The sequence below is a fragment of the Astyanax mexicanus genome, chromosome 24, assembly GCF_023375975.1.
Source record: "Astyanax mexicanus isolate ESR-SI-001 chromosome 24, AstMex3_surface, whole genome shotgun sequence".
Lineage (NCBI taxonomy): Eukaryota > Metazoa > Chordata > Actinopteri > Characiformes > Acestrorhamphidae > Astyanax > Astyanax mexicanus.
Window position 1 is genome coordinate 29,323,865 of NC_064431.1, and position 144,179 is coordinate 29,468,043.

Here is a 144,179-nt window from a genome sequence, read left to right on the forward strand (position 1 = left end):
AAGAACCGGCTGAGAACCAGCAAAGTTCTCCAAAGTTCTGCTCTCTGTGGACTCATGGACTCGTGGCCTGAAAACGAGACATTTATTTTACCACAGCCGAGCTCCAGAAATTCAGAAAGTTCTGTGTTCTGGTCCATCTGTTACAAAGCAGCTCTTTATGGACTTCTGTACAGTCTTCCCACAGATCTGACATCATCATCATCATCATCATCGACATACAGTATATATATATACAGATATATAAATATGCACAAAAAAACACAACATTATTGACATTATTGTTGCACATCTCTGGCAGTTTGCAATATTAATCCTATTTGAATTAATGAGGAAAGTCAGTGCAGTTTTTCACTGTTTTTCACTGTTTTTCACTTTTTTCACGTCCTCATCCTGGACCCGGACAGCTCAACTGTGAGTTGGTTAAAATCTGTATCAGGTCCTTATTTAATTTAATTTAAGATACAGTAGCAGTCAAACCTGTGGACAATCTTTCTTGTTTCCTTTTGTTTCCTGCAGATTTTGCAGTAGGTATAGCAGTTGGTGTGTTGATAGTGGTTGGTGTGGTGCAGTGGATAACACCACCGCCTGCCGATGAGCTATTACAGGGGTTGGACAATGAAACTGAAACACCTGTCATTTTAGTGTATGCGGTTTCATGGCTAAATTGGAGCAGCCCGGTGGCCAATCTTCATTAATTGCACATTATTGCACCAGTAAGAGCAGAGTGTGAAGGTTCAATTAGCAGGGTAAGAGCACAGTTTTACTCAAAATATTACAATGCACACAACATTATGGGTGACATACCAGAGTTCAAAAGAGGACAAATTGTTGGTGCACGTCTTGCTGGAGCATCTGTGACCAAGACAGCAAGTCTTTGTGATGCATCAAGAGCCACGGTATCCAGGGTAATGTCAGCATACCGCAAAGTAGGACCAACCACATCCAACAGGATTAACTGTGGACGCTGTAAGAGGAAGTTGTCTGAAAGGGATGTTCAGGTGCTAACCCGGATTATATCCAAAAAACATAAAACTACGGCTGATCAAATCACGGCAGAATTCAATGTTCACCTCAACTCTCCTGTTTCCACCAGAACTGTCCGTCACCACAATCAATTATTGTGGTCTAAAACCAGGTATTTCAGTTTCAGTGTCCAACCCCTGTATATCACGTAGACATTAGTTCAGATATTAGATCATTGCGCAAGTAGGGGTGGACGATATGGCCCTAAAATAATATCACAATATTTGTCATGGTACTTTCGCTATATTTCACAATAACGATACTCTAAATAAAAATATATTTTTAAGAATACAATACTGCAACTAAATAAAAGTGACATTTTATTATTGCATACCACGATATGATATGGGGCACACTCCTAACTGTAATATTAAAAAAGAATACAAAAGGAATTTGATCAGATTCGTAACAGAAGTCTAATAAGATACTAATAATAATGCACTTCATATATCTTCATATATATATTCAGGATTAAAGTAAAATAAATGATACTGGACAGATATAATGAGAGACCACTTAAAAATGCAGAATTTCTCATTTTACCAATTTAAAAAACTTCTAAAATATAATCAAGAGGAAGATGGATGATCACAAGCCATCAAACCAAACTGAACTGCTTGAATTCTTGCACCAGGAGTGAGTGGCATACAGTTATCCAAAAGCAGTGTGTAAGACTGGTGGAGCAGAGGAGAACAGGACAAAATGCATGGTTAAACTGTGATTAAAAAACAGGGTTATTCCAGCAAATATTTGTTTTTCTGAACTCTTAAAACTATTATTATGAATATGAACTTGTTTTCTTTGCATTATTTGAGGTCTGAAGTCTGTAGTTTATAGAATAAAACAACAATGTTCATTTTACTCAAACATAAACCTATAAAGATCAAAATCAGAGAAACTGATTTAGAAATGTAATGTAAGAAAAGTAATCTCTTATTTTTTTTCCCTATTGTCCACAAGTTTGACTGCTGCTTCTATAGATTACAGGTCATTCTGTAAAACAAGGGGGTCATTAGAGGTCAACACCACACAAGCACAAGCGATTAAAGCCCGGTTGATACCTCAGCTGAGCTTTATCTCTCACATTCGCCACTTTTAAAAAGAATAAAAGCACAAAACGCTTCGCCGCGGTGAAGCTCACGTTAATGCCACAACTCAGCCCAAGCACAACCCCATCAGTGAGGGAACATCTGACCATCTGACCATCTGACCTACTGACTAAACCCACTCACAGAGCACATCTGGAGGCATCTGGTGCTGTGTGGAGCACTGGAGCAGCCGCGTGGTTAGGGATCCACTCATTGCATTGGGAAGCTGGCTTTTCACTGTGTGCATGACTAATGTATTTGTACTGTAATTATTATAAATCTGAAACTGCTACGTTGCTGTTATTACGATTTATTTTCTTTTCACGTTTTTTTTTTTTTTCAGAAAGGAAATCAGAGTTCTTCCATAAATCATTTAAGGGAGTTTTTTTATACTTGTAAACAACGAAAAAACACAGTTTCTTGTCAGTCCTCCTACGAGTACTACAGTATATAAATTTGTTATTTTCCTCGGAAAAAGTCCAAAACTTTCCAGAACCTGAATAAATATGTGTTCCTCCACCTGCAGACAGCAAATCACAGCGAGAGGAAAAAGACTGTACAATTTCTCCGTCTTTAAAAAAAAAAAAAACGTGTCTTCAGAAATCGTTCGTGTTTTATGTTTTTTTTTTCTTTTCTTTTCTTTTCTTTTTTGTTATCAGACTAAAGACTTTAATGCACAGGTGATGTTTATTGTAATGACTCGTGTAAAAATCACTTCCCTCCCCTCTTCCTCCTCTTGTTGATGTTGCCGACTAATAAATTAAAGCTCTATCTTTTATAGAAATCCAACACCTACTTCATTTTTCATCAATGACCCGATTAAACCTGAGCTGCACTTTATACAGAAGCAGTGAATAAAGCATCAGGCCAGACAGCTCAGCCTGGAGCTGTAGAGGTTCCTAATGGTTGGCCATTTCCACCAAAAGACAAAAGCTCACGAGCTACTGAATCATAACTTATAAAAAAGTACTGAATGATTTAGGGTAGTTACTGTATTATTTCAAGATTGTGTAGAAATATTTACATTAATTAATTATTCATGTATAAAAAGCACAGAATTATTTACAGTAGTACTGAATTTTTCACCCTAACTACTGGATTGATTACAGTAGTAACTGATTCATTTATAGAAAGTACCGAATTATGTAGAGTAGTTAGTGATTCATTTATAGAAAGTACTAAATCATTTTCAGTAGTTACTAAATCATTTAAAAAATGTACTGGATCATTTAAACTAATTAATGATTAATTTATAGAAAGTACTAAATATTTTAGATTATTTACTGTTTTTTTTTTTTCAAAAATGTACTAAATTATTTACAGTAGTAATTAATCTTTCCCACTAGCTACTGAATCACTTACAGTAGTTACAGTAATTATTTATAGAAAGTACTGAATTATTTACATTAGGGTCTGATTCATTTATAGAAAGTACTGAATCATTTACAGTAGCTACTGAATCATTTAAAGAATGTACTGAATCATTTATAGTAGTTACTTATTAGTTTATAGAAAATACTGAATCATTTACTGTAGTTACTGAATCATTTATAGAAAGTACTCAATCATTTACAGTAGTTGCTGAATCATTTCAAGAATGTACTGAATCATATACAGTTGTTACTGATTCATTTATAGAATAATTTGAATTATCATTCTACTGCTTCATTTATAGAAAGTACTGAATCATTTACAGTGTGTACTGAATCATTTACAGATTTTTGACAGAAATTATTGACATAAAATTGAATCGTAGATACTGAATGATTTCAAGAATGTTCTGAATCATTTAGGGAGTTATGGATTCATTTATAGATGTTAATGAATTATTTGTAGAATTAACAGAATTATTTACAGTAGTTACTGATTAATTTATACAAAAATACTGAATCATTTACAGTAGTTACTGAATTATTTCAAGAATGTACTGAATTATTTCATTCCAAATAGCTACTGAATAATTTACAGTAGTTACTGAATCATTTCAACAATGTACTGAATAGTTTTTAGTAATTACTTAATCATTTATAGAAAGTCCTGAATAATCTACAGTAGTAGTTTCAGGATCATTTCAACAATGCACTGAATCATTTATAGTAGTTACCGATTCATTTATAAAAAATAAAAAAAAAAACACTGAACAATTTTCAGTAGTACTGAATCTGAATTCAATCTAGCAATTGAATCATTTACTGTAGATACTGATTCATTCATAGAAAGTACTGATTCATTTACAGTATTTACTGAATCATTTACAGTAGCAACTTATTGACAAAAATCCCTAAAATTTCATAGTAGGTGCTGAATGATTTCAATAATATTCTGAATCATTTAGGGTAGTTACTGATTCATTTATAAAAAAAAAAAAAAAAACACTGAACAATTTTCAGTAGTACTGAATCTTTCCACTAGCAATTGAATCATTTACTGTAGGTACTGATTCATTTATAGAAAGTACTGATTCATTTACAGTATTTACTGAATCATTTACAGTAGCAACTTATTGACAGAAATCACATAACATTTCATAGTAGGTGCTGAATGATTTCAAGAACATTCTGAATCCTTTACAGTAGTCACTGATTCATTTATAGAAAGTACTGAATAACTTAAGTAACTGAATAATTTGTAGAATTAACAAAATGATTTACACTTGTTACTGTACTTTTCATTAGTAGAAGGTACTGAATCATTTTTAGTAATTACTGTACTAAAATAGTTACTATGTCCGTTATAGAAAGTACTGAATAATTGATAAGAGTACTGAATCCTTTTCACTAGCCCTGAATCATTTCTAGATGATATGTAATACAATATTCAAAATTAAAACTCACGTCTCACAGAAATACATCTCAGGATCAAAGGGTATAAACTTGTTAATGTCTTTTTGATGCTTTGAGTAGAAGAACAGACTATGAGACAGAAACCAAGTATTCTATTGTTCTATTCTATTGTTTAATGACCTCATCTTTCCTTCTCAAATGCCACATTTCAAAACCCCCTCGTGGCCTCCACAGACAGGCTTCTATTCTCCAGTTATCTGATTGGCTGGTCAGATCTAGAGCTCAGCACTTGTTTATGAGGCACTGTGTTCTCGCAGCTGATGCCACATCAACACCCAGACGGTGCCCAGAGAGCCCCCGTGCCCTCAGAAAGAATGCTGGACTGAATGCCCACTCGGGATGAGACCAGACGAGGGTCTCAGTGTTCCAGACACTTATCTCCCAGAGCCATCGCAGTGCGTGGAGCGCTGATAGGATCTCCTCAGCACGGCGTCATTATCCGTCCAATAAGGAGAAGCCTTCTGTTCCGTTACACAGTCTCTCTATTCACTGCTTTAGTCTAAGAGGAAACTGTGAGCTCGCGAGCTTCTGTTCTGTTGTTGATGTTTTGTTGCTTTTATCAATTCAAGAACATACTGAATTATTCACGGTAGTTACTGAATCATTTCTAGAATGTACTGAATAGTTTTCAATATAGAAAGTACCAAATCATTTATAGAATATACTGAATAGTTTTCAGTACAGAAAGTACTGAATCATTTACATACGTTACTGAATCTTTTTAAGAAAAAACTGAAGTATTCACAGTAGTTATTGAATACTTTATAGAATGTACTGAATAGATTTCAGTATAGAAAGTACTGAACCATTTACAGTAGTTACTGAATCATCTATAGAATGTACTGAATAGTTTTCAGTATAGAGAGCACTGAATCATTTACAGTAGTTACTGAATCATTTCAAGAGTGTAGTGAATTATTCACAATAGTTACTGAATCGTTTATAAAATGTACTGAATAGTTTTCAGTATAGAAAGGACTGAATCATTTACAGTTGTTACTAAATAATTTCAAGAGTGTACTGAATTATTCACAACAGTTGCTGAATAATTTATAGAAAGTACTGAACCATTTACAGAAGGTACTGAATCATTTCAAGAGTGTACTGAATAGTTTTCAGTATAGAAAGCACTGAATCATTTACAGTAGTTAGTGAATCTTTTTAAGAGTGTTATTCACAGTAGTTACTGAATATGTTTTAAAATGAACTGAATTATTCACAATAGTTACTGAATCATCTATAGAAAGTACTGAATAGTTTTCAGTATAGAAAGTACTGGGTCATTAGCAGGAGTTACTGAATCATTTCAAGAATGTGCTGAATTATTTTCAGTATAGAAAGTACTGAATCATGTACAATAGTTACTGAATCTCTTTTAAGAATGTACTGAATTATTCACAGTAGTTACTGAATCATCTATAGAAAGTACTGAATAGTTTTCAGTATGGAAAGTACTGAGTCATTTACAGAAGATACTGGATCATTTCAAGAATGTACTGAATTATTCAATGTACAATAGTTACTAATTCGTTTATAAAAAGTACTGAATATCTTTCAGTAGTAAGTCAATAATTTATAGAATGTACTGAATAAACTACAGTAACCGCTTCTGGAACAATACAACAATGTACCAAATCATTTACAGTAGGTACTAATTCATTTATAAAAATAAAAAAAAACACTAAACAATTTACAGTAGGAGTGAATCTTTGCACTAGCAACTGAATCATTTACAGTAGGTACTGATTCATTTATAGAAAGTAATGATTCATTTACAGTTTTTACTGAATCATTTACACTAACAACATGTTGACAGAAATCATATAACATTTCATAGTAGGTACTGAATGATTCCAAGAATGTTCCCAACACGGCGTCATTAAACATCCAATCAAAGGAAGCCTTCCGTTCCGTTACACAGTCTCTCTATCCACTGCTTCAGTCTCGTTTTTGAGTTTTTGTTCTATTGTTTTTTTGTTGTTTTGTTGCTTGTATTTCTCTGCATTCATTCAGGTGAAACTGCGGCACCAGATAGGCCTACAAAAAACACGGCGTATCAGATCTGATCAGACTGCTGCTACATCCTGTTACTGGTCTATAGCAGGGTTTCAGACTGAAGATCAAACACAGTGACGTAGCAGCGATGGAACCAGAGCTCATTAGGTCACTGAGTCAGAAGAGATCAGACGATAAGCTTCTGTATGGATGGGAGGTTCTGCAGGATGGAGTTGGATCTCTGTGGAAATTAGGTCATAGAGATGCACTCATGACCCACAGCATCTTCTTTGTGCTATCAAAATGGTACTCTACAAGACCTCGGATGCAGCTCTGTGTCAATCCATAAAAAAAAAATGTAATCAGATTAATCACAACAATATTCTGTGATTAACTGCAACTGTGATTAATCACACTTGTTCTTCTTAAGAGGCAAGTGTTTATAGTGGATATTTAAATGTATATAAAAGAATGCCAACAATTTTTGATCGTAGATCCTGTAAAAGCTTTTTTTGGCATGGCAAAAAGTCTATCTATGTATATGTAAAAACAGCTCTGAAAAAAATAAGAGGCCGCTTAAAAGTGATGAGTTTCTTTGATTTTACCAAATTGAAAACCTCTGGAATACAATCAAGAGGAAGATGGATGACCACAAGCCATCAAACCACCAAACTGAACTGCTTGAATTTTTGCATCAGGAGTAAAGCATCATAACGTTATCCAAAAGCAGTGTGTAAGACTGGTGGAGGAGAACATGATGCCAAGATGCATAAAAACTGTGATTAAAAACCAGGGTTATTCCACCAAATATTGATTTCTGAACTCTTAAAACTTTATAGATATATACTTTGTTTTCTTTGCATTATTTGAGGTCTGAAAGCTCTCCATCTTTTCTATTATTTTATCCATTTCTAATTTTCTGCAAATAAATCCTCTAAATGACAATATTTTTATTTGGAATTTGGGAGAAATGTTGTCTGTAGTTTATAGAATAAAACAACAATGCTCATTTTACTCAAACATAAACCTATAAATAGCAAAATAAGAGAAACTGATTCAGAAACTGAAGTGCTCTCTTCATTTTCTCCAGAGCTGTGTGCTGTATACCACTTACTGAGAGAATAGTGAAGTGTAATGAGACACAGCAGCCACTAGAGGCCACACTTCACCAAGCTTTACATTCAGCATCATTTCCCTGCTGAGAGAATTACAATGATTTTTATATAGATTAATTTACTTCTGTTCAGATTTAATAATCTATTTAAACAACAAGTCAGTTAAATGTTATCGATATACCCAGTGTATAATAAATAGTGATACAGTTGTAATACTCCTCATTAAATGTATTATAATTTTACTGCAAGCATATTTAAAATATGGGGTTACATACTATGCATGAAGTAGTATATTTAAATGTTTAAATGTTACTTAAGTATATTTAAAATAGTTCCATTTTAGTACAGTTAAGTACACATTAAAGCACAATTTAAATAAGACTTTTGTACTATTTTTTCATACAGTTAAAGTATAATAAGTACAAAAAAAGTTGTTCAAGTTGTTTTATTTTATCACTCTTTAAATTTACTGATTAATAATAATGTGGCTACAAGAACACTTTAGTGCACTATAGCATAATAATGATTAGAATACTTTAATCTATGTTTTGTAAATTATTTATTGAAATATTGAACATACATCTGAGCACTGAAACACAACAACCAGCAAAATCAGCACACACACAAGTTTAATTTTTTTTTTGTATTGAGATTTTATTCATTATTTATTTGTGTGTTTTTGTTTTGTTTATTACCATCAAACAGATGAAACTCAGAGGAATACAGAGGTTAAAGGTGAGAAAGACCAGAGCTCCATCAGAGCCCACACGTCCACGAACAACCACGGCATCAAATACACCAGAAAGTGCCGGAAGAGAAATCAACAGACGACTAAAACACGGAAAAATGCAAATGTTCTGCCCTAGAAAAAGCATTGCTTTGAGTCGTATTAACACAGTATTTCGTTGCGGTCTAAGTGTACACGTATTCTGTACTCGGTAAAAATCTTCATTATTAATTATATTATTAATATTATTATTATCAGACAAACATACATAGAAATCATTCCATTTATTTGTTTTGTATTAGAACCCTCCTGGTTTTAGCTTTCAAAAATTTTTAAATAAAAATAATAAATAAATACAATATTATTATATTAATGTATTATTTCATTAAAGTCTCATGTGAACAGGTAAAGTACATAAATTCATCAGACAGAAGGGGCCATAGAGTTTGAACAAATAAAAAAATATATATAAGGAACGGTTAATAAAAATATAATTAAAATAACAACAACAACAAAAAAAAATCCAGGTGTTTAGTGAAGTTTCTCCAGCATCAAGGCTGGAGCAGCATTAGCTTTACCCACTAACTGTGCTAAGCACTAGCTCTTCCATCATTCAGAGGTGAGTGTTATCGGCCCGTAACCATGACTAGCACTGCTGGAGCAGCATTAGCATTACCCGCTAACCACACTACGCGCTAACTCTTTGGCCACCATTCAGAGGTGAGAATTATTGACCTGTAGCCTGCTGCTAACCCCGGCTAACACTGCTGGAGAAAAATAAAAATAAAAAATAAATAAATACAATATTATTATATTAATGTATTATTTAATTAAAGTCTCATGTGTTATAGTCAGTTATTAAAGAAATGTACAGAACAGGTAAAGTATATAAATTCATCAGACAGAAGGGGCCATAGAGTTTGAACAAATAAAAAAAAGAAATAAGGAATGATTAATTAAATTAAATTAAAATAAAAAAATAGGATATTATAAAATAAGATGTGCCCTTATTTTGTTGTCTATACTTTTTTTGTTCTAAAATTGTTCCATTTTGAACTGCATTCCACACTCAAAAACTATCCAATCCTGATAATGTATTGTTGTTAGCTGAGTATACTCAACTTTTACACTTTTGTCTATATTTAATTATTAAAGGGGACATATTATACCTTTCCTTCATCTGCTGACTTGCTGCAGACAGTAGAGGTACAGATTCCTCCCTCAGACAAAGTCTACTGGCTAATCTCACCAGAACTCACCAGTTTTATTCTTGCCAGTTTTAGTCTCTTTCAGATTGAGCTGTTTAAGGGCTCTGTCGCTTTTATGCAAATAAGCTGCTGCTGGCCACGCCCATGTTTGCACGCTGAGTGTTTATCACAGGTTAGTGTTAGCTTGTGCTAAACGGCAAAACACAAACAAGCTAGTTCATGTTTAACTGTGATAGAAACACTCATGAGAAAACTTTTTTTTTTATTTGAAAGCACTTCCATCTCCCACATCCTCATATACTGACTTGCTACAGACAGTAGGTACAGATGCCTCCCTCAGATGAGGTCTGCTGGATAATCCTGCTGTGTACTCTCACACATTATTGAGTTTTGCATAATATGTCCCTGTTAATACTCAAAATCTAGTTAGTATCAGTAATTAGTATGCATTACATGGGATGCACCCAAAGTGTAAATGTAGGTGTAGGTGCAAACCTACAGCATTAGCCATAGCATTTAGCCGCCACGTGAAGAAGGAGAATCACACAGATGTTTGAGATTTTAAAGTTAGCATGTTTACAGGCTGAAGACATGATAAACATCTAATCCAACATCGAGATCAATCCAGTATCCATCCAAAATTAGCATTATTAGCACAGACAGGCTGTTTGAACAGAGGATGCCCCACTCAGGGGTGGATAGCATAACAGAACAGCAGAAACAGGCGTCACAGTATCGCAGTAAACTATTGCTCTGGTTTGTGCTGAAAACATCCATCACTCCTCTTACTTTAACTTTATCAGTGTTAATCATCTTATTTAATCACACGAAGGCGCTGGAGCTTCAGTTACCGTATTTTTCGCACTATAAGGTGCACTTAAAATACTTTAATTTTACCAAAAATCATTAGTGTGCCTTTAAATCTGGTGCACCTTGTGTATGAAGTCTACCTGTCAGGTATTGAGGCGCAGTAAAGCCACTCCATGGAGTTTCAGTGAAGTTTCTCCAGCACCAAGGCTGGAGCAGTATTAGCATTAGCCGCTAAATGTGCTATGCACTAGCTCTTTAGCCGTTCAGAGTATTATAAGCTTGTAACCACAGCTAGCACTGCTAGAGCAGCATTAGCATTACCCGCTAAGTGCTAGCTCTTTGGCCATTCAGAGGTAAGTATTATCAGCCTGTTACCATGGCTAGAACTGCTGGAGCAGCATTAGCATTAGCCGCTAACCACGCTAAGTGCTAGATCTTTCGTCGTTCAGGGGTGAGTATTATCAGCCTGTAGCCTCCTGTTAACCCTGGCTAGCACTGCTGGAGCAGCATTAGCATTACCCGCTAACTACACTAAGCGCTAGCTCTTTAGCCATTCAGAAGTGAGTATTATCGGCCTGTAGCCTGCTGCTAACCCTGGCTAGCACTGCTGGAGAAGCATTAGCATTACCCACTGACAGCGCTAAGCTCTAGCTCTTTTGTCATTTGGAGGTGAGTAATATCGGCCTGTAGCCTGCTGCTAACCCTGGCTAGCACTGCTGGAGCAGCATTAGCTTTACCCGCTAACCATGCTAAGCGCTAGCTCTTTGGCCGTTCAGAAGTAAATATTATTGGCATGTTACCATGGCTAGCAATGCTGGAGCAGCATTAGCATTACTGCTAGCAGTGAGGTGCTAAATGCTAATGCTCCAGCCTTAATGCTGGAGAAATTCAGGAATCTAAACATACTGCAAATGAACAGAAGCGCTTTACTCACCCAAATAAACAGTTTTCAAGAGAGAAAAATTTTACAGTTTTGTTTACATAATTAGCTTAGACTGCTAAATTAGAAGGAAAACATGGCGGCACCCCTGTTCCTTACTAGTGTTGAATAATGCTCCTTATGTATGAAAACAGATCAGATTATAGTGCGCCTTATAATGCGAAAAATATGGTAGTGAGTTTTTCAGTGTTATACTTCATGCTAAAATGCATGGAGATGTGTTGGTATATTAAAATGGAAATTTATTAAAATATTAAATGATATAATAATAGATATTAAAAAATGAACATATAATAGTGTACAATGAATAAAGTGAAATATCTAAAAAAAAAAAGGCCCGCATCTTTTATTACATAATTATTTCCTGTGTCACTAATAGTCATGTAACCAATAATAAAAACATGATCATCCATTTTTCCTCTCATATGTTGTATTCATATGTAGACAGATTCTTTTTTTGACACCACGTTAGGTTCAGTAAACCGACATAAACTGTAATGCTGACTTTGAATGCATAGTAGCTAAAGTTGAGCAAAACACAAAAAAACTACTACGTTAAAACTAACAAACAGTTACAGCATATTGTGTTTAGCAGAACAGGGCCTAATGCAACCTAGGCGATAAATAAATGAATAAATAATAAACGAATAAATAAAGAAACAAGAAAAATCAATAAATCATAAATATAAAAGCTGAACCAACTCCACAGTGTGTCGCTTTCACATCTCGACATCTTCAGAACACAAATCTAAATAAAAAACAAACAAAATAAATAAATAAAAAAATCTACCGCGCAGTGTTTTCTTTATACAACAATATGACGATAACATACTCTTAAAAACGTACCTTTTATCTTATTGACGTTTGCCTAGCTACCGTGCAGATCCAAGCAAAGTGTGAAGGCCTGTCTTATTATTTCAACTAGATGCTAATCAGACCTTTTGAGTCTTTAAACCCTTTTCTAAAACCATCACAAGTGAAAATGCAAATAGCAGCCTAGAGAGCTAAAGTGTGTGTAAGTGTAGCACGTGTTCGATTAGTCTGTGTATATGGCTACGTTCACACAGCAGGTAAATGTGGCCCAAATAGGGTCTTTCATTCACTCGGAGCGTTTTCTACTTCGGTTTGGTTTGTTTTCACACAGGCACAAACCTTAACGCACCAAAATGCGCTCCAACAAACAACACGAGCACAATGTATTGTCTGAACACATTTCAAACACATTGTTTTTAATGGGATGCGCAGAACGGATGTTCAAACTGTTGCGATGTGTGATGACATTTTATTTATTTGAGGTGATTCATAATCAATAAGGAGAGCATAGTGGGTTCTTTTATTTTTTATTGTTTTATTTCTCTTGACAAGTAACATTCATGTATATATTTGTAACTAGAATTCGAATTGCGGGCAACCCTTCAGCAAGATATAAGCATACGTAGCACTATTGGTTCAGTCGAGGTGGGGCACGGAGTGACGTGAATTTAAGACCATATAAGGAAATGACCTGAGGGAGAATAGAGAGTATATATAGGCTGAAAAGATAACTGTACAGGGTAGAAAGACTCTTATGAATGCTATGTAGTGCGTTCTCTCTTTTTCTCCAATAAAAATTCTCCACTCACTTTCGATCCAGACTCAGATTTTGTGTTTGTTCTGTCACTAATTTTTTCCACCACAGTTGGTTTTCAGAGTTGCACGGACTTGAGCAGTTAGCGCTGCACATACAGCGTTCAGTGTGTGAACAGTTTAGCATGGAGCAGCAGCAGAGATGCATTAGTTAATAGCTGTAGTAATAATCTGGGTAATAAATCAGATTAAACTGCCCTGAACACCTCCTCTCCCGGGTCTTGATACGGTTGTTTTATTCTGCACCAGAAATGTGATCGCTGATTTCACACCTGCATTTTTGTGTTTGCAGTGTAAACAGAACAAAGTGCATTGAATCTAACATTTTCAATCCTGATTTGCACCACTTTAATATGTGGAACTGAAATCTTATACATATCCAATTTTCACAAATGCGACTGTCTGAATGGCCAGATCAGACTTAATGTTAATAATTTTATTATAATTATAATTTAATAATATAAGAAGGCTTGTTGTGGCTGCAGAATTAAAGAAATAAAAAAACTAAAAACTGTCTCCGAAAAAACCTGACTGTGACCAAATATTGTGATTTTTCTCTCTGTGATAAGCTCAGCTGCAGTGTGAACTCATTAATAGCTCTAGACATTCTGACAAGAATGAAACTAAAACTTATTGTGAAGCGCTGCTCCCTGCTTTGCAAGAGTGTCAATTACACAGTGTGAACTGTTCCGACAGATATCAGATATGGGTCGAGTTAAAAAGATTGTGTGAACAGCCTAAAATAAATATCAGATTTTGGATTTGTTCAAAAAATTAAATTTGGGCCACTTTTACCTGCTGTGTGAACGGAGCCTACGAGTTAGAAATGTCTGGACCAGGAGGGACAAATTCTCCAGATAAGGCCAAAATAGTCGGACATCGTTCTCGACACACGGAGATTGCCAGGAGATTGTAGGTATGAAATAAACAGCAAATCTCAAAAAGCATGCTGTTTTTGGCTACGTCTGTGGAGGTTAGTATTTACAGAAACTTTACAATTCTTAAAGAGCCAAGCCACGCCTCCCTAGGCTAGTCGAGCAAATGTTTAACATGATTTAATGCCACAGATTATGCTAATTTATCATTAATAAGTTAGCCACGTCAGAGTAGAGACATCTGTACCATTAAAATGCTAAACGGTAGAAATGTAAACAGCTTTGTAGGGAGGAATCCAGCAAAATGCCCAGTGCTAAACGCTAACTTGACTTGACTGGACTTAGCATGGACTTAGCATTAGCATCTTTATAAAGTATTTCCTACCCTGCTTTATGTTGTTCGTAGTATTTACATTCCATTTTGGTTGAATGTTGAAGATGAAATTATCTTCATTTTTTTGTCAAGTGCCTGAAATTATGTTTATGTCAGAAAAAAGTATTTTAAATTTTTAAGGAATAGCACTTTTTTTTTTTAACATCTTAAATTAAATTAAATTAAATTAAATTTTGGAAAAAATGATTGATAAAACACTATATGTCAGGTTTCACACACTTTTAGCATCAATTAGCTTCATTGTAGAGTCAAAAAGAAAGAAAACAAATAGCGCAGTGTGGCTAACTGTACTCCGCACAAGCTAATCAAGCTAATCTCTGTATTTTTCTTAACAACTGACCAAAGAAAAAAAAACTTTTTTATGAGTTACATTTCCTTTTGTGTTTTTGCAGTTCAATTCAATCCAATGAAAAATTACCACACAGGTTAGCTCAGAATGCTAATCAATACGTGTTAGCTTAGTATGGCTAGTTAGCGTAGCGCACACACAGGCTGTTAAAGAGTATCAGAATTCCCAGGGAAAGTGATTTAGGCTAACTTAATTTGCAGATACTGTAGCTCAGGAAAGGACAGTGGCGAGGCTCTGTGTTTGACCAGCGCTGGCGATGCTAATGTTAGCATGAGAGCGAAGCAGGTTCAGGGTGACCATGCTAGCAGCTAATTTACAAAGCTGAAGGTTTAAATGCGAGGGAGGAAGGGGAAGTGGGGCGACCGATTAAGGAACTTTAACCATTCTGTTGGTCTCCGGTATGTGTGGCTAATGGTGGGTTAGCGGGAGCCTCACCGTTGCACCGTGATTGAGAATTAGCATCGCCTTGTTCAGCGGCTAAACCAGGCTGAGCCGGTTCAGCTGGTGGATGCGCTGAAGCTCCGGCTGCTGCTGCTTGGGTTTCTGCGCTAGCGGCCTCCAGGCCAGCAGGGGATGCTGTAGCGACAGGGGTGTTATCTGGTGCTGTAGCATTAGCAGGAGTTGTGGAGGCCTCAGATGGAGCCTGAGGGTTCTCCTGGGCTCCGCCTGCAGGGTTTGGGGCTCCTGCACTGGCTACAGCTGCTGAGTCGGTGTTCTGGTGCTCTGGAGCTCTCAGCCTCTTCATGATGGTCGTGACCCTCACGGCTTTCTAAAGATCAGAAAAGATCAAAAGCCATAAAACCAAGCTGAACTGCTTGAATTTGTGCACCAGGATTGCAGGCAAAAAGTTATCCAAAAGCAGTGTGTAAGACTGGTGGAGGAGAACATGATGCCAAGATGCATGAAAAAAACTGTGATTAAAAAACAGGGTTTTCCCACCAAATATTGATTTCTGAACTCTTAAAACTTTATGAAAATGAACTTGTTTTCTTTGCATTATTTGAGGTCTGAAAGCTCTGCATTTTTTTTTTTTTTGTTATTTCAGCCATTTCTCATTTTATTTTTATTTGGAATTTGGGAGAAATGTTGTCTGTAGTTTATAGAATAAAACAACAATGTTCATTTTACTCAAACATAAACCTATAAAAGCTAAATCAGAGAAACTGATTCAGAAACTGAATCTCTTATTTTTTTCAAGAGCTTTATCTATGCTGATGGGCATGGGGGTCTCGAAATGAGGTGTGCTCAGGTAAATTTCTGGCGTGTTGCTATCTTGGCAGTGACTCCCACCAGTGCACAAAACAAATTTTACGTCAACCAAAACAGAATACTAAAGAAAATATCATTGATGTTACCGTAAATGACCTGCTCACTCACCTTTACAGTGTTATGCCCTTAAAATAGCAATCCACCAAACTCAATGCGCACCTGACTCTTAAAGCAAAAGACAACTGACAAGCTGATTGGCTTATTGAACGTTACACCCAAAACGCAACTATGCTTAATTAAGAGAATTAGTACATGCCTTTCGCTTGTTTTGAGCCGTGCGCAAGCTGTACTTTTCCTGGCATTACGACAGCAAAGACACCCAAGACACCCAAGACACCTCTGTTAAATCGATTAATTGGAATAAAGTTTGCCTCGGCTACGTTTCAATGCTTCACATTGAACATAAATGGGACACTTTTTGGTATTTTGACATGAAAGAGTGTCAGCTCCACCACTGGACATCACTGGTTTGGCCAAAGATGGTTTATTAACTCTTGTGTGGTGTTCGGGTCTGTGAGACACGTTTTCATTTTTCATCAACTGATACTAAAAAAATATTTTTTCTAACTCAAACTCATTGGCATTGGCTCATTTTTTTGTGAAAAACATATATCAAAACACATTTTCGATAAACACACACTGTACACCCCCCCCCCACACACACACACACACATTTATATTACATACAGTATGTTTGGCCAAGGGCTAATAAACATTGCTTCATTTGTAAATTTGAAACTAAACAAATTTTCTACTCATATCTTGAGTTAAATTCATTTTCTTTTACATTTTATTAAAAAAACTAATAAAAAAAGAGTAGCACTTTTTAAAAGAAATGTAACATAAGAAAGGTAAAGGGCAAATATTAACCATGTAAGCTGTTTATATTGCTTGCAATTTAGGTGAAGCAAGCATGTGTAAAGCATTTTAATGTAAAATTGCTTAATTTTGCTTAATTAAATACAAGTAACAAAGTAAACGAGTAACAAAAATATGAACACCACACAAGGGTTAATCAAACAACAGTACTAAAAAACAATCTGCTATATAAATAATGTCCCTGCTGTAATCTTTTTCCCTCCAAAAGGAAAGGAACGTATTCCTCGAGCGTCCGCCCCAGACGCTGAATTAATAAACTCCGAACATGCAGTGATAAAAGCAGAGGACAAACCAAGCTGCCGTGTGACGCATAAAGAAAGTCATTTGGAATATAATTATTACCTTCCACTTTGCTTTAGCGAAGTTCTTCTCTATCTGCGCACACACGTTCTCCTTGATGTTCTTATCCGAGGCGGCGTTCCCAGATATCCTGCCGAGAAAAAAGGAAAAAAACTTCAGATAAGGCCCACAAAACTTTAAAGCATATTACTGACCTGCAGAGAAAAACACACACCTCAGCAGAACAGACTGAAGAAAAAAAAAACAAAACGAATAAAACGTCACTACCATTCATGGTTGATGGCCTCCTGCGCCGTGAGCCGCTGATCCTGGTCCACTTCCATCAGACGCGATACTAAAGTTTTGGCTGTGAAACAAAATAAAAGAAACAGAAAGAGAACAAACATTTTACAGGCCGTTAAACATCAGCTACGTCTGAAAACCTGGCTGTTATCCAGTATGAATCTGCAGTGTGTTGTGTGGGTGCAGTTTTCACAGCCTGATGGCAGAAATCATAAAGGTAAGCCAGTATGAATCTGCAGTGTGTGCAGGTTTTACTGTTTCGTATTTATTACAAAGGAACATTTTAATCCAGTATGAATCTGTAGAGTGTGTATGGATGTATTTCTCACAGCCTGATGGCAGTCCTAGTCAAGGTAAACCAGTATGAATCTGCAGGACGTTAACATTTTAAATTGTGACAGCTATAACTGCGGAGTGAATTAAATCCAGTATGAATCTTTAATGTGAGTGAGTGTGTAGTTTTTATAGCCTGATTGTAGTAATCATGAAGGTAATCCAGTATGAATCTGCAGATTGCATAGCTTTTACATTCTGACAGTAATAACTATGCAAAGAGATTTTAATCCAGTATGAATTTTCATTGTTTTACATTGAGAGGACTGAAAGCAATCAGAGTAAGTGTATTCATGCTCTAAGGAATCTGATTATTGAGCTAAAATACAGCTCTCGTTATCAGATTCCTAAATCAGAATGCTGTTTACATGAGCACATTAATATTCAGATAACTGCAGAAATGTGATTATGATTGGCTGATTGAGTGTGTGTATTTAAATGTGCATGGAATTAGACTGATATTAGATTCTGAATTAATGGGCCCATCCTAAACTAGTTATACCAAATAAATTAAACTTATTTTATTTTATTTTTTACAACAAAAAAAACACCACTAAAGACACCAAAATACAAATCAAATCATCCTTTTTAAGACGTTTTTGGAGAATGTGTTTTCTGCAGCGGTGGTACCTGAGTCTGAGATTTCGTCCCAGTACGGAGAATCAAACTCATAGTCTCCTGCCAGAATCTTGCGGAACAGGTTCTTGTCGTGATTTTCATAATCATCATCATCAGCTTCATCATAGAACGGTGGATTCCCAGAAAGACTGTGTGCAAAAAACAGAAATGCTTTTTACTTCCAATAAAATTCATTTTCTTGTTTATTATCTACAGATGCATCTCAGAAAATGATATATAAAAAGATCATAAGCATTTCAGACCACTTAAAAATGAAGAATTTCTTTGATTTTACCAAATTGAAAACCTCTGGAATATAATCAAGAGGAAGATGGATGATCACATGCTTACATTTTTTTGCACCAGGAGTAAAGCAGCATAAAGTTATCCAAAAGCAGTGTGTAAGACTGGTGGAGGAGAACATGATGCCAAGATGCATGAAATGAAAACTGTGATTAAAAACCAGGGTTATTCCACCAAATATTGATTTCTGAACTCTTAAAACTTTATGAATATGAACTTGTTTTCTTTGCATTATTTGAGGTCTGAAAGCTCTGCATCTTTTTTTTGTTATTTCAGGCATTTCTCATTTTCTGCAAATAAATGCTCTAAATGAAAATATTTATATTTGGAATTTGGGAGAAATGTTGTCTGTAGTTTATAGAATAAAACAACAATGTTCATTTTACTCAAACTTATACCTATAAATAGCAAAATCAGAGAAACAGAGACAGAGATTCAGCTGTACATTTATATTTGTTTCCAACAAAACTCTTAGTCCAAAAATCAATAAATAATAATCTGCTGCATAGATTACTGTAGAAATTATACACTTACAGTATGTACATGATCACTCCCAGTGCCCAACAGTCCACAGGCCGACCATACCTCTGCCTGCCAACAACTTCTGGAGCTAAAAAAGACAAAAAAAAGAGGCTTAATGTGATTTTTTTTAAGTTCTGTTTCTCTAGAACACTATCTATATTCCACTCACACACAAAGAAAGTTAGCCAGTCTGATTTTGCTTCATCACTTTCATTCTAACACTTAAATGATCGAATCTGAAGAACTATTTCCATACATTTCTGTCTAGTTTTAAACTGACATTAAATTATCTTACCCAGGTACTCTGGAGTTCCACAGGGCTCCTTAATGAGGCCATTCTCAAGCTTGGCCAGGTGGAAATCACTGATGACGATTTTGGAGTGCTTCAGGCGGTTATAATACACCAGATTTTCCAGCTGAAATGAAAGAAATGCAACACAGAGAGCACAATGCATGCTCAATAGAATCATGGAATGTGCTTAGAAAATCATTAGTTTTATTTTATTTTTTCCTACTTCGTAAATGAATACTGAAGTCATCCAGACTATGAAGAAACATAGACCACAATGTTTCTCGATAGTCTGGTAGTATATCATATAGTAATAATCATGTAGTAACTTAAAAGTGTGAAACAAACCAATAAAAATACACTGGTGTTATTTTGCAGTTTCTGAGGCTGGTAACTCTGATGAACTTATTACATTACATTACATTACATTACATTTGGCAGACGCTTTTGTCCGAAGCGACTTACAATAGTCAAGTACAATGTAAAATAAGTTTAAAGGAAAAACATCTTTGGATAGGGATAAAAGGAGGTCAAAGGGGAATAGTAGGATAGAGGAGTGAAGGAGGGGAAGAAGGAAATGAGGTTAGAAGTAGTTAGTGTGTTAGAGGTGTTAGGAGAGTAAGTGCTCTTTGAAGAGCTCTGTCTTCAGGAGTTTATTATTAAAGACAGTGAGAGATTCTCCTGATCTGGTAGTGGAAGGTTAGTTAGTTAGAGGTGTTAGGAGAGTAAGTGCTCTTTGAAGAGCTCTGTCTTCAGGAGTTTATTAAAGATAGCGAGAGATTCTCCTGATCTGGTAGTGGAAGGTAGTTTGTTCCACCATTGGGGAACTCTGTATGAGAACAGTCTGGATTGCTTTGTGTGAGTGTTTGGCAAAGCGAGGCGACGTTCACTGGAGGAGCGCAGCGGCCGGGAGGTAGCGTAAGCCTTCAGGAGCGAGTGCAGGTAGGAAGGAGCCTGTTCTGTCATCACCTTGTAGGCGGTTGTAAGAGCTGTACAACAGAGGAAACTCTTGCTCTTTCTTTTCTGGGGCGGCCCTGATGAGTGCCAGTTTCTTCATAACGTTTTGGATGGTCTTTGCAGTACTTGCAGTACTTCATGATGTACTTCACTCGGAATGAAGTACATTCTTCATTCCGAGAGCCATCAGACTCTTTAACTCCTCCCATCGGGGACGGGATGCTGCTGCTGACTGAGCTTAACCCAGTCACACCACATGGACATTATTATTCAACCACTTAATTATTTACACTAACACTTCCCTAACCTCACTTACATTCAAGTACACTTTCCTCATGATTGGGTATTCACATATTCACAATCTCTTTTTAGAACTATATTTGTTACAGATGCTTATATTTATATTATATTTCTACCTCACATCAGCCACTTTCGTAATCGATGTCATTGCACACCGCACTTTACTCTGTTAATTATTTAATTATTCAATGACCATTAGCAACATCTACTGCACTGCTCCGTTTACAGATAGATCCTTACCTTGTATAGTTAGGTTTTTATAGCCTTATATATATTTTCTATTCTTCTGTGTTTTGATTTGTCTGAGTATGTTTCTTATTGTGTTGTGTTGTTGCTGCTGGATGCCTACATTTCTAAATGCCTAAATCTACTTTTAAAGCTCTTTCAAAGACCTTAATTTCTTAAAGTCTTAAAGTTCTGTTGCTCTCAAACACATTAAGAGGCAGGTTATTTAAGTTATTAACTCTTGACGAGTTCAGCACAGAGTTCAGCACGGCCAAATGATCCCACAGTATTTTTCTTGTTAAAAGTAATGATTTTATAGTTCAATGTGTAGTTTCAATGTTTTATGTACGAATTCACCATAACAAACATAAAAAGGACCGCAAGTAGTTTGTTTCAGTAGTTATCTAGCTAGCTAACTTTCCTGTTCCAAATTAAATGGTGTAACAGATGGTAAGGGCTGCAGCATTTAAGGCGTCAAATCAACCAACGCTAATTTCAGCTCCCTATCACAGAGGAATTAAGGAATGGACAATAATAATTAATTTCTGCAGCATCTCCCCCTTTTCTGAAAACATACAATAAAATACGCCCCAAAGTTAACTAGTTAACCAGCAGCAGCAGTAGTAGCAGTATTAGCTAGGTTACTTTAGCGCTCCTGATGATGTATCAGGGAATGAAGTGTCACATACCTTCAGGTTACGGTGGACGATGTTGAGGGAGTGCAGATAGGCCACTGCCTCCATCACCTGCCGAATCACGTTGCTGGTGTCCTTCTCCGAGTAGTAGCCCTGGTCCAGAATCCAGTCAAACACCTCTCTGCCTGTAGCACTGGGAATAAATCAGATTACACAAATATCAGGGCCCTATTCTATTGGCAATGTTTCTCTACATGAACTAGAAAAGCTACATTCCCAAAACTAAAAATGTTAAAAATTGACACTAGTGATGTTGCTGCGACATTACCATAACATTTCAAATTGTTAACATAAAAGTGTTTTATGAACATCCAGAAAATTTGATAGGTTGAATGTTTTAAAGAATGTTAAGTATAAGTTTATTTAATGTTAATAGTTCTGAAAATTGTTGGCTTGGGTTTCCTTCACTCAGATTTGACAGTTTTTGTCTCAATTTTGATGTAAACAATCGCTATACAGCTCTGGACAAAAAAAAAAAAGAGACCACTTAAAAATAATGAGTTTCTTTGATTTTACTCAATTGAAAATCTCTGGAATATCAAACTAAGCTGAACTGCTTGAATGTTTGCACCAGGAGTGATGGCATTAAGTTATCCAAAAGCAGTGTGTAAGACTGGTGGAGGAGAACATGATGCCAAGATGCATGACAAATGTGATTAAAAACCAGGGTTATTCCACTAAATATTGATTACTGAACTCTTAAAGCTTTATGAATATGAACTTGTTTTGAGGTCTGAAAGCTCTGCATCTTTTTTTTGTGTTATTTCAGCCATTTCTCATTTTCTGCAAATAGATGCTCTAAATGACAATATTTTTATGTGGAATTTGAGAAAAATGTTGTCTGTTGTAGTTGTAGTTTATAGAATAAAACAACAATGTTATTTTTTCTCAAACATAAACCTATAAATAGCAAAATCAGAGAAACTGATTCAGAAACTGAAGTGGTCTCTTAATTTTTTTTTCAGAGCTGTATATCACCTTTTATATAGTATAGCAAAATATTATAATACACTGTATTGAATCATATAGAATACTTCTGTGTCGTGATTCGTATCATGTTGTTGTGCTAAGTTCTATCCAGTACGCAGCTCTACAGTATAGTAGTGAAAGGTGAAGATGATAAGGTGTGTTAGAAATACGGCAGCACTACATTAGCACTCCTGTCTAAAATTCTAAAAAGTCTAAATTATGCAAACATAACTGCTGGAAAAGCACCTTCAAAGCCTGTGTTTGATCACTGACGTATAACGTTCAGCAGATACCGAGACGGAGAGAGAAAGAGAGAAAGAGAGAAAACAACATTAAAGGAATTGGGAGGCAGGAGAATAACGAATGCTAATCTGAAGCCGAACAGACAGAAGCGGCGGAGCGAGAGACGAGTCGTATTGAGAGAGGAATTCGGGTTGGATGTCTCTATCTGCCCTCGGGATACATCTGCTCGAATCCCAGAGGAGAGAAGAGAGAAGAGCAGTACAGCGCTGTGTCCTGCGGTCAGGCGGCGTGACTTACAGCTCCAGGAAGAGGAAGTACTCTTTTCTGGTCTCGTAGACGTCCACCAGCTGCAGGATGTTGGGGTGCTTCACCCTGGAAACACAGAGAATAGAACATGAAGCAGAAAAAAAGCAAAAGTTGACTGAAAGCAAAGTTCTCTGGACTTGCAAGCCAGAGTTCAGGGCTGCTGGTTGGCCTTTACTCTTTCTACACATACCCATTTCTTCAGCATCCAGTGCTGGACTACTGTGAACGAAGACTCTCTATCTAAAGAGATATCCAGTGTTGGGCAAGTTACTTTGAAAAAGTAATTAGTTATAGGTAAAAAAGTAACTGAGTTATTAACTGAGTTACTCCGCTATAAAAGTAACTAGTTACCAGTAAAAGTAACTATTGCGTTACTTTTGTGTTACTCGCCCCCGTAACCCCCCACCTTCTCAGAGCGCGTTTCATAAGCCAGATGAATAGAGTGCACGACAGCAAAGACAGGTACCTGCATAGAGGTTTGTCCATGACAATTGTTTCGTTCAGGGACATAATGTGAACTCGACGTGCACATTTTTTAACGTGTAGTAACGGGGTGTCAGAAATGGTAATGGCATTATAGTTACAGTCAGAGTAATTAGTTAAATTACTCTTTACTGAAAAAAGTTAGTAATGCTGTTTATTTCAACGCCGTTATTCCCATCACTGGTGATATATAGTCTTACACTAGGCTTACTGTATTTTATACTATAAGGTGCGCAGGATTATAAGGTGTATTTTAAGAGACACTTCTAATTCAGTAGGTCTTGCTGCTGGGTAAAGCTAAGCTAAGTAAACAAAACTGTAATACAAAAGACTTCCTTTTAAAGTCAAACGAGCGCTGCACTGCAAAAAAAGTAATTGGCAAAAACTAGAAAAAAGACGCATAAACTGAGACGTAAATGCTTAAATTAAGCAAATCAATCTGCCAATGGGGTGAGCATTTTTTATTTTGTGGTTTTTATTAAAAATAAGTAAAAATTCATACACTTACACAATGCTTAGTAAGGCAACAATTCTTATCAGAGAAAAAAAAGATTTATTGCCTTGAAATTAGATGATTTCACTTGCTTAGATTTAGTTTTTTGCATTGTGGATGTTAATTTACACAGATTTCTCTCCTGAAAACTGTTTATTTGGCTGAGTAAAGTGCTTCCGTTTATTTACAGCAAGCTTAGATTCTCGATTTTCTCCAGCACTAAGGCTGGAGCATTAGCTTTAGCATCTAACCGCTACTGAGTGCTCCAGTAAGCCAGGGCGATATTAGCTAGCAGTCCGGTACACGTAGTTTGTTTTAACATGGTAATGCAATACATATATACTCCCCTCTGAATGATGAAAGAGCTAGCGCGGTTAGCAGGTAATGATAATGCTGCTCCAGCAGTGATATCCATGGTTAGCAGCAGACTACAGGCATGGCTGCAGCATGGCCAAGATATGATTGGGTGGCTGATACCTATCTAGCTCTTGATTGATAATTCAGTGGTGCTAATGTTATGGCTGATAGGCAAAGCAGGTTGAGTTTCGAGCTTGACGCTGTAGAAGCTGACATAATTATTGAATCTGAATTTTGTAAAATTTTATGAAATCTTCTGAACTTTTTAATAAACTTAAAATATCTTCATGAATTTACATTTTACAAGATTTTTTTATGTTTCAGATTCAGAATTGTAGACGTAAAAAATGAATCCTTAATTTTCAGATTTAAAAAAGTCTAATAATAATTTATTTAAGTCGTAGTAGATAGAAGTTCAGAACATAAAAAGCTGAAAATGTATGAATAACCATGAAATATAAATATAAAAATATAAATATAAATACAAAAATAAATATAAATTTAATTCAAACTAAAAAAAGTAAATTTAATGCAAATATGCAAAATTCTAATTCAAATACTTCTAAGCTCTTCTAAGCTCCTCATAAAATCGTGATGATTTTTTTGCTAAAGCCTGATAATTAAAGTAACCAGTCATTAAAAGTCTTAAAGCAGGCTGTGAGCATAATAGCTGCTTAATGCTAAATCAACCTTTTACTTAAATTAACAATAAAAAAAAGTCTGTCTTATGTGTAATTACGCTTTTTCGAAGGTATGCATAATATAATTACTACGCAGCATAATATAATGTAAGAACTGCTGCAGATATGCACACTGTCACAAAGAAACACTGGCCAGGTGGCACAGGAACAGAATCAGCTGAAAAATTCACTTAAATAAAAAAGGCCTGCATTATCAAGAGAGTGTCCTGTAGAGTCGTACAGCTAAAGGCCAATTATTTAGCTTGTACTATAATATAATTCTACAGAGGATTAACCTTTAAAAACTGCAGGCATGGCCATTAATAATGAACACACTGTATTCTCATTTCATATAAAGCATTTCTGACTCATAGTTCATTAAAAACAGAGCAGAGGAATGGGATGGAAAGTGCAGATTTTAAATATTGTGTTTTAAAGTTCACGTTTTCTCTGCTCAACTTTATAAATTTAAATTTATTTTGTTAATATACATAATTTCCTGCAGTTCAGGCCTACGACACTTTCTAAATCAAGTAAATCAAGTGGTTTTCTCCTATCCAAACTATGTAGAAAGCATATGGATGTCAGGAATGACCCAAGCAGGGTGACGAGGAAAGCAGACACAAGTGCAGGTAAGGACTAAATAAATAATAATTTAATAAATAAATAACAAATAAACAAAGAAACAAGGAACAAGTAACACTAAACAAAGAAACACAAATAACCAATAACCAAAACAAACGAGCGATAATAATAAACAAACCAAACAGGGCAGGGAAATATAAACAAGGGAATAAACTAATAAACACAAAGCAGGGGTATATACAAGGAACTAGGGAACACGGAAATAAACAAGAAACTAGAAACATTAAACAAGAGATAAACAAAGGACAAGGGCTAAAGCTAAGAAAACGAGGGCTAGGCTAGAAAACACGAGAACGACAAAACAACAGAGGAAGGTGCAAAGACCGACCGAGGACAAGTGGCACAGGGGATCTATTTAACAAACAGGAAACACACTAGAATTGGACACACCTGGGGAAGGGGCGGAGCTACAAATGAGAAACAGGTGATGGAAAACTACTGACAGGAGACACAGAGGGGCACAGGTCACGTGGGGAAGACACACAGAGACATGAGACAGGGCTAAGACATGACAATGGAATTATTTATTCCTTTTAAAGTAGCACCTCTTGCTTATATAGAGATAGTTTTGCACACCTTGGCTGGATTTTCTCAGTCAGCTTTATGTAGTGATGTCAAACTCGAAACGCAGAATCAAACTGAATCCATTCATTTGAATCACGGTGCTCCGAAACACTGTTTCGAAGTCCGTATCAAAAGGGGAAAGCCACGTGACTGTTCCGAAAACATGTTTCGCTACGTCACGCAGTTACGATACGTTTCTAATCTTTTCACGCATTTTAGTCCGCGCTTAAGTTCAAGCAGCTGGTCTGAGATCAGAATGTTTGGTTTCATATCTGCCCAGAGGAGAAGACCCTATGGTTCACTGGCTCAGACACTCTGCCGTCTTTCCTCATTTGTTTCAATTAACGAAAACAATTCCAGCAACCTCAATGCCCTGTGAGACAGTTTTCTCCAAAGCTGGAAAAATTCTGAGCAAGAGAAGAAACGTCCTAATCCAAGCACTGTGGAACAGATCATGTTTCTTAATAAAAACAACTGATTACTTGTAATGTTTAATAAATAAAGTATTACACAAGCATTTCCCTACCTTGCAATGTAAAATGAATAATGTCAGATATATCAATGCACTGACTAACGGTGTATCACAATGAAAGATACATGTTAATGACATTATTAAAACAACCCTGTTCTCTGCAAAATTATATGTTTTCATGACTGAAATTTATATAGGGACACAATATGCTATGGGGGAATATTTCATGTCATTTTCCATTAAAAAAACACATTACTTCTGTTTCTGTTAAGAAAAAGTGGTGGATTCAGGCCCTGGTTGCCCACTAGATGTCACTGTGGCGTGTGATGATTCGAACCATAGACTGTGTATAGCTGGACAGAGCATCGTCTCTCAAAAGTGAAGCCACCACAGGTCGGGCGCCCCCTGCTGTTCGGCTGCAGAAAGCTGTGTAACTCCACCCATCCCCATAGGTTTCAATGGCAAAACAGAACAACTTTCAATCACGTTTTTTTCTAATATACTGTAATTTTACCTCCTTTATTTAAATGCAACAGCTAGTGTAACCTCTGCTTATATTGTCAGTTTTTATATCCCCACAGAATTCGTTTTTTAAAACTTTATTCAGCTCTATTCAAAAAAGGTGTGGTTATTGTAAAAGGGCTGGTTATGGGCGGGACCAATAACAGACCGCCAGCTCCGGTCTGCTCCGCTCTGCAGTCTTTCTCCCTCCTCTGGGCTCTACTGCACAGACTCGGGTTTCAGGATCGCCAACATGGCTGAAGATTTTGGCTTCATTTTCATTGAATGAATGGGAACGGAGACACGACGTCCATCTTTTTTTACAGTCTCTGATTCGAACATCTCACAAGATCGAATCATTTTCAGAATCAATTGGCTCATTTGATTCAATCTCCCAAAAGCCCCACTTTTGCCATCACTAGCTTTATGAAGTAGAGTCACCTGGAATTCAGGCTTTCAGTTAACAGCTGTGCTGAACTTGTCAAGAATTAATTACTGTTCCTAAGAAGTTGAGAGGTGTGGAACAAACTTTTTTTCTCTTAATTGGCAATCTTCCCAAAACAAAATGGCTGCCAGCACCTCTTCCTGTCACTTATTTTTTTTTCACAATAAAAGTCTTTAGGTAAAAAAAAAAAAACAGTAAGCAAAGCAAAATTGATAAGCAGAATAATATACACTTAGTGTTACCTATGAACCATTATGAAATCACTGGTCTAGAATGTGGCAGTGTCACAAGGTCAGTCAATCCAAACTATTTCAAAAAAACTTTAAAAGTATCCTCAGAGCAAGAGTTCCCTCTGTTATACAGGATAAGTTCATCAGCATCAGAGTTACCAGCCTCAGAAACCGCTTAAGTTAACAGATTCCCAGATAAGATAATCTACCTAAATGCTTCACACACTTACGTGTTCCTTCATAGTCTGGATCACTTACATAATAAAATGTTTAATGAGAAGGTGTGTCCAAACGTTAGAGTATAATAAAGTTATCAGTAATTTATTCGGTTTGATGACTGGTTGAAGTAGGTACCCTGTGTGAAGAGCCTGAGGTAGTGTCTGCTGCCTGAGGGGTTTACGATGCTGCTGCGCGAGAAAATAAGCCGATTTCGTGCGTTAGGACTGTGACTGGTGCTGATCTGAAAAAGCTCTGTCCTAACATGACTGAATTCAACTCTAAAGCTAATTCTGATGCAGGACTGAATGAGGTGTGTGAGCCCAGCTAGTCTCTGGCACTGAATTATGGTTAGTCCTTGTCCAAAATAAGCAAATTTGGGCAAATGTGATGCGATAAAATGCCACGAAATGTCTAATGTCTAAATCTGTGGTTTTTAAACCTGCCACTATAAGTTGCACTATCAATGAACGTATATTTTCTGGTCTATTTAATAGATTCCCAAGTTTCTCCAGCACTAAAGCTGGAGCAGGTAATGCTAATGCTGCTCCAGCAGTGCTAGCCCGGGTTAAGAGCTGGCTACAGGCTGATAATACACATATCTGAACAGGGAAATGCTAATACTAATGCTACTCCAGCCCCGGTGCTGTAGGACTAAACAGAAACTGAAACTCCTGTATAACGTTGTACTTGTACGTTGTACACTTTAAGTGTCTTTACTGCTCTGTAATACCTGGCTGGTAAAATTCATACATAAGGCGCACAGGATTATACGGTGCACTGACAATTTTTATTTTTTTCCATTGCCAAGATAGCAATACACCAGAAATGTACCTTAACATTATCTTTCAGTTTCTTCCAAGACCCAGAAATGTACATGGTTTTACAGATGGTGGCGCAACTGTCTAACTGCCAGCTTTTCAGGAGACTCATAAAAAATCATATGTTAAAATCACATCAGAAAGGGCGCAGAGTGGTCCAGCAGGCTAAGTTGCTGCCACTATGATTTGGAGATCACTTGTTCGAATCCCGGTCATGCAGCTTGCCATCTGCTGCCAGGGCCCTGAGAGAGCCCAGTTGGCCTTGCTCTCTCTGGGTGGGTACAGTAGATGGAGCTCTTTTCCCCTCATCACTTCTAGGGTGATGTTGATCAGCACAAGGCTGCGTCTGTGAGTTGATGTATCAGAACCGAGTCGCTGCGCTTTCCTCCGAGCGTTAGCGCTGTGATGCTACTCGGCAATGCTGCACCAGCTGCAGTTTAAAAAGAGTCGGAGTCTGACTTCACAGGTGTTGGAGGAGGCGTGTGCTAATCTTCACCTTTCTTGTGTAGAGGCATCACTAGTGATAAAAGTCCTTCCCCCTCCTGATTGGGGGAGAACTAACCTACATGTGGGTTATAATAAACAGTATAAAAATGTGAGGGGAGGATATTTAATACAATATTTAATCAATTTCATCTGCAGCTTATTTATGAATGTTTTAAGACTTGAATCATAGTTAGAGTTCTAAGAGTAATGAGTACTTTTTGACTAGAGTTAGTTGAGTTAACTGAAAAAACACTAAGTAATCAGTTACTGCATTACGTTAAGTTGACCTGACTCTATGTTTTCTACAGTAAAGTTTTGGATTCCATCCCACTTTCTAGGAATCTCAGCCACCAAGGAATAATTATTAATATCAGCAGAATAAGGGTTTAGAGTGATTCTACAAAAGACTGGATACACAGAAAAGCTCACAGTGCGTTAGAAAGCGAGTGAACAGTGATGAATCTGGGGCTGTCAGATTGCAGTACAATGAGTTTATTGCACTTCATCCCAGAAGTGAGTTTAGCACTTCTGCTCTTTTCTTTCCTCCGCTCTCTCACCACCCGGCCTATTCAAACCGCTGCCTCGGCGAGACAGCGAGCCGCGAGAGCGGCGACAGTCTGAGGAAATGTCGTTTGCAGGGTTTTTTTTGTCTCTCTTAATGGATGGAGCCGCCCCCAAAAACAAAGCAAACCTTAGAAATACAAACTGCTGCAGCTGCTACTGGATCCTAAAAATACACTAAAACTCACATCTTCAGAATGAAAATCTCGTTTTTTGCCGCCTTCCGCACTTTCCTCCCGTCCTTCTTCAGGAACTTCTTGCAGGTGTACATTTTCGACGTGGTCTTGTCCTTGGCCCGGAAGATCTCGCAGAACTCCTCCCTTTGAGATACAAAAAAATAAATAAATATAAATATTTCAGAATAGATGAAAGATAAAAGACAGGAATTAGTATTAAAATCTTATCTTATCTTATCTTATCTATGAGAAAAGCTGTGGAATGGTCAGTTTTATAATTACAGATTGTAACTGTAGTGCACTATAAGACCATGTGGCTTAAGCTTTTATCCTTAATGGCATTTTTCCCCCTACATTAATTTTTACTTTTTTACTTTAAGTAGTTTTGAAACCAGTACTTTTGCACTTTTACATAAAGAGTAAAAAGCTTGAGTTGATATTTCAGATCACCACAGAAAATGAATATACTTAATACACTGGGAAAGATATACTGTGTGGTACACAATACTTTAGTGAATATTTTTTTAATATTTGATATGTCTAAAGCATCTGAATGTATAGCATATATAGCTCTGGAATAAATGGAATAAAAGAGAGCACTTCAGTTTCTGAATCAGTTTCTCTGATTTTGCTATTTATAGGTATGTGTTTGAGTAAAATGAACATTGTTGTTTTATTCTATAAACTACTGACAACATTTCTCCCAAATTCCAAATATATAAATATAAATAAAAATGTTGTCATTTAGAGCATTTATTTGCAGAAAATGAGAAATGGCTGAAATAACAAAAGAGAAGCAGAGCTTTCAGACCTCAAATGCAAAGAAAACCAGTTCATATTCATAAAGTTCTAAGAGTTCAGAAATCAATATTTGGTGGAGTAACCCTGGTTTTTAATCACAGTTTTTTGGCATGCATCTTGGCATCATGTTCTCCTCCACCAGTCTTACACACTGCTTTTGGGTCACTTTATGCTAATCGCTCCTGGTGCAAAAATTCAAGCAGTTCAGTTTGGTTTGATGGCTTGTGATCATCCATCTTCCTCTTGATTATATTCCAGAGTTTTTCAATTTGGTAAAATCAAAGAAACTCATCATTTTTAAGAGTGTTTTAGAGAATTTTTTATATGTTGTGTGTAAAAGTCTAGTCACTGTTTAAAATAACAAATTGTGTTTGTAGTGGAGACCACTGTGAATGTATTGTTGTTGGCTCTGGTAGCGAGGTACACCGTGTTCAGTCTGGTGTGTCGGCCAGAACACCACTAAAGCCAGAGTTTGATCAAGAGTTTTATTGCAGGTAAGGACATAGGCGTAGTTACAGGCTGTGGTCTAGGAGACACAAACAGATAAATCTGTAAATAACAATACAGGTACTAATGAACTAAATGAGATAAAGAAACTACCTCAAAAATTCTAAAAGGTGTATCTTAGGCCTATCTAGGGCACCACAGTTCTCTGATAGTACTTAGGCGCCATCTAGTGGTCATTCTCAGTAACTGACGCCGGAGTAGCTGTTGCTAGTTTCACTCAAGCCACACATTCAATGAAACAAAGTAAAAATAATAACACAGCAAAGAGGTATCAAATAAATGTCTTCAAACTATTATAATACAAAGAACTAACAAAGCTATTCACCAAATACAGCTGTGTAGATGTGAAACTAAACATGCATTTAGCCAATACAAGTCTGCTTACTTATACAAACTAAAACATTACCAATCACACATACTACTGAAATAAATGGTCTTGACTTACAATTTCTCAATAACGCACAGCAGCTGAACAGAGTTGAACAGTCAGAGCAAACTAAGGTAGCTGGCCATGAGGCAGCAAAATCTACACTGTTTCCTACAGGAAATGACATCAGAGAACAACATGTGACTAGCTTCAGCCAATGGCATTAGGTTTCCACAGATTAAACAGAACAAATAATATATTAATAAATTATTAAACTCTACAGTCAGTTCTGGGCCTTTTGAACAGCCGCCCCCAAATGTATAGAATACATTTGTTCTCAACAAAGGCTCCATCAATTACTGATTGACTGCAGATCCAGGACGGCTTTCTTCCTCTGAAGAGGGGAGGGCTGGCAGAAACACAAGTCTGGCAACAGGTCGGGTGTATGTTTTACCCTTAACCTGTACATCTGCAACCCGAATGTGACCATCAGCACTGGGGTGGACTTTGACAACTCGTCCAATTGGCCAGAGGGCTCTAGGCAACTGGGGATCTACCATCATCACTACTGAACCTCCAGGGAGATTCGCTGACCCGGAGTGCCACTTTTGGCGGGACTGCAGGCTTGGTAGGTACAGACGAATAAAGCTGGACCAAAAGTGGTCTGCCAGTACCTGTGAGTGCCGCCACCGACGACGGCTTAGGAGCTCATCCTTTGGATATACTATCTGTGGAAGGGAGCCGTCCAGCCGCCCCATCAACAGGTAATTTGGTGTCACTGGGTCAAGGTCACTGGCATCTGAAGAGACGTAGCCCAGGGGTTTAGAATTGAGGATTCCCTCAACCTCAAGGAGCACAGTACGAAGGACTTCTTCAGTGACTGGTTGTGCACCCACGGTGGTGTAAAGTGCAGTCTTCACCGAACGGATCTCTCTCTCCCATACACCTCCGAAGTGAGGTGCTGCTGGAGGATTGAAGCAGAAATGGATCTTCTGTTTGGCTAGAAGCTGTTGTAAGTGTGGGGACAATGCTGAAAAGGCCTCTTGAAGTTCCCTTTCCCCTCCTCTGAAGTTTGTCCCCTGATCTGAAAACAGCTCGGCAGGTGTACCCCTTCGGGCTATAAACCTCCGGAGAGCCATCAAGAATGAATCCGTATCAATCGAGGTAAGAACATCTAAGTGCACAGCACGGGTGGTAAGGCACTTGAATATTATACCCCATCTCTTTTCATTTCGGCGTCCTACCTTGACCCCAAAGGGTCCAAAACAGTCCATCCCCGTAGAATGAAATGCGGGTTTGAACAGTTGAAGGCGGGCTACCGGTAGGTCAGCCATCTTTGGTACAGTGGGTCTTCCTTTCCATCTGTGACAGTCAGGGCAAGTTCTTTGGAAACGGCGGACTGCCTCACGTCCTCTCAAAATCCAATATGTGCGTCGAATCTCTGCAAACACCCTTTCTGGACCTGGGTGTTTCAGGCGACTATCAAAATCTTGGATCAGGAGCCTGGTTACTGGGTGTGCAGGATCTAAGACTATAGGGTGCAAGGTACAAAGATTGAGGTTACCTGCCCTGCGAAGTCTGCCTCCCACACGAATTAGTTCCCCAGCATGGTCAAGCTCTGGAGACAAACCTAGAAGTCGACTGCTTTTGAGGACAGGTTTCCCAGCCTTTAGGAGACGTAAATCCTCAGAGAAACTGTCAGACTGAGCCATTCTGAAGATCAGCTTCTCTGCGTTGCAGTAGTCTTCAGCAGTTGGAATGCGTTTGTCATCTGTTGACACGGATAGCTTCTGGACCGTGCTTTCGAGGAGCTCCTTCCAGGTGTTGCACTCATTTGGATTTATCTCAGGGTAATTCGTCATAGCAGAAATGACACCGCAGACAACAGACTTGCGGAGTTCAGAGGAATCATCAACTGGATTGATGGTTGGGTTCCCTGGCCATTCGTTGGGGGGCAACAACAGAAAGGGGGGCCCTTGACTCCACCTGTTGGGTTTCTCGAGTGCTTGCAAGGTCTTACCCCGGGTGATATCGTCGGCTGGGTTTCGGGCAGAATCAACGTACCGCCAGATATGATGCTCAGTTAGATCCTGAATTTCTGCCACCCTGGTCCCAACGAAGACCTTAAAGTGACAAGATTCCGACTTCAGCCATGTTAACACTGTTGTGGAGTCTGTCCACAAGACTGTGTTATCTATCCTCAATGTAAGCTCATTGTGCAGGAGCTGAGAAAGTTGAGCACCAACAAGTGCTGCACAGAGCTCTAACCTGGGCACTGAATGGAGGCGTTTAGGAGCAACCCTGGAACGAGCCATCAGAAACGAGAGCTGGACTGTCCCTGGACTCTGACCATCTGAGGTTCGAAGGTAAGCAACTGAGCCGTATGCTTGCTCAGATGCATCGCAGAATATGTGCATCTCTCTGCGGACTTCAGACATGTCTGTCTCTTTGGGTAAGTACGATCTGGGGAGTCTGATCTGGGGTAGAATCTGGAGCTCATCCGTCCAGTCGTTCCACTTCTGCAAGAGGTCTGGAGGTAGCAATGGGTCATCCCAACCTCTATGTTTGTCCCACAGTGATCTGACTAATACCTTGGCTCTGGTGGTGAAGGGCGAAATGAACCCCAAGGGATCATACTGGCTTGCCAACACCCTGTAGATATTTCGCATTGTTGGAACATCATAATCTATTGGTCGATACTTGTAACTCAAAGTGTCGCTTGTGAAGTGCCAGCTAAGTCCCAGTGTTGACTCTGGAGCATCCGTCTTCTCATGCGCAAGCCAAAGCTCCACACTGTCCGATCTTGCCTCCTTTGGTAAGTGGCTGATGACACTTGGTTCATTGCTGGCCCACTGGCGCAGTTCGAATCCTGCGGACCTCAAGAGAGATGTTAGTTTGTCAACCACATTTCTGGCCTCGGCTACAGTGGGTAGGCTCTCAAGACAGTTGTCGACATAAAAACATTTCTCAACTGCCAATCTCACTTCGTCTCCTGGCTGGCTGCTCTCTGTGATGTGGCGTTGCAAAGCAAAGGTAGCACAGCATGGGCTACAGCTTGTGCCAAAGGGAAGCACCTGCCATTCATAAACTGCTACTGGTTCCTCTCGGCTCACGTCTCTCCATATGAAGCGCAACAAGGAGCGGTCCTCTGGGAGGAGACGGACCTGGTGAAACATTCCTTTGATGTCACCTGAAATGGCTACAGCATGTTCACGGAACCTCAAGAGGACTCCTAGCAGTGGGGCACCTAAGGTTGGACCAGGGAGCAGGTACTCATTTAAGTTCTGTCCTCTGTACTGGTAGGAGCAATTGAACACCAGCCTGTTCTTGCCATTGTGGCTCACCATATGGTGAGGAACAAACCAGGTCTCTTCTTCCCTTCCTAGCATCTGAGGACTTAGTTTGACCACTGACCCAGCTTGAATCAACTTCTCCATCTCGACTTTATAGGCCTTAGCTTGATCTGGATCCCTGGAGAGTCTTCTTTCTACACTTCGTAAGTTGGACATGACTGCTTCCTTTGAGGCCTTTAAGTGGGGCATATCCTTCCGACGAAGAAGTGGAGTGGCATAACGAAGAATGCCGTTCACTTCCACACGTGTGGTCTTGGCCTCAAGCAGAGAAATAGCCTCCTGATCCTGTCTCGAGCGAGTTACCAATTTCTCATTTCTGAAAGGGACAGTATCCACTTGCCATAATCTTTCAACATGTTTCATCAGCTCACTCACTTGGGGGGATACTGATGATAGAAGGCACTGCTGAGGACGGGCTGACTGATTCACTGTCCATGCTGGACCCTGCAGAGTCCATCCCAGGCGAGTACGAATGGCAGCAGGGCCTCCTAGAGGACCCAAACGGACCGGCTCAATGGGTGTGATAAGGGAGGGGTGGTCACTCCCGATGAGCAAAAGGGGATGTATCCTCTTGAAAGAAGGTATGGGGAGACCAACCAAATGGCTATACTTCCTCTTAAGTAGATTCATGGGGTAGGTGTGGTCTGCTAGGTCAATGCGAGTTGCTGTGAAAGCTCTGGAAATCGGATGTTTGATCTTTGGAGATGCAGGGGAGGAGACAGAGAAGGAGACCGAAAACCCATGGAGATTTTGCACATCTTGTCTGATGGTACGTAAAGGTAGCTCCTCCGGTGTGCCTTTTAGACCTAGTTTCTGAGCCGCAGAAGGTAATAACATTGTTCTCTCAGACCCATCATCCAAAACTGCGAAGGTGTCAATGATCTTATCACCATGATGGAGAAGAACACGCACAACCTTCAACAAGACTCGCTGTCCTTCAGTGGGTCTATCTAAGTAGAGCACCTCAGTAGCTGGGCTCGCAGCACATCTCTCTTTATTTGTGGACTTTGCCGAGCCTTCAGTGTATCGGTCATTTACCTCATGTAGAATCTGCAGATGCCTCCTATTGCATAGACTACAGGGTTTCTTGAGATTACACTGTGCTGCATGGTGGGATCGGGCACATCGCCAACATCTCTTGTTGGCCTTTATCCAATTTGTCACTTGCTCTGTGGTGAGCTTGGAGATAGCAGTACACTGACTAAGATAGTGCTCTGAATTGTCACAGAATGGGCAGTAAGGTTGGCTCTTGCCCTTTCTTAAGATAGCCCTTTGAACCTCCTCTACTGAGGTTCCATCCTTGGATCCATGCAAAACAGCAACAGATCGCTTCCATGGGCGTGTCTCGACCTTGGGTCCCAGTTTCTCCCTTCCCATCCTCGTAGGTAGTTGACCATCAAAATCCTGACACCAGGCCTCATGCCTTAGCCAGTCAGCCAGGTCCTTCAGAGTGTAACTGGTCCCAGCTTGAGGAAACATGTAGCGACGGAAGTCTGCTCTCTGCTCCGGTGGTAGCTTGCTCAGTAGGCGGGCAACATGTGAACCACACCGTAACTCCACTTGTCCCTCAGAGCCAAGGGTGCTAAGCAAGCCTACAAGTGACTGGATCTGAAGTGCAAACCTCTCAAATGCAGCAGTGTCACCACGTCTTACATCTGGAGACTCCATCACAGTGGCAATTCGCTTCAGGGCTAATTGATGTGGCTGGCCAAACTTGTCATTCAAAGCTGCTAATGTATCTGAATAGGGTCTTGGAGAGTGCAGATAGGCATCAGCAACCAATCTTGCCTCTTCTAACCTCAAGTGATCCACTAGGACCTGATACTTGAATAATTCTGTTGCCTCAACTGGTAGAAGGTTCTCTAATGCGATTTTTAGACGAGCGAACTCGCTTGGGTCTCTATGAACAAAGCTAGGGATGGTTGGTCGAGGCCCTCTATAAGTCGTCTCATTCGCAATGTTACTAGTGAGGAACTGTGCTGAATAAGGTGAAGCAGCTGATAGAGGTTGTGAGACAGCTGGTGGATGTTCAGACCGGAACTGCCTGGTGGGTGGCACCCAATGCTGTGAGTAAGGATTTGAGACCCTGTCAGGTATCCGTGCAGGAGTGGATTGTGCTGCAATGCCGTGGTGCTTCCGGAGTGGTAACACATCATGCTTTGATGTTAGGGTGGGTCGCTTTATAGCTGACTCAGGCTGCCTAGTGGCTTGGGTCTTCTCCTTGAGAATTTGAAGTTCACTCATCATCGTGTCAAGGCGTTCCAAGAGTGGTTGATTACTTGTTAGCTCATCTTCAGTATAGTCTGGCCAGGGGGGTGGTGCAGGCCAATCCTCCTCCTCACTGTCTTGTTCAGGAATGGGCTCTTTCATTGCCTGAGCTGTATCTTGACCTTGGTCTCTCTGTACATTAGGTGCAGCATTCACTGATTGCTTCATCTGTGTTAGAATAGACCTCAGCTCAGCCAAGTCTGAGGACATACACTGTTGTGTCTTTCGAAGAAGACAACGCTCATACCTTATCTCCTCTAATTCTTCTCTGAGATCGCTGGATGAGTGTCTGGACAAAGGGGGTCTTTCATAAGGGCTGGAATGGTATTGCTCTGGATCAGATGGGTAAGTAAAATGATTCTCTGAATCATGATACATCTTTCCGGCTGAGGAGCTATGCTCAACATCATGGAATGAGACCTCCTCTTGAATGTGCAGTTGAGGTGCGGGTCCATGATGTGAGGTCATGGGAGTCATTCTTCTAACCTCCTCCGGGTGAGTGGTACACCCAACTTCATGTCCCTGCCTCTGATGATGGGAACCAGGAAACTGTACATCATAATCTTCATAGCGTGCAGGGGGGTGAATATGGCGCCTAGGACGGGCGCCCTGCACATCATACTCTTGAGCAGTATCCATGTTTGGACTAAACACAGGGCCATCCGGCTCGAAGGACCCTCAATGTAGTGGAGACCACTGTGAATGTATTGTTGTTGGCTCTGGTAGCGAGGTACACCGTGTTCAGTCTGGTGTGTCGGCCAGAACACCACTAAAGCCAGAGTTTGATCAAGAGTTTTATTGCAGGTAAGGACATAGGCGTAGTTACAGGCTGTGGTCTAGGAGACACAAACAGATAAATCTGTAAATAACAATACAGGTACTAATGAACTAAATGAGATAAAGAAACTACCTCAAAAATTCTAAAAGGTGTATCTTAGGCCTATCTAGGGCACCACAGTTCTCTGATAGTACTTAGGCGCCATCTAGTGGTCATTCTCAGTAACTGACGCCGGAGTAGCTGTTGCTAGTTTCACTCAAGCCACACATTCAATGAAACAAAGTAAAAATAATAACACAGCAAAGAGGTATCAAATAAATGTCTTCAAACTATTATAATACAAAGAACTAACAAAGCTATTCACCAAATACAGCTGTGTAGATGTGAAACTAAACATGCATTTAGCCAATACAAGTCTGCTTACTTATACAAACTAAAACATTACCAATCACACATACTACTGAAATAAATGGTCTTGACTTACAATTTCTCAATAACGCACAGCAGCTGAACAGAGTTGAACAGTCAGAGCAAACTAAGGTAGCTGGCCATGAGGCAGCAAAATCTACACTGTTTCCTACAGGAAATGACATCAGAGAACAACATGTGACTAGCTTCAGCCAATGGCATTAGGTTTCCACAGATTAAACAGAACAAATAATATATTAATAAATTATTAAACTCTACAGTCAGTTCTGGGCCTTTTGAACAGTGTTGTTTCCTCTGATGGAAACTTAATTAAAGCACTTTTCTGCACATTTTACACACAGTTTCTATCAATTCACTTAATTTATTACATTATTCCATTACAATAACATGTATAAAAGTTGAAATTTCAGAAGATGATTACGATTTAACGAGCTGTCCCAGGTCATATCTGTCTGTGATCTCTGTCGGACTGTTGTAGTCCTTCTTCTCTCCGAGTGTTAAACAGCCAAACGGCATGGCCCTCCTACAGAGAGAGAGAGAGAGAGATGGAAAAAGAGAGAGAGAGAGAAAGAGAGAGAGAAGACAGCACTGTTATTATATTCAGATGTAAATTCACAATCAGAGCACGAGTCTGATACAGCGCGCAGAACCTCAGAGGGATATTACCTGAATAAACATGGAGAATAAAAACTGCATTATACAGTAATATCCATCATTCTGAATTATTTCAGCACTCAGATCCTGATCTGCAGGGTTCTGTTCTGGTTCCGCGGGGAAATAAACATGGTGCGAGAGCCGTGTTTACTCGTCCTTTCCTACACAAACAAACCAAATTCAGGAGCGTCGTGAATAACGTATGCACTACAGGGGGAAACAAACTCACGGGCGGATCTCATTTACAACTAAATGACTGGAGACGGAGAGAGAGAGAGAGAGAGAGAGAGAGAGAGAGAGACGGAGTTTGACTCGCAGCAACAAGGAGTCAGAGAAAGAATGAGTCAGACAGAGAACGAGGGACCGAGAGAGAGAGAGTGAGAGAGAGAGAACGAGGGAGAGAGAGAGTGAGAGAGAGAGAACGAGGGAGAGAGAGAGAGAGTAAACCTCAGAGAAAAGAAATCATTAAAATAAATTATGAGGCAGCTACAACAGAGGAGGTCTTAGAGTTCAGTAATGCTGCCCAGCAGTCTTCCTATAAATACTGTACTGAATACTGTTGAGTTTTGTATTGAGGTTAGTGGGGAGGAGGAGGGGAGAAGCTGTTGTTCTCTCCAGGGCAGCAAGGAGTGGTTTAATAAAACAGAACCGTGTATATGGTCTAGACCAGGGATCACATATGCGGACTGCGGTCCGGGTTCGGACCCAGACGTTGTCCATTGCCGTCAAACTACTGATAAACTACTGAAAAGGATTTAATTTTGACAGTGTTCATTTAAAGTGTCAGAACTTTTCTTGTCTTTACGGTATACGCGCTCTGCGAAACAGTACAGTACAACTTGCAGACCAATCACGTGTGGTGTAAAATCTTCAAACACTCTCCTCTGCCAATCAGATCTGTGCAGACCGCTGCCCCAGCTAGTGAATTGGGACGAGGCCGGGAAAAAAACGCCTTTATAAAGAGATAGGGAGCCCGAGAACTGGCGGAAAAACGAGAACGGGCGGAAACTAAAGACACGCCGAGCGCAAGAGAGAGAGAAAGGAGAGAAATGTAAAGTTAAAGGGGGGATGGGAAAGGGAGCGTGGTGTGTGTGTGTGTGTGAGTGAGGTGGAGAGAGAGAGAGAGAGAGAGAGAGAGAGAGAGAGAGAGAGAGAGAGAGAGTAACGCACAGTGACATGGACAAGTAACTTTAATCTGATTAATGGATTGGAAATAGTAACGCGTTAGATTACTTGTTATTGAAAAATGGGTCAGATTAGAGTAACTACTGTTACTGACCTCACTGCTCACCACAAGCGAATCGCTCCAGAGTTCATTTGGGACCAGACCGAGACCACCTCCACTAGCTGGTCTCGGTCCGAATCTTTTGATCAGCACCCGAGTGTGATTACTGTTTTCACACCTGCTCAATCCAACCGCACTAAAGTTACAAACAGACCAGAGTTTGTTTTTACCGGACCAAACAGCTGGTGTGAAAACACTCTAAAATGCAATTTGGAAGGCCAATACCCACTCATTCACTAGGACTCCCTCATCACTACTAATGTCCCCAACACTAGGAGGGTGGGGACTAGGACACACCTCCCTCGATACTTGTGGACTCTCCACTTTTTGAGCAGCTGCAGAGGAAAGTGCTGGATCCCCAGCTCTGATACATCAGCTAACAGAAGCCTGTGCTGACCAACATTACACTAGGAATGATAAGGGGAGAGAGCACCACCTACTGTACCCACCCAGAGAGACACAGCATGGCCAATATTGCTCTCTCTCTCTCTGACTCTGGCTGCTGATGGCAAACAGCATGATCCGAAGTTTGAACCAACGAATTTCGGATCACAGCTGCAGCGTCTTAGTCCGCAGGACAACCCAGAGCCCTGTGAATGGATTTTTGAGTGAATGTAAATGCACTCATTGTAATTCCCTGTTATTCACCTCACTCTCAGTGGTTTATCGACGTGGTCGGCTGGTGTAAAAACAGAGAAAGAAAGTCTACAGTCTTAAAAAAAGCCTAAAAATGTGAATTTATGACAAGTGCGTTCCCGCACATCAGGACAGCAGATGGCTGAGGACACGCAGGGGACACCAAAACACAAAATTAAAAGCATTAATATCCTCTAGCTTAAGCCTAAATAATCAGTTACTTCTCTCCACAGCTGCGCAGTAATTTGATGGGCGGTTTGTGTTTTCTACAGGGACAAACACGCGTTCCTCCAGTTTCACACAGTTCTGTGCTTTTAAGGATTTCTTTGAGAGCGGCAATCATCTCTGCTGGGAGCCAAAATCAATTCCAAAGGTAAACAAGATCCAGAAGAAAGGACCTGAGGCGGTCTTTGCTTTGACCGATCCCATTTTAAACTTCAGTCAGTGTTTCAGCTTTGATACTGCAGCTAACGCTGGAGATGCAACTCACCTTCAACTTCCATTCCCTGTGTTCGGTGTGTGTGTGTGTTTGTGTGTGTGTGTGTTTCTGTGTAATGAAAGTGTTTATGAGTTTTACATTACGTCAATAAAAAAATAAATGTCCACGTGCAGTGAAAACTACTTATATAAAACTTTAAGGGTCTCTTTAAGAGGTTTTTATTTACAGCAATAGCCTAAAAACATTACATTGATTAAATCACACTGCACAATTTTATCCTAGTTTGTTCAGTTGCTGACTTTTTTTTTTTAGTAGATCACAAACTATGGGCCCTATTTTAGCGATCTACTGTATAGGCGAACCATCAACCATGCATCGCACAGCTTCATTTAGGGCATGTCAGTGTGTCTTTGCTATCGTAACGACGGGAAAAGTACACCTTGCCCGGCTTAAAATGTGCAAAAGGCATGTACTAATTCTCTTAATAAATCAGTGTGTCATTTGCTATTCCCTTTAAGAGCCAGGTGAGCTCTGACTTTGGCAGATTGATATTATAACAGCGCAGCTATCTGGACATGTCCAGTGTTTCTGGACAGAGGAAACTGACCTGCTCATTCATTCTGTTTATTTTTTATGTAAAATTTGCATAGCTGCCATTTGTGCACTGCTGCATGTCCATGTGTGGTGTAACAAGAAGGGGTGTACAGTTGTTGGGGATGTTCCTGTGTTGGCAATTCATTGCCAAGGTAGCAATGAACATCTGACTGTAACGTATGCCTCTTTATATTTATATGCATATTTATATGCATATTTATATGGCACATCAGTCACTTTTATAATCAATGGCATTGCACCTTGCACTTTGCTCTGTTAATTATTGAATGACCATTAGCAATATATATTGCACTGCTCCATTTACAGATAGATTTTTATCTTGTATAGTACGTTTTTTATAGCCTTATATATTTTCTATTCTTCTGTGTTTTGATTAATGTTTAAATATGTTTCTTATTGTATTGTGTTGTTGCTGCTGGATGCCTACATTTCCTTCGGGATGAAAAATCTATCTATCTATCTATCTATCTATCTATCTATCTATCTATCTATCTATCTATCTATCTATCTATCTATCTATCTATCTATCTATCTATCTATCTATCTATCTATCTATCTATCTATCTATCTATCTATCTATCTATCTATGTTAATATCTGTCTAGGTTGTATGCACCTGTGTTTTCTGTTGCCAAGATAGCAATACTCCAGAAATTGTTACTGGATATTAGAATACAACTTGACTCTTTTAAGGGAACCTTTACGCCTACAGTATCAGATGAAGCTTCTGCAGTTAAAGTGATGTACATACACACACACACACATCCATTTGCTACTGATGGAATGGTGTGTGTATAAATGGACTGTCTGGCACACACACAGCTGCATAACCGAGCCATTACCATCACGGCCGTATCATTCAGGAGGCTGCGGATGTGCAGGAGACGGCCTGAGATTAAGATCGATGGATATTAGAGTGTTTTATGTCGTTCCGCACACTGTGTATCCTCCTATATCACCCAACACACACACATCCCCACTCATTTAAGCCCTGTTTGCATATATATATATGTTTTTATATACATGGAAAACTGTGCTTATACTGCTTTTTTAATGTGTGTAGTGTGTGCAGCATGTGGGTTTGCATTGTACAGAATATGTTGCTTTAAGATCTCAATACATTTTTCTGCATTAATTATGCATCACAAAAGTGTATTGACACACCTCTCATATAATGAGAGATCGCCATAGCAACAATCTATCAACCAATAAGCAAAAAGGATTAGCATATCAAGAATCTAGCGGACACTTTGCAGCACCATATCAACCAATACATATTTCACCATAGTAGTCATTTAACAATGCATCAGCATCCCACCAACGATACCATAGCAACAACCTAGCATCAGCATCATGGCAAGGCTATCATAGTAACCACTAAGCAAGAACATATGGACCAATTCAGATACATAGCAGTCACTTAACAACGCATTAGCATCCCACCAGAGATACCATAGCAACAACCTAGCAATGCCCCTTAGCAACACCATAGCGACCCCCTGGATTTCCAATAGTAATGCTATAGCAAGCCTTTAGCAGGACATTAGACAACTTATAGCAATGTTATATAGCATACATTAGTAACCATTATAAAAAATAACCACTATCCAGCAACCATTTGGCAACACCATATCAACCAAATTTAGATACCTCAGCAGTCACTTAACAAAGCTTAAGCATCCCACCAAGGATACCGCAGGAACAACCCAGCAACCACTTATCAACACTATATTAAACAATTCAGATTCCACAGCAGTCACTTAACAACACTTAACACCAAGTATACCAGAGCAACAACCTAGCAACCACTTAGGACCACCATTGCGACCACCTGGGTTTTCAATAGCAATGCCATAGCAAGGATTTAGCAAGATAATAGCCACCTATAGCAATATTTTATAGCTTACATTAGTAACCATCATTAAAACTATCCACTATCCAACAACCACTTGGCAACACCATATCAACCAATTCAGATACCTCAGCAGTCGCTAAGCAACGCTTAAGCATCCCACAAAGTAAACCACTGCAACAACCTAGCAACCACATATCAACACTATATTAACCACTTCAGATACCACAGCAGTCACTTAACAACACTTAACACCAAGTATACCATAGCAACAACCTAGCAATACCACTTAGCAACACCATAGCGACCACCTGGGTTTTCAATAGCAATGCCATAGCAAGGATTTAGCAGGATAATAGCCACCTATAGCAATATTTTATAGCTTACATTAGTAACCATCATTAAAACTATCCACTATCCAACAACCACTTGGCAACACCATATCAACCAATTCAGATACCTCGCCAGTCTCTTAGCAACACACCAGCATCACACAAAGATCAGCATTAGACCATTACAATTACCTAGCAACACCATAGCAACCTCCTGGAACAACCAACATTTATCCTAGCAAGCATGTAGCAACCCCATAGCAACCACTTAGCCACATAAGAACTAAGCCACCTAGAATAAAACCTTTTAGCCAAACATTTGTGGACACAGCTCTATTAGCCACATGTAGCAACTGTGTTTGGAGTTGAGAGTTTGTGTTAACACACACTACTAACTGTGTGGAGGATCTGCTGCAGCAGCACAACTTCATTTACAGATTCTTCACTGGATTTTACTGCGTTCAGACACAGAGAGAGAGAGAGAGAGGCTGCAGACTGTCTGACAGGATTACTGAGAGATTCAGGGATGAGTCATTAGAGAGCTGATGAAGCAGCAATTCACTCTGAAACTCCACTGATCTGCAGCTTCTTACACCTTAACATTCAGCACACGCCGCCGTTACACAGGCAGCACAGAGATACACACATAGCACAGAGATACATACACAGCACAGAGATACACATGCAGCACAGAGATACACACGTAGCACAGAGATACATACACAGCACAGAGATACACACGCAACACAGAGATACTCAGGCAGCACAGAGATACATACACAGCACAGAGATACACATGCAGCACAGAGATACACACGTAGCACAGAGATACATACACAGCACAGAGATACACATGCAGCACAGAGATACTCAGGCAGCACAGAGATACATACACAGCACAGAGATACACAGGCAGCACAGAGATACACACATAGCACAGAGATACATACACAGCACAGAGATACACACAGCCACAGTTACACAGGCAGCACAGAGATACACGCGCAGCACAGAGAAACATACACAGCACAGAGATGCACAGGCAGCACAGAGATACACACATAGCACAGAGATACATACACAGCACAGAGATGCACAGACAGCACAGAGATACACAGGCAGCACAGAGATACATACACAGCAGAGAGATACATACACAGCACAGAGATACACACGCCCGCTGTTACCCAGGCAGCACAGAGATACACACACAACGCAGAGATACACATGCAGCACAGAAATACAAACACCAGCCATTACACAGACAGCACAGAGCTACACACATCTGTCGTAACACACGCAGCACAGAGATACACACACCCGCCGTTACACAGGTAGCACAGAGATACACAAGCAGCACAGAGATACACAGGCAGCACAGAGACACACACACACATGCTGTTACACAAGCAGCACAGATATACACACACCCGCCGTTACACAGGAAGCACAGAGATACATACACAGCACAGAGATACACATGCAGCACAGAGCTACATACATCTGTCGTAACACACGCAGCACAGAGATACACACACAGCACATAGATACACAAGCAGTACAGAGATACACACAGCCGCTGTTAAACACACAGCACAGAGATACACATGTGGCACAGAGATGTAAGATGTTTTTGAGTAAGTCATAGATGTATATCTGTCAGTAAACTGTAATGGTAACACTTTCTATGAATGTCATCTCTATAAGACTCTATAAACATATTTATACCACATTATAATGCATTCATAAGGCATTATAAACATGGCTATACATATTTATAAAACTCTATATTTCATCATAGCCATGTTTATTATGCATCATGAACTGTGATTATAATGCATTAATAGCTGTGTTTATAACATGTTATACGTCAATACCAAAAATCTCAGTCCCAGATTGCAGACTGTATTATGCCTAAAACAGCTTCCAACTTATAAACACACTCTAAATTATCCTATAAATATATTTTTTACCACTCATGAATTATACTTGTCTTGAATATAATATTAGTTATAGTCAATTATAATGTATCATAACAGGTCTTTGTGCGCTCTAAGTAAAGTGACAGACTTTCATTGTGGGACTAGATTTTTAATGATACATATATACTATTTTAACATGTATATCATAAGCATAGCTTATAATGTATTATGATCACAAGTGATCACATAATGCTTAATAAACATGGCTATAGTGGGTTATGCATTTTTTTAAATAAATATTTATAGCCATGTTTTTAATGCCTTATGAATGCATTATAATATTTTATGAATGTAGTTATAGAGTTTAATAAAGATGACATTCATAGAAAGTGTTAGCACTGTAATCTCTCACCAAGAGGTACACTACGCAAAACTAGCCTTTATTTGCCTTTTTGTGCGAAGAACCAGTGTCTAATCAGAACACACATTTAATCATTGACCTAAATACCTGCCGGAGACATAACTCATCTATAATGCATACATTGTTTTGCCAATGAATGCACTTCAAATAAAACTGCAGCTCGCTTTTATCTTCACAAGTAAAACTTTAACAGTTTATTGGAGAAGCTGGTTGAGTTTGGGCTTTGAGAAAACTCCAGAGCGTCACCGTTCCTAAAGGTTATACGCTGATATAAGGATTTATACCGGCTTCAAAATTGAGTTTGGAAATCCAATCCCCCGTGCGCCCGGATTTGATAACGACTCCGGAATATCATACAGTCTGAGACTCAAAAGCTGCAGGGTGATATAGAGCTCCTCTCCTTTCCAGTAACTATTGAGCTGCGGGGAGAACATCGCTTTAATCTGTGTCTGGAAAAAAAGCAAAGTCTAACAACTCTTTTCTTCTCTACACACCTTCTTATGATCTGTCTTTACAACTATATACAGTCTTATTCAGGCTCGAACTCTCGGTAATTAACAGATAATTAAATCAGATGTGTTGAATGTCTTATAAAGAATCATAGTTAAATCAATTGTCTTTTTAAATGTCTTTGTGAAGCATTGTAAAGCTTCTGAGCTCATGTAATTGTCCTTATGAAGCATTATAAAGCATCTGAGCTGACTCAAATGTCTTTACATTGCCTTGTTAAGCTTCTGAACTAAATCTTTTTAGTATTTTTAAAGCTTTATAAAGCATCTTATCTGATGTAATTGTCCTTATAAAGCATTATAAAGCACCTGATCTGATATAACTTTCCTTATCATGCATTATAACGCATCTAAGGTCATCTTTTGGTCCTTATAAATCACTACAAAGCTTCTAAGCTGACTCAACTGTCCTTATAATCCCTTGTGAAGCGTCTAAACTGACTCAAGTGTCCTTATAATGCCTTGTGAAGTTTCTGAGCTAAATCAGTTGTCCTTATGATGCATTACAAAGCATCTGAGCTAATGTAATGATTCTTTTGAAGTGTTATAAAGCACCTGAGCTGACTTAACTGTGCCTATATTGCTTTGTAAAGCTTCTGAACTAATGGAAATATTCTTATGAAGCATTATAAAGCATCTGAGCTCATGTTATGGTCCTTATGAAGCATTATAACATTTCTGAGCTGATTCAACTGTCCTTATATTGCTTTGTAAAGCTTCTGAACTAACGGAAATATTATTATGAAGCATTACAAAGCATCTGAGCTAATGTGATTGTCCTTATAAAGCATTATAAAGCTTCTGAGCTGGCGTAACTGTTCTTATGAAGCAATACAAAGCATCTGAGCTCATGTTATGGTCCTCATAATACATTATAAAGCATCTGAGCTGGCGTAACTTTTCTTATGAAGCAATTTAAAGCTTTTCAGCTCATGTAGTGGTCTGAGTTGAGGTAATTGTCCTTATGAAGCAGTATTAAGAATCTGTTCTGATACAGCTTTCCTTATGAAGCATTATAAATCATATGAGCTGACATAACTGTTCTTATGAAGCATTATAAACTGACTTATAGTTCTAATTATAACGCTGTATATAGAATTTGAACTTTTAATTGTCATCGTGACACAAAAAATTAATTGTCATTGTTTCAAAGCATCTGAGCTGACTTATAAGGCTTTATAATGCTGTATAAAGCATCCACACTGGCTCGATTGTTTTTTTTAAGCCTTAAAAAAATCATAAGCGAAATCATGAACAAAACCCTAATGAAGCCTTATAATACTCTGAGTTAACTTTGATTTAGTCACATTATACATCTTCTGTGCTGAGCCTTTTTTATTATAAACCCTTATATAACAAGTACATGAACATAATCAACCTTGAATAGCATAATAAACAATGTCAATTGATTAGATGCTTATAAAATCTTTGTTTATGCTGAAGCGTTTAAAGCTTCTGGCTGATTTGATTATTCTTATTTTGGCTAATATAAAGCGTATTTGTTCAGAACTGCACAGCAACAAGAAAACAAAATGTGCACTCAAATTTAGTATGAGATTAAGTGGAACACTAAACTGCTTTTTGTTTCAGTAATGAATGCTATTATCTGTGAAAACGATTTTCATAATAGTCCGATAATTCAACAGAGTCAGAACGGCCTCTCCTGCGCAAACAGAGGTCTAGCTACAGATGAATATTCATCATAACAGTTGGTGTTATTAGTGGGTAATTAGGCTTTAAGGATTGCAGAGAGAGAGAGAGAGAGAGAGAGAGAGAGAGAGAGAGAGAGAGAGAGAGAGAGAGAGAGAGAACACTTAGAGAAAGTTCTGGATAAAAATAAAAAAATAAACAAATTCCAAATAAAAATATTGTAATTTAGAGCATTTATTTGCAGAAAATGAGAAATGGCTAAAGATGCAGAGCTTTCAGACCTCAAAATATTGCAAAGAAAACAAGTTCATATTCATAAAGTTTCTCTGGTTTTTAATCACAGTTTTTAATTCATGCATCTTGGCATCATGTTCTCCTCCACCAGTCTTACACACTGCTTTTGGATAACTTTATGCTGCTTTACTCCTGGTGTAAAAATTCAAGCAGTTCAGTTTGGTGGTTTGATGGTTTGTGATCATCCATCTTCCTCTTGATTATATTCCAGAGCTTTTTAGTTTGGGAAAATCAATCTTTTTTTTCCAGAGCTGTATTAATAAGCAATTAATCCTCCAACTATTCTAATTTCAACATAATCTGAACTGAGTTTATGGCTCTCATAAATCATTACAATTAAAAAAAAAATACTACATTTTTTAGCCCTATAAATCATTGAGCGGACCGGGTTTGATTTGCCTTAAAAAGTCTTATAAACCATTAAGCTTACTTATTTGTCCCTATGAAGCACCTGAAGATGACTTGATTGTTCCCATAAAGCCTTATGAAGCACCCAAACTCACTCTGCTGTTACTATAAGCTTTATAAAGCATACTTAATTGTCCTCCCTTGTCCACGTAGTGTTAAAAAGCATCAATCCCAACTCATCATGGTTTCCTCTTCTGAAAACTTTTATAGAGATGTGGATTTCATTTTCCAGCAGGACTTGACACAATGCCCACACTGCCAAAGATACTGTTTGGTCGTATATAATAGTCTAATTTTCTGAAATACTGACTTTTTGGTTTTCATTGACTGTAAAATAGATCACTCTGTGTGTAATACATCTATGTAATATAGGAGTTTCAGATTTTTATCTGAAATGTTACTTAATGAAGTAACATTTTAATGATATTCTACTTTTTAAGATGCACTAGTATATATATATATATATAATGCTTTATAAATGCATTACTTAGTGCTTATGAATGTGTTATGAAGCCCGTATGTACAGCAGATAACTTTAAATTAGTGTTACTTTAAATTAGTGTTAAATAAGTGTTACTCACTTGCCCTTATGATGCATTTGTCCTTATGATGCATTACAAAGCATCTGAGCTAATGTAATGATTCTTTTGAAGCGTTATAAAGCACCTGATCTGACTTAACTGTCCTTACATTGCGTTTTAAAACTTCTGAACTAATGGAAATATTCTTATGAAGCATTATAAAGCATCTGAGCTCATGTTATGGTCCTTACAATTCATTATAAATCATCTGAGCTGGCGTAACTGTCCTTACATTGCTTTGTAAAGCTTCTGAACTAATGGAAATATTCTTATGAAGTATTATAAAGCATCTGAGCTCATGTTATGCTCCTTACAATACATTATAAATCATCTGAGCTGGCGTAACTGTTCTTATGAAGCAATTTAAAGCTTCTGAGCTCATGTAATGGTCTGAGCTGAGGTAATTGTCCTTATGAAGCATTATTAAGAATCTGATCTGATATATATCTTCTTAAGAAACATTATAAATCATTTGAGCTGACGTAACTGTTTTTTTTTAAGCATTATAAGCTGACTTAATTGTTCTAATCATAACGCTGTATACAGTATTTGAACTTTTAATTGTCATAATTGTACTTTAAATTAGTGTTAAATTAGTGTTGTTACTCACAAAAATGTCAGTTCTGATTGGCTGGTCATGTATTAGAATAATCAGAATTGATAGAAATGAATGCAATATTAGTGCAGTAATTTACCATTTGTGAAGTAAAACTTTTAATCCATCCAACTGTACGTATGTGTGTGTAGTTTCTAGTTACTGTTGGGAACCCAGAACACTTCGGAAAGCTTTGCTGATGTCATTTGAATATCACACAAAAAAAAAAAAAAACGTACCGCTGTTAAAAATATCCGACTGCCATCAGCGCCTTCCTCGGCTGTAAATAAGTAAAGCGGCGTCTCGGCTCCTCCGCCGGCATCCAGCTTCAGCTGCAGACATTAAAACCTGAACGATGGCGTTTATAGATCTGCTATCACACCACACGAGACGAGAAGAACATGCAGCATAAGCACTAACGATAACGAGCGCTCTGGGCAAACGTGCAACAATGAAAATTCCAATTAACATCAGCACTCTCAGAGTCTGAGAGACATTATTATAACCGGGATTAAAAACGTGAATGAAAACCGTACATGAAAACAAGCCCTACAGAGGAAGCTACGCTGCACAGACTGGCCAAGATAGGTTCCCTGAGGTGATGCTGATGACCAAGCTGGTGGACAGTTCATTTAACATTTATAAGATGTTTTGTCCCCCAAAAATAGCAAACTTTCAAGTGTTTGCTTTTAAGGTGTCATTGCGTCCCATTCTTCTTACAGTCTGCGCTATTGGGGACAGTTCAGGTCAGCCTTTGTAAGGTAATACGTGCAGCATGTGGTTTTGTACTTTCTTGTTGAAAGATGTCCTTGTGAAGCATTATAAAGCTTCTGAGCTGAGAATGAACTGTCCTTATATATCCTTGTAAAGCATCTGATTCTTATGAATCATTATAAAGCAATTGAGCTGATGTAATTATTCTTAGGAAGCATTATGAAGCATCTGAGCTGATGTAATTGTTCTTACGATGCATTATACAGAATCGGATCTGATATAACCTTCCTTATAAAGCATGATAAAGCATCTGAGATGGAGTTACTGTCCTTATAAAGCATTATAAAGCTTCTGAGCTAATGCAATTGTCCTTTAAAAGCATTATGAAGCATCTGAGCTGGAGTTACTGTCCTTATAAAGCATTATAAAGCTTCTGAGCTAATGCAATTGTCCTTTAAAAGCATTATGAAGCATCTGAGCTGGAGTTACTGTCCTTATAAAGCATTATAAAGCTTCTGAGCTGATGTAATTGTCCTTTTGAAGCATTATGAAGCATCTGAGCTGGAGTTACTGTCCTTATAAAGCATTATAAAGCTTCTGAGCTAATGCAATTGTCCTTTAAAAGCATTATGAAGCATCTGAGCTGATGTAATTGTTCTTACAAGAATTATACAGTATCTGATCTAATATAACTTTCCTCATGAAGCATTATAAAGCATCTGAGCTCATATTAATATTATTAAACATTATAAAGCATCTGATTTGAGGGAGAGAGATATAGAGGGAGACAGAGAAAGATATGCATATACATAGAGAGAAAGAGAGCGAGAGAGAGAGAGAGAAAGAGGGATAGAGGAGTAAGAGTGAGAGAAACAAAGAGAAAAAGAGAAACAGAGATAGAGAAAGATATATAGAGAGAGAGAAACAAAGAAATATAAAAGTGAGAGAGATAGAGAAACAGAGAAAGAGTGAGAGTAAGAGAAAGAGAGAGAGAGATAGATGAACATGCAGAGGGATGGTCTCTCTGGGCCACTGGCTCAGATTCTTACAGATCCTGCGGCACTTTCACTCCCAAACGCACTCATAATTATAACTCCACCCCCTCACACACATACACACACACACACACACACACACACACACACACACACACACACACACACACACAGACACACACACACACTTTTATATCTTGTCAGGACATCCCGAATGTGTTCTAGACTGCATATATCATAGCTGTTTTCATTTCTCATGAGTGTAAAATGGTAAGTCAGTAGGAGGAGGAAATACAGCCTTAAACAGATTTTTTTTGGTGGTCATTATGTGGCGGACACAAAGAAAAGGCTGTATTGGAAAATTAAGTGCAATGGGATAAAGTGCTGCTACAGACTAGTAGCTCTCCAGCCCAGAGGGTTGTTGGACCCAACTGCAGAACAGTTAATCTCAGAGCAGGTTAATCTTATAAGAAAGAAAAAATAAATAAATAAATAAACAGCTAGTGAATTGGGACACGGCCGGGAAAAATGCCCTTATAAAGAGATATGGATAATATAAATTAAATAATTGTAATTAGGTAATATTGTATGCAGAAATGAAGTAAAGTGTTTACTAAAAGAAAGGATTGATTCAGTAAAAATAAATGAAGTAAAGTTTACTAAAAGAAAGGATTGATTCAGTAAAAATAAATGAAGTAAAGTTTACTAAAAGAAAGGATTGATTCAGTAAAAATAAATGAAGTAAAGTTTACTAAAAGAAAGGATTGATTCAGTAAAAATAAATGAAGTAAAGTTTACTAAAAGAAAGGATTGATTCAGTAAAAATAAATGAAGTAAAGTTTACTAAAAGAAAGGATTGATTCAGTAAAAATAAATGAAGTAAAGTTTACTAAAAGAAAGGATTGATTCAGTAAAAATAAATGAAGTAAAGTTTACTAAAAGAAAGGATTGATTCAGTAAAAATAAATGAAGTAAAGTTTACTAAAAGAAAGGATTGATTCAGTAAAAATAAATGAAGTAAAGTTTACTAAAAGAAAGGATTGACTGAAGTTCAGTTCACTTATTTACTCTGTGTAACATTTAAGTCGTGAAACTGAGTTGAAGTTACTTAAATTTATCTGAAATTAAATTTACTTAAAAAAAGCAAATGCAGAAAGTTGTGAAACTTTTTTAAAGTAAATTTTACGCATCATTTTTTTCAGTGTGTTGCTGAGTCCTGCTGTATTTACTGTATAAACTGATGTCTGGTGGCTGGACCAATGCAGGAGAAGCGTAAGTATATAGCAGTGTGTAAGTATGTATAGTAGCTATTGTCTTGAAATAGCATGAATACACACACACACACACAAACACACACACACACACACACACACACACACACACACACACACACACACACACACACACACACAGGCTCCTCTGCGTTCTCTCAGAGCACTCGCCGGCTTTGAGCCTCCCACCAGCTGCCTGTGCTGCTCTGTGTTCGGGCTGATGGATGTGTTACATCACTCATTTGTGAGGCAGACAGCTGGAGTCAGGCGTTCTTATACATGCACGCGCCTCCTCGAAGGCACACACACACACACACACACACACTTGCGCAGAGGTCTGAGACAGGCGCTTGCCTCGGATGGTGTTTACATTAATCTGGGATTGGAAGCAGAAGCAGTAGCCTCGGGCTAACAGAGCTGCTCCGGGTTCGTCTCTGGGGGGCGGGGTGGTGGTGGTGGTGATGATAGTGGTGATGGTGGTGAAGAGACTGCAGCACAGTACAGTGGTGGTGTGTATAGTGAACAGTGATAATCAGCAGTTCAGTATGGTATAGTATAGTACAGTACAGTACAGTAAAGTACAGGGCAGTAGTGGTGTGTATAGTGAATAGTACAGTGGTGTTAAGTATAGTGAACAGTAATAATCATCAGTATAGTACAATTTAGTTTAGTGATGGTGTGCATAGTAAACAGTACAGTGGTGTTAAGTATAGTGAACAGTAATAATCAGCATTATAGTACAGTAGTGGTGTGTTTAGTGAACAGTACAGTAGTGTTGAGTATGGTGAACAGTAATACTCAGCAGTATAGTGGGGAACAAAACAGTTATTGGCGTTGAGTATAGTGAAAAGTAATGATCAGCAGTACAGTACAGTACAGTGGGGGTATATATAGTGGACAGTAATAATCAGTGGTGGTGTGTGTAGTGAACAGTATAGCACTGTTGAGTATAGTGAACAATCATAATTAGCAGTACAGTACAGTATAGCGCTGTTGAGTATAGTGAACAGCACAGAGCAGTACAGCACAGTGGTGAAGTGTGTAGTAAAAAGTGCAGTGGTAGTGTGTATAGTGAACAGTACAGAAGTGGTATAGTGCTGTTGAGTATACTGAATAGTAATAATCCTGCAGTATAGTGTAGTACAGTGCAGTAGTTGTGTGTATAGTGTACAATACAGGGGTGTAGAGTATACTAAACATTAATAACCAGCAGTATAGTGCAGTGGTGGTGTGAATTGTAAACAGTATCGCGGTGTTGAGTATAGTGAACAGTAATAATCAGCAGTATAGTGCAGTGGGGGTGTGTATAGTGAACAGTATAGTGGTGTTGTGTATAGTGAACAGTAATAATCAGCAGTATAGTGCAGTAGTGGTGTGGAGCTGTGAATGTATACAGAGTAGCAGAAGCAGCAGCAGCAGTATAGTTCAGTATAGCGATGTTGAGTATAGTGAACAGTAGTAATCAGCAGTATAGTGCAGTAGTGGTGTGGAGCTGTGAATGTATACAGAGTAGCAGAAGCAGCAGCAGCAGTATAGTTCAGTATAGCGATGTTGAGTATAGTGAACAGTAGTAATCAGCAGTATAGTGCAGTAGTGGTGTGGAGCTGTGGATGTATACAGAGTAACAGCTGCAGCAGTATAGTTCACTATAGTGATGTTGAGTATAGTGAACAGTAATAATCAGGAGTACAGTGCGGTATAGTACAGTGCAGTATAGTAGTGGTGTGGAGCTGTGGATGTATACAGAGGAGCAGCAGCAGCAGCAGCAGTATAGTTCAGTATAGCGATGTTGAGTATAGTGAACAGTAATAATCAGGAGTATAGTAGTGGTGTGGAGCTGTGGATGTATACAGAGTAACAGCAGCAGCAGCAGTATAGGTGCAGTATAGTATAATATAGTATAGTATAGTATAGTATAGTATAGTATAGTATAGTACAGTGCGGTATAGTACAGTGCAGTATAGTAGTGGTGTGGAGCTGTGGATGTATACAGAGTAACAGCAGCAGCAGCAGTAGTATAGTTCAGTATAGCGATGTTGAGTATAGTGAACAGTAATAATCAGGAGTATATTAGTGGTGTGGAGCTGTGGATATATACAGAGTAACAGCAGCAGCAGCAGTATAGGTTCAGTATAGCGATGTTGAGTATAGTGAACAGTAATAATCAGCAGTATGTATAGTATAGTGTTTGTGTGGAGCTGTGGATGTATACAGAGTAACAGCAGCAGTATAGTTCAGTATAGCGATGTTGAGTATAGTGAACAGTAATAATCAGGAGTATATTAGTGGTGTGGAGCTGTGGATATATACAGAGTAACAGCAGCAGCAGCAGTATAGGTTCAGTATAGCGATGTTGAGTATAGTGAACAGTAATAATCAGCAGTATGTATAGTATAGTGTTTGTGTGGAGCTGTGGATGTATACAGAGTAACAGCAGCAGTATAGTTCAGTATAGCGATGTTGAGTACAGTAAACAGTAATAATCAGCAGTATAGTGCAGTAGTGGTGTGGAGCTGTGAATATATACAGAGTAACAGCAGCAGCAGTAGTATAGTTTACTCTGAGTCCTCACGCTGTTCTGCAGGTCTGAACTCAGCTCATTATTTAGCTCCTGTGCCAGAGTCCTGCTGAGGTACAGAACAGACTGAAGCCCCTGACTCATCCTCATACTCCGCTCTCAGCCTGCTGGGCTTCAGGACACAGAGCCGCATGTTATTGGATTTGTTCTGGGTTTGGGTGCAAAGAGCAAAGACAATCTAAAATCTAAAAAACAACAGAGAACAAATGAGAGACAGAACAGCCAAAGCCTGAATACAAATATTCAGAAAATAAAACTGCCTTGTTGAAATTTCACCATTAGATCCTGTTGATGCTGGAATTCATTTTGATTGACGATTACAGTCTATCATGGGTTATTTGTGAAATAATGTTTCTAACTCTTTTTTATAACAGTTTTGTTTATGCATCTTGGCATCATGTTCTCCTCCACCAGTCTTACACACTGCTTTTGGATCACTTTATGCTACTCACTCCTATTCAAGCAGTTCAGTTTGGTTTGATGGCTTGTGATCATCCGTCTTCCTCTTGATTATATTGCAACTTCCTGCCTATCTTGTCCTCGCTCATCCTCAGCTCTGTCACTGTAACGCTATCAGGCTCTTCTGCTTTACTGATCTATTGAATTTCTCTTTTTTTTTAGTTTTCCTGAGCTGACCTCAAACCTTCTCCCCTCAACTTTACAGCCTTCCAGCCCAGACCTACTGAACTCGCTTTTAGCCTTTAGCATGTAGCCTTTCTCTGTTCTGGATTTCCTTTAAACCCTGTCATACAACAAAGACCAATAATTCCACATTTTGTATTGGTTTGCTATTTACTGTGAAGCTTCAAGTGTATTTTTGGTACAATTGTTTATGTTGTATGGAATGTATGGAATAAATATTCTGCACATTATTTGTAAGCTACATTAATCATTATTTTAAGTTATTCTTATTCTTTTAAACAAGAGTCTTGCTAAGTTTACAATGTTCAAAACTGTTATACCACATAAAACTCTATGTCTATTTACATCTATTTTGTAGTGATAGAATTTTTATTAAGTTGATTAAATAAAAAAAAGAAAATCAGTGTTTTGTTGTATCCCAGTAATACTGTTATAGCAAAAATACCCTAAAATCTTGGATTTTTTTCACAAAAATTAGATTTTCAATTTTAATTGATTCTAATCTAAACTGATTTTTGTCCCCCTACTAAAAGTCAAACTACAGATGGCAAAGAAATGATTCAAAACTAGGTTTACCTGAAAAAAAAAAAACAATTATATATATATATATATATGCTTTTGGTTAAGTCAACTCATCGAGTGAATCAATGACTCAAAAACATTGTTTTCAAGCATGTGCTGAAAATTGAGAAATAACGCACTAAACAAATCACAAAAGAAGGACAGGTTATTGTTGTTTTCCACAATAAATTAGGGATCTTCACTGGAGAGCGATGACGCTGCAGTTTTTAGAAGTGGTAGAAATTATTTCTAGGTAAATATAAGCTTTAACCCACCGGGTGTTTGTGTCAAAAGGAATATTTAGAACATATGCGTGTGCTGGTCTGTGGGAGGCGCCGGTAACCAAGGTAAGCTGGATAAACACTTCAGACATGAGGAGCGTTTTCAGATATTTTAGATTAAAACGATAAAATGTCTGTGTGTAAAATCGTGATTACCACTACCCTGAAATGTTGTGATATTATTTAAGAGTATTTTAGCACTTTTTAGCACTGATCTTTTCAACAGTGGAAAATTTAAGCCACATCTTTACATATAACATATTTTACTACACTGAGCTTCTCATGTTTTACGATGCTTTATGTCTCTCTCTCTCTCTCTTTCTCTGTGAGTGTGATGAGTAATTTCTCTTCCTGCCAGGTTGCCCTAATTGTCCTGTTCACTTTGTGTCCGTGACACACTGCTCTCCGACAGACAGCAGAGTGAAGAGTCGTGCTCGAATCTGCTGGCAGCTTCGCCACAATATGACCAAACCCCCCCTCTAATCTTCTAACTGAATAAAGGTAGAGTAATGAAATATGGGAATGTGCTAAATATTAGGTAACTCAAATTATTCCACCATTAACGGAATAAAACTTATTGCTGTTTGACCAAATAAAGTAAAAAAAAAGTATGAAAAAATATTTATACTATTGTCATACTCAGATAAATTGACCAGATGCTTTCAGATAAAAGGAGAAAAAATGTGAGAAGAAAACATTATGAAAAAATTGACAGTAAAGCTGTGAAAAACTGCATTTCGAAAAGACTTTTCATTTACTGTTCTCCTGAGAACCACCAAACCTAGACTCATCTATTGGGTTTCAAATGGAGTAGTGTGATTTGTCACTCCAGAGAATGCGTCTTCACTGATTTAAAGTTCACCATTGCATCTGACACTCACTTCCACTGTGTTATAGTATCACTAATGGTTGGCTGGGGAATATTTAGTAGTAGGGATGTCACGATTCTCTAAATCCTCGATTCGATTTTCTTTTTCAGGGTCACGATTCAATTTGATTCTCAATTTTTTTTTTTTTTACTTTTACTTTTTACGATTTTCTTTATTTTATTATTTTATTATTGTTATATATATATATATATATATATATATATATATAACAATAATAAAATATCATAGTATATAAAAAACAGAGCATAATAAAAAAAAACAGAGTATAATAAACTCTTACCACCATAACTTTACCCTGAAACTGTAATTTAGGCTTTACAAATATAGTACATGAACTTCTGACTGGAATCATGCATAATTTCGATCGATTTCGATAAAATATCGAAATCGTGACACCCCTATTTAGTAGTGAGGAAATTTCACGACTGGACTTGTTGCACAGGTGCTGCATCCTATCACAGTGCCACACTAGAGTTCACTTGTAAGTTGTAAATAAGAGTAATATTAATTGGAAAAGGTAATTAAGAATACAAAAATAAACAAAGAAACACAGAGTACAAAGGAAAACACACGCAACCTAACAGACGATAAACTTACAAGAACAGACAAACTGAAACTGTAACAAAAGGCACAGCGGCTTAAACGCACAAAAAGGCGGTAAAGGAAACAGGGAACGCCTGTGGAAAGGTAACGAGGGGGCGGAGCTACAAGCGAGCACAGGTAAAAAAACACTTAGGGTGGAGACACGGGAGGAACACACAGGACCACGTGGAGAATGACAGGCACAGAGAAACAGGAGCACAGAAAGGAAACGACAGGAAACAGGGCAGGATGTGACATCACTGAGCTTCTGAGAGCCTGAGACCCATTATTTCACTAATGTTTGTAGAAGCAGTCTTCACGATTAGCTTCTGCTTTTATTAATCACCTGTGGAAACAGAAGCGATTGGAACACCTGAGTTCAATGATTTACCAATAAAGTGTATCACAGGCTTGAATGACCATATAAAGTAGTAGGAAGTTTTTGACATATTTGCCAAACTCTTGCTTTAAATACCCATATATATTCTCTAAAGTGGTGTGAAAACGTTATTCTGCACGCCTACAGATTATTATTCAGTGTTGTTTGGTCAGACTTTTCTCCGTGCGATGGTGCGTCCGCTCTCTAAATCTGTACTAAAGCAGCGGAGACGGGCGTCCGGCCAGTACGCTGATATAACACTGAAATACCAGCGCTTCACACCAGGCAGCTATTCTGGCGGGAGCGGCGCGTCTCGAACATCGTCTGGTAAAAGAGCCGCTCTGAACATCGCGGGCTTTCACTTCCTCTCCACTCCGGAGATTCAGTCTGGCACCATGTTTGTGCCAATCCTGATCCACCAAGCAGCCAATCCTGCCTTAAAAGCCGAGCCGAGCAGCTCTAAACCCCACTGCTCTGCCTGTAAAGAGAGGAAAAACCTGCTATAACACATCTGCTCCGCTTGCTTGGATAATGAATCCCTTCCTGAATTAAGACAGATGTGTTCGACGAAGAAAGAAAAAATAATAACTAGAAATATAATAGGCAGGGAAGTTCCCATCCATTCCCTATTCATTTCATACAGCCAGATCTGAATAATAATTGTTTTAATGCTGGAATATCTTTGAGATTCTGCCCATGTTGATTTTACTGCAGCTTAAAATTCTACAGGTTTTTCTAGAGCACTTTCTAGAGCTGAAAGATGAATCTCCTTTTCTACCACAATCAAAAGATACTCTACTGGATTGTGGGAAGACGTTTTTACACAATGCATTTTTTAATCTGATTAAATTAAACTTACTGTAGTTTTATTAGACTAAGCCCTGGTGTGATTCATTTGTACAGGTGTGAATACAATAGTCCGGCTTAAGGTGAACCAATAGAAAAACACCTGTGAACCAATAGAACGCAAGTTAACAAATAAAATGAAAACATCCTATTCAGACAGCTTCCTCTTACAGCGTCCACAGTTAATCCTGTTGGAGGTGGTTGGTCCTTCTTGGTGGTATGCTGACATTACCCTGGATACCGTGACTCTTGATGCATCACAAAGACTTGCTGTCTTGGTCACAGATGCTCCAGCAAGACGTGCACCAACAATTTGTCCTCTTTTGAACTCTGGTATGTCACCCATAATGTTGTGTGCATTGCAATATTTTGAGCAGAACTGTGCTCTTACCCTGCTAATTGAACCTTCACACTCTTCATATGCTCTTACTGGTGCAATAATGTGCAATTAATGAAGATTGACCACCAGGCTGCTCCAATTTAGCCATGAAACCTCCCACACTAAAATGACAGGTGTTTCAGTTTCATTGTCAAAAGCCCTGTGTTTATGTGTGTAAGAGAGAAAGAGAGAGATAGAGAGAGAGTGAGAGAGAGAGTGAGAGAGAGAGAAAGTGGTTCGTACCCACAGTTCTGTGATTATTAGAAAACGCAGAGCAGAAACTGCAGAGTCGAGGGTCTCCCGCAGCAAAAGTGTTGGTGTAAAGTATTCAATAATACATGGGAACTGCAGATATGAGTGTGTGTGCTCTCTCTCTTTCTCTCTCTCTCACACACACACACACACACACACACACACACTGCTGTGCAGAATGAGGCGCGCTGCTGTGCTGTCCCGTTCTGTTGACTCTCTGTTGTGTTATTAGCCCCAAAGCTGCTGCGCTGCCGTGACTTCTCTACACCCCCCCGGGGCCGACTGAGAACGCACACACACTTTTATACACACACACACACACACTCTCATACACACATATTCATACACATACTCTGACTAATATATAGTAAAGAAGGAGGGCAGCAGAAAAAAAGAAAAGACAGAAATTGTGAAATAAAGCAAGAAATCACACTTTTTATACGACTACATGCAAAAGTATAAGGATCTCTTGCTCAAATGGTTGGATTTTCTCAGTCAGCTTTATGAAGTAGAGTCTCCTGGAATTCAGGCTCTCAGTTAACAGCTGTGCTGAACTCGTCAAGAGTTAATTACTTGGATTTCTTGTCTCTTAATTTAAAATGTTTGGGAGCATCAGTTGTAAAGTAGTGAAGAGGTAGAGTTACAGGTATACAGTGAATAGTGAATATTTGAATAATGTTCTAGTCCAGATTATGAGAAGCAAGAACTACTTTAAAACTAAATTTAAAAATTGTCAATTTCCTGCCTGATATTACGCTTATAATAGAAATCGTAAGGATTTCTATTCAAGTATTACATATATACAAGTTTTTTGATGTTTGATAAGGAACTTTACTGAAAATCATCATTGTAATTGTAATACAAAGGATAGAAAAAGATCTAAGTAATTCTGTGAATGTTAAAATAAAATGTATAAAATCATAAAATTGTCTCTTTGCTTAATGTTTTTCTCATTTTGAAATCATTACAAATCCTGAATACAAATCAAACAGTTTATATCCTCCAAACCTTTAGTTTTTACGTCTATTTTCCAACCTAAACATGCAGAATTTGTGTTGATTCCTGTTACTGATCTGGGATTATTAAGTGGAGTAGAGAGAAAACAAGCAGCTTCTCAAAGTGTCCTGTTGGAGATTTTAAACCCTCAAATTTTTAGAGTGTTAATAAAGTATTTTACTGCAGAGAATAAAGGTTTTGTATCACCTACATGAAGGTTTCAGCAAATTTGAAACATTTCAAGAACTCGAAACTTGAAAGCATCCTTAAATGCAGTCGCAAAGACCATTAAAAACGTCATGATGGAACTGGCACTCATCAGGACTGCCCCAGGAAAGGAAGAGCAAGAGTTCCCTCTATTGTACAGGATAAGTTTATCAGAAGTTACCAGCCTCAGAAACTGCAAGTTACTACTGTAAATGCTTTACAGAGTATTTTGGGTTTTTTTTAACACTTTTAAAGGAGAACTCTGGTGAAAAAATGACTTTTGTTGTAGTAAAACATGATAAAAAGTTCTTATCTTTGATGAATAGCACACCTCTTTTCCCCCACAGATCCAGTAATTTTAACAGTTTGTCCAAAACACTCTTTAGACTGGGTGACATGGGGCATAGTTTACCCCAATAAATCGCTTTTTTCTTTGTTATCCAGCTCCACACCTCCTTGCCAGAATCCGGAGAGCCCTGACATTTAAATTGAGGCATTAATAACTTAAAAATGCACAAGAAGCTTATTAAAAAACACAGTTTACATCCTATTACTGTGTACTGAGCTACTTTGAGCTGGATAACGGTGGAAAAAGTAGATTTATCGGGGCAAATTGTGCTCTGTGTCACCCAGTCTGAAGGGTGTTTGGACAAACTGTTAAAATTTCTGGATCTCTGAACGCTGTGGGAGAGTGAAAGTGTGCTATTCATCAAAGATAAGAACTTTTTATCATGTTTTACTACAACAAAAAGTCAATTTTACACCAGAGTTCTCCTTTAAATTACTACATGATTCCTTATGTGTTCCTTTATAGTCTGACTGACAATAAAAATGTATGTGTATGTACAATGTTTTACTGGTGCTGTATATGAATAAATAAAAAGGAAATGAACCAGAGAAAATGTAAAATATTATGGGTTTTTGTGGCAATTCTTTGCCATTTTCCAAACTTTTTCCAACTTTTTCTAATTTGAGTTGGAAATCTTCAAACACAAACCCCAGCACTTCTCTCTGCCCAGATCATTTAAATCAATCGACTCTTTCTAGAGAGACTCGGCTTATTTATTACATTCATGCCGGATCAAAACCTCCCATAATTCCTCTCTCCCTGAGTCACCCCTTAACGACAGCTCTGCAGCCGCGTGGGCGTGAGGGATTGATCCGCGTGAGGCTGAGTGATGCCAGTGCTTTCTCATTGACTCCAGCAGACGCGTATAAATACATCTGTGCTTTATGGAAGAAGGAGTTTATAGCTGTGACCCCGAACCTCAGCAAACAGAGAGCATCATCAGTCTCTCGGCACGCTTCTGCTGCCTCAGCAATGCGCCGTTTTAATTGGTCGGCATAAAATCGTCACCGCAAGAAATATCTGACGCTCTGCAGGACAATAAATAAAAGCAGGGATTCAGTTCAGCACCCAACACCAACCAGCTGCCCCTTCAGTTTCTGAATCAGATCCTCTGATTTTGCTATTTATAGGTATATATTTGAGCATTTCTCCCACATTCCAAATAAAATATTGTCATTTAGAGCATTTATTTGACTGAAATAACAAAACAGATGCAAAACTTTCAGACCTCAAATAGTGCAAAGAAAAACAAGTTCATATTCATAAAGAGTGTTAAGAGTTCAGAAATCAATATTTGGTGGAATAACCCTGATTTTTAATCACAGTTTTTTTCATGCGTCTTGGCATCATGTTCTCCTCCACCAGTCTTACACACTGCTTTTGGATCATTTTATGCTGCTTTACTCCTGGTGCAAAAATTCAAGCAGTTTAGTTTGGCTTGATGGCTTGTGATCATCCATCTTCCTCTTGATTATATTCATTGTTTTCAGTTTGGAAAAAATCTAAGAAACGTATCATTTTTAAGTGAATAAAACACTCCTAAATAATCAAATACCAGGCATTATGGATTTATTGGTGTCAGTTTCAAAGAATTGATCAACCAATATTCTTCACCACAGGTTTATTAACACTATTTAATTGATTATAGCGCCATCATGTGGAGTAATGAAGCAGTAACTTTATTAAATCAGATTGAGGGTCGAGTCTTATGGAGTTTAGAGTGCCTACAGTATGTTTCAGTAAAAATACTATGTAAAAATGTATTTGATGTTAATAAAAATGATACAGTATATCACAATATTGATATTTTGTCCCATCCAAACCACATTTAAAACATTTATAAATCTCATCACTCAAACAAACCACTGTAGGAGTTGATTTGAGACACATTTTATATTCATATTTTATTTTCATCTTTAAAGTCGCAAAAACATTATGATAAAACTGGCACTCATCAGGACTGCCCCAAAAAGAGCAAGGAAGAGCAAGAGTTTCCCCTGTTGCACAAGATAATTCATCAGAGTTACCAGCTTCAGAAACCGGATGGGATTAGTTTCTCAGGGGGATGTTTATGAAACATATTTCACACTTCTTCTCAGTGATAAAACTCTTGCATCCGGACCTCAATTGAAAAAACAGGAGGACCAGTGAGTATTTTTGGGGGGGGCTTTCTCGGTCACATGACATTCAGCGTGCAGTAGCTCCTCCATTTCCACTCGCTGTTGTGTTTAATTTACGTGGATCTCCATGGAATCGCATGCTCAAATGTAATAACGGTGTGCAGCAGTGGACAAATAGCTCTATTTTATTAAACGCGAGGAGACGAAACTCAGAGATGTAAGTCTGGACGGGACTAAAATTACCGGAGGACCACGAAAAATGAGTTCAGTGAAAAAGAGTAGATAATTCAGCCTGTAATTTTATCAGAGGACGTCTGAGAAAAACACGTAAATGGTCGTTCTGGACTGGAATAAAATCACAGAGGACCCCCATAAAAGAGAAAATTACCCCAGGACCCTTTGATAAACTAATCCCATCCGGATAGGGCTTTTATTTCACACATTTCACTCATGTTTCATTAATAATCTCCAGTTATTGAACCAGACCACAGTTCACCACTAAACAGCCTACAACTGCAATCAGTGCAGCTTCAGCATACACACACAAGATACACACACACACACACACACACTTCACACACTTCACAGCACTGTCATATCTACTGCAGAACTCCCAACACACCCAGAGACACCAGGAGCGCTCTGCTGGAGACGCTGAGCACCATTATGTCATTCTGATTGCAGTGCGGAAAGCGCGAGTGCCGACTGCAATATTCCACACTGTCGCAAACGTCTGCAGGAGCGCAGACCCCCACCGTCTTCTACACACACACACACACACACACACACACACACATACATGCATACAGACTTCTTTCAGATCAGTCCAATGTTATACATACAAATTTCCTTCCGCATCAATAAAGTATTTATCTATTTATCTGTCTGTCTGAACATTGTTGTTTTATTCTATAAACTACAGACAACATTTCTCCCAATTACAAATAAAAATATTCTCATTTAGAGCATTTATTTACAGACAAAAAACGACTGAAATAATAAAAAAGATGCAGAGCTTTCAGACCTCAAATAATGCAAAGAAAACAAGTTCATATTCATAAAGTTTTAAGAGTTCAGAAATCAATATTTGGTGGAATAACCCTGATGGTTTTTAATCACAGTTTTCATGCAGCTTGGCATCATGTTCTCCTCCACCAGTCTTACACACTGCTTTTGGATAACTTTTTGCTGCTTTACTCCTGGTGCAAAAATTCAAGCAGTTCAGTTTGGTGGTTTGATGGTTTGTGATCATCCATCTTCCTCTTTATTATAATCCAGAGATTTTCAAATTAGTAAAATCAAAGAAACTCATCATTTTTAAGTGGTTTAAGCTGTATAGAAAGTAATCAAAAACAAAGAAAGAAGAAGGGAACAGAAAAAGGGAAAGTGACTGTAGAGAAATATACAAAAAAAAAATAAGCAAGAATGATTGTGGAAGAGAGAGAAATAAAAACAAAGTGAGATCAGCAGTATATAAAAAGAGAGAATGAGGTGAAATTAGAGAACTTAAATGTTTGTCTTCATTAATAATAATTAATAAGCTTTTAGGGGGTAAAGAGTTTCAGTATCTACTGGCTGCTCTGCTGTTCTTGCACCATTTTTAAAGTCAAATTTAATGCTTTTAAAGACCTTAAAAATATCATTTAAAACCCAAAAATATAGTCATAATTTCATTAATTATCCACCCGGTAACGTTAGCTAACTTTCCGCTGACATTAGTATGTTAGCTAACTCGCCGCTAATGTTAGCTAGCGCTCCGTTAACCTTAGTTCTATCCCTGGTAACGTTAGGTTAGCTTGCTTGTTTAAGCTAGCTAAAGTTAGTATGTTAGCTAGCTTGCTACAACTGTTTGTATGTTACATAACTCATCGCTAATGTTGACTAGCTTTCTGTTAACCTTAGTTCTATCCCTGGTAACGTTAGCTAGCTCGTTTAAGCTAGCTAAAGTTAGCAGGTTAGCTAGCTTGCTATAAATGTTAGTATGTTAGTTATCTCATCGCTAATGTTGGCTAGCTTTCTGCTAATCTTAGTTATATCCCTGGAAACGTTAGCTAGCTTGTTTTAGCTAGCTAAAGTTAGTATGTTAGCTAGCTTGCTACAACTGTTTGTATGTTACATAACTCATCGCTAATGTTGGCTAGCTTTCTGTTAACCTTAGTTCTATCCCTGGTAACGTTAGGTTAGCTAGCTCGTTTAAGCTAGCTAAAGTTAGCAGGTTAGCTAGCTTGCTATAAATGTTAGTATGTTAGTTATCTCATCGCTAATGTTAGCTAGCTTTCTGCTAATCTTAGTTCTATCCCTGGTAACGTTAGGTTAGCTAGCTCGTTTTAGCTCGCTAAAATTAGTATTTTATCTAACTCATCACTAAAGTTAGTAGGTTAGCTAGCTTGCTGTAAACGTTAGTATGTTAGTTATCTCATCGCTAATGTTGGCTAGCTTTCTGCTAACCTTAGTTCTATCCCTGGTAACGTTAGCTAGCTCGTTTTAGCTAGCTAAAGTTAATATGTTAGCTAACTCACTGCTAAAGTTAGCTAGTTCTCTGCTTACCTTAGTTGTCTCCCCAGATTAGATACCTACAGCAACTTGTCAGTAAATTTAAGTAATTTAATTATCCAGATTTTAATTTAAGACATTTTAAGACTTATTAAAGACCTGCGGGAACCCTGCTACATTAGTATCCAGGCTAAAAGTAACTTTAGCTTTGGCTGTGTAACAATTCCTCATCAGAGAAAATCGATATCACAATCGTTCAGTGTCTATTTCTCAGATTATTCATGACTCTACTAGCCTCTCCATTCTCAGAAGATCTAAAGCTGTAATAATATCTCAGTTTATCCAACATAAACTCCAGAAAACGCCCATTAGAAAGTCCCGCTGCATCAGGACGTGATGGGCAGTGTTACTGGGAGTAATCAGAAGCTGCTGATGGATGTTGGAAGGCTCTGAAATGCAGAAGCCAGAGAGTGAGTCAGGAGTTAGCAATACCTGCTGTGGAGGCGTTCACCTTCTTGCTTTCAGAGGAGGGACGAGAGCTGCTTTATTTTCTGCAAGACGAAGGTGTGCGGTAACCTCTCCGCTCAAAACACCTTCACACAAACTCACACTTACACTTATACAAGACCAGGACATTCACCCAACATCTCAAACTCCACAAAACACCACAAATCACTGATTTTCATCAGCCAGAGACAGAGAGTTTTGTAGAACTAGAGTCCTGAGCTAGCTAAGCTAATGATGAGCTAGCTAAATTGCTAATGTTACCAGGGAGAGAACTAAAGCTAGTGACGAGCTAGCTAACCTTAGCGACAAGCTAGCTAAACTTAGTGGGAGACTTTTGGAACTCTAGGCAGTTCCCCACCAAGGATAAATTCTTCAATTTTTGCTTCCCCCATGTTTTTTAAACCTTTGAAGAACTAGAAAAGAGTTATTTCTCAAAGGTTCTGCAAGTTCTGATAAAATTAAAGACTTCTGGAACCAAATAAAAATATCGTAATTTAGAGCATTTATTTGCAGAAAATGAGAAATGGCTGAAATAACCAAAAAAAGATGCAGAGTCGGCAAGTGTTCAGTGTTCAGTGAGGTAAATATCTGGTGTTTTGCTATTTGGGCCATGAAAAATACAGGAGCTCCACTGACTGATTAAAACCCTGGCAACGCTCTGGCAACGCTCATACACCCACACACCCAGACCCACACCCACACACACACACCCTTTAAACTCAACAATGCTGTGCCAGGTGTCCCAGTAATATCACGACAGTGTCTCCAATTCATCTACAACTTTTTAGACCTGAAGTTCTCAGATATTTTAGAGAACTAGTGCTATACGTGTAAAGCAGGACCAGAGGGCTCCTCTATCAAACCTGATTCAGCTGAAATTTGCATTAGTCCTACAGTATATGCAGAGCTTTCTAAGCCTCGGCGCATGACCTTCCTCTGAAGCTATGGAGAAGGCTGTACCTGCTCTCATCAGATAATCATTAAGCTCTTCATTAGGCTGTAAAGCCTCAGGGTTTGGATCTGTGGAAGACAGATTTAGCCCCTGTTAGAGCACTTACAGCTGCTCTTCCAATGGAGGGAATTTATCGCTACCCTTAGGGCAAGACAGTGCAGCACAATAATTACCAATGAAACGAAACTCTCCGCCTCCAGGCAAACCAAAACACTGAGAGACCCTTTATTACACAGCCAGGGCCATTAATGTTCCTGCATTATTAAAGTTAGATTGCTGCGTTTGTGTTTTTATGCAGACGTGCAACTGGGCAGGCTACCTGACTGGAGAAAAAATTGGGAGAAACTGAAAAATCAAAAAAGATAAAATCTTTTTTGATGGTTTTTAATTTAATTTTTATCCTCTTAGACCAGATCCCAATATCCACAGTAACCAGTTTCCATTCAAGTAAATTTGAAAAGTCAAACAGTAAGTCGAATTATTTGCTTCAAAGTCAAACGCTATTATTAAACATTTTTATTTCCTCACTCTTGGTAAATTTCTTATTCAGACGTTTTTACTTAAGAAAGAAAGTGTCTATACTTTTTGAATGTTAGTTCTTTAGACATTTTCAAAATCTCTTTAAAGTGTAATGATGTTACTTGTTCTGTATTGTCTGTCCCTCCAATAAGTGGACAAGCAATTGAAGCAATTGAAGCAATTGAATTTTCCTGCCATTTTTTTTAGCATACGCCCAGTCCAACATCAGCATCAAATCACTGCACGTGAGGAGGAGCATCAGCTGTGGATGTAGGCCTCCAGTCCGACCTCCCTCAGCGGCCGAAGACCTGGCAGACCCAGCCGCTTCAGGCCTGCAGCGCTACGAGCCGGTCGCTCCGCAGAGACTCGGAGAAATCAGCGGATACCATAATGAGCTACGCTCTCCACTCCTTCACCGTCATCCCCCCTGCGCTCGGGTGCAGCGTAAAACCAGCCTCATCTCTTCCTCCACTAAAAGAGAAATCCAAATGAAAGCTTTACAAGGCAGAGCTTTCATGATTCCAATGTGGAAACAGAGCGGAAAAGACTTTGATTTGCTTTTGAAGAGCAAAAAGTCTAACAAATCTTTAACTAGAGCTCTGCAATCAGTAATCAAACACGGCTGATTGCATGCCTGTGATTGGTTTGGACTGGCCGTGTCTGGCTGGGGTGGTGTTGGTGTAGTGATGGCTGTACTGTAATGCCCCTCCATCTTATTTTACCTGGGGTCTTATAGAAGCTCTATAGCATTCAGTCTTAATTAGAGGCAGCATGTCTTATATTGCAAGTATTATTGTAGAGATCAGGTAAAGATTAAGGATTGCATATGTGGTCTGATTGGACAATGCGTGCGACGCGTTGCTCATTGCTATCTTACACCCTGTGAGTTTAGAAATAAATCTACACTGATGGGTGTGTTGCTATTTTGGCTGCGGAAAACACAGGTGTGCCACTGACTGATTAAAACCCTGACAACAGTCAATCGTCAGAGTACATTCCTATACAGTAGGTGCTCCCAGCGCTCCTTAAACACCCGAAATCATTAAACACACTCGGATGCGCTGCAGAACACAAACCCGACTTTTACCTCAATAAACAATAAAGAGAATAAAGAATAAAATAACGTTGCTGTTCTCTTAAATGAGCTGCTGGTGCATCTTCACAGCGCGAACAAGCAGGTCAGTATCCTCTGCTGTTAGGATACGAAGGCGCCAAAGTCAGAGCTCACCCGGTTCTTAAAGGAAATGACAACTGACACACTGATTGGTTTATTTCACATTACGCTCAAAATTAACTACACCCATGATTAATTAAGAGAATTAGTACATGCCTTTTGCGTGTTTCAAGCTGCGCAAGGCCTATTCAAGATACCAAAGAAACACCAACACGCCCTTAATCCAGCTGTGCGATGGATCACTAAATTAGGGACCTAGGTCTTGTTAGAAAAGAGCACAGAAGTGCTCAAGGCTCTGAAAGGCTACTTTTATGTAGTGTACCTCTTGGTGAGAGATTCTTGACTGCTAGAAATGCCCGTACGATGAACTCAAAAACATCATTCCAACAAATCTTCATTTTGGTGCATTTTTTATGACTGTACTGTAATAAACCATATAAAGTCTAAATCCATCTGGATCAGCATTACTGAGAAGTAGAACTTTTGTTTCTGTTGTAACTGCAGTAAAAAAAAAAAAGTAAAAAGCATAAGGAAAGCAGATTTAGCACTGTAGTAAAAACCACTAAGGAAGTCTGGAGAGAGAGAGAGCTTAGATTCTGCACATTCAGCAGAATTCCTCCACTTCTTTTAATGAAACTATGATTCACAAATAATTAAAATTCTAAGATAAGAAGTTCCAATGCACACAGCCTTGGGTATGCAGTATGTGCATCTATCTGTATATATATATACAGCTCTGGAAAAAAATTAAGAGAGCACTTCAGTTTCTGAATCAGTTTCTCTGATTTTTCTATTTATAGGTTTATGTTTGAGTAAAGTGAACATTGTTGTTTTATTCTATAAACTACAGACAACATTTCTCTCTAAAAAACAAAACAAAACAATTATTGTCATTTAGAGCATTTATTTGCAGAAAATGCAAAATAAAGAAAATGGCTAAAGTAACAAAAAAAAAAGATGCAGAGCTTTCAGACCTCAAATAATGCAAAGAAAATACGTTCATATTCATAAAGTTTTAGGAGTTCAGAAAATTAATATTCAATGGAATAAACCTGGTTTTTAATCACAGTTTTCATGCATCTTGGTATCATGTTCTCCTCTCTCTAAAACACCTGTCATTTTAGTGTGGGAGGTTTCATGGTTAAATTGGAGCAGCCTGGTGTCCAATCTTCATTAATTGCACATTATTGCACCAGTAAGAGCAGAGTGTGAAGGTTCAATTAGCAGGGTAAGAGCACAGTTTTACTCAAAATACTGCAATGCACACAACATTATGGGTGACATACCAGAGTTCAAAAAAGGACAAATTGTTGGTGCACGTCTTGCTGGAGCATCTGTGACCAAGACAGCAAGTCTTTGTGATGTATCAAGAGCCATGGTATCCAGGGTAATGTCAGCATACCACCAAGAAGGACCAACCACATCCAACAGGATTAACTGTGGACGCTGTAAGAGGAAGCTGTCTGAAAGGGATGTTCGGGTGCTAACCCGGATTGTATCCAAAAAACATAAAACCACGGCTGATCAAATCACGGCAGAATTCAATGTGCACCAGAACTGTCCGTCACCACAATAAATTATTGTGCTCTAAAACCAGGTGTTTCAGTTTCATTGTCCAAACCCTGTATGTCATCTAGGTTTCCTCTCCGCAGTCAGCACTGGGAGGTGCTTATCGCGCTCCTTTATCTGGGTCAGCATATGGACATCAGACGTCAGCGCACCGGAGTAAACACTTCAGCTGAGGAGGTCGGCAGGAGGCATCATCATCATCATCATCATTATCATCATTACAGAGCGAGATCAGTTCTCTGTCAGAGAAGATAATTTAAATGTGTTTTGTCAGCGTCAAACTGAAAGTGGCACGCTCTCATTACGCAGCGTGTGGCCCGGCATAGTGGACGTAGCGTCCTGTAGGTACATCACTATAAAACACTACTGCCGGCTGATGGCGGCGAGCTTCACGGACCAGAACGTCTTGTGAACTCGGGCGCTTTGAAGCAGCGGAAATGAGGGACGGATAACGAGGAGTCCGTAATTTGAGCTGGTTGGATGCTTCTGTTTTCGTTTTAAGCCTTCTGAGGCGAACTGGCTAATTTCTGTGTCTTCCTCGGCCGTGTGTTTATCTCCTACACTGAGCTGGACAAGCTTTTTAGCTCATTAAAAAGAAGCAAATTTAAAAAATAAATGAAGAAAGAAATGGAATATTTTGTGTGCTTTGGAAATATGTTCTAAAAAACAGCAGAAAATTAGTTCACTTAAAAAAAATTAACTAAACAGACATGCAGATTGCATTTGGTTTAGGGCTGCACAATATTGAAATAAATTTATATGGAAAATATTCTTTTTTCGACAATCTATATAATCGTGATATTAAACAATGCATGTCACCAGCCCCGCCCCCCTCCCGTGCATCCAGACCGATCAAGGGCTGATTCAGCACCAAGCTCAACTCAAAACCCGAGGAAAACAGCAAAACAACAGTTATCAGGCAACCCTTTAATAAGGCATTTAAATGTCTTTTTAAAAGGTAAATAGGAAGAGCGTTTTTCTGGGATTAAAAGCGTGAATTCAGCTGTAACTAGAAATATCGCGCACCGTAATTACACTTTGGGCGCGTTCTGTTTCCACGGAGATCCGCGTAAAAACACATCAACGAATGGAAATGGAGGAGCTACTGAATGTTGAATGTTATGTGATCGAGAAAGCCTTAAAAACTCACTGGTCCTCTTGTTTTTTCAGGAGTAGAAGTGTGAAATATTTTTCACAGAAGTCCCCCTGAGAAAATTACAGACTGATTTATCTACTGTTTTTCACTGAACTCGTTTTTCGTGGTCCTAAGGTAATTTTAGTCCCGTCCGGACGCACATCTCTGAGATTCGTCTCCTCGCGTTTAATAAAATAGGTATTTGTCCACTGCCGTTCACCGTAATTACATTTTGGGCGTGAGTTTCCATGGAGATCCATGTAAAAAAAAAACAACAGCATGTGGAAATGGAGGAGCTACTGAACGCTGAATGTCAGGTGACCAAGAAAGCCTTTAATCTCACTGGTCCTCCTGTTTTTTCAGGAGCAGAAGTGTGAAATATTTTTCACACAATTCCCCCTACAAAAATAACAGGCTGAATTATCTACTGTCTTTTACTGAACTCGTTTTTCATGGTCCTCACCTCACGTTTAATAAATACACTTTGGGCGCGCTCTGTTTCCATGGAGAAATACAACAGCGAGTGGAAATGGAGGAGCTACTGAACGCTGAATGTCATGTGACCGAGAAAGCCTTAAAAAAAACTTGCTGATCTTCCTGTTTTTTCAAGTGCAGTCCGGATGCAGGAGTTTTATCACAGAGTAGAAGTGTGAAATATTTTTCACAGTCATCTTTAGTCTCTGTCAACTGGTCTCAAATAGCACCAATTAATGAATTTTACGAATTACAGCCATTAAGTTTGCTACTGTATTACTGAACAGCTTTCTGAAGCAGCAGCACATTTGTGTGATTTAGCTTTTCATGCCTTTTAAAGCTCCTGATGCTAGTGTTTTCTCCACAGTATAAACCTGACCTCATCTGAGATTTCTCGCTTTCCGGATATCGCAGCAGAGCGCTGAGATGCTGTAATTAGATTGGACGCAGCTTCTAAACACATTAGGCTGCACTGAAGCAGCCAAAGTCATAAATTCGCAAGACTTACTGGGGCCGTTAAACGTTTCCGTGGCCCGAGGAGTTCAGGTGCCGTCGCCGTGCCAACAGGAAATAATCCAGCCAAATAAAAGTTCAGAGAAGCTCCGGAAAGCAGCTCTCCTGTTATCCACATAACCTTCAGACGTCTAGGCTTTAAAGACTGTTAATTAATCACACTTCCGACAGGCTTTTTATTTTATAAATAGAGCTCCTGACGATCTGAACTCAACACTGTATAAAAGGATATCCGCCATGAATTGATTTAAAAAACTCAATATACTGTAGATTGCCTAAAGTTTGTGGAAACATCCCATTTGGATCCCATTCCAAAACCATGAGATTTAATATAAATATGCTCTAATTAAATATGTTGACACTGATTTCCATTGTATAGTTCTATATAGTTTAGAATAGTCAGAATACCCCCACCACCATGTTTAAAAGATTAAGTAATGATGATGAAATATATCTTGAGCAAGAATTGGCTAGAATTGTCCACTGGAATAGACAAGCAACACCTACATTCAGTCAAATATTGATATTAATATATATATAGCTCTGTAAAAAAAATTAGAGACCATATAAAAATGATGAGTTTCTTTGATTTTACAGAATTGAAAGCCTCTGGAATATAATCAAGAGGAAGATGGATGATCACAAGCCATCAAACCACCAAACTGAACTGCTTGATTTTTTGCACCAGGAGTAAAGCAGCATAAAGTTATCCAAAAGCAGTGTGTAAGACTGGTGGAGGAGAACATGATGCCAAGATGCATGAAACCTGTGATTAAAAACCACCAGGGTTATTCCACCAAATATTGATTTCTGAACTCTTAAAACTTGTTTTCTTTGCATTATTTGAGGTCTGAAAGCTCTGCATCTTTTCTTTTTGTTATTTATTATTATTTATTTTTATGCAAATAAATGCTCTAAATGACAATATTTCTATTTGGAATTTGGGAGACATGTTGTCTGTAGTTTATAGAATAAAACAACAATGTTCATTTTACTCAAGCAAAAACCTATAAATAGCAAAATCAGAGAAACTGATTCAGAAACTGTGAAAAGTGATCTCTGTATATTTAGATTATTATGTAATTCAGACTGAATGTACAGTAAAAGTACAGCAATCTGAGCAGAATGAAGACCTAAACTCAAGTTAATCTCCTGAGTTCTTCAGTTAAATATGTAAAGCAGCTCCTCGACGCTGGCGTGTGCAGGAGCTCTGATAGGCTGGCTGTTCTTTAGGGGAGTAGGAGGGCAGGAGGGGAGGCCCTACAGATGGGTTTCTCTCCCGGAGGATCAGCAGCGCCTCCTGCTCTCTGGCCCCTCCACCTGCTCCATAACTGTTCCAGATCAGCCCAGAGCCAAACTGGAGAGCTATTACACACACACACACACACACTCACACACACACGCTCTGGCTCACGCACTGAGGCATGTCTCACACATGCTGTCAGATAATCATTGTCCTGGACGCCTATTAGCTTTAAAACACACACACCTCTTCAGCTCTGTCTATTCCATGCTGTCTTTTTAGCACTTTTTCTCAGTCTGTTACAGTATAAGAACATCATACAGACAAAACACACCTGATTGCTGATTCAGTTTGAGTTGGTTTAAGGTGTTTTTTCTAATCCAAATCAGGTAAAAAGTTTGTTAGCTTGCCGCATTTTCCCTCAAAAATGTGTCACAATAAACCACGTGAGCATGCTGTCTCTGCTTATTGGTCACATTCTCGTCCTTTTCTGCATTTTCACGTTTTTTTCTGCCCTGTTGTTTGTTTATATACCTTTCCCATATCTTCAGTGCTCCCACCTGTGTTAATTTGTGGCTCCGTCCCATCATTACCTGTCTGCAGGTGTTTCCTGTTTCCTTTTTCCTCCATGTGTATTAAAGCCCCTATGTTTTCTGTGTTATTTTGTTGGCTCTTGAACATTGTCACGTTGGTTAGGTTGTATTTTTTTTCTTTGTTTTCAGTCTTTGTGAATTCAGTGTTTCTCCTAGTTATTCTTGATTTGTTTGTTTATTTATCCTGTTTTTATTTATTTAATTATTTTTCCTATTAATAAAAATTACTTCTTTATGCGTCCTCTCCCTGCTGCAACCTGGGCGGAGCTAAAAAGTAAATGAAAAAAGAAGATCCTGTCTTTCATATACAGCCATTAAGATGAACCGACTTGGATTAGGAATGAAACGATTTGGATCAGGAATGAAACAAGTTGGATTGGGAATAAGGGAATAAACTGAGTTGGATTGAGAATTAATCCATTTGGATTAGGAATTAACTGAGTTGGATTGAGAATGAACCGACTTGGATTAGGAATGAACCAGTTGGTTTGGGATTGAGGGACTGAACTGAGTTGGATTGGAAATGGGAAATTTATATTAATTATTATATATATATATATATAATATATAATTATATTTTTATGTAATAATTTTTTTGTGTGTTTTTCATATCACAGAGAATATCGTTATTGCAAAAATACTCTAATATATATATATATATATATATATATATATATATATATATATATATATATATATATATATATATATATATATATATATATAGAACCATATTGCCCAACCCCTAGTACACAGTTTAAACATATATGCATATATTTGGAGGATTTTTTTTTGTTTATGTTACTGTGGCTATAGGTATAATTCTCATACCCCTCTGTTTGAAGTATGCATCTAAAAAAATCTCTGTATGAAGGGCTAACAAGTCCTAAACCTTCCCCCTAACCTACCCCTCCATCCTAACAAGAATCGAGACAGTAAGTGGTAAGTGGTAGGGCTAAGGGGTGAAATGGGATTGGTCCTGTGTGTTCTGAATGGAAAGTTCAGCATCTGCACTTTCTCCACTCGTTTCAGTGAATCTCTGACTCAGAAATAATTTATATAGACCTGCAGCACGCTTCCCCATCACTGCTGATGACTCCGGCTCCTGTCACGTCTCCTTTCACCCTTAAACCTCAGAGCCGTGATTGGAGCTGCCTGTAGAAGAACCGCGAGTCCCCTGATTTAATGAGTCATCTGATCTTCATCAAACAGAGATTTTGCTGATCAGCTTGAGTCTTTTCATCCCTTCGTTCTTCCAAACGAATAAAGCCTGCGATCCCTTTCTCCCGCGAGCCGAAGGTCTGAGCCGGAGAAGAAAAGGCTTGAAAAGAATCTGCACGGCATCCTGTTAGCCTTCATCTGCTGCCTCCGAGGAGCAGCTGGAGCTCGCTGCAGGAACATAAAAGAGGAGAAGGTCTGGAGACTCGGAGTGAGGGTACAGACAGCCTGCCGCACTACTGCTCACATTCAGTACAGAAAAATACACTGTGCTGGAGCTTTAGTGACATTTCTCATAATATATTCAGTATATACTGTACATGTACTGTATACTGCAGCACCCAATAACCAGTATCTGCTGCCAAGTAGATTCCTTTATGTTATTTTGCTTTAGAACTTTAACCTTCCATATAAATGGTTTATAAATGGGTTATAAAGGAGTTTAACACAATGCAAAATGAACCACAGTCTGACACCAATCTTTACATATAAACTAATAACACTGTGTTTAAAAAAACATCTGATACCATGTCAACGTTTTCTTACACCCCTACTGTAAACTTCACTACCTCACTTTACTCAACATTTACACTCCCAGCACTGTGTGTGTGTGTGTAGAGAGAGAGAGAGAGAGAGAGAGAGAGAGAGAGAGAGAGAGAGAGAGAGAGAGAGAGAGTACAGGATAAATATGAAGCACTACAGTTTTCTGTTCTGGTGGCCAAAACTGACTTATGATTAGTCAGAGCTATTATGTCATTTTTTAGAGAGAAATATAGAGAGAGAGAGAGAGAGAGAGAGAGAGAGAGAGAGAGAGAGAGAGAGAGAGAGAGAGAAAGAGGTAAAAGAGAGGGAGGGAGAGATGGAATTAGAGAGGGTGGTAAAAGAGAGAGGAGAGCGAGTGAGTGACAGAGAGAGTGAGAGATGGAATGATGGAATGAGGGAGAGTGGTTAAAAGTGTGAAAGAAAGAGAGAGGGAGATAGATAGGGAGAGATTGAATTAGAGAGAGTGGTAAAAGAGAGAGAGGGAGAGTGGCAAGAGTGAGTGAGTGAGTGAGAGAAAGAGAGAGAGTGAGAGATAAAAAGAGAGGTATTGAGAGAAAGGGAAAGATTGAATGATGGAACGAAGGAGAGTGGTTAAAAGTGTGAGAGAAAGAGAGAGAGATAGTGAGAGATGGAATGAGAGAGAGTGGTGAAAAAGAGGCAAGGAGAGCGAGTGAGTGACAGAGAAAGAGAGAGTGTGAGAGAGATGGAATGAGGGAGGGTGGTTAAAAGTGTGAAAGAGAGAGAGAGAGAGAGGTATGGAGAGAGCGAGGAATAGAGAGAGGGATGGGGAGAGAGAGAGGTAGAGAAGAGATAGAGAGGTATGGAGAGAGCGAGGTATAGAGAGAGAGAGATGGAGAGGGAGGTAAACAGAGAGTGAGAGATAGAGAGAGAAGTATAGAGACCTCTACCTCTCTCTTTCTCTCCCTCTCTCTTCCTCTCTATACCTCTCTCTCTCTGTCTCTCTTTCTCTCTTCATCTCTCTCTCTCCATCCCTCTCTCTATATATATATATATATATATAAAGAGAGAGAGAGAGAGAGTGGTGGAGTGAGAGAGGTGTAGAGAGTGAGAGAGGTGTAGAGAGAGAGGGAGAGAAAGAGAGAGAGAGAGAGAGAGAGAGAGTGGTGGAGTGAGAGAGGTGTAGAGAGTGAGAGAGGTGTAGAGAGAGGTATGGAGAGAGAGAGATGTAGAGAGTGAGAGAGGGTGGTGTAGGGACAGAAATAGAGTGAGAGTGTGAGTCAGTGTGTTGGGGGGTCGGGGGGCAGAGTGGTGGGCGGTGTGGAGAGCAGTGAGGGAATAAAGGTGTGAAGCTGTTTGGGTAATGGAGGGAACGCCCCCGCTGCACAGCCTCTACACTAATTGACTGTACCAAACACCTTTTTGGGAGTGTTTGGAGTGTGTGTGTGTGTGTGTGTGTGTTTATGAAAGCAAGTATCTGACGCATGATAAGAGCAGAACATCTATTTTTGTGTCGGTGCAGGTAGAGCCTCCATCAGCTCCAATCACAGATACAGCAGAACAGACGAGACCAAACCAACTATTTAATACTTTTTTTTATTAAAGCACACTGAGGCAGATTATACACAGTATAAAACATTTATAACATCTCTAAATAGGTCTTATAAGGTGTTGGAAGTAGCACAGCTCTTAGCACAGTTCTTGTGTTCACATGGCTCCTGTATAATCTGATCCTACGCTACAATAAAACTTACAAAATGATAAAATACTAAGACTAGGGTAACAGACAAACAGCAGAATAAAAATAAAAAAGCCCATATCCAGGATTCTGGGCCCCTTTTGGGGGAGGGGCTAAATATCACTGGTTTATTTTCACATACAAAAACTCCACCTAAACTGTGGATCGATTGTGCGATTCTATATAAACACATGATGGGAACAGTGCTTTTAGGATTCTCCGCATTTTATTGTGTTAGAACCTCTCCAAACTAGCAAAAAGTAATCTATCATTAGAGCTGCAGCGATTAGTCGATATAATCGATAATTGTCAATTATTTAAATTTGTCTATTACAAATTTTGTCGAATTATGAGTGATGGGTCAATGGCTCACTCACACAGGATACACTCAACTGAGTGTCTCCAAAAGTGCCCAAACACAACAGATTACATATTTCTCACTAAATATCAGTCCTTTTCACATTTAAACAACATCTAGATATTTAATAGCCTTTTAAATCTCACGTTCAGCTGTTTTTATAGTTTTTTAGAGATGGAGGACATAATTATTGCAGAAATAATAATCTTGTATTGTCTTGTCGTTTCTTGTCGTGTCGTATCTTGACGTGTCGTGTCGTGTCTTGTAGTTTTGTTTTTTGTCATGTCGTGTGGTGTCTTGACTTGTCATGTGGTGTCATGTCATGTCTTGTCTTGTCATGTTGTGTCTTGTCTTGTCTTCTCTTGTCGTGTCATGTCATGTCATGTCTTTTTGTGTCATATTGTGCTGCGTCGTGTCTTATCTTTTCTTGTCTTGTCTTGTCATGTCTAAACGTAACAGGTATAAAGCTCTGGAAAAAATGAAGAGACCATTTCAGTTTCTGAATCAGTTTCTCTGATTTTGCTATTTATAGGTTTATGTTTGAGTAAAATGAACATTGTTGTTTTATTCTATAAACTACAGACATTTCTCCCAAATTCTAAAGAAAAATATTGTCATTTAGAGCATTTATTTGCAGAATCGCAGTTTTCATGCATCTTGGCATCATGTTCTCCTCCACCAGTCTTACACACTGCTTTTGGATAACTTTATGCTGCTTTACTCCTGGTGCAAAAAATCAAGCAGTTCAGTTTGGTGGTTTGATGGCTTGTGATCATCCATCTTCCTCCTGATTATATTCCAGAGGTTTTCAATTTGGTCAAATCAAAGAAACTTGTCATTTTTAAGTGGTCTCTTATTTTTTTTCCAGAGCTGTATTTCCAAAACAGCCATCCTCTAAGGTAACACTTCAAGATCAATTTACATACTACTGTCTCATGACTTTTTTTTAATGCTAGCTTGTTTATATACTAGCAGGAAAGTGGTATAGTGGTAAAGCAGGCTTTTAGTGGTTTAACACTGGAAGTGCTCCAGAAATGCCACGGGGTAAATCGGCCTTTAAATTCCAGAACTCAGTGTAAGCGTGTTTTTAACAATCTGGACCGGAGCTCTGTGGAGAAAACTCTATTCCAGGTCTCGCAGGTCTCAGACCAAATGACTCTGTAACAGGTTTCAGGCCTGGCAGCGAAGCGGCGGTGAGCTAGGTGGCAGTAAGTGGCAGTAAGTGGCACAGCGTGACTCCCTCCTGGCCAATTTAGCGGCGGTGTAAAGCTCCAGCCTCTCTGCTCTTCACACGCTAATCGGACCATTCTGCTCGGGCCTGGATGTTGTTGGTTGCTGTGGTTACAGAATTCCTTCAATGGCATCTTTGCTGTACAGTCAAGGCAATACGGAGAGAGAGAGAGAGAGAGAGAGAAAGAGAGAGAGATAGAGAGAGAGAATGGGTCACATGGTTTTGGGGGAGGAAGATGTACGCTATGTTATGTGCGGCTAATTTTAGGAGCCTCCTGCTCTAAGAATTCGGAAAGATGGAGAAAAACGGCTTTTATCTGGAATATCGGGCATTTAGAGACGAGTGCCGAGTACAAACACACAAACAGCACATGGAGATTTCTCTCAGAGTGGGCGAACGACAGAAAACCCAGTGAATGAAATACAGCAAGCAGCACTGCATGCGCTCTCTCTCTTTCTCTCTTAGACACACACACACACACACACACACACACATTTAACCCATGTGTGTCAGGAGTTATTACTGTTATTTTGCTGGAGCATAAACCCCTCAGGGACTACAGCATCGATCGTGTTTCTTCTTTCCTTTATAAGACCTTCAAACAAGGCTACTGAGGGCTAAAGATAAAGCTATACAGTTAAAAGCCACACAGTTCCAACAAGTCCTGCCTAAGATTATAATAATAATAAAAATAATAATAATAATAATAATAATAATAATAATAATAATAATAATAATAACTGGATATGCATCACCTGAAGTGCATTTATTTTTTTGTATTCAAGTTAATAACTGTGTCCCTTATTAGTGTTGTTGTAACTTTGCCTTTTACTTTGTGCCTTATCTTTGTATGTAAAGCGTCTTTAAAAATTTTGAAAAACGCTATGTAAATAAAATGTATTATTATTATCAGCTCTGGAAAAAAAATAGAGACCACTTAAAAATAATGAGTTTCTTTGATTTGACCAAAAATTGAAAACTTCTGGGATATAATAAAGCAGAAGATAGATGATCACAAGCCTTTAAAAACAAGATTTTTTTTGCACCAGGAGTAAAGGCATAAAGTTATCCAAAAGCAGTGTGTAAGACTGGTGGAGAAAAAACATGATGCCAAGATGCATGAAAACTGTGATTAAAAAATCACAAAAGTTATACCACCAAATATTGATTTCTGAACTCTTAAAACTTTTTATTTGCATTATTTGAGGTCTGAAAGCTCTGCATCTTTTTTTTGTTATTGCTGCATAATAATGAATGACATGCTCAATATGTACCTTCATAACTGTTGTAATTTAGACCTCGTAGTCTAATCGAATGCATGCATGGAAAGTACAGTGCATCCTGAAAGCTTTATTGTACATTATAAATTCAGCCACTCCTTCTTAATGCCTGATCCATCACCATCCAGCACAGGCCACATCGATCCGGACAAAATAACAGAAATCATATTACAGCTCCAGCTATAAAACAAAGGCATGTGCAGAGAAATCAGCCTACAGAGCCTTTTCCTTAACAAGCCAGTCTAGAACTGTACTGTAGAGCCTGGCACACACACACACACACACACACACACACTGTCATGGCATATGGCCTTGCAAAACAGAGGAAAGAAAAGACATGCTTCATTATGCCTCTCACAGAAATTCATCGTTTCTGTGTTGGTGGCAAGATAGAAAGGACAGAAATGATGGACAGATGGATGGACAGACGGACGGATGGAAAATATATTTCTTTCTTTATTTATTTTTCCTTTTATGTCCATGTATGATGTTTTTTATAAGCTTACCTCCTTTATGGGTCCATCTAACTGGCTTCCAATTTTCATTTAGAATTAAACAGGATGTAAGAATGTACACATTATGTAAATTTGCTCTTTACTGATTGGCTCCTTTGTAAGCCTGCAGATTCTGGAACAGGATTTGTTGGACAGACCCAGTATAACCAAACATAACTGAAGTGTGGATATAGAAATGTTTACAGTGTTTAGGAATTGAAACAAAAAAAAACACACAATAACATAGCAACCACCAAGCATTACCAGAGCAACCACCAAGCATCACCAGAGCAAGCACTTAGCAAGCACTCTGCAACACCACAGTATTCACCTACAATACCACAGCAACCACCTAGCAACACCATGCCAACCACCTAGCAGCACAATAGCAACAATATACAACTGTCACAGCAACCACCAACAAAAACATTGGCAACCATTTAGCAACATCATATCAGCCACATGGGACATCACAGCAAGCACCTTACAACCACTTAGCAATAACCTATGGCACTATAGCAACCACCTATGAACACCACAGCAACTACCTATCAACACCACAGCAACCATCTAGCAACATAATAGCAACAACTCAGGAACCACTTAGCATCCCCTTAGCAAATACTTAATAACACCACAGCAGTCACCTACAATACTATAGCAACCACCTATCAACATCATGCAACAATTTACAACTGTCACAGCAACCACCAGCAATAACCTTGGCAACCATTTAGCAACATCATAACAACCACATGGGACATCACAGCAATCACATATCAACACCACAGCAACCATCTAGGAACACAATAACATCAACCTGGAAACCACTTAGCACCACCATAGCAAACACTTAGCAAATGTGTAGCAGCACCACAACAATCACATACAATACCATAGCAAGCACCTAGCAGCACAGTAGCAACAATTTACAACTATCACAGCAACCACCAGCAATAACATTGGTAACCATTTAGCAACATCATAACAGCTACATTGGACATTATAGCAACCACCTAACAACCATTAACAATATCATATCAATAAACTGCGGTACTATAGCAACGACCTATCAACACCACAGCAACCATAGCAACAACTTAGAAAGCGTCACAGCATTTATCTACAATACTATAGCAACCACCTAACAACACCATGCCACTTACCTTGCAGCACAATAACAACAATTTACAACTGTCAATAACCTTGGCAACCATTTAGCAACATCATAACAACCACATGGGACATCACAGCAACCACCAACCAACCACTTTGCAATATATATATATATATATATATATATATATATATATATATATATATATATATACCTATCAACATCACAGTAATCATCTAGCAACCACTTAGCAACACCATGCCAACGCCCTAGCAGCACAATAGCAACAACCAGCACTAATCTTGGCAACCATTTAGCAACATAATAACAACAACCACGTGGGACATCACAGTAACCACTAAACAAGACCACAGCAACCAACTAGAAAACTATAGAAACCATCTAGCAACACTAAAGAGAGAAGCGCTTGAAGGTAATCGTCTGGACTTCAAACACTCATCGATTGTCAGATCCACGCCGTTAGCTTTTTAGCTTCATAGCAAAACTAAAGCAACAAACTTAATACATTAAACAGGCCCAGGCTAATCGCTTTCGTGGCTAATCTGAGGTAAAAGTGGGTAAATTCTGTTATTTTTACAGGTCAGGAGAAGCTCCATTAGCAGTGTGAAGAAGTGGGGTGACGAGCAGCAGAGACAGCAGGTCTGAACCCTACATCTTATTTACGCTAGCGCTGTCATGCTAACAGGCTGCGCACTCAAGGCTGGTCATGCAAGTTTAATGAAAATGGATTTTTCCCTGTCCTTCACATGAAAGAGAGAGAGAAAGAGAAAGAGAGAGAGAGAGAAACATCCCTCAGGTTCTAGATCTCTCTCCATCCTCTTGTACCGAATCCCCCGGCGGCGCTACTGTAATGAAACTGTACCATCTGTTGGCAGCGATTTTAGCGAAATCGAGATAAGGAGTGACGATAATTCATATGGACGTTTTAATATGTCAGTCCATAAATCAGGACCTACAGAATCTGCCACAGAAAGTTACAGATGGGGGTAGTGGAGCAAATCCAGACACATACACACACACATTCACAAAACACCTCGTGTGAAATAAATGTGTGCTGCTAACAGACTGTGAAATGTCTGTTAGCATCATATGCTAAAGATGTTATGAGGAAAGCAATGTACAGAAGAAAAAAAAGCCAGAAAATCAACAAAAGCATTGCAACAGATTGCATTTTGACGCTTACCTCATGCGTCTCTGAAACCACTAGAAAAAAAAATATATATTTTTTTTTTTTCTGCACTGCAACCTTTTTTTGAGGGCTTTGAACATGAGATCTGCAGTGAGTAAGAAAGCGCTGGGTTTGCTGTTAGCTAGCCTAGCCAATGTTCTGACATAAAGTTTTTAGAGTTCAGAAATCAATATTTGGTGGAATAACCCTGGTGGTTTTAAATCACAGTTTTTTTATGCATCTTGGTAATTTCTCCTCCACCAGTCTTACACGCTGCTTTTGGATAACTTCATGCTACTCACTCTTGGTGCCAAAATTCAAGCAGTTCAGCTTGGTTGTTTGATGGCTTGTGATCATCCATCTTCCTCTTGATTATATTCCAGAGGTTTTCAATTTGGTAAAATCAAACAATTTAAAAGATAGCTTTTTAAAACTTAAACCTCAAGCATCTCTGAAACCACTATAATATATATGTTTTATTTTCTGCACTGCAACCTCTGAGGGCTTTGAACATGAGATCTGCAGTGAGTAAGAAAGCGCTGAGTTTGCCGTTAGCTAGGCTAGCCAATGTTCTGGCATAAAGTTTTAAGAGTTCAGAAATCAATATTTGGTGGAATAACCCTGGTGGTTTTTAATCACAGTTTTTTTTAGGCATCTCGGTATGTTCTCCTCCACCAGTCTTACACACTGCTTTTGGATAACTTTATGCTGCTCACTCTTGGTACCAAGCCAATGTTCTGGCATAAAGTTTTAAGAGTTCAGAAATGAATATTTAATGGAATAACCCTGGTGGTTTTTAATCATCTGGTGGTTTTCATGCATCTCTGCATGTTCTCGTCTCCTCCACCAGTCTTACACGCTGCTTTTGTATAACTTCATGCTATGCTACTCACTCCTGGTGCAAAAAGTCAAGCAGTTCAGTTTGGTTTGATGGCTTGTGATCATCCATCTTCCTCTTGATTAAATTCCAGAGGTTTTCAATTTGGTAAAATTAAAAAAGAATTTAAAACCTCTGAGGGCTTTGAACATTAGATCTGCTGTGGGTTAGCCGTTAGCTAGGCTAGCCAATGCTCTGGTTTAGTAACCTCTCAGCTTCCCCGAATTTCTGGTAGCTTCTCCACGCAAACAGAGCTTTCAGAAAGCGTCCTGATGAACCCGTCTCTCTGTCTTTTCCGAATTCCAGTCCTTCTCTCGGGCAGGCAGCCGTTGTGAGCAGTCAGCAACAAGCTGTGCTGAAGGCAACACGAGCCAAGACGCTCCTAATAATTTCTCTGTAATAAAAAGTTTGCTTCTGCTCTCCTCTTCAAAAAACACTCAATCTTGGCTGGGGAAGCTCAGGATCTGCTAACCCTGCAAAATGTTCTATCAATTTGCTGGCGTGGAGGGTGAATATTGAATTTTCAGTCAGGCTGAAAAAAAGGTGTAGGGCTCATCTTGGTCATTGCTATCTTACACCCCACTAACCGCCTGTGCTCACGCCTTCTACCTGTGTTGTTAAAATAGCAACATATATCTACACTGATGGGCGTGGTGGTCTAAAGATGAGGTGTGTTCAGGTACATTTCTGGTGTATTGCTATCTAGGCAATAGAAAACACAGGTGCACCACTGACTGAAATGAACCTAGACAACAGTCAACAGTCAGACATTCATTGCTATCATTGCTATAACCTCAAACCCAACTTTTACATCTTTTACAGGTTAGTTTCCTCTGCTAAGAAGTACAGAAGCTCTGCCCCATTAAAGTAGCAATCTGTCAAAGTCAGAGCGCACCTGACTACTAAAGAGAATGGCAGTTAACACACTGATTTGTTTAATTTGTGTTATGCCCAAAACAAACCCATGACTAATTGAGACAATTAGTACACAGAATTAGTAATTAGGTGTCTTCACTACCCTACCCAGTAATTTTTGTTTGAATAATTACTTGAGTATACCTATTTGGTTTTGCATTTGCTGTAGTATTATTTGTTAGAAACTGGCTGGAGTAACATTTGTTAGTGTAAAATGGACTTTGGTTGTAGTAAAACATGATAAAAAGTTCTTACCTTTGATTAATAGCTCACCACAGCATTCAGAGATCCAGGAATTTTAACAGTTTGTCCAAACACCCTTCAGACCGGGTGATAAATTACTTTTTACACTGTTATCCAGCTCAAAGCAGCTCCACACCTTCTTGCTAGAATCCGGAGAGCCCTGACATTTAAAACTAGCTTCAGCTCTGAACTGAAAATAACATAGACATATATACGTAGACTCTGCATAGTGCAGCAGCCAGCACCAAAGTAATGGCGGCGCTCTGAGCTGAAGCTCGCGTTATGAGATGTAATCAGTGGTTTTTAATAAGCTTCTTGTGCACTTTTTATTCACAAGTTATTAATGCCTCGTTTTAAATGTCAGGGCTCTCTTTAGATTCTAGATTCTAAGGAGGTGTGGAGCTACTTTGAGCTGGATAACGGTGGAAAAAGTGATTTATAAGAGCAAATTTTGCCCCGTGTCTCCCAGTCTGAAGGGTGTTTGGGCAAACTGTTAAAATTTCTGGATGTCAGAACGCTGTGGAAGTGCAGAAGTGTGCTATTTATCAAAGTTAAGTACTTTTTATCATGTTTTACTACAACAAAAGTCTATTTTACACCAGAGTTCTCCTCTAATAAAATAAGCTGTGACTGAGATTTTTTTGTGGCTCACGCTTTCTAATAACTACAACAGAAAGATTATGAAAGCAAAAAGGAAGAAAATGAATAATCATGAAAAGCAGAACGACCGCGTCACTGGAAAGAGGCAAAGAGGCGGCGACGAATCTCGAGGAATAAAAATCACCAGAATCACACATCAGCCATTCAGCCACGACTTTAAAAACGTCTGCAGTGGCAGCATGATTCAATACGGAGGTGAAATATTAATCAATTTTTGATTTAAAATTCCCCTTCAAATTCGCTATTTGCGGAGGCTATCAGCTGGAGCGAAGCTTTGAAGTCTCCCGATGCCACCACTAACCCTTTGAGCCTGCCTCCCTCTCGCTCTCTCTCTCTCTCTTTTTCTCTCTCTCTCCATTTCTTTTTTTTCACACATTAACTCTATCATGGCCTCGCTCTCTCTTTGTTCAGTTCTGGTCTTTCTGAACTTGAACGAGGGATCAGTGTCAGTGTGACTAAACGACTGAACTCTTTCAGGCCGTGTGACGAACGACAGAGTCTTTTTCCCTCTTTTTGTTATGAAGAACAGTCTGGTAGAAGCTGACTGACAGGCAGTGTCTGATATATGATGGGTAAAACCGAGGCTTTTCATAAATATCTCTACACTCTCTCTATCTCTTTCTCACTCTCAGTATTATAACACTGTATTTACACTGTATCTATAGCAGGATTAGTTTCTCAGGGGGTTCTGTGATTTTATTCCCCTCCAGAACGACCATGTATGTGTTTTTTTTTTTTTTCTTAGATGTCCTCTGAGAAAATTACAGGCTGAATTATCTACTGTTTTTCGCTGGTCCTCCAGCAATTTTAGTCCCATCCAGGCCGACATCTCTGAGTTTTGTCTCCTCGCATTCAATATAATAGCTATTTGTCCTCTGCTGCACATCGTAATTACTGTACATTTTTGGTTACGCATTTCCAAGGAGATCCATGTAAAAATACAACAGCGAGTGGAAATGGAGGAGCTACTGAACGACAAATTTCATGTGACCGAGAAAGCCAAAAAAAAAAAAAAATCACTGGTCCAAAATAGTTGAGTATTGTTTAGAAATATCTAATTTTATGTAAAACAGACTTAAATCATTTGAAAATGTTGGTCAAAAATTCTCATAAACACACTCCTAAACCTTGTGGAAAGCCTTCCTAGAAGAGTTAAAGCTGTTATAGCTGCAAAGTTTGGGTCGATATCATATTAAACCCTATGGAATAAAAATTAGATGTCACTCAAGATCATTTGCATGTGAAGGCAGATGAGCAAATACCTTATTTTTATGCCAAAGTGATTAAGCATTACAAGTTTATTTCACTGGAACTAAGAGCTCGATCCCAACTCCTTGAAAACAACCTCACAGCATTATCCCCCCTCTACCAAACTTTACACTGGTTCTAGAATGTATTACAGAACTACGGTAGAAGCTCCAGCGCTCCCTCCTTTCGTTTTCCCCTCCTTCCTCCAGTTCGGTCCCGCCCGCTGCCCGGGCTTTGGCTCCGCCTCTTCCTCCTACATACAGCACGATCTGCGAGGGGTCTGGATGCTGCATACCTGGGTTGACGTGGCCTACTCCAAAGACCAACTTTACATAAAGTGTTACCTAATACATTGTTAATTCTATCGAAATAAAAGCTGTTTTTATTGCACGCTTCCTTTTGGAGTCTTCCTGGTAGAACTGAATGAAATAAAAAAAAAAAGAAGTGATTTTAGGTTCATGCTGGGTTAACCGGGCCTGCGCTATACTTCCAGGTGGTGCCTGACAGAAGCTGCTTTTAGCAAATGGAGCCAAAAAATGTACAAAGTGGGGAAAAGCTCTCTCTCTCTCTCTCTCTCTTTTTTTTTCTCTCTCGTTTGCGATGATAACCCCATGATGCTCGCGCAAACAAGATCATTCCGCCAGACAAAAAGCTGCTGCTTCCACCACATTTGCTGATGGTGTGACATTTTCATCTCGGCAGGAGTTTTCTGCCCCCCCTCTCTCCCATTTCCTTTTTTTGGTCGTACTGCCAAATCGATCCCACCCTGAGAGAGAGAGAGAGAGAGAGAGAGAGAGAGAGAGGCTAAATAGTGGGAGAAGATGATTAACCTGGTTGTTATCTCTCGAGGAACATCAGAGGACTTTTTCTTTTAAGAATTGCTCTTTTTTTTGAAGACTCTCTCCAAGCTGCAATGGTCTGTAAAGAGATTAAGCGAATGTTCAATTGAGATTTGAGTTCTATCTTTCCAATTCAGCAGTATTACTTTTTTTAGCGATAGTTATTGATATTAAAATAAATGGGTACATTGCACCAGTAAGAGCAGAGTGTGAAGGTTCAATTAGCAGGGTAAGAGCACAGTTTTGCTCAAAATATTACAATGCACACTATAACATTATGGGTGACATACCAGAGTTCAAAAGAGGACAAATTGTTGGTGCACGTCTTGCTGGAGCATCAGTGACCAAGACAGCAAGTCTTTGTGATGTATCAAGAGCCACAGTATCCAGGGTAATGTCAGCATACCACCAAGAACGACCAACCGCATCCAACAGGATTAACTGTGGATGCTGTAAGAGGAAGCTGTCTGAAAGGGATGTCCAAATCACGGCTGCCCAAATCACAGCAGAATTCAATGTGCACCTCAACTCAACCTGTTTCCACCAGAACTGTCCATCGAGACAATAAGTTATTGTGGTCTAAAACCAGGTGTTTTAGTTTCATTGTCCAACCCCTGTATATATGTATATGCATTGCTAAAATAAAAAAATAAATAAATAAATAAAAAAAATAAATTATAATAAAACAAATGACTGATGTAAAGTGGGATCTTTTTTTAGGTACGAAGTCAAGGGGTACTGAATAATTGCACACCATCAAATCCCTGTACTGGGGATTACAGTACAGCTGACCCAATCATTTACCTGCAGGACACCCAGTACAATTACTGGGCTTCTCGTGTGTGAACAGAAGGTGATACATTAGTGGTGAATCCAGTGAGACAGTGAAGACAGTTCAGTGACAGTTCGGCGACTTTCAAAAGGTCTTCTCCTTAAATTGGTTCATTTGGGAATTAGACAGCGACTGCTTGATTCTTCTCGCAAGCTCTGAATTATAAAGGTGTCTCCACTGAGACAGAGGCTGAATGGCAGTGCGTCATCTTCAGTGACGAGTCCTGCTTTTGTCTCTGTGGAGACCATCAATGAATCTGTGTGTGGAGGCGACGTGTTCAGCGTCAATATCAACGATTTCCGTTGCCAATTTCGTTAAATGCCAGATCAAGTTTGGTCTTCATTACGGGGAGTTTGACAGCCCAACATTACATCTAGAGCTTGACTTGAAGACATACATGGGTTGGAAAATAAAACTGAAACACCTGGTTTTAGAGCACAATAATTTATTGTGGTGACGGACAGTTCTGGTGGAAACAGGAGAGTTGAGGTGCACATTGAATTCTGCCGTGATTTGATCAGCCGTGGTTTTATGTTTTTTGGATACAATCCGGGTTAGCACCCGAACATCCCTTTCAGACAGCTTCCTCTTACAGCGTCCACAGTTAATCCTGTTGGAGGTTGTTGGTCCTTCTTGGTGGTATGCTGACATTACCCTGGATACCGTGGCTCTTGATACATCACAAAGACTTGCTGTCTTGGTCACAGATGCTCCAGAAAGACGTGCACCAACAATTTGTCCTCTTTTGAACTCTGGTATGTCACCCATAATGTTGTGTGCATTGCAATATTTTGAGTAAAACTGTGCTCTTACCCTGCTAATTGAACCTTCACACTCTGCTCTTACTGCTGCAATGTGCAATTAATGAAGATTGGCCACCAGGCTGCTCCAATTTAGCCATGAAACCTCCCACACTAAAATGACAGATGTTTCAGTTTCATTGTCCAACCCCAGTAGATGCATCACCTATAGACTGACCTTCTCCAATTTAAAAATGTGTGCCATGTTTCTGGACGCCGATAGCATATCTACACTCCAGAACTACTGCTAAATCTACAGGAACTATGAGAGAATATTGGAGCTGGAACAGGGATGAATTATCACAGGACTCCATTAGGAACCTCTACAACTCTATACGAAAGTGTCTAGCATGTTGCATTACACATGTGTTACTCACTACTATAAGAGTCTATAAAAGCTTAAAGCGCCTGTTTTTGAAAACCTCTGGAATATAATCAAGAGGAAGATGGATGATCACAAGCCATCAAACCAAACTGAACTGCTTGAATTTTTGCAGCAGGAGTAAAGCAGCATAAAGCTATCCAAAAGCAGTGTGTAAGACTGGTGGTGGAGAACATGATGCCAAGATACATGAAAACTGTGAATAAAAAACCATCAGGGTTATTCCACCAAATATTGATTTCTCTCTGAACTCTTAAAACTCTTTATGAATATGAACTTGTTTTCTTTGCATTATGTGAGGTCTGAAAGCTCTGCATCTTTTTTGTTAATTCAGCCAAATAAATGCTCTAAATGACAATATTTTATTTGGAATTTGGGAGAAATGTTGTCAGTAGTTTATAGAATAACCTTCATTTTCAGTCAGTCAGTGAAGCATTTAGGTGCTCTTATCTAGGGAGCTGTTAACTTGCGGTTTCTGAGGCTTGTAACTCTGAAGAACTTATCCTGTGTAACTCTTGCTCTTCCTTTCCTGGGGCGGTCCTGATGATTGCCAGTTTCATCATAATGTTTATGACGGTCTTTGCGAATACACTTGAGGATACTTTCCTTGAAAGTCCTTGAAATGTTTCAATCCTGACTGACTGACCTTTATTTCCTTTACTTAGTTGAGTAGTTCTTACTTCTCACAATCTGGATTAGAACATTACTCAAATAGAGGTAATCACTGTATACCTGTAACTCTACCTCTTTACAACTTTACAACGGATGCTCTCAAACACTTTATTAAGAGGCAAGAAATTCAAGTAATTAACTCTTGATGAGTTCAGCACAGCTGTTAACTGAAAGCCTGAATTCCAGGTGACTCTACCTCAAAAAGCTGACTGAGAAAATCCAGCAGAGATGTCTAAAGAATTCATAGTTTGGACGACTTTAGCATTGATCTATAATGCAGACAATTTTAAAATAAAGAAAAACTACAGAATTTAAGATGGTCCAAACTTTTGACTGGTATTAATGCTGACTCTCGTGCTTCTGAGTTGGTTACCAGGATGTTTAGTCTGTGATGTTAGTCTGCAGCATTAGTAAAACAGCGTGTTCTTTAGTAGCCAGGCTCATTTAAATCCTTAGATCGAAGGCTCTCCGCGGCACATTTCCCATCATGCACCGGATTTCACTTCACCTGAGCGATTTCCTCGCAGCACGCACGGTTGCCCTCATCATTCAGGCTTCAGTCGGGTGAAAGAGGCGTCTGAAGCTGCGTGCTATGCTCTCTGTCTCGGAGTGTTTATTCCGAGTAGCAAAAACACACAATTCATCCTCCCGGGAGAGCGAGAGTGGACGCCCTGGCTGCTCAGAGGGCAGCCCACACGGTGAAGTCTGCCAGGCTGATGGGGGCTGGCAGTCTATCATTACTAAAGCCCACTGAGTAGGAAAGCTTAGCTCGTCTGGAGCATCTATTGAAGAGAGAAACGATAGAGAAAGAACTGCACCACTGCTCTGAAGATCACCACACTGAGATTCACGGCTACAAACAGCTTCAACGGATTCAATTCAATAATATGAGATACAGCAGGAGTCGGCAATTAAGTTTGGCCACAGGCCAAATAGTTTCCAAGCCATTACATGGCGGACCACAAAAAAATATATATGTTTTGGAAAATGAAGTGGGTAGCACTTTCTATGAATCAGGTATCTGTAAAGCATTATAAATGCATTCATAAGGCTTCATAACACTTGACATAAGCCTTTCTAACTATACATAATTGTTTATCATCTCAAGCATAAAACATTACCACACCACAGTATTAAGCTTTATATCAAAAAGCGATATAATGCGTTATAATATATTCTCATTTGCTGTTCTTAACATTATTGATCAGACCTGTTTCTTAAAGCTTAATAGATGTTGAGTTCATTCACATAATGCTTTATAAAGATCCACAGTGTTGCCTTCCATCTAACTGCTGTACTGTATGTTATATGTTATATGAAAATCGGGTGCCACTTTAAAATAAGAATACCTTTATAAAGGGTTTATGAATGGTTTATTAATGAGTTTATTAACGGTTATTAATTGGGTTGCAAATACTTAAAAAACATTAATAAGCAGTTAATAAATATATAACAACACATAAATAGAAATGGCAACAGTGAGCTAAAAAATTTGCAACTTTGACTCCACACTCATTTATAGTGTCAAACCTCAAATTGTCCTAAATACTGATCTTACTTTGTGTTTTCCATCAAACAGTATTAAACTTGTCATATTAATATATTTGTAAGTATGTTTAACTATTTACTGTAAATTAAATGACTAAGTTGAATTAAATGACTAAGCAAACAACGGATCCCTGTTGCTTTTTCAATTAATGTGTTGTAACTCTTAATCAATGATTTATAAAGTATTTACAACCTAATCAATAATAATTAATAAACTCATGTATAAACCATTCATAAACCTTTTATAAAGGTAGTCTTATTTTAAAGTGTTACCAAAAATTGTTCTGTGAATGCACATAACATCTAATGAACACTTATAAGCACTTTTCACAGACTTTAGGTAAAGTGATGAGTTATTCCACATTACCAAAGGTATATAACAAATTATAAAGCTTCATAAGCGCTTTTCACAGACTTTTTATAATTTTTTATATGCCTTTGCTCATGTGAAATAATTCATTACTTTACCTGTGAAAGTCTGTGAAAAAAAGCTTATGAAGGTTTATAATATGTTATATGCCTTTGGTAATGTGGAATAACATCACTTTTTCGCAAGTCTGTGAAAAGAGCTTATAAGTGTCCATTATAATATATGAACAATTTTCATATAACATATAACATATAGCAGTAAGAGGGAGGACATCGCGGTGGTTCTTTATAAAGCATTATGTGAATGAACTCAACATCTATTAAGCTTTATGAAACAGGTCTGACCAAGGATGTTAGGAAAAGCAAATACGAATATATTATAATGCGTTATATTGCTTTGTGATAATAGGGTAATGGGATGGAGTGCTACAGACTAGTAGCTCTTCAGCCCAGAGGGTTGTTGAACCCAATTGCAGAACAGTTGATCTTAAAGCAGGTCAACCCAGGAAGAAAGGAATAAAATAAATAATCGAACCCATGTCGTCAGGGTCGCGATCCAATACACTACTGCTGCAACTGAGTGACACTTCCTGAACTATTTCTCTATTGGGAGAATTTATTTTTTTTAAATTGGGGCTATACCCCCCTTGCATTGTCTCTAAAATCCACTGGCCTAGGCTATAAAAGATCGATAACACCCTGAAACTGGGCTACAGTTTGCAGTAACAACCTGTGCAACTCTCTGTATGTATAGAATGTATACAGTCAGTGTCCATCAGTCATCACGCTACTAAACATCGCTGGCATTTAGACAGATAACGCAGATTTACAGCCCTGTACTGGGATCAGATGAGTTCCGCACACTGACACATGTCCAGACTTTTTCCAGTCTGGAATCGGCTCAGATTTCTACACATGCCAACAAGCATGAAGCCATTTCTGCACATTACCACACGCGCCAAGCTGGGGTCAAAACTCACGAGAGAGAGAACAGCGAATCAGCTTTTCTGCTTATTCTGTTGTAGTTACTGTCAGAGATATAAGCGCTAATCTTTATCATAACTAAAGGAGAATTCCAACACCATTTCTCCCAAATTCCACATAAAAAATATTGTTATTTGGAGCGTTTATTGGCTGAAAAACCGAAAAAGATGCAGAGCTTTCAGACCTCAAATAATGCAAAGAAAACAAATTCATATTAAACATAAAGTTTTAAGAGTTCAGAAATCAATATTTGGTGGAATAACCCTGTTTTTTAATCACAGTTTTCATGCATGGCATGTTCTCCTCCACCAGTCTTACACACTGCTTTTGGATAACTTTATGCTGCTTTACTCCTGGTGCAAAAATTCAAGCAGTTCAGTTTGGTGGTTTGATGGCTTGTGATCATCCATCTTCCTCTTGATTATATTCCAGAGTTTTTCAATTTGGTCAAATCAAAGAAACTCATCATTTTAAGTGGTCTCACATTTTTTTGTTTCCAGGGCTGTAGATGTGTTATGTTTACATGATGTCTTTAAATTGTGCAACATTTACAAATATGGGATATGTCTTCTTATGATACACACTATAAACACATTTCTATCATATTGTAAATGTGCCGTTCCTGGATGTACACACACAAATACACAAATATAGTGTTTTCCTTTGACCTATATGTGTCCTGTATATATACACAACCTGACAATCCTGTCCCACTGGCAGCTCCTAAGGCCACCTGGGTCTCAATTTAATACCCCTTCTGTCACATGGATCTAGATCCATTACAGAAAGTGTACAGCTGACCTGATATCCACATGCATTCTAGGACAATACATGCCTTTAAGGTGTTAAAGCTCGGTGGAGTGAACTGTGCATGGCTGTGAAGGCTGTATTTTTTTTTTTACATCACACAAAATAAATAATAAAATATGTCATTTATTCTGTATTTATTATGTAACATTTAAACTGATTTCTGAGAGTTTTATTGTAAATAGTGTAGATGGTCTTAAAGATTAAAGAAAAGAAAAGTAAATAAATCAATCAATAAACAAGCAAACAAACGACCGAATGAGTCGATAAGACGCGAGAAACGATTAATTCAGGAGTCAAAGTGCAAAAAAACAGGCGCCTGATCCTCCATTAACCTCTGTAATCCCTGCAGGTGTGTAATCAGTAATAGACTGGATGATGATTAATGATGATGATGGTGATCATGATGCTCCCTGGGACACTGTTATAGTGAAGAACTGATTCATTACAGTCTTATTACTGTATATACAGTGTAGTGATATTACTATGTGTACAGTATATAGTGTTATTATATGTGCAGGTGTGATCAGCTAAATATGAACCTGATAAAGACACTGTTATACTGAAGAACTTCATTACAGTCTTGTTACTGTATATACAGTATAGTGATATTACTGTATATACAGTGTAGTGATATTACTATGTGTACAGTATATAGTGTTATTATATGTGCAGGTGTGATCAGCTAAATATAAACCTGATAAAGGCTCTTTTATACTGAAATACTGATTAATTACAGTCGGTTTGTACTGTATATTGAAAATACTGTATATAGAGTGTAGTGATATTTCTGTATATACAGTATAGTGATATTACTGTATATAGAGTTTAGTGATATTACTGTATGTACAATATAGTGATATCACTATATGTACAGTATAGTGTATATGGAGTTTAGTGTTATTACTGTATGTACAGTATATTGTCTTATTATATATATATATATATATATATATATATTAGTATGATAGTACTCTATTTACAATATAAATGTATTACTGTATGTGCATATGTATGTATGTTTATATATATATATATATATATATATATATATATATATATATATATATATATATATATATATATATATATATATATATATAGTATCTGCTGATGATAGCCAGTTTCATCATAATGTTATTGACGGTCTATGCAAAAGAAATTAATGTAATTAACTCTTAACTAGTTCAGCACAGCTGTTAACTGAAAGCCAGAATTCCAGGTAAATCTAACTCATAAAACTGACTGAAAAATCCAGCAGAGATGTGCAAGAGGTGCTACTTTGAAGAATCTAAAATGTAAAACATATTCTGGTTTGTTTAACACTTTTTTTTGGTAATTAAATAATTAAATAAATGTTTTTCACTTTATAGATTGCATACATTCTTTTTTAATGTCTTTTTCCCGCTAAAAAGTGTTTTAACACCAAACAAACCCACACACAGCCTTAAGTTCAATACCTGCACGACACCGGCACGCGCGCAACGCAGCCCATGCAGCACGAGCACGAGCTCCACCACATTCAGCCTATTTCTCCTGTAAAACGCGACCAATCAGAGGATTTCTAACCTTTTTAATGTCCTTATATTCAACAAGTCCCTCTTCTCCAGCGCTCGCTACATATTAAATGATGCAGGACTTACTGTATGGTGACTGGGAGCCCAGTTTAGAGTTAATATTCCACTTTAAACCAGCGCATCTGCACCATTCACCTGCTCGCGGCTCCTCGCGCTGCGCTTAGCTGATCTGAGCTGCTATGCTGGATTATATAAGTTTACTGAAGCACGACTGCAGTCTGCAGGTACTGGATCAGCACTAACAGCAAACAGCTCACCGGCTTCTATACTGATTTTACTGGTTTATTACTGGTTTTATACTGAGATCTGGAACAAGATCTCCAGCTTCTACAAGTTTCTACAAGTGTGCATCCATTAAAAAAGAAATAAACAATACCTGCTGTGCTGACAATCCAGTTCAAAGACACTTTCTGCTGTTTCTGCAGGTAATTTGATTTTACACTTGTCTAAAAGCAGGTTTTTGATGGTCAAAGTGATTTAAAATCTGGTCATCCAGATAAAAATGTACCCATGCTGGTAACTTGATGGTTAACTAGCTACAATCAAATGTTATAAAATGTTTAGCAATGTTTTGAAGATATTACAGAAAAGATAGCCTGTAACCTTACAGAAAGAACGTTCCAGGACGGTATAGACGTTAAAGAAACGTTAAAAGTAATGTTGCCAAAACTAAACCAAACCGAAAAACCTTAAAACCATTGAACGTGACGTTGTAGCAATGTTACCAGAACATTTAAAGGGTTAAATAATAGCCTGTAAAGTTAAAGAAAGAACGTTCCAGGATCATATATGCGTTACAGAAACGTTAAAAGTAACGTTTCCAAAACTAAAACCAAACTAAAATCACTGACACAAGTGAGCAACAGTTTTCCCAGAACGTTTAAAACTTGAAAACTGATTGAAATTGAAATCCCAAGAACCAAACCTTCAGAAGAAAAACTCAGTATGAATGAACTTTACACCATACAGGTATACCGCACAACGCTTTTAACTCTATTGTGACATGTACTGTCTCAACCATTATGTATTACCTGGTTTACCATTTTTCATAATAATTTATATTGTATCCAGTATGCAATAAACATCGGTGCCACAATACAGCATAATTTAACTTTACTGGTGCATATTACACTGACAGGCTTACTCTAACCAGTATGAATTCAGCCACTTCGAGAATGGTTTAAATGCTCTTAAGTAAAAAAAAAAAAATCCAGTATAAATTAAATTCCTTGCTATGCAGCACAAACGTATCTGTATCGAGACATTTGATAGTCATTATTCAGTATGAATTAAGCCACAGTCCGGAATGGTTTAAATGCTCCAACACATAAAGAATCCAGTGTGAATTAAGTTCCTTACTAGTATGCAGCACAATCTTAACAGTATCAAGACATGTACTATTGATAGTCTTGTATTATCCCGTATGAATAAACTTCAATGCCAGTATCCAGCACGATTTAACTATACTAATGCATATGAGACTGCAAGGCGTATGTTATCCAGTATGAATTAACTAAGCGCACAGTTCCAAACGCTAATACAGCATATAGTCTCCTGTCTCCAAACGCGCGCGACTCCCGATCTCGCGCCACTTCAGTAAACTTACTTTGCCGGTGGTCCGCGGTGTGCTGAGTCTTCACTGCCCCTCCGAAGCCCCCCGGAGCTCGCGCGCAGCAGGCTGGGTCCGCTCGGTTGTGGCGCGCGGAGTTTGGACGGTAAATCTCGGTGCAGATGCGCAGTCTAATCCCGCGGCTGCTCTGCCATCTGTAGGGAGGAGGAGAGACGCTCCGGATACTTTTTACTCATGAAAGGAGTCCGCGAGGCTGCGCACAAGCTCGCGCTTCTGCATCCACTGCTCCGCCTCCCCCACACTCCAGCATCACGCCGCGCTCTGATTGGCACGCGCGAGTTAATTCATACTGGAGAGAGTGCGTGTAAAGCTGTTAATCTTACAGGTCTCAATACAGTCAGACTTTGCTGTATACTGCATGGCACTGAAGTAAATTCATACTGGATGATGTGTACTCATTGGAGTTAAAAAAACAGTCTGGAAAGAGATACTCTGGGTAATTCATACTGGAGAGAGTGCGTGTAAACCTGTCAATCTTACAGGTATCAGTACAGTCAAACTGTGCTGTATACTGTATGGCACTGAGGTAAATTCATACTGGATGATGTGTACTCACTGGAGTGAAAAAAAACAGTCTGGAAAGTGGTACTCTGCTTAATTCATACTGGAGAGAGTGCGTGTAAACCTGTCAATCTTACAGGTTTACACAGAATTACTTACTTAAAATATATTAAAAGTACATTAATATTATGCTTTCATCAAATGTTTGAGAGAAAACTTTAATAATTCAATATACTTCTAAAATACTTATTTCCAAATATAATTTTGTACATATTTAGCAAAGTGTTAAACTTTTTAGAAAGTAAATTAAATTACTACTGCTAATAAAAAAAAATAAAGAACATTTGTAGCACGCTAAAAATTGCAGTACAGTATATTCAAATATATTTTTATACCCAACTAAGTATACTAGAAGTGTGCTACTAGAGACAAACAGAAGACAGCAACAAGAAGCATATTTGTACTGTAATGTAAATATAGATCACATATATTTAACATCAACCCTCAGTACATTCCTAATATACCTGGTGTATAATAAATAGTGATACAGTTGTAATACTCATTATTAAATATATTATAATTTTACTGTAAGCATATTTAAAACATGGGGTTACATACATTAACTATTTTATATGTTACGTATAATTAAAATAGTTCCATTTTAGTACAGTTAAGTACACTTTTTTTTTTTACAATTTAGGAAAGACTTTTATGCTATTTTTGTACAATTAAAGTATAATGAGTACAAAAATATACTGATTTATAATGTGGCTACAAGAACACTTTAGTGCACTATAGCATAATAATGCTTAGTATACTTTAATCTACTTTTTTTCACTAGGAATTCTTGAGCACCAGTTTCTTCGTCTTGCTGCAGAGATGCTCTGAGAAACAGAGTAAACAGTAGAGTAAAGAACTGCCTCCGCACAGACACAGCATCCTGCACGGCGTCACTAAGGATGCCCGTTGCTCTGGGTGACATTTGTGGACGCTCATGGCCACGATTAGCATGCCTAGCTGAGCAGGTCCAGTTCCTGAAGGGGCAGAAGAGGATTTCAGGGCTGCGAAAGAAGCTCAGCGCCCAGAGCAACTGTAGAACCATCCAGAAGCTAGCTGGTACTCCAGCAGCCATGCTTCCTGCTCCTATCACAACTGCTGTTCATGGTCATGTGACATGGAGAATAGAGAAGCTGTAGAATATCATATCCAACACTTGGTACATATATTTAACTCAAGTGATAATCCACCAGATGTGTTTCTGAAAGTCTTTCATACCTACTTTGATTGACCAAATGTGACAGCCTGACATTTCTAAATCAAATCAAATCAAATTTATTTGTATAGCGCTTTTTACAACTGGTGTTGGCACAAAGCAGATTTACAGAAACATGATCACAGGACAAAGAATCAGGCAAAACATTAAACATAGAAAATACAGAATACAGAACCCCCAGTGAGCGTAGACCTTGGGGGACCATCCTACCACTGATCAAACAGCTTTTAAATTAAATTTAAAATGTCTTTATACATCCACATATGTTTTATATATTCAGGAGTATAGCAGCCCCACTAATGGAAGCAGTTAGAGTTGATGTAAGCTTGGATGTAATCTGTAGTGGAGAGAAAGTTGGATGATGAGCAGCTGATCTGTGGTGGGTGGTGGATGGAGAAGAGCTGACTTCAGAAACTTCCATCAGTCTGGCCGGACAGGAGACATGAGAGACTGGGGGTCCAACATCCATCGGTATCGGGGGTCAGACAGGTGGGCAGTCAGTAAATCGGAGGAAGGCAGAGAGATAGAATTAGTTTTGACTGGATTTATGTAAAACAGAGAATTTAAAACATTATCAGAGTGTGATTATTATCATCTATTGACTCCGGCAGATCTGAATAAAACAGCCTAACTAAAGGAAAAGAGAGAGAGCCAGAAGGTAACATAGACATGGAGGCACCCTGAAACACTGGCATCCACCCACTCCACCGTCCACAAACCTGAGTGACCGCGTGCAGTGGACGAACAACAGCACCAGCATCTCAGTTTACCACAATTCCCTCTGTCCATGAACCCCTGGATCTGCAGCCTTATCTAAAGGAAAAAAAACATTAATTACCAAAAGCTAAACTAAACAAGTAAGTTTTCAGTCTAGACTTAAAATTGAAACTGTGCCTCAAGACTTGGGGAGCTTTATAAGAGAAAGCTCTTCCTCCTGCAGAGCTCCTCTGAATTTTAGGAACTACCAAGAACCAGCACCTTGAGATCTAAGTAATCAGTCCCTGGATTATTTGATCATTCATGTGATCCAAGGGTCATTGTTTATTGTAATTTCTTTAATAACTCTTTAAGTCTCTTGTCTTGGTTCCTTTCAATGATTCTTGCTAAAGCTCTAAAATAAAATGGCTCTTACAAACATCGCAAAGGTTCTTCGTTGTGGCATTAAGAAGATTCTTATTCTGAGTTTTGGTCCCTCAGAGAGGTTCATGCTTGTGGTCTTTTATTATAGAGGATCTCGGTCATGCTTGTATAGAGTTTAGAGTCTCTTGGGGCCCTATTTTAGTGATCTACTTTGGTGCGTTCATATCTTAACAGCACAGCATTTTGTGCATCTTAGCAGAGGAAACTGAATTAAATTTACTTGCATTTTTTGTTGAGTTAAAGGTCCCGCACCTATAGGAATGAACTCTGACTGTTGACTGTTGTCAGGGTTTTAATCAGTCAGTGGCACTCCACCACCAAGATAGGAATGCACCAGAAATGTATCTGAACACACCTCACTAGACCACCACGACCATCAGAGTAGATTTATTCCCAAACTCCAACACTATTTTAACAGTGTGGGGGCAAGGCGTGAAAATAATCTATTGATGGGGGGGAAGATAGGAATGAGCAACACATTACATGCACCTTGCGCAAGGTGCCTTAGGTTTCTCTAAACAGTTCATATTCATGGTTCTTCTAGGTGGTTCTTCCCCATGATCTTAGAGATGTTCTTCCTTCAAGTCTTTGTACCACTGAACAGTTCTTGATCGTACTCTTATGGAGATTCTACTTTTTTCTACTTTTTAAAGTTTTGCTTCCTGTCAGTTGCATTTTTGTTATTTTATCTATATGTTTTTGAGTCTTGATTTCTTTTAGATGTTTTCTTTACACTCTTCAGGAATTTCCTATTTTCAATCTTGGTTCTTTTTAGTGGTTCTTTTAGATGTTCTTCGTCTGAATCTGGGTTCCTTGGTTGCTCTTAAAAATGTCTTTAGGACTCCTTGTCTTTTTGGTTCCTCAAAGTGGTTCTTTATTCTCTTTTAGAGAGGTTGTTCTTGGTTTTCTCTCTGTCGTTCCTCTTTATGCTCGTAGGGAGTCTCCATTGGACTCTTGGTTCCTCAATGTGGTCCTTCTCTTTCTTTTAGAGAGGTTGTTCTAGATTTTCTCTTAGTCATTCTTCTTTACGACTCTTGGTTTCTCAAAGTGGTTCTTCATTCTCTTTTATAGAGATGTTTTTCTTGGTTTTCTCTCAGTTGTTCCTCTTTACATCCTTAGAGAGTCTTCTTTGGACTCTTGGTTCCTTAAAGTGGTTCTTCATTCTCCTTTAGAGAGGTTGTTCTTGGTTTTCTCTGAGTTGTTTCTCTGTACGTTCTTAGGGAGTCTCCGTTGGACTCTTGGTTTCTCAAAGTGGTTCTTCATTTTCTTTTAGAGAGGTTTTTCTTGGTTTCTTTGTACCTAAAAGTTACCTTCAGAAAATTTTTGAGAGTATCTTCTTTTAAAAAGGTTTGATTTTTGAGGAAATTTGAGGTTTTCAGGTCAATCAGCATTCCCCCTAAACTGATGAGGATGTCACTGACCTCAGTGATCTTTAATCTCTCGGTATCAGGTCAGGGTTCACGATGTGAAAAGGAACAGAATTTACGTCAGTCACGCTCCACACTGCTGACTTTATGACAGAGATAGACGGTGACATCACAGTTATCACTGATGCACCGAAACATCACTGCGTTACACAAGCCAGCGTTACTATGGTTACAGATTATTACTGGCAAATATGCACAGCTTGGATCTCCACTGGTGAAACATGAGGAAGGGAAGCAGAAAATGATTGTTTTCCAGGACTGAGCGTGAGCTAAAGGTGGGGTAATCGTCCTCCTGCGGGAGCTGTTGGAGTAGGGTTAAGGGATAATAATAAGTGTAATAATAACAATAATAATAATGCACTCAGACTGCAGCGTGGCTGTACTCTCGGCAGTCGTGATGAAATATGTTCTGCTTTTTTTTTTCTTTGCTTTAAAACCTTACATTTATTGCATTTATTGCAGGTATTAATATAAAGCAGAAACAACTGTGAATAATTGGGTAATAATTTAGTTTAGCATATCTTGTTGAGTTCCACAGGGTTCAATTTTAGTTTTTTTTAACTTTTAATGATAATTATTAAAAGATTATGAGTCATTATTGGAAGTGCCTTCTTACATACAGGGTTTAGGGGAGTAGTAATAATAATAATAAATAAAAGAGTGGTTCTACTGCTCTGTCCAATCAAAGTGGATCAGAGTGAATCAGACTAAAGGGTAAATTAACAGTGGTTAATAGTTAATAGATGGTCTTTGAAGAGGTTTTCTGTTGGGTATTTTTTCATTATTTTAAACAATTCTGCATTGTAGATTAGCACTTAAAGTGGCAGTCTGTATTATTTAGTTTCTAAACTGAAAGCAGAAGCATTTCTGTGGAGTGGAGAAGAATATGGATAAAATATTGTGTTTAATGATACCAGTGTGTCAGTGTGCCAGAACCACCATCCATGCTAAGCCTAATATATATTTAATCTAAAAACCGGGGTGTCAGGTCTCTTTTCGTGGGAGTTCTTCTTCTGGTCAGGTCACACTTTACGTTTTTACGTACTTACTTCACCCGTACAGGCTCTATAAGAGAACCTGGCTCAGTTTTACTGAACGCGAGCGGCTGGTGGAGCAGTGGAGACTTCAGAAGAGGAAACTCAGAGCTCAGTAGCTCATTCACTCAAAGTAAAACCAAAGAAACAAAGGAGTGAAGTTTCGGAATGAGCACTCTCTCTCTCTATCTCTCTCTCTCTCTCTCTCTCTCTCTCTCTCTCTGACTGAACATAACCTGAAATCGGATTCTTCCACTCTGAAAGGAGACCGCATCACACCCACCCAGTTTAAAATGATTCTTCTTGCGCATGCTCGGTGCAATTACACATTCTCACCAGAGAGGGCCCTAAAATCCCAAAACTTTAAGCCGCCGACCAAACAATGAAGAAAAACAAAGAAAGTGTTTTACAAATTAGAATATGTTTTATATTTTAGTTTCTTCAAAGTAGCACCTCTTTCTTGTTATCAACATTGCAGGACTCCCTTAGTGTTACACATATTTTATATATACACTACTTATGTATGTGTGGCCTAAAACATGTGACCAAGAGATTCCCATAGCAGTCTTTTTTTTCCTTCTATTTTTTCCCCATTTTCTAGGCCAATTGTCCTACCCATTCAGCTGCTACTCAGCTGTATTTCACCATCACAGGTGATGCCATGACACCAGGAAGGGTTAAGACTATTTTTGAACTGCTGCTGATGCAGCATCGCCCAGTAGCATCACAGCGCATTCGGAGAAAAGCGCAGCGACTCGGTTCTGATACATCAGCTCACAGACGCCTTGTGCTGATCGACATCACCCTAGGAGTGATGAGGGGAAAGAGCAAGGCCAATTGTGCTCATTTAGGGCTCTGGCAGCTGATGGCAAGCTGCATGACTGGGTTTCAAACCAGCGTCTTTTATAGCTTTTCTTATTCCTACATCTCAGAATGGAAAATATCTGATGTTTGACTAAATGATGTAACCAAATACTGTTTATTTGGACCCTCGGGCTAATTTTATTCAATTTATTTTCCATTATTCCAATCTAAAATTGTTGAAGACTCAGCAACAGAGCCTTTTTTTCCTGGAAGCAGAAGCTACGTCATCTGATAGCATGCGGCGAATGAACACGAAAGTGGAAATTGGAACATCATGTGCTCGTGAGATTAGGGGTACAGTTGGAGGTTCTGCAGGAATTACTCACTCCTATAATCCGTCAGGTTCATAAAATCCTATTTTAGAAAACACACTCTGCCTGGATCTTTCTCTCTCTTCCTCTTTCTCTCTTTCTGTCTCTATAATCCACGTTAATCTGATAGCAGCACCCTCCCTGCACTCGCTCTCTCCACTCTCGCTCAACCATCTCCTCCGACGAGTGGGTCCATTTCTCCTGCCAGAGAGAAAACCACCACGAAAATAATGTGATTTCACCAGTGGAGGAGGCATCATTACCCTGCTCTCCTCCCTCTCCTCTTCATCTTCCAGTCGGACGGAGTTTATATCTCTCCATCCGTGCACCGCTTCCCTGGTCTGCGAGCTCCAGAGAAGGAGCTGTTAACCTGCGATTGGACTCGTTCAGGCCAATGAGATCCGTGCCGCTCCTCTAAACGATAAGAGCAGAACATCAGCAGCAAAAACCTGGTTGGCCTCTTTAAACTGCGGCCAATTACTGACCTTCAGCGCAGTAAACCTGCTTAAACTGCTTCCCACGTCTGCTTTTAGGTAGCTGCAAAATTCAATGCCGGACCAAGAACTCCCAGCGCAGCGAACGGAATATAAAACACACCAAGACCCAAGTTTCTATACTTCAGTCACAGTCAAAATACTGAGTTTTTAAAGCAGCCGTATTTTTTTATTTTTTTAATTTAACCCTTTGAACCCTAGGCTGTTTTTCTTCGTTTTTAGGTCTTATAACACAGTAATTATATCACACAGCCTCATGACCTGAGCTCTTTTACTCCAGAACACATACGGCTGCTCAAAAATATCATCATTTAAAATGTAAAAGGAAGCATAATTGTTATATTTTCCTGGAAATTATCATTTTTTGATCAAATTTTTACCAAGAGCCTGTTTTTTTTTTTACTTATTATTAAATGTATAGACTTTAAATATATTCACACCTAAGATATATTTTCAAAAATGGTTAGACTAGAGTGTTTATGAGTTAAAAGCATAAGAATATTGATGATTGATAGTTCATTACATGGATTATTAATTATTACTTTGATAAAATACATGGAGAAACAGCATCAGGCGGAGTTACTTGTCTTGGCAGTATTTTATAAGAAAACTAAAATTAAAAGTATAAACTCAAATCAACAGAATTTCATACAGCAATTTGTTTATTTTAACCTGCAATAAAGGTTAAATTAATCTTTCACATGTTTGGAGTCATTACTGTAATTGTTTTGGTTGAGTATTTATTTTAGCTTTTATTTATTTAATGTATTTTGTCTTTTCACTGTATTTATCTATATAATTTTCTGTTTTATCTTTTAATTACCTTTTTAGCCTTTTAAGTTATTGTATTTAGTTTTTTGTCTGTTTTAATTCTTTTTTTATTTTCATTATTTTGTCATTTTATTTCATTTCCATCACTTACTTTCTTTATAATCCTGGTGTTCTTTTTAGTTACTTTATTTTTAAGTCCCCTTTTTTATTTGCATATATTATTATGCTAATTATTTATCTTTTTATTTTAGTCCACTTTTGTCCTTTTATTCTAAATTGTTTTATTTCTTCTTAGTTAAATCTTAGATTTTTTTGGCTTGTTTTTCTAATACTTTTAAAAAAGTTTTATAGTTTTTTTTAATTTGTTTATAAAGTTCCTTATTTTAGCATACCTGATTAAATTCTTGATTATAATTTAAATTTAAATCGATTTTTCAGTCCCTTTAAGTTGTAAATGCTTGGCTGCATTGAAAATGAGGGTTAATTGATTGATTATTACACTTTCTTATCAGAGAGTTCTCTAAGTCCCCAAATGTTTAAGGACTTATGGACTGTCACTTTAAAATAACAATTAAAAAATGTTGATATCTTGGCAGGTTTCAATGGCAGGTCATCTGCTAATTGCTAATTGCTAAAAATATACATTTCTTAAATGTATTTTCCTTGTTGTTGTAGTGTTAAACTGTTAAGATATTAAAAAGGAATAAAAAAAGATGAGTTTAATTTTTTAAGTTTGCAGGCACCCTGTCAAGATGAGTAGAGAAGATAAATGGATACCTCTGTTAATACTGTTGGGAACTTTTTTGCTAATCTACAGTTTTAACCTTGCAATATCTGAATAAATATAAGTGTAAATATATATTCTGACATGTTTGCCTGTGCAGCAGTAGTGGTGTTGTGATGTGGTGCAGCTGAATCTGTTCTCAGCTCTGCTCAGAAACCTGGCATCAGACTATCAGACCATGGAAAATTACCCCTCACATCACTTTAATGATGACACAGCTGTCGCCGGACGTGTCAGCAGCGGGTTTACATGTCGCTTGTCGTTTGTCACTGTCAGCCGGCTGAGGAAAGGTGAAATTATTGCATTAAATTTAGTAGAATGTAAGATAGAACATGGTGAGCATTTACAAGACACTACAGACCTGCTGTGCTGTTTATGGTGTATATATATATTTACATTTCTCCAAAATTCCAAATAAAAATAATGTCATTTGGAGCATGTATTTGCAACAAAAATGGCTGAAATAACAAAAAAGACACAGAGCTTTCACATCAAATCATGCAAAGAAAACAAGATCAAATTTCTAAAGTTTTAAGAGTTTAGAAATCAATATTTGGTGGAATAACCCTGGTGGTTTTTAATCACAGTTTTCATGCATCTTGGCATCATGTTCTCCTCCACCAGTCTTACACACTGCTTTTGGATAACTTTATGCTGCTTTACTCCTGGTGCAAAAAGTCAAGCAGTTCAGTTTGGTTTGATGGCTTGTGATCATCCATCTTCCTCTTGATTATATTCCAGAGGTCTTATTTTTTTTTTTCCTGAGTTAACTACTAACTACAACCAGGCCTGATTCCTGCCAGACCTGTAGAATCAAGAAATCACATAAATAGAACCTGTCTAACAACATTAAGCAGATACAAGATCTCAAGAAGCAGCACATTATGTCCCGATCTGAAAAAAAAAAAAAAAATCAAAAACAGATGAGAAAACAAAGTAATTGATCATCTATTAGTATGGAAAAGGTTATAAAGTCATTTCTAAAGCTTTGGGACTTTGAGAGTTATTATTTCTATTATTTTCAAATGGAGAAAACATGGAACACTGGTGAACATTCCCAGGAGTGACCAGCCTACCGAAATTACTTCTAAAGGGCATGAACAACTCATCCAGGAGGTCACAAAAGAACCCAAAACAACATTTAAAGAACTACAGGCCAAACTCGCCTCAGTTAAGGTCAGTGTTAATAATAAGATTTAATAATAAGAAAGAGACTGGGTGAAAATGGGCTCTATGGGAGAGTTCCAAGATAAAAAACACTTTTGATCAAAAAGCAAATAACAGTCCATTTCACATATGCGAAAAAAAAATATTTTGATGATCCCCATGACTTTGGGTAAATATTCTTTTGGAAGGTGTGTGTCCCGTTACGTTGAGTGTAAAACTAACACATAAATTCAGAGAAAGAGCATCAGACTGAATGTAAAACATGGTGATGGTAGTATGATGGTCTGGGGCTGCTTTGCTGCTTCAGGATCTGGACAACTTCCTGTTAGAGTTGCAACCAGGAATTCTGCTGTTTATCAGACAATCCTGAAGCAGAATGAATGTCCGGCCATCTGTTCGTGACCTCAAGCTCAGGCGTATTTGGGTTCGGTAGCAGGACAATGACCCAAAGCACACAAACAAAATAAAATTTTGGAGTGGTCAAGTCAAAAACGGATTGATATGCTGTAGCATATGATCTTAAACAGGACGTCCATGCTCGAAAACCCACCAATTTGTCATTAAATTAAAAATAAAAGCAAATAAAGCAATCAGTGTAGAGAACAGAGTAGCAACCACCCAGTTCTCAAACCAACGTTCAACAACAACTATTATTTCTCTTTTTCATTTCAGATCTTGCAGTACAAAGCCAGCTAATCTGGATGATTTAGAGACTGATGGAGCTCAGCTCACACAATGCCCAGAGCATTCCCAAAGACAGCTGCTGGCAAACCGTGGAGCCGGACCGCCGGCACTTCCCTGCTCCGACTCACCAAAGCTGATTACGCTGCAGATAATCTCGTTTGTATCGAATATTTAAAAATGATGGAGTTACTCGCACCCCAGAATGACAAGCGCCGGCTCAAGTGGCAGATCCACTCCAGTCTCTTTCTTGCGATGTTTGAGGATGACAGACGTCTCACCGAGGATTAGCTACTCTTTTTTTAGCTGGTGCTGTAAAGCCCTGACTCAGCAGAAGGGGATTCTTACTGATGTTAATACAACAAGCTTTCATTACAGAATTAGAGATTTATTGTGACTGAAAACATTGGAGGAACTGGTATTGTCTGTATTGGTACTGTTCAAGGTCACATCAGGGCACATATTGGCTTTATATTTGGGGTCAAAGGTTAGGACTACAAGCAGCCCAGTCCAGTACCATCCCATACCATCATCTCCTCTTCTTTCACAACCGTGTCTTTGAATGTAATGTGTGCAGCAGGTGGTTGCATTTGCATTGTCTCGTTGAACAATGCAAGGCTTGTTCTCTTCCCTTTAACACACTGAAATGCCTCATGAATGATAATATGCACTGTAGAGCGAGATAATTGTACATACAGGGGTTGGACAATGAAACTGAAACACCTGGTTTTAGACCACAACCATTTATTGTCCTCACGGACAGTTCTGGTGGAAACAGGAGAGTTGAGGTGAACATTGAATTCTGCTGTGATTTGATCAGCCGTGGTTTTATGTTTTTTTAGATACAATCCGGGTTAGCACCCAAACATCCCTTTCAGACAGCTTCCTCTTACAGCGTCCACAGTTAATCCTGTTGGATGTGGTTGGTCCTTCTTGGTGGTATGCTGACATTACCCTGGATACCGTGGCTCTTGATGCATCACAAAGACTTGCTGTCTTGGTCACAGATGCTCCAGCAAGACGTGCACCAACAATTTGTCCTCTTTTGAACTCTGGTATGTCACCCATAATGTTGTGTGCATTGCAATATTTTAAGGAAAACTGTGCTCTTACCCTGCTAATTGAACCTTCACACTCTGCTCTTACTGGTGCAATAATGTGCAATTAATGAAGATTGAACACCAGGCTGCTCCAATTTAGCCATGAAACCTCCCACACTAAAATGACTATAATGTGTTTCAGTTTCATTGTCCAACCCCTGTATTTATTTGTGTTTATATTATTGCAGGAGTTCACCAACTTCCTTCAGTAGAGAAAGTTTAGGCACTAAAACTCCAGCAGGAGCAAAATGACAGATGGATCTCTATAGCTATAAATATACCAGAACAACTTGTACAACTATGTATAAATTGCTTTTTCAGGCTTGAGTGCCGTTTTTCACCGCCTTAGGAAGAGCTAACAGTGTCTTGTCATCCTGAGCGGTACATCAGTGAGGCCTAATCGTCCTCCGACGGGTCCGGTGATTGACTGTGGAGGATTTAAATGGTCAGAAAGAGGAGGAGGAGAAAATGTAACCAACCTTTCCTGCCTGTCCTCTGAAAACACGGTCAGCAAAATGTGCCTGAGGAACACGTCCTTATACCACAACACACACAGAGTACAGTATATCACTCAGGTTAGTGTTTACAGGACCTCAGGCTGCGCTATTTTCAGAGTCTCTCTGCAGTGTCTCGAGCAGGAAACAAATGTATGTAGAAATTCTTTAAAGAGAGACTAAAAACCCTAAACCATATTTTTCTCCATTAATAGCTGAAATGTGTTTTTTGAAGTAATAAAACACACCAGTCCACAAACAGTTCCTAAACTTTTAAAAAATACTTTTATATGGGGTTCCAGGTGGTCCAGCAGGCTAAGCGCTGACGCTATGATCAGGAGATCAGTCAATCAATAATACCGCCCACACCCTGCTAATGTCCAAACATCTGCGTCTCACCACTATCAGAGGTGAGCTCAACCAATCAGCTCTCCCTCCTCCTGCCCCGCCCCTAAACCCATACATCACTAAGTGCCTCTAGCTCCCAAACTACCCCTCACATTTTTTTAGCCTTTTTCAAATTTGAGGGTGGAATCAACAAAAATCAGGGTACAACCTGTTTTACATCTAAAACAAAGTTAGCAAAATTGGCTGTATATATTTTATATATTTTATTTAGCTGTATATATTTATATTTTAGCTTTATCTATTTTAAAACTTAGTTAAAAAGTTAGCATAAATTAAAACTTCAAGTTATTACAACTAAAATGATAATTGTTTTAAGTTTTTTTTATTTTTGTTAGACCAATTAAGTGCCCAAAAATTCTACTTAGTATTGTGTGTCTTAAATACTTAAGTATTTTTTTTTATAAAAAAGCTTTTTTTAATGGAAAAGCCTGGAAAAGACAAATTTAGAGGCCAGAAAGTTTATCGTAATATATAATCTGCAAGTTTACCAAAGTTAGCCCCAGGGGGGAATGACTAAACACTGAGGGTGAGTGTCAGAAACACCCAAAATGCTACACCCATGCTACCCATGCTACTAGTCTTTTGTCACAAAAGACTAAACTCAAAGGCTTCTGTTTGACTGTTTATGACTGTTATTAAATATTCGACCATAAAACATTAAAAAAATGCACATTGAACTCATTGGTAAAATAGTGCTTAGCATCGCTTTGTGTTGCCTTCTTACTACTGATTCTCATACCCTTTCATTTTGAAGTGTTCATCTGAAAAAAAACAACCATTCCCACTAGCCCTCCAGCCTAATGAGAATTGGGACAAAACAGAGGGGTAGGGGTAAGTGGTAAGTGGTAGGGCCAAGGGTGAAATGGGATTGGGCCTAACTCACGTCATTAGTGGTCACGTTAAAACCAGGTGACGTATGAAGGCCAGCGGGGCCAGTAATGACTAGTAATGACTACTAATGACCGGTAATGGCTGCTAATGACGTACGACATGCTGTTTACGAGAGTGGCGGCTTTATCAGCTCCCCTGTAGCCGCCAGCAGCTAATTTATTGTCATTTCTCAGTTGTAGCGGCTGATTGGGAGTTGATTTATTTGTAGCGTTGGTCTAGCGAAGCGCGAGAGAACGGAACGTTGGCAGAAAGCTTTTAATTACATCTGATTCATCTGCGAATGTGAGAGACCCTGGCAGCCAGAGCCACATTCAGCAAGAGCAGAGCCATTATAAAGGACGGATTTATAGCGCAGAGCTCAGGCCCATTAAAAAAGTGGGGAAATGTGGGAGAAATCTGTGCGTGAGATTTTTTAATTCCCTGCCCGGCAGATGAAACCTCGGCGGAGCTCTTCGGTACGAAACAATCACTGTGAGATAATGAATCCTGTGGGGAAAATGCTACTTACAGCAAGTCCAACTTAAACCAGATATGATTCATTTAAAAAGCTTTAAAACTCAGTAGCTGCAGAAACAGTAGCTGTTGGGTACTGGTTATCCCACCAGTATAAAACTCAAAAAATATTCTATATCCATTAAATAACGCTAAACCATTGTGCTGATGAAGTGGATTCCATGTCCAGAAAGTTGCTAAGCTGTTACTAAGTGGTTACTGTGATATTTTAGGTGGTTTCCATGGTGTTTTTTCACTGGATACAATGTTGTTGCTAAGTGGTCATAAGCAGGTTAGTATGTTGTTGTTAATTGGTTGCTAGTTTGTTTCTAGGTGCTTGCTTTGGTATCCCATTCGGTTTCCATGGTGTTGCTAAGTGGTTACTAGGTGGTTGATCTGATAATGAGATAATGAATCCTGTGGGGAAAATGCTACTTACAGCAAGACCAACTTAAACCAGATATGATTCATTTAAAAAGCTTTAAAACTCAGTAGCTGCAGAAACAGTAGCTGTGGGGTACTGGTTATCCCACCAGTATAAACTAAAAAAAAAATCTATATCCATTAAATAATGCTAAACAATTGTGGTGATGAAGTGGATTCCATGTCCAGAAAGTTGCTAAGCTGTTACTAAGTGGTTAATGTGATATTTTAGGTGGTTTCCATGGTGTTTTTCACTGGATGCAATGTTGTTGCTAAGTGGTTATAAGCAGGTTAGTATGTTGTTGTTAATTGGTTGCTAGTTTGTTTCTAGGTAGTTGCTTTGGTATTCCAAATGATTTCCATGGCATTGCTAAGTGGTTACCAGGTGGTTGATCTGGTATCCCAGTTGATTATTATGGTGTTGCTAATTAATTGCAAGGTGGCTACTAAGTTGTTGCTAACTGGTTGGTAGCTTTATATGGTTGCTATGTTGTTCCATGTGGTTTCCATGTTTTTTTTTTCACGTTGTTGCAGTGGTTAGTGGTTAGAAGCGCATTAGTTTGCTGGTTGAGAGAAAAAATTGTGATTAATCGCGAATAATTACTGAATTCTGTTTTTTTATTGATTGTCAGCACTAGTTATTGAACCTGTTCTTGTCTCGTGGTGATGTGTGTGTGTGTGTGTGTGTGTGTGTAATTCTGTAAGAGCATGTCTCCAGCGTTTACTGGGTGGTGTATGGAGTGGTGGAATGATGGAGGGATGGAGTGATGTGGTGATGGAGGGATGTAGTGATGGAGTGATGGAGGGATGGTTGGTGATAAAGGACAGGATCTGGACGTGTCTTTTCTGTGTGTGTTATTACTGGATGGTGTATGGAGTGATGGAGTGATGGAGTGATGTAGTGATGGAGGGATGGAGTGACGTAGTGATGGAGTGATGGAATGATGGAATGATGGAGGGATGGTTGGTGATAAAGGACAGGTTCTGGACGTGTCTTTTCTGTGTGTGTGTGTGTTATTACTGGTCGGTGTAGAGTGATGGAGTGATGGAGGGATGGAGTGATGTAGTGATGGAGTGATGGAATGATGGAATGATGGAGGGATGGTTGGTGATAAAGGACAGGATCTGGACGTGTCTTTTCTGTGTGTGTTATTACTGGGTGGTGTATGGAGGGATGGAGGGATGGAGTGATGGAGGGATGGTTGGTGATAAAGGACAGGATCTGGACGTGTCTTTTCTGTGTGTGTTATTACTGGGTGGTGTATGGAGGGATGGAGGGATGGAGGGATGGAGTGATGGTTGGTGATAAAGGACAGGATCTGGACGTGTCTTTTCTGTGTGTGTTATTACTGGGTGGTGTATGGAGGGATGGAGGGATGGAGTGATGGAGGGATGGTTGGTGATAAAGGACAGGATCTGGACGTGTCTTTTCTGTGTGTGTTATTACTGGGTGGTGTATGGAGGGATGGAGGTATGGAGTGATGGAGTGATGGTTGGTGATAAAGGACAGGATCTGGACGCGTCTCCGATCAGATCTGCGCTGACAGGAAGCCTGAAGGGGGGATGAATATTTCACTCATCCCAGAGAGCGACGGACCACCTGCCAAACCCCCCCACAGCCGTCAGAGAGGAGCGAGAGGCAGCGCGGCGCTCGGCTCGGCCGTAGGAGGGGTTTAGAACGGGATTCGAGGAAGCTTTCAATAAAGCCTCTGACACAGATCAGCAGCTTCGCCTGAACCGAGCTGACAGGAACAATTTTTTACACACTGGATTACATACTGGATACAGTATAAATTCAGGGATCTGTATCTGTTTCTGTCCCTGTTTCAGCCTTAAAATATCTGTATCTGTATTTAGATGTCAGGCCTGAACCCGACATTTATATAAAACACATTTTCTCGTGTACATTTTTAACCTTCATTTTAAAATCCCAGCAAAGAATCCCAGTAAAGAATCTACATGGGTTACCTGAGCAAGGGCTCTGCTTTAAAATCACACTCAGACATTTTAACACCAATGTTAAACTGAAATGTATTTAAAATGTATTTATTAATGTATTTTTTGTAGTTTTGCAGTGATCTGCTGCCCTCAGGGTAGCCCATCATTAGCATGGCAAAAATGGAAATGGGGATTTTTTTTGGGGGGGGGGGGGGGGGGGGGGGGGGTTTAAGTTTTATTAAACTTAAATGGGTCAATAAATAAAATAAATGATTTTATTGTGGACCTTAGTAAGCTGAATAATTAGTACTTACTGAATAATTAGCAATTATTGAATAACTTCTTCTCAATATATTATATAATATTTATTCTATTTTTTAGTTAACTTTTTAGTTTTTAAATGTTGGTTTGTTTTTGTTTTTTTTCACATTTCTTTTTAGTTTCTTTCTTTTCTTTTATTATTTTTAGGTATTGCTTTTTTATATTTTACCTTTTAATGTGTTCAGTTTTTTTATTTATTCGTCTGTAGTTGATTTTTTTTTTTATTAGATCTATCTATTACCTTTTTTTCACTTTTTTTCATGATTTTATGATTCCTACTCTTAAATTGTTATTTTTACCTTATTTGTTTTATATCTTAATATATTTTTTTAAATGATCCTTTTTAAAATAATTGTTATACCATATTAAAATGCTGTTTTTTTATATGTTCTATTACTTATTTTATTCTATCTACATTTTTTTTTTGTTTTTTTTTTGTAATTGCTCGGCTGCATTGTAAACGAGGGCCACCCTCAATGTACTCTGAGTTTAAATAAAGGTTGATTGATTGATTGATTGATTGATTGATTTTATTTCTATTATCGTTATGAAAACTCTATCGAGCCCCAAATGGGTCAAACAGTGCAGAATCAGAACCCATTCAGTTTAGACCATGTTAATTGTAATAGTAAGATTGGGTATAACAGTATCAGAAAGCGACTGATTATTTGTGCATTGGTTAATGTTATAGGCATGTTTTGAGTCAATGTGTTTTTTATTTATTTATTTTTTTTATCTACAGGTACGAGTGCTGAACTCTGATTGGACAGGCCTGGGACACCGTTAGATGTAAAAGCACTGGATTTATCCTTTAAACTGATTTCCTTCACATTTCACGCTCTTCACACTCGTGGATGCACTTTAAAAGGTGACACTTTTTAGAGTGCGAGACTGTCACGCGCCGGCCTTCGAGAACAGCCGCCGCCAATTCGCTTCTGAGGCGTAATCTTGGGTTTAGATGGAATAAACGGGTCCGGTTCGGCCCTCTGGAGCTCCTCTCGGGTCCGACCGGGTCAGCCGCTCTCTAATGAGATCCCTTCAGCCTGCAAAACAAGTGCAAATGGGAACCTTCACTCAGGGCAGGCGCTCTGGCAAGGACGAAACACTCCAATCTAACAAGCCCGCAGAACGCACTGGCACAAAGACTGGAAGCTTTTATTGTGCGTATCATTACCTCGTATCCTGCAGATAAGACCTGGGCCGGCTGTATTTTTAGAATTTGTAAGAGTAATTGAAAACCCCGTAACAGTGTCATTTTGCCAAATCTTTCTGACCTTGGATAGAAAGAAATCATGTTCTAAAAGCCACCTTTAGACCCCTTGTTTGCTAAAGATACCTTCACTCAGTTAAGGGGCCCTATACCTCCCTTAATGCTCCCTAAATATGCATCCTGTGTAGGGCCACGCAAATTAATAAAGGCCCCCATCTCCCCCCCGTGTCAGTGTGTCTTTGCTATCATAACGATGGGAAAAGTATGCCTGCTCTAAGCTGACTTTTTTAAAGGCATCCTTCTGCTAAAATCCACGTTTTATTTTTTTCCTTTGTGAAATACAATAAAGTTCAGTAATACACCTTTCCGGTGCAGTTTGGGCACATCGTCAGTGATGAACCCTGGGTCATAGGGTGTTTTGGGTCTTAAATCATCACAGCTTAAATCAAAGCTTTTTGCAGGAGTTCTTCTTCTGGTCACGTCAAGCGTCTTTACGTACTTACGTCACACGTACAGCCTCTAAAAGAGGATCCGGCTCAGTTTTACTGAACGCGAGCGGCTGGTGGAGCAATGGAGACTTCAGAAGAGGAAACTCACAGCTCAGTACTTCATTCACTCTTAGTAAAAACAAAGTGTGTAGTTAAAGTGAAGTCTGTGACTGAGCGCTCTCTCTCTCTCTCTCTCTCTCTCGCTCTCTCTCTGAACATAACCTGGAATCGTATTTATCCGCTCTGAAAGGAGACCGCACCACACCCACCCGGTTTAAAATGATTCTTCCGCATGCTCTGTGCAATTACCCATTCTCACCAGAGAGGGCCCTAAATCCCAAAACTTACGAGCATCAGTTTTAAAGTTCAAGTGCTACAACTTGGTTTCCTACCGTTTTTTAGTTATTCCACCTAAAATTCTATGTCTGCATTGCTAAATAAGTTCAGATTTACATTCTTATTCATTTAAATACAATAAAAAAACTCATAAGCAGTATCTCTGTGAAGAGCAGCCAGTATATGGATGTTAAGGTGATTACACTCCTCTTATATTATTTAAAAACAAGATAACATTTATCCAGACTCCCAAAGAGACAGCTGATCTGTCAGAAAAGATGGCGGATGGAAAAAAAATTAAACACAGCCCCTCAGAGCTACAGCTCACCTTTAGCTAACCTTTCCAGGTGCATGGAGCTGGAGTTACTTAGGTGAGCAGAACCTGTAACAGTTCCAGGAGTTCAGTGAATCGCTTTAGCGCTAGCGCTCACAGTCAAGCTCATCAGGTGCTCATGGAGAACAAATTCAATTGCACATCCTGTTTACATACTTCCGAAGCCGCCAGCTGCGCCCGCCATCCAACATGAGGTCAAATAGATTGGTGTGACAAGAGAAACACCTGACTCTCGCAACGAACACGCACAAAGTTTACAGCGAAGGTTTAAATAACTCTAACGTCACTGAAATGTCACTCTTAGGTCATACTTAAATATGACTCATTAAAAAATAAAACACACTAGATCAGGGGTCGGCAGATATTTTCCAAGCCGTTACGTGGTGGGCCACAAAAAAAGTTCTGTTTTGGAAAATGAAGTGTAATGGAATGGTGTGCTACAGACTAGTAGCTCTCCAGCCCAGAGGGTTGTTGAACCCAATAGCAGAACAGTTGATCTCAAAGCAGGTAAACCCAAGAAGAAAATGAAAAATAAATAAATTAACACACCGCTCCTCACTCAGGATCAAACCCGTGTCGTCAAGGTCATGGTCCAATACACTATCGCTGCCCTGGCTAGTGAATTGGGACATGGCCCGGGGAAAAAAACAGGTATAGGCAGCCCAAAAACAAGCAGAAAATTGAGAACGAGTGGAAACTAAAGTCACGCCGAGCGCAACAGAGATAGACAGGGGAGGAATGTAAACAAAAACTCACCAAAAAAGCTTTTTATTATTTTCTTATCATTATCATTCATTATAGTTTAGACAACCTCCCGGGCCTCACGCCTATTGCCGACCCCTGCAAACAGCTGGGCTGAAGTTTGCAGTTTGCAGTTGAGGAGGTGAAAAAAGTCAGGCGGTTTGCTTTTGCTGTTTTTGCGGCTATACCTGCACAGCTGCACCAGCTGGGTACGAGAGAGAAGCACATAGCGCTAATGCTAATGCTAATGCGTACAAGCAAAAAAACGCATAATGTCTGATTTAACATATCCAATTTAGGACCACATATGAAAGTGACTCAGATCTGATTTAAAAAAATGGAATTTGGCACGTTCACACAGCCATGAAAAAACATCAGACCTGAGTCATATTGAGCAAAAAATCAGATTTTAGTGACTTCAGCCTGGTAATGCGAACGTAGCCTTAAATACTTCAGTTCAGTTAGCATACTTGACTAGAAAGTAGCTTCATTTCAGTTCTAGAAGATACTTAGTACTTGATTAGCTTTAAAAGCTATTTTTGTACTTAACTATGTAACTATACTTATATACCACTGCTCTCATGAATTGACTAGCATTCAAATTTAGGCTACTCTACAGTCTACCGCTAATAGTTAGCATTAGCAACCATACTGTATCTCGCAGGCAGTGTCTCCACAGTTCTTCCAGAGGTCAGAGCTCAACTTCTTCCCTTTAAAGTCTATGAAAGAGAATATGCTTGTTACAGCAGTTCCCCAGAAAACACTTCAGCAATCTCTCTATCTTTCTTTAATAAATGAATAATACCTTCAGCTATGAGCATCAGAGCTAAACTTTAGCTTGAGGTAAAGAATTCAGACACGTCTTACCTGCAGAGCTTCGCTTTGCTGCTGGTTCATCTGGTATAGCTGAGGCTAGCAGTCTAGCAGTGAGGATTTTGGAGGTTGTGTAGTGAACACACACACACACATACACATACACACACACACACACACATATACACACACACACAAGGTTCTGAGGTGAAACCACTCCACATAAAAGCTAATGCTACATTAAAATTCTGCAGCAGATGCTAGTAGATAGAGTCAGTGCAGCTCCATATTTTACATGGTTTTAAACTCCTGACAGCTAAAAGAAAAGTGGATATGAGAAAGACGTGACTGGCATACCATAATATCCATTTTTATATCTCCTCTTTTTACGAGCTAAAAGCTAATCAGACACAGAGAAGCTAGCAAACACTGATAATGGCACTCTGAGCTTCACAGTGCAGTTCTTGAGGGAAACAAGAAAGAAAGAAAGAATGACCTTTTCAAGACTCGAAGATCCTTCAAATGATAAAAGTGTTTTTTTTTTTACGCTTATAGATCTCACACATTGGTTATTTATAGACCCAAAAGTGGCACCTTTCTTCTACAGGTCAGACACGCTACCTGCAAAATCCTGATTGCTTATTTGTAACACAAATAAATATATAAAACAAACACTCAAATATGTGCTTACTATATCATATAACAAGGTTTTAATAGAGTGGATAGAGTACAGTATCTCCTTAACACCTAGTCAATTATTTTAACTAACGTTAGCAGTGTTAAGTAGAAAGGCAAAGTTTGTGAACAAATTACATTGAAAAGTTTAAAAAGGTTGCTGGGCAGTTGCTATCATTTCTAAAATGATTAAAAAGGTGTTGCTAGGCAGTTGCTAAGGTTTTCCAGATGGTTGTTAAAATGTTGTTAAGTGACTGCAAGGTAGTTGCCATCATATCAGTGGTGGTTGCTAATGTGTTGCTAGGCAGTTGCTAACATATTCCATGTGGTTGCTAAGGTGTTCAGAGTGGTTGCTAGGTGGTTGCTATAATATCTGTTTACACGACATATCGTTTAAAACTTTGTAAAAAGTTCTAAAGGCTTCTGATTTCATGGTTCTAGCTAAAAAAAACAGTGACCTGTGAAGCCGTTGAAAATTTGTGGACACCTTTGAATGGATTGGTAATTTTCCAAACCTAAAAAAATCGAATGTAGAAAAACCATATGATATATCACTTTAAAAAGCACAAGCAACCTAAACAGATATAGGTCAGACAATCCTGCAAAATTCTTTGTTTCTACGACAAAAGCTGTGTGATATTTTATATTTTGTGACGAGAAGAAGAATAAGAATAAAAATAAAAAAAAGAATAATAAGAAGAAGAAGATTATGAAAAAAGGTACAGGGGTACATTGCAAGAGTTAAAAAGAGGACAAATTGTTGGTGCACGTCTTGCTGGCGCATCTGTGACCAAGACAGCAAGTCTTTGTGATGCATCAAGAGCCACGGTATCCAGGGTAATGTCAGCATACCACCAAGAAGGACCAACCACATCCAACAGGATTAACTGTGGACGCTGTAAGAGGAAGCTGTCTGAAAGGGATGTTCGGGTGCTAACCCGGATTGTATCCAAAAAACATAAAACCACGGCTGATCAAATCACGCAGAATTCAATGTGCACCTCAACTCTCCTGTTTCCACCAGAACTGTCAATACAATTGTTACCACAATAAATTATTGTGCTCTAAAATGTTCAACCCCTTTAAGTTGGCTAATGAACTTGTGAACCCTGTTTAAACTCACATGCATGCTAGCACCTCTCTCATTTTTGCTCGTTAAAAAAAATGATTTCTGATATAATAATTCATGTTTAAACAACATGTGAGACATCTCTGGAACTTCTGTGACAGGTGGGATCTCTGGAACCTAAACAAATGTTTTACTTAAATTCCTAATTCTCTGTTTTCATCACTTTTTGAGTTGTAAGGCTGTTTTTCAGACACTGTTCACGCCGCGCTGTTTTTCCTAGCCTAGCATATTTATCCGTAAAGACAGCAGCATCTCATCCCCGCCATCAGCCGCTTATATAAGCTCTCTTGAAGTGCTTTAATGGTCAGAAACTGCTTGCGTTCGAGCTGTCGGAGTAATGAGCTTCAGTTCACCGGAGTCTTCTATCTTCTGCACGCTGCGCCTGATCCCTTACATGTTTCTCCTGCAGCAACCAGGAGGCCAAAGCTTAGGTTGCAGGGTTGCCAGATCCAGAGAAAATCATCCGATAGATAGATAGATAGATAGATAGATAGATAGATAGATAGATAGATAGATAGATAGATAGATAGATAGATAGATAGATAGATAGATAGATAGATTTTAACACTGTGGAAAGACACATCAGGCTCTATTTTAGCAATCTATATGCGATCAATTGGTCTTTTGGATTGGGTAAATGCTGTAGTGCCCGATGCAGTCCTCCAGGTGGACGGTTGTTTCCGGTTGAGAGTACGCTGTGCGCTATTGGTTGCCGCTTCTCACCAGTGTGTGGATTAGTGCTGATTATGCATGGTTGTGTGTAAAATGTGTAAACTGTAAACCCTCCTTGGGTTTCTAGAATGGTGCTTTATAAGTAGAACTTCATGATTTTGACATGTGATAGAGTTTAGGCATGTACAGTACGTTAAATTTAATCATCCAATCAGTTGACAGTTCTGGACCTGTAAGATTGGGGTGGTTTGTTTATTTGGATCAGTCCACCGCAGCAGCTTTCCTTAAAGCGCCTGAGTAAATTAAACAAATTGGTGTTTTACAGAGTCGAGCTCCAACACCTCTCTGGACCTGAACGTCTGTTTCAGCTGCCAAACCCAAGCTTTTAGCTCGCGTCTGTCCTCTCGGCTGGACTCCAGAAGGCCAAGCTCTGCTGCCAAAATGACGTCAGGCTCAGAGGGGCAATCCACTGTCCACTCCACCAAAGAGGACACAAGACAAGAACCTTTTTACGAGGAGACGCCTCCTCATATAAAAACTCTGTGTCAAAGAAATAGCATCTGATTGCAGTGCAGTGTTCAGAGGAATGAGAAAGGTTACAAGGATCAATAAACATTCTGGTAATATTGAGATACTTATACAGAATGACGGCCCTATTACAAGTCCCTACGCAAGGCATGTCACAATGCTCATAACTATCTTACACCTTGTTAACAGTCTTTTTTTTATACCTGGCACCCACACTGTTAAAGCACTGTTAAAATAGCATCTAGAAAAGAGTTTAGGAATCAATCTACACTAAAGGTTTGGCGTGGTGGTCTGGAACTGAGGTGTATTCAGGTAAATTTCTGGCGTGTTTCTATCTTGGCGGCAGGAAATACAGGTGCGCCACTGACTGATTAAAACCCTGACAGCAGTCAAGAGTCAGTCGACCATTTCTATCTCTTAAATGCAGGAGAGCCTCATGTGCTCAGTGCATCCAGCTTTTACATAAAAAAAAAGAATAAAAAAAACAACAAAAAAAAAACAAAAAAACAGAATAAAGAATAAAATAACATTGCTGTTCTCTTAAATGAGCTGCTGGTGTACCTTCACAGTTTAAACGTGCAGGTCAGTATGCTGTGTAGCTTTGTGTAACTCGGTATGGCTCTGTTTGCCAAAATCAGAGCATACCTGCCTCTTAAAGGTAAAAGAAAACTGACACACTGATTGGTTTATTTGCCATTACACCCAAAACACACTAAAAGAAATTAGTACCTGACATTTGCATGTTTCGAGCTTTTCAAAGCGTATTGTTTTGCGTCCTTATGATGAAATAATGCAAAGGAAACAAGTTCATATTCATAAAGTTTTAAGAGCTCAGAAATCAATATTTGGTGGAATAACCCTGGTTTTTAATCACAGTTTTCATGCATCTTGACATCATGTTCTCCTCCACCAGTCTTACACACTTGTGCCACTTAGAAAAATATAAAATATAATAAAACATATTCTGGTTTGTTTAACAGAATATTTCTGCCTGTGTTCCAATATAGCTTAATATTGTCTTCAATATTACATTTACAATGTAAAAAAAAATCATAAAAACAGAGAGAAAACCTGTTGAATCACTCTTGACTGGTACTGCATGCAGTATATTTGTGTAAAATCATAGTGTTATTCATGTAATGTGAGCAGTATTGAAATCCTACAGCAAAAAGGCACTTTTTTGGACACGTTTTCAGGCTGGGACACGCTTTCAGTCGGGGACACTCTGCCAGATTTCACACTGCGTGGGCAGCAGGACGGGTCAGAGAGCAAACGGTCTTCTGCTGACTCGTCCAGAAATGCTGTGTGAGCTGGAAACGGCATTGGACTTGTTTCATAGAGCAGAGTTTTGGCTCCTGGAGGTTCTTACATTTCCAACCCTAATTCAACTTCAACTCTCAAATTCCCACTATTTCTCCTTTATTGCAAATGTCCTTGATCAGCCGAGACACTACTGTAAATGCATGTCGAGTCTTGCAGCAGTCTTGTGCGTTTACTAGTCAATGGGATTCCAAATGTGAGCTCCGGTCAGCAGAGCTTCAGCTAGTATTTTCTTACTTGAACTTTGTGGTACGTCACTGTAATCTATGTGGGTTTTAGTCTCCAATTCTTCCCACAGACCCATTTCCACACCCCATATTGCAACAGCATGGAAACAGTATGTTGCAGTCATGGAAACGGGCAAGCTGGCTATATTTCTGCTGAACAGGTAATCACTAAACTTCAGTAAGGTTCCTTACCATAGCTCGAGACGTGGCATTTTGGACAGTGAAACGTATTTATTCACTGATCAGCTACAGAATAAGACTCAGCGTTACTGTGGAGCAGGTGGGGCAGACAACTCCATCTAGTGTTTGGAAATTGGACTCCTGTTGCCTTTTCACACGTTTACACACTTGCATGCATTTTAATACTGATTGTTAATTTAAATGTTTTATGAATTAAATTAATTATTGATTTATTTTTTTAGCATCAGATGTCCAAGCCATGTTAATCTATTATGTAATATGTGAGAGAGCACTTCTGTTTCCGAATCAGTTTCTCTGATTTTGCCATTTATAGGTTTATGTTTGAGTAAAATGAACATTTGTTGTTTTATTCTATAAACTATAGAATAATTCTCCCAAATTCCAAATAAAAAAATATCATTTAGAGCCTTTATTTGCAGAAAATGAAAAAGACCTCAAATAATGCAAAGAAAACAAGTTCATATTCATAAACTTCATAAAGAGTTCAGAAATCAATATTTGGTGGAATAACCCTGTTTTTTAATCACAGTTTTTATGCATCTTGGCATCATGTTCTCCTCCACCAGTCTTACACACTGCTTTTGGATAACATACCTTCCTCTTGATTATATTCCAGAGGTTTTCAGTTTGGTAAAATCAAAGAAACTCATCATTTTTAAGAGGTCTCTTATTTTTTTCAGAGCTGTATGTTTTAAGGACTTATAGGAAACCAAATCCTGAATCCTGAAATTGCTCATCCACATGTGAGCGGACTGAGAGCGCTGAGTTTCAACAGGGGGTGGAAAATTTCAGCTGGAGCTCAAGAACACTCCAGCTTTGACAACTGGCAAAACACCACATATGCAACCATGGAAACTGGGCGAAGAGGCCGGCACAGTCTCTCTCCCCCCGTCACCCATTCAACCCAAAAGATAAAAACACATCTCAGATACAGTTCCGATATTCCTTATTCTAGATATTCCCACATCGCCGCTAATTAAGCGTTACACGGCTCGGTCATATCACTGCAAACCTCCTGCAGTATTTATCACAGGATATTTTACAGAAATTTCAAGGCCAAAAGGGAAGCAGATTGAAGTAAATGAGCTTCTCCGCTCCCCCAGAGACGCCGCTCAGAGCCTGTCGACAGCACATTATATTCAGCAAGCCTCATTTTTACTACATCACTCATCAGCAGCTAGCGTGGCATGGCTCAGGCTTAAACTGCTCTGTCCGTGTAGCTCTGTAACTCTGTAACTCTGTGTAGCTCTGTGACTCGGTGACTCTGCGTGGCTCTTTGTGACTGTGTATCTGCATAGCTCTATGTAGCTCTGTGTAACTCTGTATGGCTCTGTTTGGCTCTATTTGGTTCTGTGTGGCCCTGTGTAGCTCTGTGTAACTCTGTATGGCTCGGTGTAACTCTGTATGGCTATGTGTGGCTCTGTTTGACTCTGTATGGCTCTGTTTGGCTCTCTATGGCTCTGTTTGGCTCTGTGTAGCTCTGTGTAACTCTGTATGGCTCTGTGTAACTCTGTGTGGCTCTGTGTAGCTCTGTATGGCTATGTTTAGCTCTGTGTAACTCGGTATGGTTCTGTATAACTCTGTATGGCTCTGTGTGGCTCTGTATGGCTCTGTTTGGCTCTGTGTAACTCTGTGTGGCTCTGTTTGGCTCTGTGTAGCTCTGTGTGGCTCTGTTTGGCTCTGTGTAGCTCTGTGTGGCTCTGTTTGGCTCTGTGTAGCTCTGTGTAACTCTGAATGGCTCTGTTTGGTTCTGTGTAGCTCTGTATAAATCTATATGGCTCTGTTTGGCTCTGTGTAGCTCTGTGTAACTCTGCATGGCTCTGTGTATCTCTGTATGGCTCTGTGTGGCTCTATGTAGCTCTGTATAACTCTGAACGGCTCTGTTTGGCTCTGTGTAGCTCTGTGTTACTCTGTATGGTTCTGTTTGGCTCTGTGTAGTTCTGTGTAACTCTGTATGGCTCTGTTTTGCTCTGTGTAGCCCTGTGCAACTCTGTATGGCTCTGTTTAGCTCTGTATGGCTTTGTGTAGCTCTGTGTAACTCTGTATGGCTCTGTTTGGCTCTGTTTGGCTCTGTGTGGCTCTGTTTGGCTCTGTGTAGCTCTGTGTAACTCTGTGTAACTCTGTGTGGCTCTGTGTAACTCTGTGTGGCTCTGTGTGGCTCTGTATGGCTCTGTGTAACTCTGCTTAGCTCTGTGGCTCTCTGGGTGTGCACAGCTCTATGGTTCTGCACAGCTCTGCGCTGTGTGGGTGGAGAATACTGCGCAGGTTGAGGTAATTTTTTATTCTTTAGATGAAAGAATGTGATCTTTTCTCAGAAGCTCAGAGGTGTGTGGCTTTGCTCTGGAGAAGAGCTTTGATGAATCTCCACACATGTACTGCAGTAAACAGAATCTCCACCACCACATGTGTGAAATTACTTTTATCCAGTATGAATCTGCAGTGTGTAATTTCTTTTTTATTTTAAAACAATAAAGGTGAAATTGTGTTAGTCATGTGTGAATATGCAGCCTGTGTGTAGTTCTTACAGTCTGATAATAATAATAATAATAACTTTGCAGTAATTTCAATCCAGTATGAATCTGCAAAATCTGCAGTTTCTACAGTCTAATAGCAATAGATTTGGATTTGTTTTAATCCATTATGAATCTTCAGTGAAATATATATGTGTAGATTTTACAGTCATATTTATGTTTTTAATCCAGTTTCCAGTTATTAAATATATCTGTTTATATATATTTTATTTAGTTGAATGCATGTAAAAAAATGGGAGATTTAAAGCCAGTATGAATCTGATGTATGTGTATTTTTCACAGTGTAATTGTCATAGCTAAGAGATAAAGATTTTAATCCAGTATGAATCTGAGTGTGTGTGGTTTTCAATGTGTATTTATTTTAATAACTAAGATCTGAAGATTTTAATCCAGTATGAATCTTCAGTGTGTGTGGTTTTCAAAGTGCAAATATTGTCATAATAAAGAGCTGAAGATTTTAATCCAGTATGAATCTTCAGTGTGTGCAGATTTTGCAGTTTACCAAAAATAATTATGCAGGAATCCAGTATGTATGTGGTTTTTAAGAATGACAGTAATAATTGTGTGGAATTTTGATTCAGTATGAATCTGTAATATATATAGTTTGGTAGATTTAAATCCAGTATGAATTTGAAGTATACAGTATGTACAGTATTTATGCATGGTAGATTAGGCAGTAGATAAAGAGGCTACAGTATATTTGTATGTTGAAGTTATTAAGCAGGGGTTTCTAATAAAGTGGCCATTGAGTAAAAGGTAAGTGGACAGTAAATGTATTTTATCACTCAGCTCTGAGGTAACTGTGTTCTGATTGGCTGAGGGCTGTAGTAGCTCCTGATTGGGTGATTAAGGTAATGGTTACAGGGGAGTTTTAGGGACTGCAGGAGGATTCGGGGGGATTTGGGGGAACTTTTCTCTGAGGGGTTTTTCATTAAGCTCCGCTGCCATCGCCCACAGGCCCACCTCCATCACCCCCGCTAATGATCAGTTTCACCTCTCCATTTATTTCATCTATCCATCCTGCCCTCTTTCACTATATCCTCTGTCTCTTTCATTCACTGACCCACTTTCCCCCCAGGACTGACTGACTGTGCCTCTGTACAGGATAAAGAAGGCAGTTAAAAGTGCAATTGAGGAGCCAAAAGGAATCCATTCATTCAGGTTCAGAATACAGTGATGATACAGTGATGATACAGTGATGATGCAGTGATGAGCAGTGAGAAGCAGTGAGAATACAGTGATGAGCAGTGCGGATACAGTGTGAATACAGTGAGGAGCAGTGAGAAAACAGTGATGATACAGTAAGAAGCAGTGATGAGCAGTGATGATACAGTGAGGAGCAGTGATGATACAGTGAGGAGCAGTGATGATACAGTGAGGATACAGTGATGATACAGTGATGATACAGTGATGAGCAGTGAGAAGCAGTGATGATACAGTGATGATACAGTGATGAGCAGTGAGGATACAGTGATGATACAGTGATGATACAGTGATGAGCAGTGAGGATACAGTGATGATACAGTGATGAGCAGTGATGATACAGTGATGATACAGTGATGAGCAGTGAGGATACAGTGATGATACAGTGATGAGCTGCGGGTGGATTCTTCAGGCCAGTTCTGAGTGATTGAGGTCTGAATGAGGGTGGTGTTAATCTGCTGTGTAAACACTCGTCTCTCTGTATCCGGCGACTCTGTCAGATCTGTAAGCCTATTATCTCTTCAGCTCCGTTTAGAGAGTAAATAAGAATGCGATGCTGCAACTCCTCTGAGGATTCGCTCATTAATTTGACACAATCATGCCACTGTAAAGCATTAATAACATCTGCAGTGTGTGTAATTGGAGTTGGTTCAGGGTGTAAGGTGGGTTTATTCAGGAATTACTGGGATTACAAGCGATCTGTTCCCACAGTTACAGGAAAACACAATCGTTATTCAGGCTACAAGACACAGGGTGACTTTTCTTACAGTCCATTGAAGCTTTATAATCACTAGTAATGCCCAAACACATGTAGGAAGAGACATATTAAAAGTAGCATCACTGTGTAGCCAGCTAGATAGATGGATGACAGAACTGAAATCCTAATTTGTCAGATTTACCACCAACAAAAATCAGAACGGACAAGGGAATCAACCAATCATGTTGTATTCACAGTGGGTAGTTTATCCTTTTTGATAGATAGATATTTAGATGAAGTAATCATGGTGGGTAGTCTATCCTTGTGCAGATTGATTGATAGATGGATGGGTGAATAGATAGATGAATGGATGAATGGATGGATGGGTGGATAGATGGATGGAGGGATAAATGGATGGAGGGATGAATGGATGGATGGATGAATAGATGGATGGATGATGGATGGATGGATAGGTGGATGGATAGATGGATGAATGGATGGATGGATGGATGAATGGATAGATGGATGGATGGATGGATGGATGGATGGATGGATGGATGAATGGATGGATGAATTAATAGATTTGGAGCTGGATGGATGGATGGGAACAGACTAGGTTACTATCTCTCTGGGGGTCCAGAGGGTGGGTTATGAAGTATATGTGTAAAAATTGACTGTCCACCTGGGATTAGTTCTCATTATAGATCCTGAAACAAGCTCTCCCATTGGTTGGGACTTTAATGTAAGAACTGAAAGTCTAATTTGTCTGATTTACCACCAACACAAATCAGAGCAGACAAAGGAATCAACCAATTACGTTGCTATCACAGTGGGTAGTCTATCCTTGTGTAGATTGATTGAAAGATAGATATTTGGATGGAGGAACAGGTCAATGGATGGACACTAGGACAGCTAGATGTATGGATGAATAGATGGATAGCTGGGTGGGTGAATAGATAGATGGATGATGGAGGGATAGATGGGAACAGACTTAGTTTTTATCTCTCTGAGGTTCCAGAGGGTGGGTTATGAAGTATACGTGTAAAAACTGACTGTCCACCTGGGACTAGTTCTCATTATACATCTTGAAACAAGCTCTTTCATTGGTTGGGACTTCAATGATAGAACTGAAAGCCTAATTTGTCAGATTTACCACCAACACAAATCTGAACAGACAAAGGAATCAACCAATCACAGATGGTGGTTTATGAAGTATAAGTGTAAAAACTGAAAGGATGGATGGATGGAAGGACAGCCTGATGTATATATGAATAGATAGAGTTGGATGGGTGAATAGATAGAAGAATGGATGGAAGGATGGATAGATGGATGGAGGGATGAATGGATGGATAGATGAATAGATATGGAGCTGGCTGAATGGATGGGAACAGACTTGGTTACCATCTCTCTGAGGGTCCAAAGGGTTGGTTATGAACTATGTATAAAAAAATAAATAACTGTCCACCTGAGACTAGTTCTCATTATACGTCTTGAAACAAGCTCTACCATTGGTTGGGACTTGACTGGTAGAACTGAAAGCCTAATTTGTCAGATTTACCACCAACACAAATCTGAACGGAATCAACCAATCATGTTGTAATCAGAGTGGGTAGTCTATCCTTGTGTAGATTGATTGAAAGATAGATAGATATTTGGATGGAGGGACAGGTCAATAGATGGCTGGTAGGACAGCCATGTGTATGGATGAATAGACGGAGAGCTTGTTGGGTGAATAGATAGATCAATGGATGGATTCAGAGATGGATGGGTAGATGGATAAAATGATGGGTTAATACTTTCTGGATTTATAGATGAATATTTGAATAGAAGGATTGAAAGGATCCATGTATTAATGAAAAGATAAATAGATGAAAGGAATAGATATGGAGCTGGATGGATGGATGAATGAATGGATGGATGGATGCATGGAAACAGACCTGGTTACTATCTCTCTGAGGGTCCAGAGGGTGGGTTATGAAGAACGCAAAGGGTTAAACGAGTGCATGTGGCTCCTCCAGTGAGAGGAAGACTGATGAAGAGGTTTGGGAGCTTTAATGCCTCCATCACTCTGTTTTACAGCAGATTGAGCAGACGGGTGGGATATCACTGAATGGGGGGAGGAGGAAGGTTGTGTGAGAGCTGAATGGATGTGAGAGATCGAGAGAGAGAGAGAGAGAGAGAGAGAGGAAGGCTCTGGATGATGGATGCAGTCACCCCTGAGTGTGTGAGTTATCTTGCTCTGTCTGATCTAAGCAGCGCTGCATTATAAACAGTGTGTGCAGCGTTTATGACCCACTCAGTCCGTTATGTCTGAAGCCGAGCCAATTCAGCACCAGTCAATCGACCGAATGCCCAAGATACTCACAACCACGAGATTCCAGTAAAGCCCTGTCCAGCCCTGGGAGTGGATGCAGAGGATATCATATTATGGTAAAATGAAAGTGTGGATTCACTGCAAAGAAGGATATTGCTAAAAAAAACAGTACAGACAGTGGAAGAAAATTTTAACCTTTTAAATCAGATGTTGCTCCAGTACCATGTCAGGATTTCCTTCAGTGGAGAACCCAAGAAACTTCCCAAGCCTCCCAAGGTCTTCAGAGAATGGTCGCAACATTTTGATTTACAATGAAAGCTTAAACTACTAAAACTCAGCGTATGTCTAGGTTAGAGAAAGTGAAATGGGCTCTCTGATTGGTTGGGACTTCACTGGGTTGGGGCTTCAACTGTTAAGGCCTAATTTGTAAGATTTAACACCAACACAATTCAGAACTGACACAGAAATCAGCCAATCCTGTTTAAATCACAATTGATAGTCTATCTATCTATGTGTAAAAAGATTGATAGACAGATGAATGGAAAGATAGATTGATGTATGGATGAATAGATGGATAGCTCTTTGGGTGAATAGATAGATGAATGAATGGATAAGTAGACAGATGGGTAGATAGAGAGATGGATGGATGAATGGCAACGGCTAGCTGGGTTTATAGATTAGTATTTGAATGGCTGACACATTAATGTGTGAATTAATGAATAAATAGATAGATAAATAGATTTGCAGCTGGGTGGGTGGATGGATGGATGGATGGATGGATGGATGGATAGATACTCTCTGGATATATAGATGAATACCTGGATGGATTTTATAGATGAATAGATAGATAACTGATTGGGTGAATAAAAAGATGAATGGATGAACAGGATGAGTGAATGGCTAGATGGATGGATGGATGGATGGATGGATGGATGGATGGATGGATGGATGGCTAGATAGATGGCTAGATAGATGCATGAATGGATGGATACCAGCTGGATTTATAGGTGGATATTTAAATTGTTGGCAGATGAATGTGTGAAATAATGGATAAATAGATAAATAAATAGATATGAATCTGGATGGATGAATTGGACACACGGATTCACTTCTAAATTCACTTCTTCCTTTCTGTTACTAACTATCTTTCTTTTTTGGTCTTTTTCCATTCAGATTTTCTTTTTTGATGTATTTTATCCTCCCCTCTCTGGTGGGTGTAGGAGAAGGCAGCATCCTTGTTCCTGGGGGTCTCAGTCATTGGGTGATGGGAAGCAGGGGTGGCTAAAAGTGCACATCCACCATTCATCCATGCCTCTTTCTCTCTCTCTCTCTCTCTCTCTCTCTCTCTCTCAGTGGGTGTTGGGGGTTAGAGATCTCTTGGGGAAAAGTCAGCGGATCCTTCAGGAGGATTCTCACCAGGCTGCAGCGCTGTGTTCTCACAGCGGGGGCACTGTGACGGAAAAACTCCCCCTGTTTTACATTGAACTCCCCTTAATGTTAGGAAGGCCTCAGTTTACCAGAATCTTGTGGATTCTTTATATATATATATATATATATATATATATATATATATATGTTCAGCACCTCCAGGAACTCCTTCCTTCAGGATGCTGAGAAAAAAAATATTCCAGGTGACTGTCCCTAATGAAGAGACTTAAATAAAAACAAAGGGTGTGCAGAGCGATGAAATGGCTAGTGCTGTGGTTAGTGGCTAATGCTAGTCCTGCTCCAGCCTTGGTGCTGGAGAAACTTGACTGAAACTTTTATATGAGGAGTGGCTTTACTGCTCCTTACAACCTGACTGGTAGAATTCATACCATAAGGTGCACCGGATTTAAAGGCGCACTAGTGTGAAAAACGGGGTAGTGTTCAATCTTCAATTTACAATGTAAAAAAATCATAAAAAGAAAGAAAAAATACACTAAACAAGAAAAGGTGTATCCAAGCGCTTTACATAGTAAACATAAGGCTTATCTGTTTTGTACAGTAAAGGTTTAAATGTCATTTTTTATTAAAAGCATGAAAATCGATTAAGGGACACATATGGAATTAAGTAGTAAACAGTTAGACAGTGATTTTATTGGGATAAGCTGGAGCTTCACAACGTAAAAGAAAAGCAGCAACTATTGTTCAGCACCTCCAGAAACTCCTTCCTTCAAGATGCTGAGAAAACTATTCCAGGTGACTCTCCCTCATGAATACACTGAAATAAAAACAAAGGGTTTGCAGAGCAGTAAAAGAGCAAGCGCTGTGGTTAGTGGCTAATGCTAATACTGCTCCAGCCTTGGTGCTGGAGAAACTTGACTGAAACTCCTTTATGAGGAGTGGCTTAACTGCTCCTTACAATCTGACTGGTAGAATTCAGGTTTTTTCTTAGTACTTCGATACTAATTTTTAATTTAGTTCCAGCTCTTTTATCTGTTTAAAACACTGCAGTATTAATGAATGTATGTATGAGTAAAAGCTGCTTTATTAACGTGTTTAGTGCTGTTATGAGCTGTGTGCTGTAGTCGGTGCACTCATTCCCTCCACTGTCTGTCTATGAGGGGTTTTAATGTCCTTCTCTCCACTGTATTTTTCCACCCTTCTCTATAACTATGGCAACTGGCAGCCAGGTTGAGTTGAAGAACTCGGTCTGCAATAGAACAGAAATCAACACACACACAAATAAGCCCCTGTGTGTGTGTGTGTGTGTGTGTGTGTGTGTACTGACTCCTGGCAGCGAGGAGCCGGCCGGCTCACTATCCGTCTCTCCACTGGAATCTCAGCCGTCAATGAACGGAGGAAAAAAAACAGAGACGGAGAGAAACAGATTAAAACAAGACTCTCAGATGATCAGCCCACCAGCAGACGTCAACACAGCCCCGCCGGCTTCCTCACACTGCTGACACCAAGAGTGTGTGTGAGGGGGCTGAGAGGAGCCGAGCACAGGTCACTACAGATCACTATTCAACTACTTCCACTATCTGATTTCACCAGCTAGATACAGTACCAGTCAAAAGTTTCGACATATCAACTCATTCAATGTATTTATTTATTTTTTCTTCTTTGAAAATGAACACTGAAGTGATCCAGACTATGAAGGAACACATGTAGTAATCATGTAGTAATGTCAAAGTATTAAACAAACCAGAAAATACTAATAAATGTGAATCATTTAGGCGGCTCTTATCTGGGTTTGTATCTCTTGGTCTTGTTTTTTTGGGCCGGTCCTGATGAGAGCCAGTTTCATTATAAAACTGATGGTGACTACCTCTTAGAAGACGCAGAGGCGGACGCAAACGCAAGTTATACTTATTAACAGAAATAAACCAAGATAAACTCAAAACAGGATTAATATACAAACTGAGTAACTACCAGGAGAAACACTGAATTTACTAAGACTGAAAACAAGAAAAAAACTACAACCGAACACTGAAAACTCATATGGAGGAAACAAGAAAAACCTGGGGACAGGTAATGAGGGGGCAGGGCTACAAATGAACATAGGTGGGAGCACGGAAGACATGGGCGGAGACATGGAGCAAGAAAGCACATGACTAGGAAAACAAACAGTCACAGAAAAAGGATAGAAACACAGATATAGACCAGGAAAGACATGAAACAGAATTTTTCTAGGATGCTTTCACATCTAACTTGTCTGGTTTTTAAAGCTTCCTCTTGGGTCTAAACCAGAGACTGTAAAAAAGATGGACGCCGTGTCGCCGTTCCCATTCATTCAATGAAAATGAAGCCAAAATCTTCCTCCATGTTGCCGATGCTGACACCCGAGTCTGTGCAGTAGAGACCAGAGGAGGGAGAAAGACTGTGGAGAGACAGCCTACTCATTTAAATAACCCCGCCCCTGAGGGCTGCATCGAGGTCACAGGCTGCAGAGCGGAGCTGACGGTCTGTTATTGGTCCCGCCCATAACCAGCCCTTTTACAATAACCACACCTTTTTTGAATAGAGCTGAATAAAGTTTTAAAAAACGAATTCTGTGGGGATATAAAAACTGATAATATAAGCAGAGGTTACACTAGCTGCTGCATTTAAATAATGGAGGTAGAATTACAGTATATTAGAAAAAAAAAATGTGATTGAAAGTTGTTCTGTTTTGGCATTGAAACCTATGGGGATGGGTGGAGTTACACAGCTTTCTGCAACCGAACAGCAGGGGGCGCCCGACCTGTGGTGGCTTCACTTTTGAGAGACGATGCTCTGTCCAGCTATATACAGTCTATGGTCTAAACCAAACAACTTAGATGTAAAAGCATCCGAAAATGCAATTCAGGCCAAGAAAATCATGGCCCAGAGGTTAAGTAGATTACTTAATCATGTCTGTTAAGTTAAGATTTTGTGTGAAATTATAAAAAAAATGTTGTTGTTGTACACATAAAGAAAATACATATGTGCTTGACACAACATGTTTAATTGCATTAGTTTTCTGGGAGAAAAAATCATTTTTCTGGAAAAATATTAGGGGTGCCAACGCTTTCAGCTACTACAGGACCCCCACAGAACAGCTATTATTATTATTATTATTTTGGCGGTAGGTCATTATTTTGAACACTGCAGTGATTAGAAAGGTTATTATCATTAGCGAACGAAAATTAAAAGTGAAAAAATATTTTTGTTAACCGAAACTAATAAAAATGACTGGAACTGTATTTAGTGTTTATATGGCTTACTAAAATAAACTGAAATTATAGGTAGAAACGAAATTTTATTCGTTATTCAAAAATCTTAAAGTCAAAAAGCTATAAATGAAGGTCTGAAAGGATAAAACCAAACAGATATAGTCAAATGAACTAACCCTAAATTAATCAGTAGTCTTCTTCAGCTTTTCCAACACTTCTACTGCAGCTAATCCAGCTAGACAAGGTTTAACAGAGCCAGATTAGATAAAAATAAACTCCAACTGATCTTCATGAACATCTTTAGGGATCTCTGATCAGAGCATACAGTATCTTATCTTTATCATTGGGACTTCCAGCTGTTCTCTCAGAGCTCTAACCCTCCTGCAGAGCTCAGTTAATTTAACAGTGCTGGTTTTACTGCATTAAACCACAGGAGATCAGAACAACTGCAACCAACATCAACACGCGAGCTGAAGATAGCTGCTGAATCTTCCACACAGAGTCAAATCAAAGCCACACAGAGTCTACAGAGAAGAAGATCCCTTTAACATCTGTGTTTGTTTGGATGATAGAGGTCTAAAAAAGTCACCCAAAACTGCTTAGTGACACCTACATAGAAATCCTTCCTATTTGTTCACGCTCAACGGTTGAATGATTGTGACTTAAATGTAAGATGGCGGCGCATAGAGATTTACCTACACTATGTACAGGCTGTAAACAGTGTTTTTAAATAGATTTTGTGCAGTTTTAGAGCTCTAAATTCCTCATTTTAAATATCAGGACTGTCCGGACTCTACTACTGAAGTGTGGAGCTACTTTGAGGCTGAATAATGGTGTAAAAAGCGGATTATCTGCAGGGCAAAACATGCCAAATCTCACTCTTCTTCTAAAGCCTGTTTGGGCAAAGTGCACAAAATACTGGATCTCAGAACGCTGCGAGAGAACGGAGATGTGCTATTCATTAACCCTTGTGTGGTGTTCATATTTTTGTTACTCGTTTACTTTGTTACTTGTATTTAATTCAGCAAAATTAAGCAATTTTACATTAAAATGCTTTACACATGCTTGCTTCACCTAAATTGCAAGCAATATAAACAGCTTACATGGTTAATATTTGCCCTTTATCTTTCTTATGTTACATTTCTTTTAAAAAGTGCTACTCTTTTTTTATTAGTTTTTTAATAAAATGTAAAAGAAAATGAATTTAACTCAAGATATGAGTAGAAAATTTGTTTAGTTTCAAATTTACAAATGAAGCAATGTTTATTAGCCCTTGGCCAAACATACTGTATGTAATATAAATGGTTGGGGGGAGGGTGTACAGTGTGTGTTTATCGAAAATGTATTTTGATATATGTTTTTCACAAAAAAATGAGCCAATGACAATGAGTTTGAGTTAGAAAAAATATTTTTTTAGTATCATTTGATGAAAAATGAAAACGTGGGTTAAAAGTAAGTACGTTTTATCACGTTTTAATACAACTAAAGTCCACTGTAAACTGGAGTTCTCCTTTAATCGACTATGCAGGATCCCTAACAAGGTTAAACAATATTTAAAATAAAGGTTGATTTTTTGTTTGTTTCTGGTAACACTTTCGATGAATGTCATCTCTATATGACTCTATAAACATAGTCATAGCACATCATAACGCATTCATAAGGCATTATAAATAAAATAAAAATGTACAATCCATCATAGCCATGTTTATTACGTATCATGAACTGTGATCATAATGCATTAATAGCTGTGTTTATAACATGTTATATATGTCAATCCCAAGAAACTCAGTCCCAGCTTGCAGAACTAAGCACAATGACTAAAAAAACTTCCTAATTCTTGTCTTAAATATAATAGCAGTTATAGTCAATTATAATGCATTATAACAGGTCTTTGTGCACTCCAAGTAAAGTGCCAGACTTTCATTGAGGAACTAGATTATTAATGATAGATATATATAGATATATTTTAACATACATATTATAAGCACAGCTTAAAATATATGATGTATTATGATCACTAATCATAATGATTAATAAACATGGCTATAATGGGTTATGCACTTTTATAAATATTTATAGTAATGTTTATAATGCCTTATGAATGTATAATAATATGTTATGAATTTGGTTATAAAGTCTTATAGAGATGAAATTCATTCTGACAATATAAAATAAAGGGACACATGATTAGATGGTAAAAGGGAACAAAAAGCTATAGAAAGAAAGAGATAGAGAAAAGGTAGAGAGTAAAAATAAAGGAAAAACACAGGAAAGAGAAATAGTTTGGAGAGATGTAGAGAGATTGAAAGAGCGAGAGATGAGAGAGGAGAAGAGGAGAAGAGGGAGAGAGTTGTTTTATATAATTGGAGTGCCGTTGTGTAAATGAGTAATCAGGGTGGAGAGCTGTTGTGTTTTCAGGAGCGAGGGATGAAGGACCCTTTACCTCTTTTCCATCGCTCTTCTCATCCGCGTTCACTCCATCCTCACCCGCGACCTTTCAGCCCCCTGATGACCTCAGAATATCTCACCGGTTGCTATGGGAGCCTGTTTTTTCGAGGTGTGTATGATGGATCCACCGGCTCTGAGGGGTGGAGGGGAGGGGGTGTGTCCTCTCTTTTTTAACCCTTTGAACTCTAGGCTGTTTTGGTGTGTTTTTTCTTCGTTTTTGTTTTGTTTCAGTTCCTCTTTCAGGTCTTATAACACAGTAATTATATCAGACAGACACATGCCCTGAGCTCTTTTACTCCAGAAGACATACAGCTGCTCAAAAATATAATCATTTAAAATGTAAATAGAAGCAGAATTGTTATATTTTCCTGGAACTGGTCATGTTTTAGTCAAAAGTTTACCTTTTTTTACTTATTTTTGAATGTATAGACTTTAAAAATGTATCAATACCTAAGATATCTTTTCAAAAATGGTTAGACTAGAGTGTTTATGAGTTGAGAGCATAAGAATATTGATGATTTCAGTTCATTACATGGTTTATTAATTATTACTTTGATAAAATACATGGAGAAACAGCATCAGACGGATTTATTTTTCTTGATAATCAATAATCACACCTCTAGGATACATGTAGATACTAAAAACCTGACACTCAGAGCAGCCTATGCCTTTCAGTATTGGATATATTGATCAGGACCAATATATCCAATATTCTAATATTCAACTAATAACAAAACTGATTTACGACACTATATATTTATTTTCAGTTGCTTTTATTCCACAACATGATGAGAAAAACACTTTTATTTAGCACACACAGTGAAAACTATATATATATTTATAAAAATGTAAACTTTTTAGTCTAAATAAATAAAAATATTTAATGCAAAATAACTACTTAGTAAAAATGCGCAAGTAAAATAAAAACTATATAAAGTAGTGCGCACACCATACCTAGTTTGAGTTTGAGTAAAGCAGGTAGTTTCACACTTTTTCTGTGGACACTTTTGAGTCTTTATTTACTGATATTATTTGGTTTGAAACATCATATAAATATGTATGAAGCACTGGAAGTAAATAATATTGGCTGTGGGAAAAGCAAATTGCACTTTTTTTTAATTGTGGTGAAAGAAAGGGGGATAATCAGTGGTGATAATGAGGTCATGTGATTTCCTCAGAGACCTGAGAATGAATGTAAAATGTACAGCTGATTTTGGGTTTTAAGCAAATAAATAGAGTTATAATGGAAGAATAAAACAAGGGACTCTGAAGGAGATGTTTCACTTTTTTAGGTGTTTTTCTCAATGGGATTCTTGTAGATTTAGCTTTAGCTTTACCACACTTGGATGTTATTCATCACTATGTTTAGAAAGAGTAAGTTCCGCCCTTTCTAACCATATATGGATTATGTTTATGCGTGAAGGGATTCCTGAGTAATTAAGCTGAGAACACAAGGTGTGATTTTGGACGTAAAATCCGAAAGTCCGTAGGGTTCTAAGGGTTAATCTCCATCATCATCATCATCATCATCATCATCATCATCATCTCTCCAGGTCATAAAGGACTGCATTCACTCCAGTGTACAGCGTATTTATACAGGAGTCTCTTCATTAAAGGGGGCTCCTTTAGCCTGAAGAGTCTTCAATTAGTCCTGGGCTTCAGCCTTTTTCAGATTTCTACACCCAGGACTTCTTCTGCTGCCACTTGTGTGATGGTACAGAAGGGCATGCTGGGAAAAGAAGAGGCTAATAGGCTTCCAGCAAACTATATGGAGCCTTACGTAGTATACAGCTCTGGAAAAAAAATAAGAGACCACTTTAAAAAATGATGAATTTCTTTGATTTTACCAAATTGAAAATGAAATGGAATATAATCAAGAGGAAGATGGATGATCACAAGCCATCAAACCACCAAACTGAACTGCTTGAATTTTTTGCACCAGGAGTAAAACAGCATAAAGCTATCCAAAAGCATCGTGTAAGACTGGTGGAGGAGAACATGATGCCAAGATGCATTAAACTGTGATTACAAAAGAATTAATTGATTTCTGTAGTAAGTACTGTTTACTAATGTACTCTTTTTGTAAAGTGTTACCACATTTTCTGTAGCAATTCATAACACCATCAGGATGTATCATCAGATATTGAGGAAACATGCTGAACATGCTGAATTAAAGCACCGGCAGATCTTGTCAGCAGAGGGTGGGTTTTAGCTTTCAAATCTGCCCACCACCATTCCCTCAAGTGCCATTTCCACACTCAGGGTTGCCAGGTACACAACACAACTATAGAAACTGCTATTTTTTTTGCTGAACAAGTAATCACTGAGCTTCAGCAAGATTCGCTAACCATAGCTGAGTGATTTATCACCACCATTAGCTTAGAAGAGATGAGCATTTTTGACACTGACAGACATCAGGGATGAACCATTACAACACACTGGATCAAAAACTGAAGTGCTCTCTTGATTTGTTCCAGAGCTGTATGTTTGAGAATAATATTCCTGAAGAAAAATGGAAAAAATTATGTTATGTCTAGCATCATATTCTAAACTATAAGAACGTCAGATACCAAACAACTCCTGCTGATTGATTGATTCAGGGGTCGTGATGTCAGCAATCGATCCTGTTCATGATTATTTAAGTCCAATCATGGGACTGACTGTTCTGTTGAGCTGGAGATCTGACCCCCGGGCCAATGGTCAGGGACTGTAGGTGTCAGACTCTCAGGGCTACATGTGATCTTTAATTAAGGCCACTGGTGGACTGGAAGGAGCAACTGCAGGAGGAACCGCAGGGTGCAGAGGAACCCCTCCACCTCAGCAGGTCAGGGGAGGTGAATAATTCATGGCCTGTCTGCATCCATGGGGAGAAATGCATCATCATTATCCTCCTCATCATCATCCAGCATCAGCGTGATCATCATGCCATGCCTGTCCTTCTGCGTTCAGGCAGAAGCTACATCATCTGTATTCTTACACCACAAGTACTGTGTTCAGATTCATCTTTTTATTTATTTATTTCGATTTTTTTTTCCTAGGCCAATTTTCCGACCCATTCAGCTGCTACTCAGCTGTATATCCCCCAATCACAGGAATGGAAATGACTAGCACATGCCTCCTCCGATACATGTAAAGTCAGCCACCACCTCTTTTCCAACTGCTGCTGATGCTACAGCATTACAGAGTAGCATCACAGCCCTAACACTCGAAAAGGAAAGCGCAGTGACTCGGTTCTGATACACCAGCTCACAGACGCAGCCCTTTGCTGATCCACATCACCCTTGTGAGGAGTGATGAGGGGAAAAAGCACCATCTACTGTACCCACCCAAAGAGAGCAAGACCAATTGTGCTCTCTCAAGGCTGTGGCAGCTGATGGCAATCTGCATGACCAGGATTCGAACCAGTGGCAGCTGCTTTAAAAAAATCACACCTATTGCTGACACAGGCGTCCATATTGCTCAACGATCTGGAGCTTTGTAATAATAAGTGGTGACGTATGGATGGTTTAAAAGCTCCCATAACTGAGCTGTTGGATTTTCTTTAGCGATGGAGCTCCATTTATACATTGAAGTAGCAGAACTGGTCATTCAAAATTTAACCTCTCCTGATTGTTGTAGACGTGTATACATGTTGACATGTTCTTTTAGCTCCAAACTTAAATATTGTAAGTAGTTTATTGTAAAATGTAGTACTGAAGTACTGAAAGTTAAAAGGTCAGTACTGTGTTCTCAGGAAAGTACTCAGAGGCAAAGGCAAAACAGGAGTAGCGAGTAGTGATTTTACCAAATTGAAAACCTCTGGATTATAATCAAGAGGAAGATGAATGATCACAACCATCAAACCACCAAACTGAACTGCTTGAATTTTTGCACCAGGAGTAAAGCAGCATAAAGTTATCCAAAAGCAGTGTGTAAGACTGGTGGAGGAGAACATGATGCCAAGATGCAAAAAAACTGTAATTAAAAACCAAAAGGGTTATTCCACCAAATATTGATTTCTGAACTCTTAAAACTCTTAATGAATATGAACTATTTTGCACTGTTTTATTTGCACTATTTGAGGTCTGAAAGCTCTGCATCTTTTTTTTCTTTTTTTTTTATTTCAGCCATTTCTCTTTTTCTGCAAATAAATGCTCTAAATTACAATATTTTTGTTTGGAATTTGGGAGAAATATTGTCTGTAGTTTATAGAATAAAACAAGAATGTTCATTTTACTCAAACATAAACCTATAAATAGCAAAATCAGATAAGCTGATTCAGAAATCTAGTCAAAAAAGCTTAATGAACTTGATCTTGTTGAGTTGTTGGCTGATCAAGTCTTTACTCCGCTGACATTCCTTTAGGAAAAGGAGAGGAACTGATATATACACTGATTCACATAGATTCTTTTCTCTATGTTCTTAGTTCTTTCACTTGAGTCATTGGTGTATATCTATGGAGTCAAAAAAGGGTCATAAAGATTTTGAGTTTGTAAAACAGAAGTCACAAATGTACTGAAACTTGTAACTGCGTTTAAACAACTGCATGCACGAAAATCCAAATCCACAAATTAACTGGAATGTGCAAACTTGAAACAGAAAGTAATATTAATAATAATTCAAATGTACAAATGCGAAAAAATATTTTAATTATATATAAATATATATTTTTTTATTTGTAAATCCAATCTCTTGAATGTGTGAATCAGTACTGCTCAAATGGCTTAAGCTGGGTCAGACCAAAAATCACATGGAATTTGTGAGGTTGTAAATGTGACAGTGGGTGTTTTTCACTGTGGAGCTAAAAATCCTCTCATTCACCTTCTCTGCTGCGTGTGCGAAGCTCTAGCTGCAGTTGCGAATTTTGACCCTGTTTTGACGCCTGATTGATGAACCAATAGGAAAGCTTTATCTGGACCAATCAGATTACGGGGTTTGTTTAACCAATCAGAACAATGGGTGGGTCTCTGCAGCTCAGAGTACTGGGCATGTCAAAAGGTGGTCGTCTATTGGTCTATTGGAGCTGACGTTCCACGTGGCCGCCATTTTGGAGTCGGCCACCATGCGCCCCCCAGTGGATCAATTTACACTGAGGAAGGAGTTTAATAAACCGATAATATTAATAACTCTACCAATTTTTACCCGATTTACACACGGTTTGGTTTGTTA

The 144,179-nt window shown here is 38.7% G+C and overlaps 2 protein-coding genes across 5 annotated transcripts in view; one reads left to right on the forward strand and one right to left on the reverse strand.

Annotated features, from left to right (window-relative positions):
* sema3fb (sema domain, immunoglobulin domain (Ig), short basic domain, secreted, (semaphorin) 3Fb) overlaps positions 1 to 2,906 on the forward strand; it is a 117,274-nt gene extending 114,368 nt beyond the window's left edge. For all 4 annotated transcript variants that reach the window (XM_022682596.2, XM_049471586.1, XM_022682598.2 and 1 more), the window contains one exon: positions 1 to 2,906. This exon is cut by the window's left edge and continues 967 nt beyond it. The gene's annotated coding sequence lies outside the window, so the exon portion shown is untranslated.
* Positions 2,907 to 8,699: 5,793 nt separating this feature from the next.
* Positions 8,700 to 100,213, reverse strand: camkvb (CaM kinase-like vesicle-associated b). Its single transcript, XM_022682594.2, has 11 exons — positions 100,008 to 100,213; positions 39,538 to 39,639; positions 30,626 to 30,757; positions 23,475 to 23,549; positions 21,960 to 22,098; positions 19,795 to 19,915; positions 19,512 to 19,587; positions 18,687 to 18,823; positions 17,709 to 17,787; positions 17,484 to 17,571; positions 8,700 to 15,762 (listed from the first exon to the last, which is right to left on the reverse strand). The coding sequence occupies exons 2-11, from the start codon at positions 39,630 to 39,632 to the stop codon at positions 15,370 to 15,372; spliced, it is 1,335 nt and encodes a 444-aa protein (XP_022538315.2). The 5' UTR covers positions 39,633 to 39,639; positions 100,008 to 100,213; the 3' UTR covers positions 8,700 to 15,369.
* Positions 100,214 to 144,179: the final 43,966 nt, after the last annotated feature.

Excerpts from the sequence above, each read along its gene's own strand:
- camkvb (XM_022682594.2), bottom strand. The coding sequence starts at position 39,632 with ATGCCGTTTGGCTGTTTAACACTCGGAGAGAAGAAGGACTACAACAGT. Across the intron at positions 30,758-39,537 it reads CTGGGACAGCTCGTTAAATC|GGAGGAGTTCTGCGAGATCT; the intron begins GTAATCATCTTC and ends TGTATCTCAAAG. Across the intron at positions 15,763-17,483 it reads TCGCTAAAGCAAAGTGGAAG|AAAGCCGTGAGGGTCACGAC; the intron begins GTAATAATTATA and ends TCTGATCTTTAG.